The 144,179-nt window shown below is 32.9% G+C and overlaps 1 protein-coding gene across 3 annotated transcripts; it reads left to right on the top strand.

Moving 5' to 3' along the window:
* Positions 1-90,529: 90,529 nt before the first annotated feature.
* On the top strand, positions 90,530-140,064 carry LOC133188379 (ecdysone receptor-like). 3 transcript variants are annotated; one of them, XM_061323768.1, is made up of 7 exons: positions 90,530-90,713; positions 103,657-103,914; positions 113,556-113,696; positions 121,306-121,628; positions 129,894-130,046; positions 134,957-135,182; positions 138,617-140,064. In XM_061323768.1, exons 1-7 carry the CDS (start codon positions 90,605-90,607, stop codon positions 138,862-138,864), a joined length of 1,458 nt encoding a protein of 485 aa, XP_061179752.1. In that variant the 5' UTR covers positions 90,530-90,604; the 3' UTR covers positions 138,865-140,064. The 3 variants fall into 3 exon arrangements, with proteins under 3 accessions (XP_061179752.1, XP_061179754.1, XP_061179753.1); XM_061323770.1 differs by lacking the exon at positions 90,530-90,713 and adding an exon at positions 95,768-95,882; XM_061323769.1 differs by lacking the exon at positions 90,530-90,713 and adding an exon at positions 96,335-96,451.
* The last annotated feature ends 4,115 nt before the right edge of the window (positions 140,065-144,179 follow it).

Raw genomic sequence — 144,179 nt, 5'->3', positions numbered from 1 at the left:
TGAAAGAATTGCTGTGCTTTAATTTTTTTTTTCAAAATAGACCCATTTTACTATTGATGATTACATAAAAAAATACCCCCCTCCCCTTCAATTTCCCCCTCATTTGTCTTCTATGATGTGATAGAACTTAAACTTTTCATTATTTTCATATAGATTATATATATTTCTTTAAATTAGAACAAAACAGATGGTCTTTTTGCATTTTTAATGGACAAAATATCAAAAATATGTACATTTTCATGTAATTATTGGATTCTACTAAGCACCTGAAATTTACTCACAAATGCCAAGTAAGGACAGGATGATCACTTTAAATATTCAGGGGAATCAAATGATGTATTTGATCATTCAGATATGTTGAAATTGAATGAAATATACTCAGAAAAAGGACAGTCAGGAAAATCAGATTTCCACAGTATATTTTTAATAGAATCAGGTAATGGTTGGAGGGGTAGGGTAGATAACTGCAATTTCCAGGACACTTCTTCTTGAACCTTTGATGCAAGAGGGGTTTTTGTATATTACAATAAATATCCTGAAAAATAGATTAGGTTTTCTTTTTGCAAACAAGCTGTAGATGTATAAATTCAAGCAATTAAGAGGTAAAATGGGATTTCTCACAGTGCCTGGGAAGGACAAGCAACAGGTGGGGCCAATGGCCCCACTGTTCATAAAATGATGGGGCCATTTTGAAATTTAAGGGGCCGAGGGGAAATATATTGGGGCCATTCAAAAATAAATCATAGTATAATGCTATAGGATAATGCATATATCTCTGACAACAAAATTTAGGAAAATTAAAAAGAAAAATGCGATAGGAGTTGACAAGTCATATGACATTGACTAGTACAACTGATTTTTCCGTTTCTAAGAACTTCAGTCAATCGTCATCTAGATTCTAACAAACTAGTATTTAGAAAAATTATATTTAAACCAAAAGCACAATTTTTTAACGATGCCGATTTAGAGATCACGGGACAGGCTAAAATAAGTGGACCTCGTTGAAAAGGTTTTACATTGTAAGGTATATAAATTTTCCATGTGCATGACTTTAGTAAAGCTGTGGTCAACCATCGAAAACGACTTGACACTTACGAATCGAACAACATGAAAAAAAAAAAAACTGTTTCTTTGCCAGTGGATGTCAATAAGCCGAATGATGGTTCCGATTTTATTATATAATACATCACAGATTCCATCTAACTTCGATGAAGAATACAGATAGCGCGGACTGCGATGAACTTGCAAAGTAATAAAACATGCATACCCGCATTTTGCGGGGCGCGCCGCATGGCGCTGCGCACCATTATTTCATTGCACCATTTTTCGACAGTATGCGCATATGGCGCATGGCGCGGCCCCTTCCCAGGCCCTGTTCTCAAAACATCAAAAATAGGAGAGTATGTGTTACATGTGAGTATATTTCATCAAGGCATGCAATTCTTATTGAGTTTTTTTATATGTAGCTGCATTTGAAATTGATCAAAGTTACCATTAAACGCTGTTTTGATAAGAAATAGTTTCTTCTGGATTGTAGGAGTTGGTCATTTTTGAAGTAACACAAAGAATATGGGGTTAAGGTGGTTGACCGACAATTGGTGGGGTCACTTATTTGCCTCTAACTTTTTTATTTTTCATTGAAATAAGACATAATTAGTATATTTTTACTCAGAATTGATTGCACTTTCTAAATATGGAAAGTTATTTTAATTGAAAAGCAAACTTTGAAAGTTAAAGGTGGCAGGGGATAGTTTCGTACTAAAGACCCGGTCAAATTTCTTAAAAAATTGAGATATCCCGGCTGTTTGATGTGATATTTTATGTAGAAAAATGATTAGAATAATTATGGGACACATTTGCAGTGTAGCAGAGTGCTTGCTGAAAAAAATGATGTGCAACATGTAGGTGTCACTATGACGCCTATCATATACAGAGTTGTAAATGCGAAACTAAGACACGTGGTCAGTTGCAGAGGAAATTCAGCTGAAAAGCAGTAGGCCTTAGAAGAAGGTGTGTATCTCAGAGAGAAGGTGAATGACCCCATATCAATTGGTGAATTTTTATTAGGGCTTGCATTGATTTACAGACTACTGGGTGTTTTATCCTGCTCGCTCGGGCCTGGGGGTGGGTTGTATGGGTGTGAATGAGGCCCAAATCTTGGAAAAACAAGCCAAAATTTGGGGAGTCCCCAGGTGCATTTTTGGTACATGTGCACTCTAATACGCAGATTACATGTAATTTGTTGACATAATTTGTGAGCCATGGGCATATGAAGTGTAATTTAATTAGCCCCTGGAAAACTGTCCCCATGTACATGTTTTTATGGATCGCATGTATATGTGTACCCCCTCGGCACATGTTTGGCATTAAAAAAAACTATCCCCTGCTACCTTCAAGAAAACACCAATTTTCAGAAATATGTAATTTAGTCTAATTCTTCTCTAAATAAGTTTATTGATGTATGCCATTTTCAAAACTCACCATATTTCTTTCATTTGACTCTTATTCATTTAGGTAGAGAGACCTAAACACAAGGGGGGTAAACCTTTTCCAGTACACATTTTCAAAGAGTTTAAAGCACCAGCATAACAAATCTTAACAGAGTAAGGCAATTTTTTTCTGAGAAAAATTTATTTGCTTGAAAATAATAGTTTGGGCACTGTCACATATATTTTATCAAATTTTGATGCAATTACTTAGTATTAATTAAAATTAAAGGGGCTTAATTATTGCGATATCACTGAAATTACATAAATTTACTCTTTTTTACATGTGTTTCACTAAATATCATTATTTAGAAAAAAGAATGAGTCAGTATGCAAAAATATCAGTTCACAGAACCACATTTATTGAAAGAATTGCTGTGCTTTAATTTTTTTTTCAAAATAGACCCATTTTACTATTGATGATTACATAAAAAAATACCCCCCTCCCCTTCAATTTCCCCCTCATTTGTCTTCTATGATGTGATAGAACTTAAACTTTTCATTATTTTCATATAGATTATATATATTTCTTTAAATTAGAATAAAACAGATGGTCTTTTTGCATTTTTAATGGACAAAATATCAAAAATATGTACATTTTCATGTAATTATTGGATTCTACTAAGCACCTGAAATTTACTCACAAATGCCAAGTAAGGACAGGATGATCACTTTAAATATTCAGGGGAATCAAATGATGTATTTGATCATTCAGATATGTTGAAATTGAATGAAATATACTCAGAAAAAGGACAGTCAGGAAAATCAGATTTCCACAGTATATTTTTAATAGAATCAGGTAATGGTTGGAGGGGTAGGGTAGATAACTGCAATTTCCAGGACACTTCTTCTTGAACCTTTGATGCAAGAGGGGTTTTTGTATATTACAATAAATATCCTGAAAAATAGATTAGGTTTTCTTTTTGCAAACAAGCTGTAGATGTATAAATTCAAGCAATTAAGAGGTAAAATGGGATTTCTCACAGTGCCTGGGAAGGACAAGCAACAGGTGGGGCCAATGGCCCCACTGTTCATAAAATGATGGGGCCATTTTGAAATTTAAGGGGCCGAGGGGAAATATATTGGGGCCATTCAAAAATAAATCATAGTATAATGCTATAGGATAATGCATATATCTCTGACAACAAAATTTAGGAAAATTAAAAAGAAAAATGCGATAGGAGTTGACAAGTCATATGACATTGACTAGTACAACTGATTTTTCCGTTTCTAAGAACTTCAGTCAATCGTCATCTAGATTCTAACAAACTAGTATTTAGAAAAATTATATTTAAACCAAAAGCACAATTTTTTAACGATGCCGATTTAGAGATCACGGGACAGGCTAAAATAAGTGGACTTCGTTGAAAAGGTTTTACATTGTAAGGTATATAAATTTTCCATGTGCATGACTTTAGTAAAGCTGTGGTCAACCATCGAAAACGACTTGACACTTACGAATCGAACAACATGAAAAAAAAAAACTGTTTCTTTGCCAGTGGATGTCAATAAGCCGAATGATGGTTCCGATTTTATTATATAATACATCACAGATTCCATCTAACTTCGATGAAGAATACAGATAGCGCGGACTGCGATGAACTTGCAAAGTAATAAAACATGCATACCCGCATTTTGCGGGGCGCGCCGCATGGCGCTGCGCACCATTATTTCATTGCACCATTTTTCGACAGTATGCGCATATGGCGCATGGCGCGGCCCCTTCCCAGGCCCTGTTCTCAAAACATCAAAAATAGGAGAGTATGTGTTACATGTGAGTATATTTCATCAAGGCATGCAATTCTTATTGAGTTTTTTTATATGTAGCTGCATTTGAAATTGATCAAAGTTACCATTAAACGCTGTTTTGATAAGAAATAGTTTCTTCTGGATTGTAGGAGTTGGTCATTTTTGAAGTAACACAAAGAATATGGGGTTAAGGTGGTTGACCGACAATTGGTGGGGTCACTTATTTGCCTCTAACTTTTTTATTTTTCATTGAAATAAGACATATTTAGTATATTTTTACTCAGAATTGATTGCACTTTCTAAATATGGAAAGTTATTTTAATTGAAAAGCAAACTTTGAAAGTTAAAGGTGGCAGGGGATAGTTTCGTACTAAAGACCCGGTCAAATTTCTTAAAAAATTGAGATATCCCGGCTGTTTGATGTGATATTTTATGTAGAAAAATGATTAGAATAATTATGGGACACATTTGCAGTGTAGCAGAGTGCTTGCTGAAAAAAATGATGTGCAACATGTAGGAGTCACTATGACGCCTATCATATACAGAGTTGTAAATGCGAAACTAAGACACGTGGTCAGTTGCAGAGGAAATTCAGCTGAAAAGCAGTAGGCCTTAGAAGAAGGTGTGTATCTCAGAGGGAAGGTGAATGACCCCATATCAATTGGTGAATTTTTATTAGGGCTTGCATTGATTTACAGACTACTGGGTGTTTTATCCTGCTCGCTCGGGCCTGGGGGTGGGTTGTATGGGTGTGAATGAGGCCCAAATCTTGGAAAAACAAGCCAAAATTTGGGGAGTCCCCAGGTGCATTTTTGGTACATGTGCACTCTAATACGCAGATTACATGTAATTTGTTGACATAATTTGTGAGCCATGGGCATATGAAGTGTAATTTAATTAGCCCCTGGAAAACTGTCCCCATGTACATGTTTTTATGGATCGCATGTATATGTGTACCCCCTCGGCACATGTTTGGCATTAAAAAAAACTATCCCCTGCTACCTTCAAGAAAACACCAATTTTCAGAAATATGTAATTTAGTCTAATTCTTCTCTAAATAAGTTTATTGATGTATGCCATTTTCAAAACTCACCATATTTCTTTCATTTGACTCTTATTCATTTAGGTAGAGAGACCTAAACACAAGGGGGGTAAACCTTTTCCAGTACACATTTTCAAAGAGTTTAAAGCACCAGCATAACAAATCTTAACAGAGTAAGGCAATTTTTTTCTGAGAAAAATTTATTTGCTTGAAAATAATAGTTTGGGCACTGTCACATATATTTTATCAAATTTTGATGCAATTACTTAGTATTAATTAAAATTAAAGGGGCTTAATTATTGCGATATCACTGAAATTACATAAATTTACTCTTTTTTACATGTGTTTCACTAAATATCATTATTTAGAAAAAAGAATGAGTCAGTATGCAAAAATATCAGTTCACAGAACCACATTTATTGAAAGAATTGCTGTGCTTTAATTTTTTTTTTCAAAATAGACCCATTTTACTATTGATGATTACATAAAAAAATACCCCCCTCCCCTTCAATTTCCCCCTCATTTGTCTTCTATGATGTGATAGAACTTAAACTTTTCATTATTTTCATATAGATTATATATATTTCTTTAAATTAGAACAAAACAGATGGTCTTTTTGCATTTTTAATGGACAAAATATCAAAAATATGTACATTTTCATGTAATTATTGGATTCTACTAAGCACCTGAAATTTACTCACAAATGCCAAGTAAGGACAGGATGATCACTTTAAATATTCAGGGGAATCAAATGATGTATTTGATCATTCAGATATGTTGAAATTGAATGAAATATACTCAGAAAAAGGACAGTCAGGAAAATCAGATTTCCACAGTATATTTTTAATAGAATCAGGTAATGGTTGGAGGGGTAGGGTAGATAACTGCAATTTCCAGGACACTTCTTCTTGAACCTTTGATGCAAGAGGGGTTTTTGTATATTACAATAAATATCCTGAAAAATAGATTAGGTTTTCTTTTTGCAAACAAGCTGTAGATGTATAAATTCAAGCAATTAAGAGGTAAAATGGGATTTCTCACAGTGCCTGGGAAGGACAAGCAACAGGTGGGGCCAATGGCCCCACTGTTCATAAAATGATGGGGCCATTTTGAAATTTAAGGGGCCGAGGGGAAATATATTGGGGCCATTCAAAAATAAATCATAGTATAATGCTATAGGATAATGCATATATCTCTGACAACAAAATTTAGGAAAATTAAAAAGAAAAATGCGATAGGAGTTGACAAGTCATATGACATTGACTAGTACAACTGATTTTTCCGTTTCTAAGAACTTCAGTCAATCGTCATCTAGATTCTAACAAACTAGTATTTAGAAAAATTATATTTAAACCAAAAGCACAATTTTTTAACGATGCCGATTTAGAGATCACGGGACAGGCTAAAATAAGTGGACCTCGTTGAAAAGGTTTTACATTGTAAGGTATATAAATTTTCCATGTGCATGACTTTAGTAAAGCTGTGGTCAACCATCGAAAACGACTTGACACTTACGAATCGAACAACATGAAAAAAAAAAACTGTTTCTTTGCCAGTGGATGTCAATAAGCCGAATGATGGTTCCGATTTTATTATATAATACATCACAGATTCCATCTAACTTCGATGAAGAATACAGATAGCGCGGACTGCGATGAACTTGCAAAGTAATAAAACATGCATACCCGCATTTTGCGGGGCGCGCCGCATGGCGCTGCGCACCATTATTTCATTGCACCATTTTTCGACAGTATGCGCATATGGCGCATGGCGCGGCCCCTTCCCAGGCCCTGTTCTCAAAACATCAAAAATAGGAGAGTATGTGTTACATGTGAGTATATTTCATCAAGGCATGCAATTCTTATTGAGTTTTTTTATATGTAGCTGCATTTGAAATTGATCAAAGTTACCATTAAACGCTGTTTTGATAAGAAATAGTTTCTTCTGGATTGTAGGAGTTGGTCATTTTTGAAGTAACACAAAGAATATGGGGTTAAGGTGGTTGACCGACAATTGGTGGGGTCACTTATTTGCCTCTAACTTTTTTATTTTTCATTGAAATAAGACATATTTAGTATATTTTTACTCAGAATTGATTGCACTTTCTAAATATGGAAAGTTATTTTAATTGAAAAGCAAACTTTGAAAGTTAAAGGTGGCAGGGGATAGTTTCGTACTAAAGACCCGGTCAAATTTCTTAAAAAATTGAGATATCCCGGCTGTTTGATGTGATATTTTATGTAGAAAAATGATTAGAATAATTATGGGACACATTTGCAGTGTAGCAGAGTGCTTGCTGAAAAAAATGATGTGCAACATGTAGGAGTCACTATGACGCCTATCATATACAGAGTTGTAAATGCGAAACTAAGACACGTGGTCAGTTGCAGAGGAAATTCAGCTGAAAAGCAGTAGGCCTTAGAAGAAGGTGTGTATCTCAGAGGGAAGGTGAATGACCCCATATCAATTGGTGAATTTTTATTAGGGCTTGCATTGATTTACAGACTACTGGGTGTTTTATCCTGCTCGCTCGGGCCTGGGGGTGGGTTGTATGGGTGTGAATGAGGCCCAAATCTTGGAAAAACAAGCCAAAATTTGGGGAGTCCCCAGGTGCATTTTTGGTACATGTGCACTCTAATACGCAGATTACATGTAATTTGTTGACATAATTTGTGAGCCATGGGCATATGAAGTGTAATTTAATTAGCCCCTGGAAAACTGTCCCCATGTACATGTTTTTATGGATCGCATGTATATGTGTACCCCCTCGGCACATGTTTGGCATTAAAAAAAACTATCCCCTGCTACCTTCAAGAAAACACCAATTTTCAGAAATATGTAATTTAGTCTAATTCTTCTCTAAATAAGTTTATTGATGTATGCCATTTTCAAAACTCACCATATTTCTTTCATTTGACTCTTATTCATTTAGGTAGAGAGACCTAAACACAAGGGGGGTAAACCTTTTCCAGTACACATTTTCAAAGAGTTTAAAGCACCAGCATAACAAATCTTAACAGAGTAAGGCAATTTTTTTCTGAGAAAAATTTATTTGCTTGAAAATAATAGTTTGGGCACTGTCACATATATTTTATCAAATTTTGATGCAATTACTTAGTATTAATTAAAATTAAAGGGGCTTAATTATTGCGATATCACTGAAATTACATAAATTTACTCTTTTTTACATGTGTTTCACTAAATATCATTATTTAGAAAAAAGAATGAGTCAGTATGCAAAAATATCAGTTCACAGAACCACATTTATTGAAAGAATTGCTGTGCTTTAATTTTTTTTTCAAAATAGACCCATTTTACTATTGATGATTACATAAAAAAATACCCCCCTCCCCTTCAATTTCCCCCTCATTTGTCTTCTATGATGTGATAGAACTTAAACTTTTCATTATTTTCATATAGATTATATATATTTCTTTAAATTAGAACAAAACAGATGGTCTTTTTGCATTTTTAATGGACAAAATATCAAAAATATGTACATTTTCATGTAATTATTGGATTCTACTAAGCACCTGAAATTTACTCACAAATGCCAAGTAAGGACAGGATGATCACTTTAAATATTCAGGGGAATCAAATGATGTATTTGATCATTCAGATATGTTGAAATTGAATGAAATATACTCAGAAAAAGGACAGTCAGGAAAATCAGATTTCCACAGTATATTTTTAATAGAATCAGGTAATGGTTGGAGGGGTAGGGTAGATAACTGCAATTTCCAGGACACTTCTTCTTGAACCTTTGATGCAAGAGGGGTTTTTGTATATTACAATAAATATCCTGAAAAATAGATTAGGTTTTCTTTTTGCAAACAAGCTGTAGATGTATAAATTCAAGCAATTAAGAGGTAAAATGGGATTTCTCACAGTGCCTGGGAAGGACAAGCAACAGGTGGGGCCAATGGCCCCACTGTTCATAAAATGATGGGGCCATTTTGAAATTTAAGGGGCCGAGGGGAAATATATTGGGGCCATTCAAAAATAAATCATAGTATAATGCTATAGGATAATGCATATATCTCTGACAACAAAATTTAGGAAAATTAAAAAGAAAAATGCGATAGGAGTTGACAAGTCATATGACATTGACTAGTACAACTGATTTTTCCGTTTCTAAGAACTTCAGTCAATCGTCATCTAGATTCTAACAAACTAGTATTTAGAAAAATTATATTTAAACCAAAAGCACAATTTTTTAACGATGCCGATTTAGAGATCACGGGACAGGCTAAAATAAGTGGACCTCGTTGAAAAGGTTTTACATTGTAAGGTATATAAATTTTCCATGTGCATGACTTTAGTAAAGCTGTGGTCAACCATCGAAAACGACTTGACACTTACGAATCGAACAACATGAAAAAAAAAAACTGTTTCTTTGCCAGTGGATGTCAATAAGCCGAATGATGGTTCCGATTTTATTATATAATACATCACAGATTCCATCTAACTTCGATGAAGAATACAGATAGCGCGGACTGCGATGAACTTGCAAAGTAATAAAACATGCATACCCGCATTTTGCGGGGCGCGCCGCATGGCGCTGCGCACCATTATTTCATTGCACCATTTTTCGACAGTATGCGCATATGGCGCATGGCGCGGCCCCTTCCCAGGCCCTGTTCTCAAAACATCAAAAATAGGAGAGTATGTGTTACATGTGAGTATATTTCATCAAGGCATGCAATTCTTATTGAGTTTTTTTATATGTAGCTGCATTTGAAATTGATCAAAGTTACCATTAAACGCTGTTTTGATAAGAAATAGTTTCTTCTGGATTGTAGGAGTTGGTCATTTTTGAAGTAACACAAAGAATATGGGGTTAAGGTGGTTGACCGACAATTGGTGGGGTCACTTATTTGCCTCTAACTTTTTTATTTTTCATTGAAATAAGACATAATTAGTATATTTTTACTCAGAATTGATTGCACTTTCTAAATATGGAAAGTTATTTTAATTGAAAAGCAAACTTTGAAAGTTAAAGGTGGCAGGGGATAGTTTCGTACTAAAGACCCGGTCAAATTTCTTAAAAAATTGAGATATCCCGGCTGTTTGATGTGATATTTTATGTAGAAAAATGATTAGAATAATTATGGGACACATTTGCAGTGTAGCAGAGTGCTTGCTGAAAAAAATGATGTGCAACATGTAGGAGTCACTATGACGCCTATCATATACAGAGTTGTAAATGCGAAACTAAGACACGTGGTCAGTTGCAGAGGAAATTCAGCTGAAAAGCAGTAGGCCTTAGAAGAAGGTGTGTATCTTAGAGGGAAGGTGAATGACCCCATATCAATTGGTGAATTTTTATTAGGGCTTGCATTGATTTACAGACTACTGGGTGTTTTATCCTGCTCGCTCGGGCCTGGGGGTGGGTTGTATGGGTGTGAATGAGGCCCAAATCTTGGAAAAACAAGCCAAAATTTGGGGAGTCCCCAGGTGCATTTTTGGTACATGTGCCCACTCTAATACGCAGATTACATGTAATTTGTTGACATAATTTGTGAGCCATGGGCATATGAAGTGTAATTTAATTAGCCCCTGGAAAACTGTCCCCATGTACATGTTTTTATGGATCGCATGTATATGTGTACCCCCTCGGCACATGTTTGGCATTAAAAAAAACTATCCCCTGCTACCTTCAAGAAAACACCAATTTTCAGAAATATGTAATTTAGTCTAATTCTTCTCTAAATAAGTTTATTGATGTATGCCATTTTCAAAACTCACCATATTTCTTTCATTTGACTCTTATTCATTTAGGTAGAGAGACCTAAACACAAGGGGGGTAAACCTTTTCCAGTACACATTTTCAAAGAGTTTAAAGCACCAGCATAACAAATCTTAACAGAGTAAGGCAATTTTTTTCTGAGAAAAATTTATTTGCTTGAAAATAATAGTTTGGGCACTGTCACATATATTTTATCAAATTTTGATGCAATTACTTAGTATTAATTAAAATTAAAGGGGCTTAATTATTGCGATATCACTGAAATTACATAAATTTACTCTTTTTTACATGTGTTTCACTAAATATCATTATTTAGAAAAAAGAATGAGTCAGTATGCAAAAATATCAGTTCACAGAACCACATTTATTGAAAGAATTGCTGTGCTTTAATTTTTTTTTCAAAATAGACCCATTTTACTATTGATGATTACATAAAAAAATACCCCCCTCCCCTTCAATTTCCCCCTCATTTGTCTTCTATGATGTGATAGAACTTAAACTTTTCATTATTTTCATATAGATTATATATATTTCTTTAAATTAGAACAAAACAGATGGTCTTTTTGCATTTTTAATGGACAAAATATCAAAAATATGTACATTTTCATGTAATTATTGGATTCTACTAAGCACCTGAAATTTACTCACAAATGCCAAGTAAGGACAGGATGATCACTTTAAATATTCAGGGGAATCAAATGATGTATTTGATCATTCAGATATGTTGAAATTGAATGAAATATACTCAGAAAAAGGACAGTCAGGAAAATCAGATTTCCACAGTATATTTTTAATAGAATCAGGTAATGGTTGGAGGGGTAGGGTAGATAACTGCAATTTCCAGGACACTTCTTCTTGAACCTTTGATGCAAGAGGGGTTTTTGTATATTACAATAAATATCCTGAAAAATAGATTAGGTTTTCTTTTTGCAAACAAGCTGTAGATGTATAAATTCAAGCAATTAAGAGGTAAAATGGGATTTCTCACAGTGCCTGGGAAGGACAAGCAACAGGTGGGGCCAATGGCCCCACTGTTCATAAAATGATGGGGCCATTTTGAAATTTAAGGGGCCGAGGGGAAATATATTGGGGCCATTCAAAAATAAATCATAGTATAATGCTATAGGATAATGCATATATCTCTGACAACAAAATTTAGGAAAATTAAAAAGAAAAATGCGATAGGAGTTGACAAGTCATATGACATTGACTAGTACAACTGATTTTTCCGTTTCTAAGAACTTCAGTCAATCGTCATCTAGATTCTAACAAACTAGTATTTAGAAAAATTATATTTAAACCAAAAGCACAATTTTTTAACGATGCCGATTTAGAGATCACGGGACAGGCTAAAATAAGTGGACCTCGTTGAAAAGGTTTTACATTGTAAGGTATATAAATTTTCCATGTGCATGACTTTAGTAAAGCTGTGGTCAACCATCGAAAACGACTTGACACTTACGAATCGAACAACATGAAAAAAAAAAACTGTTTCTTTGCCAGTGGATGTCAATAAGCCGAATGATGGTTCCGATTTTATTATATAATACATCACAGATTCCATCTAACTTCGATGAAGAATACAGATAGCGCGGACTGCGATGAACTTGCAAAGTAATAAAACATGCATACCCGCATTTTGCGGGGCGCGCCGCATGGCGCTGCGCACCATTATTTCATTGCACCATTTTTCGACAGTATGCGCATATGGCGCATGGCGCGGCCCCTTCCCAGGCCCTGTTCTCAAAACATCAAAAATAGGAGAGTATGTGTTACATGTGAGTATATTTCATCAAGGCATGCAATTCTTATTGAGTTTTTTTATATGTAGCTGCATTTGAAATTGATCAAAGTTACCATTAAACGCTGTTTTGATAAGAAATAGTTTCTTCTGGATTGTAGGAGTTGGTCATTTTTGAAGTAACACAAAGAATATGGGGTTAAGGTGGTTGACCGACAATTGGTGGGGTCACTTATTTGCCTCTAACTTTTTTATTTTTCATTGAAATAAGACATAATTAGTATATTTTTACTCAGAATTGATTGCACTTTCTAAATATGGAAAGTTATTTTAATTGAAAAGCAAACTTTGAAAGTTAAAGGTGGCAGGGGATAGTTTCGTACTAAAGACCCGGTCAAATTTCTTAAAAAATTGAGATATCCCGGCTGTTTGATGTGATATTTTATGTAGAAAAATGATTAGAATAATTATGGGACACATTTGCAGTGTAGCAGAGTGCTTGCTGAAAAAAATGATGTGCAACATGTAGGAGTCACTATGACGCCTATCATATACAGAGTTGTAAATGCGAAACTAAGACACGTGGTCAGTTGCAGAGGAAATTCAGCTGAAAAGCAGTAGGCCTTAGAAGAAGGTGTGTATCTCAGAGGGAAGGTGAATGACCCCATATCAATTGGTGAATTTTTATTAGGGCTTGCATTGATTTACAGACTACTGGGTGTTTTATCCTGCTCGCTCGGGCCTGGGGGTGGGTTGTATGGGTGTGAATGAGGCCCAAATCTTGGAAAAACAAGCCAAAATTTGGGGAGTCCCCAGGTGCATTTTTGGTACATGTGCACTCTAATACGCAGATTACATGTAATTTGTTGACATAATTTGTGAGCCATGGGCATATGAAGTGTAATTTAATTAGCCCCTGGAAAACTGTCCCCATGTACATGTTTTTATGGATCGCATGTATATGTGTACCCCCTCGGCACATGTTTGGCATTAAAAAAAACTATCCCCTGCTACCTTCAAGAAAACACCAATTTTCAGAAATATGTAATTTAGTCTAATTCTTCTCTAAATAAGTTTATTGATGTATGCCATTTTCAAAACTCACCATATTTCTTTCATTTGACTCTTATTCATTTAGGTAGAGAGACCTAAACACAAGGGGGGTAAACCTTTTCCAGTACACATTTTCAAAGAGTTTAAAGCACCAGCATAACAAATCTTAACAGAGTAAGGCAATTTTTTTCTGAGAAAAATTTATTTGCTTGAAAATAATAGTTTGGGCACTGTCACATATATTTTATCAAATTTTGATGCAATTACTTAGTATTAATTAAAATTAAAGGGGCTTAATTATTGCGATATCACTGAAATTACATAAATTTACTCTTTTTTACATGTGTTTCACTAAATATCATTATTTAGAAAAAAGAATGAGTCAGTATGCAAAAATATCAGTTCACAGAACCACATTTATTGAAAGAATTGCTGTGCTTTAATTTTTTTTTCAAAATAGACCCATTTTACTATTGATGATTACATAAAAAAATACCCCCCTCCCCTTCAATTTCCCCCTCATTTGTCTTCTATGATGTGATAGAACTTAAACTTTTCATTATTTTCATATAGATTATATATATTTCTTTAAATTAGAACAAAACAGATGGTCTTTTTGCATTTTTAATGGACAAAATATCAAAAATATGTACATTTTCATGTAATTATTGGATTCTACTAAGCACCTGAAATTTACTCACAAATGCCAAGTAAGGACAGGATGATCACTTTAAATATTCAGGGGAATCAAATGATGTATTTGATCATTCAGATATGTTGAAATTGAATGAAATATACTCAGAAAAAGGACAGTCAGGAAAATCAGATTTCCACAGTATATTTTTAATAGAATCAGGTAATGGTTGGAGGGGTAGGGTAGATAACTGCAATTTCCAGGACACTTCTTCTTGAACCTTTGATGCAAGAGGGGTTTTTGTATATTACAATAAATATCCTGAAAAATAGATTAGGTTTTCTTTTTGCAAACAAGCTGTAGATGTATAAATTCAAGCAATTAAGAGGTAAAATGGGATTTCTCACAGTGCCTGGGAAGGACAAGCAACAGGTGGGGCCAATGGCCCCACTGTTCATAAAATGATGGGGCCATTTTGAAATTTAAGGGGCCGAGGGGAAATATATTGGGGCCATTCAAAAATAAATCATAGTATAATGCTATAGGATAATGCATATATCTCTGACAACAAAATTTAGGAAAATTAAAAAGAAAAATGCGATAGGAGTTGACAAGTCATATGACATTGACTAGTACAACTGATTTTTCCGTTTCTAAGAACTTCAGTCAATCGTCATCTAGATTCTAACAAACTAGTATTTAGAAAAATTATATTTAAACCAAAAGCACAATTTTTTAACGATGCCGATTTAGAGATCACGGGACAGGCTAAAATAAGTGGACCTCGTTGAAAAGGTTTTACATTGTAAGGTATATAAATTTTCCATGTGCATGACTTTAGTAAAGCTGTGGTCAACCATCGAAAACGACTTGACACTTACGAATCGAACAACATGAAAAAAAAAAACTGTTTCTTTGCCAGTGGATGTCAATAAGCCGAATGATGGTTCCGATTTTATTATATAATACATCACAGATTCCATCTAACTTCGATGAAGAATACAGATAGCGCGGACTGCGATGAACTTGCAAAGTAATAAAACATGCATACCCGCATTTTGCGGGGCGCGCCGCATGGCGCTGCGCACCATTATTTCATTGCACCATTTTTCGACAGTATGCGCATATGGCCCATGGCGCGGCCCCTTCCCAGGCCCTGTTCTCAAAACATCAAAAATAGGAGAGTATGTGTTACATGTGAGTATATTTCATCAAGGCATGCAATTCTTATTGAGTTTTTTTATATGTAGCTGCATTTGAAATTGATCAAAGTTACCATTAAACGCTGTTTTGATAAGAAATAGTTTCTTCTGGATTGTAGGAGTTGGTCATTTTTGAAGTAACACAAAGAATATGGGGTTAAGGTGGTTGACCGACAATTGGTGGGGTCACTTATTTGCCTCTAACTTTTTTATTTTTCATTGAAATAAGACATATTTAGTATATTTTTACTCAGAATTGATTGCACTTTCTAAATATGGAAAGTTATTTTAATTGAAAAGCAAACTTTGAAAGTTAAAGGTGGCAGGGGATAGTTTCGTACTAAAGACCCGGTCAAATTTCTTAAAAAATTGAGATATCCCGGCTGTTTGATGTGATATTTTATGTAGAAAAATGATTAGAATAATTATGGGACACATTTGCAGTGTAGCAGAGTGCTTGCTGAAAAAAATGATGTGCAACATGTAGGAGTCACTATGACGCCTATCATATACAGAGTTGTAAATGCGAAACTAAGACACGTGGTCAGTTGCAGAGGAAATTCAGCTGAAAAGCAGTAGGCCTTAGAAGAAGGTGTGTATCTCAGAGGGAAGGTGAATGACCCCATATCAATTGGTGAATTTTTATTAGGGCTTGCATTGATTTACAGACTACTGGGTGTTTTATCCTGCTCGCTCGGGCCTGGGGGTGGGTTGTATGGGTGTGAATGAGGCCCAAATCTTGGAAAAACAAGCCAAAATTTGGGGAGTCCCCAGGTGCATTTTTGGTACATGTGCACTCTAATACGCAGATTACATGTAATTTGTTGACATAATTTGTGAGCCATGGGCATATGAAGTGTAATTTAATTAGCCCCTGGAAAACTGTCCCCATGTACATGTTTTTATGGATCGCATGTATATGTGTACCCCCTCGGCACATGTTTGGCATTAAAAAAAACTATCCCCTGCTACCTTCAAGAAAACACCAATTTTCAGAAATATGTAATTTAGTCTAATTCTTCTCTAAATAAGTTTATTGATGTATGCCATTTTCAAAACTCACCATATTTCTTTCATTTGACTCTTATTCATTTAGGTAGAGAGACCTAAACACAAGGGGGGTAAACCTTTTCCAGTACACATTTTCAAAGAGTTTAAAGCACCAGCATAACAAATCTTAACAGAGTAAGGCAATTTTTTTCTGAGAAAAATTTATTTGCTTGAAAATAATAGTTTGGGCACTGTCACATATATTTTATCAAATTTTGATGCAATTACTTAGTATTAATTAAAATTAAAGGGGCTTAATTATTGCGATATCACTGAAATTACATAAATTTACTCTTTTTTACATGTGTTTCACTAAATATCATTATTTAGAAAAAAGAATGAGTCAGTATGCAAAAATATCAGTTCACAGAACCACATTTATTGAAAGAATTGCTGTGCTTTAATTTTTTTTTCAAAATAGACCCATTTTACTATTGATGCCATCATTACATAAAAAAATACCCCCCTCCCCTTCAATTTCCCCCTCATTTGTCTTCTATGATGTGATAGAACTTAAACTTTTCATTATTTTCATATAGATTATATATATTTCTTTAAATTAGAACAAAACAGATGGTCTTTTTGCATTTTTAATGGACAAAATATCAAAAATATGTACATTTTCATGTAATTATTGGATTCTACTAAGCACCTGAAATTTACTCACAAATGCCAAGTAAGGACAGGATGATCACTTTAAATATTCAGGGGAATCAAATGATGTATTTGATCATTCAGATATGTTGAAATTGAATGAAATATACTCAGAAAAAGGACAGTCAGGAAAATCAGATTTCCACAGTATATTTTTAATAGAATCAGGTAATGGTTGGAGGGGTAGGGTAGATAACTGCAATTTCCAGGACACTTCTTCTTGAACCTTTGATGCAAGAGGGGTTTTTGTATATTACAATAAATATCCTGAAAAATAGATTAGGTTTTCTTTTTGCAAACAAGCTGTAGATGTATAAATTCAAGCAATTAAGAGGTAAAATGGGATTTCTCACAGTGCCTGGGAAGGACAAGCAACAGGTGGGGCCAATGGCCCCACTGTTCATAAAATGATGGGGCCATTTTGAAATTTAAGGGGCCGAGGGGAAATATATTGGGGCCATTCAAAAATAAATCATAGTATAATGCTATAGGATAATGCATATATCTCTGACAACAAAATTTAGGAAAATTAAAAAGAAAAATGCGATAGGAGTTGACAAGTCATATGACATTGACTAGTACAACTGATTTTTCCGTTTCTAAGAACTTCAGTCAATCGTCATCTAGATTCTAACAAACTAGTATTTAGAAAAATTATATTTAAACCAAAAGCACAATTTTTTAACGATGCCGATTTAGAGATCACGGGACAGGCTAAAATAAGTGGACCTCGTTGAAAAGGTTTTACATTGTAAGGTATATAAATTTTCCATGTGCATGACTTTAGTAAAGCTGTGGTCAACCATCGAAAACGACTTGACACTTACGAATCGAACAACATGAAAAAAAAAAACTGTTTCTTTGCCAGTGGATGTCAATAAGCCGAATGATGGTTCCGATTTTATTATATAATACATCACAGATTCCATCTAACTTCGATGAAGAATACAGATAGCGCGGACTGCGATGAACTTGCAAAGTAATAAAACATGCATACCCGCATTTTGCGGGGCGCGCCGCATGGCGCTGCGCATCATTATTTCATTGCACCATTTTTCGACAGTATGCGCATATGGCCCATGGCGCGGCCCCTTCCCAGGCCCTGTTCTCAAAACATCAAAAATAGGAGAGTATGTGTTACATGTGAGTATATTTCATCAAGGCATGCAATTCTTATTGAGTTTTTTTATATGTAGCTGCATTTGAAATTGATCAAAGTTACCATTAAACGCTGTTTTGATAAGAAATAGTTTCTTCTGGATTGTAGGAGTTGGTCATTTTTGAAGTAACACAAAGAATATGGGGTTAAGGTGGTTGACCGACAATTGGTGGGGTCACTTATTTGCCTCTAACTTTTTTATTTTTCATTGAAATAAGACATATTTAGTATATTTTTACTCAGAATTGATTGCACTTTCTAAATATGGAAAGTTATTTTAATTGAAAAGCAAACTTTGAAAGTTAAAGGTGGCAGGGGATAGTTTCGTACTAAAGACCCGGTCAAATTTCTTAAAAAATTGAGATATCCCGGCTGTTTGATGTGATATTTTATGTAGAAAAATGATAAGAATAATTATGGGACACATTTGCAGTGTAGCAGAGTGCTTGCTGAAAAAAATGATGTGCAACATGTAGGAGTCACTATGACGCCTATCATATACAGAGTTGTAAATGCGAAACTAAGACACGTGGTCAGTTGCAGAGGAAATTCAGCTGAAAAGCAGTAGGCCTTAGAAGAAGGTGTGTATCTCAGAGGGAAGGTGAATGACCCCATATCAATTGGTGAATTTTTATTAGGGCTTGCATTGATTTACAGACTACTGGGTGTTTTATCCTGCTCGCTCGGGCCTGGGGGTGGGTTGTATGGGTGTGAATGAGGCCCAAATCTTGGAAAAACAAGCCAAAATTTGGGGAGTCCCCAGGTGCATTTTTGGTACATGTGCACTCTAATACGCAGATTACATGTAATTTGTTGACATAATTTGTGAGCCATGGGCATATGAAGTGTAATTTAATTAGCCCCTGGAAAACTGTCCCCATGTACATGTTTTTATGGATCGCATGTATATGTGTACCCCCTCGGCACATGTTTGGCATTAAAAAAAACTATGGTGGCAGAGGATAGTTTCGGAATAAGTACCGGTCAAAAATTAGAAAAAATAGAGGAAGCTAAGGTTTGAATGTATATTATAGGTAATTTTATTGCTAGAATATTTTATGTGTGCATTTGGAGGGAATTGGTGGCCTTGTATATTTTATTGATATATGACACTTTAGTGTCACTACTACTGTTTATGGGATATGGACTAGAAATACGAAACTAAGATCAAAAATCACTCTTCCGGTATTTCACCAGAAAAGCAGGGTGGGTTCATAGGATGAATTGTAGCTTGAAAACGAGGTGGTTGAGCCATTATCTCTTGCTGTTCAATGGTATGTACAAGTGTTGGTCTGCAATTTGTGTGGTAGCTTAGGGCATTAGCACGGGCCTGGAAGCAGTTGCGGATCTGGCGATATAGTGAAAATAGGCTTAATTTACATTTTGAGATTTTGAGATTATCCCTGTGCCATCTTTAGGGCTCATTGTGTAAGTTGTACATGTTTTATTCCTAAAAGCTTCAAATTCCTCAAGGGACTAGACAATATTATTATTACATGTAGAGAGAATTTAAAATTTTCCAATGCACATTTTAAAAGCAGCTCAATATTAAGGAAACCTTCAGTCAAACGTTTTGATTGCCAAAAAAACTATCCTCTGCCACCTTCAAGAATACATCAATTTTTAGAAATATGAATTTTAATCTGATTTTTCTATAAATAGGTTTATTGGAGTATGTCAATTTAAAAAATCACTGTGTTTCTTCCATTTAAAATCTGTACAATTGGGTATATTCACTAAAATGCAAGGGGGATTACTCTTTTCCAGCATTCATTTTCAAAGACTTTGAACCATCAGCATAATAAATCATAAAAGATTCAGGCATTTCTTTGCAGAGAATGAATTATTTGTTTGAATTTGATACTTTGGGTATTGTCGCATAATTATAATCAACTTTTGCTTTAATTAATTAATTCTAATGAAAATTAAAGTGTATGAATTAGTGCGATATCATTGAAATTACATAAATTTGTTAGTTTTTCAACTCAGTTTACTAAATGGAATTATTTTGAAAATAAAAATCTGTCAGTATACTTAAATGTCACTACACCTAGCCATATGTAGTACAAAAAACCTTTATGCTTTATTTTTCCAAATTAGTCCCATTCTATAATTGATGTTTACATGAAAAATGACCCCCCCCCCCCCTTCAATATCTTTATTTATCTATATCTAAATGTGACAGAATCTGAATTTTTCAATGGTTTCCTATAGAATGTATTTTTTTCTTTGAATAAGAATAAAACAAAGAGTGTAATATTGCATATTTAATGAATTTATATCAATATGATGTACATTTTCATGTAATTGTTGAATTCTGCTAGGCCCATGTAATCTGCCCACAATTGCCCAGGAAGAACAGAATCGTCACTTTTAATATTCATGAGAATTAAATGTATGTATTTGATTACTCAAATTTGTTGAAAGTGAATATTAAACACTTAGAAAGAGTGCAGTTAGGAAAATCAGATTTTTTAAGTGCATTTTCAATATGCTGAAGTAATGGCTGGAGGGGTAGGGTGTATAACTGCCATTTCCAGGACACTTCTTCTTCAGCATGTAATGCAAGAGGGGTTTTTGCATTTCATAATAAATATCCTGAAAGTTGAATGGGGTTTTAACTTTGCAAAGAAGCTATAGATATGTAAAACCAAGGAAAAAGGAGATAAAATGGAATTTCACAGAACATGAAAAAAAGGGGAGTATGTGATACATGTGAGTACATTTCATCAAGATGTGCACTTTTTATTTGACTTTTTGCATATAATTGTATTTGAAATAGATTACAATTACCATTTAACACTTTTTTGATAGTAAATTGATCCTTTTGAATTGAAAGAATTGCTTCTTTTTTGTGTGTAACAAACAATATGGGTTTAAGGTGGTTGACCAATAAATGGTGGGGTTTCTAATTTGGCCCTAACTTTTTTATTTTTCAATGAATCTAGACAAATTTGGTTTATTTTTACTCAGAATTACATGTTCTTTTTGAATTGAGCAAGTTTTGTTACTTGCAAGACAAACTTTGAAAGTTAAAGGTGGCAGAGGATAGTTTCGGATTAAGTACCGGTCAAAAATTAGAAAAAAATAGAGGAACCTAAGGTTTGAATGTATATTATAGGTAATTTTATTGCTAGAATATTTTATATGTGCATTTGGAGGGAATTGGTGGCCTTGTATATTTTATTGATATATGACACTTTAGTGTCACTACTACTGTTTATGGGATATGGACTAGAAATACGAAACTAAGATCAAAAATCACTCTTCCGGTATTTCACCAGAAAAGCAGGGTGGGTTCATAGGATGAATTGTAGCTTGAAAACGAGGTGGTTGAGCCATTATCTCTTGCTGTTCAATGGTATGTACAAGTGTTGGTCTGCAATTTGTGTGGTAGCTTAGGGCATTAGCACGGGCCTGGAAGCAGTTGCGGATCCGGCGATATAGTGAAAATAGGCTTAATTTACATGAAATTTTGAGATTATCCCTGTGCCATCTTTAGGGCTCATTGTGTAAGTTGTACATGTTTTATTCCTAAAAGCTTCAAATTCCTCAAAGGACTAGACAATATTATTATTACATGTAGAGAGAATTTAAAATTTTCCAATGCACATTTTAAAAGCAGCTCAATATTAAGGAAACCTTCAGTCAAACGTTTTGATTGCCAAAAAAACTATCCTCTGCCACCTATCCCCTGCTACCTGAAGTAATACAGACAGTAAGTCGTACCACGGGACAGTCGCACAGATACTACAATACTTTTTTAAAAATTCATAATTATGATTTTCAGCCCTCGGAGCAATATGAATGGCATTCTATGGTCTGTTTAATTTTTTTTGTCACCAATTTTCATCACTAATCGTCGTTGTACATGTCGCCCAACAAATATTGTTGCTTAAAGATTTATTTTGTTTTTTGGTAGTTTTGTGAATGTAATTGGTGTGCTAATCACACTGACGTGTATCGTACGCTATTTCAAACAGCGTGATTGTGACGGTACATTTTGTCGTCCTGTTCATATTGTCGCCGGCGACAATGTGTACCTACTCTTACTGCGCATATTGTCGTCCATCAGAATATGTCGCATGACAATGAACGGCAATGCCCCATTTAAATATAGCCAGAGAAACCAAATACTTCAAAAATGGTCATATACATTTAATTTGATCGCCGAAATATGGCTGAAATATTGCCGACTAGGCGTTAAACAATCATAATCAATCAATCAATCCATTTAAATATGACTAAGCGTTGCTTTGATGTGTTTTTAGAAGATAATTTATGAAGAATTTTCCAAATATTCATATGTAAAACTTTGATCGCCCATTGTGGCCCCACCCTAAGCCCAGTTTGCTTTGAAAAAACTTGAATCTGCGCTACCTGAGGATACTTCCATATAAACATCACTAATCACGGGCCTACTGCTGTTCTCAGTGGTGGATCCAGAAATTTTAGAACAGTGGGGGGGGGGGGTGCGGGCGGTTCAGATTTTTTTTTGACAAGCAAAAAAAATAAAAGTCATTTGTATGTAATGGTGTGTTACTATATGTGTTAATTAAATTATTTAATTATAAAATTTTACCTGTAGACTAAAATGAGAGTATATACAAGTTAAGCAAACTTAATTTACCAAAGCAGATAAAAAAATTTAACAACCCGGAAGGGGGGAGGGGCCGCCGCTGATACATTTTTCTGTTTTTTTTTTTTGTTTTTTTTGAGAAGATTTTTAAAGATTTTCAGTATATATTCATATGTGAAACTTTGATCACCCATTTTGGCGCCACCCTACCCCTGGGGTCATTATTTGAACAAAATTGGGTTTTGTTTGTTTGTTTGTTGTTATAATGTTCTGAGAAAGTTGTCTATTTACTATTTGTTTTCATCTAAAACTCTAAATAATATGCACTTCATCATATATTAAAACATTTTTAATGGATTGTATCCGTAGTACTATGACTTACACTGTAAGAATTGTTAAAACCAACAGTTCTTCTTTATTTATTTACTAGCTAGAAAGAACTATGCATTATTTAACTAGGAAGTAGATGGGTAACATATGACATAAGATATTTTCTACTTGAAAATAGTACTAAAATTTTCTGGCCATTATTAGATTAAAAAATATATTAGATCTTACCGTATGCAGCTGCTGAGGCAAAGAGGAAAATAGTATTCCAAAACAGCATGTCTGGGGTAATCACCGACTAATCTGTAAAACGTTATTGAAATAATGACTTTACTTTAAATTGTCAAAGTGTCTGTTTATTCTATGAACAAGTATATTTCAATCACACCCACACACACACCCACACCCACACAGATTTATATATATATATAATTCAAAAGAAATTAAAAGATGATGTTACACAGTAAAAATAATCATAAAGGGAAAAAATTGCATAGTTTCCAAATTTCATTCATTAGTGTTGAATGAAATTTGGAAACTGCATTTTTCTTCCGATATAATAAGAAACTGGATACTTACCAAATTGTTTAATTGCATATTTCTTTGTATTTCTATGTTATTTAGATATAATCACTCACATAGTCAAATGCAGGGTTAGTCTGAAAGGTTTATTCCCCGAACGTAAACATAACTGCACAAGACATGTAGATTAACAGATAACATGTTTTTTGAATTATTTTTAAACATTACCTTTTTAACCTAACACTTGGCACTTGAAGCCTCACTTATACATAACATTTTAACATTTTAAGCTTTGTTTAATCAATATTAAACAGTTAAACATGAAGAACTTTTTTCACATCACATTTGTAGGCCCATAGAACAAAAAGAGGGACATTCTTCTGAGCATAGACTTTTCCTGTAGTTTTTCCTCTAGATTTGATATGTAAATTTTTATTTAGATGCTGCCCCCCCCCCCCCCTTACTTTCTGCTGCTGTAAGGTCGAGCGCTAGCGAATTCCAGCACTTGAAAAATATCTACAGACAGAGAAAGTCCACCCCTCCCCACACACGAACACACAAAAATAGAATTTTCAAGGTTTTTTTTATTATTTTAATTTTGCTTGTCAGATTTCTTTGGGAGGTTGCACCTTCCCCCACTGTTGCTATCTCTTTGTTTGGGAGCAATATCCATATGGTAGCACAGATTTATTTACACCAAAGTTCAGGCAGTAGTATCGTTTTTGAAAGAGGAGGGGGGGGGGGCAGGAAAAGTTTTGACAACTTACCTTTAAAAATCTTGTGCAAAACCCAATTACATTGGGGCAAGGGGGGTTAAGTTTTAAAAAATGGGTTTTTTTCAAATAATTGTGTCTTACGCTTCTTGATAAATTTTTACCAAAATGAATTACATGTATATTGAGATTTGAGTTTTATCTGCAAACTAACAAAGTTTTTGAAATTATTTATTGTTATGATATATAAAATTAATGCTTTGAAACGGTAATTAAAACTAAATTAAATTAAAAAGTATCTCAAGCAAAATTTATTTAACTCTTATTAAGATATATTGAAAAGAAAAAAGACATATGATCGATAGATTTTTTGTTTTATACAGAACTCTACTTAAATATTTACGTAAATTTTATTTAACCGATCTTTAAGACATCTCTTCTGAAATATGACTTGAGTATGGAAAAATTGATATTAATTTTTTGTGAGTTTTGGGAGCTTTTTTTAGGAGAAAATGAAAATTAAGTTTGTTTTAATTGCAAATAAGATCCTTTAGAGTTTAAAGTTTGCCGTAAATAAATGCACAATATAAACATGATAAATATCTAATAAAACATATCAAGAAAAGTCAGATAAGCTTTTTTTTTTAATTTTTGCTAAAAAAAAAAAAATTATGAAAATAAAACATATTTCTTTTTAGCATTTTTTTTAAACCAATTGATAAAAATCTTCAAGATTTATACATTCCTCTGAAAAAAAAAATCATGTAAAATAATAAATATCTTTTATGAATCTTTCCATGCTGAAACCATGTTTCAGAAGAGATGCCTTAAAGATCAAAAAATTATTGTTGCTGTAGTATTCTTCCTTCAATAGAAATCTGTATAGTTAGTTCATAAATGATGGTAAACTCTACCTGTAACCCTTAGAGGGCCCCTTAATTGAGTGTGATAATTAGATGCTGGTTTAGTCCAGTAGACGTTCGTTTGAAAAACAGATGCTCATGAACAAAATACGGTAACTTTTTGAAGATTTTTCTTATGATTATGTTATTACTAATAATGGTTTGCATAAGACGCGAAACCGTGACCCCCCCCCCCCCCCCAACTTTTTAGTGAATAATGTGCTCCATACAGAAGATATTTTATAAATGTTCACCCAAACAAGAATGTCCATTAATCTTCAGGGGTTGAGGGCGATGCTTGTTATCTCTGAATTATCGACTCTGTGAAACCCCTGACATTTCTCAAAATTGTTAATGTTGTAAAAATATACTTCTGATCTAGCTACAGTCAACAAGATAACATCATTAGTTTGGAATATCATATCGAGATTCTGAACTTAGTGTAATTTAATTGTTCATCTATAAGTTTGATAGATGATTTCCAAGACAAAATCAATTAATAATGTACATAATTTCATCATACCCTGTGGAGCTAAATTTCAAGGAAATTGCATTTTAAGTTGACAATTTTATTTAAGAAATAAACAACGTTATTCGGTGAACATGGGGTAATGAATAGCAACTGGAATTAAATCTATATATGAAATATATTTTAAGATTGATATTTTAAACTTACCTTGTTATCAATCCGACGATGAAAACCTAAATAAAAAAAAATTGTTGGATATATTCTTGCTTTTCTTCTTTACACTTCCACCTCTTCACATTTGACCCTAAATCTCATGTTACAGCGTCTTGGGTCGAGAAGTGTACAACGAATGCATTCTTTTTTTAAGTAGCTGTTCTAAAGTAGTTGACTACTATAATTATGCTTATATATTAAGAAGTAGTTAAGTAAATAATTTCGTAATACGGAAGTGTTTTCATATACATTAATACTATTTGGAGATCTGTAGCTCGCTGGTCTGAAAAAAAAGGATAGACGACCAGAGAGCTACATACATTGTACACTAACATTTCCGGGCGCGTAGCTGCCTATACGAAAATACGCGAGTGCGTACACATCATTCGTAGGAAAAAAAAAAAAAAAGAAAAGGAAAAAAAGAGAGAATTATTCGGAGAAAAAAATCTCAATACCATCAAACAAATATTCGTGTTTCAAACTAGCTGTGTCACACTGTGTCGATTTAAATTTTATATTATCATGACTGTACGATAAAATTTGAAATCTTTTATGAAATAACTGCAAAATCCAAATAAATCAGTCATTATTTTGACATTGTTCTATCATACATTGATATTTTTTTTTTTTTAAAGATCTTTGAAAAATTAAATTTCAGCCACATCGTTCAATGCTATGATCTACTAGTCTGATTTACAATACGATATTTTTTTGTTCATAATTAAAATTTTGTATACGTGTTTTTAAACGTTAAGAAAGCTTATATAATACCAATTAATATATCGGTTAAATTTTTAGCCTCAATTATATGTGCAATAAGTTTCCATGGGATATTAATTTTCGTTAAAACAATAAATATTACTATGTCTTTTATTTCCTAAACAAAAACTAAATGGCATATTTTTTATATTTCAAGAAAATGAATGAAATGTTTGGTAAAACTCCGGAGCTTCAGCAGGCACGTAGTATCAGGGGAGCCTCTCCCCCAACTTATTCCCAAAACCTAACCTTTTACTATTGAAAATGTACACTGAAAGGGTGGACCCCCACTGTTTGTTGTAGAAATCTGGTTTTTGAAAGTTGGACCCCCGCCCCCCCCCCCCCCCCCTAAACAAACACACAAGAAATAGGACTTCGAATTTTGACAATCTTCCTTTTTCGTCCTTGCTTGTCAAAATTTTTAAAGTTGTAATTTTTTCCTGGCTGGCAAAAACTATTTTACGTGCCTGACCAGAGCCCTTAAACACTGGGGGGGGGGGGGGTCAAGACCCCCACCCAACCTCCTGCCGTTCTCTGCGTACATATCATTTCAATTCTGGCTACGCGCCTGATTTCCACCCATTGAAAAGAGTGCATAATTATTGCGCACAAAAGAGTGCGCTGTTTCTCGATTTATTTCCTCATATATTTAAGCTGCCATTCCAAAATATTACTTAAAGTGTGTTCCTGGTATATTCATACTATATATATAAAGACTTGTCTTAAAAAGTTAGGGTTTCCTTATTTAACAAATTATTATATGTCATTGAAACCAGTGCTTGGCATTGTTAAGCAATGTATTCATGATCAAATATTACAAGAACAAAATGCAAGTATTATGAACTCCTCAAAATTATCATTTTATCGAAACTTTCGTTTTAATAATAAACGTTCATATTCTGTTGACAAACTAGAATCACTGCATGGTAGATCATTTTTAGCAAAAATTAGGTTAAGTGCACAAAATTTAGAAATTGAAAAAGGTGGATATACATGTATGTTGAAATTAATAAAAATGGTAGGTTGTATGAAGTATGTCAACACCTTGAAATTGAGGATGAAAAACATTTCAATTTTGCACTTGTGTTTTTTTTTTTTCTCGCTTATCTCCGGGCCTCGAAGCTCCAAAACAAGTTGTGCAACGGAATTTTCTTGGTGGGTATAGACCCCGCCCCCATCCCCGGAAAAAGTTTCTTAATCCGTCCTTGCAATCTTACGAAAGCCTATTAGGATCAATCTATGGAGAAAAACATAAATAAAAGGCGCTTCAATGTCTATGGAAAAGGCGTAATAAAAATCATTTATTGACTGCTTGGTCCCTGAACATTTTGTTGCAGTATGGTTAAACTCTGGCAAATTATTGCATTTAAAAAAGTTTTACCGAAAAGTTAGAAAAAGATCTCCATCGAGTTTAGGCAGTTTAGTTTTGTTCTTTGAGGGTGGGGTGCATGGGGGTTGTTTCTTGTTTGCTTGTCAATTTTTTGGTAGGCTTGTCCCTCCCTCGCTTTCAAAAAACACGGGCCTGTCAAAGACATAACAACGGCTCTTCAAAAGGCATAATAACGCCTTTTTAAAAGGCGTAATAGTTCGCCTTTTGGAAAGGCGTAATAACACCTTTTGAAAAGGCATAATATCGCCTTTTAAGAAAGGCGTAATTTACACAACACCTTTTTGATAATATAACGCTTTAAAATCTTTTTTCTCCATCGATTGATCCTAATAGGATCTCGTACAATCTAATATATATATTCATAAAATAAAATTAAAAAAAATCTGAAGATATGGAGTACATGCGCGACTATCTCCAGTACGACTTATTGACGTCCGACCGCGGTTGATGGGCCTTTTTCCCCCTTAACCTAATCATTGCTAATAAGGGCCAGGCATTGTATCACGGTGAGTTGGCCTGTGGCATGTGGACTAACGGATTTATTGTAATAGTGTTGTGTTTTTAGGCTGTATAATCATATATATATATCATATATATATCATATATATATCCATGATATCATACACGTGGTATTTAAAATACTGGAATACTAAGCAAAAGTTGTGTCCCCTTAAAAGATCTAATGTTTCCTTCTTTATGTTAGGCCTACCTAATATTTGAGCGTACTCCAGTAAGTCTACTGTGTTCAAATTAAAAATTCTTTCTATATATTGGTCATCCTAGATTAAGACTATAAAAATACAGAAACGTTATCATATTATGTACTTTCTAAAGAGTTATATCCCTTTGTCGGCGTGATGCTCATTTTTCTCACTACATGTATTTTTGGTAAATTACCTGTAAATATTTTAAACCCTAAACGTTTTCGGACTATTTTGTATCGTTCCTGTATTGCCTTGATATGAGGCAACACAGACAACATAATGAACATATAAGCTCTTGAGTAGAGAAGAAGTTGACGGACATAAACACCATACAGCTGTAAGCACTTAAGTAGGTGGTAGTGGAATACGTATTACATAAATAAGGAAAGTTGACAATGGGAAAGTTAAAGTCAATCATCTCGTTTGTCATACAATTTTGTTGTTAATTGGCTTTTATCATCTATATAGTCAGGAAAATTAAAACACAGATGAAAAAAAAATTATAAAACGTGTGTTCTCCGTTTATACAGTCAGTATTACTTTTGTGTGGGAGAGAACTCTAAATTGTAAATTCATGATTTCAGTAGAAAATGATCAAGTTAAGGTCCTTGGCACATAGCTGCTAATATGTTTGTTGTGCGTGGTTAACAGACTCTGAGACTTGATTTTACATCTATATATATTCAGGGACCTATATACTATTGAAATCATGTTCTTTTTTTTTTTTACCATTTTCATTAGTTTGTAGACTATGTAATTTAGACGCCTCCACAAACAAAGTTTGCTGGATATGTACAGGTGTATACTGGAATCATCATGTCTGTCTTTAAGTTCTTCAGGCATTTTCTGTCCAGAGATTATCTCTAAAACTATTTCATAATTATTTTCTAACTTTGGACATTTAATATCAGAAAATATACCGTCTGAACCTGTAGATCTATAAACCCTGTATTCTCATAATGAGTTTTTAAAGCAAACTCATTACACCCACAGTTTATTTCATATATCATTACAGCACCATAATGTAGATTTCAAATATCCAAATGACGGTAATGAATACCATTGCAAGTTTTAGTGATTTTTAAATTTTTTTTTCTAATTTTTATTAAGTCAAATGTTTTACTGGGTATTTCATGTTTCTTATTAATAGAATTGCAGAAATTTTAAATTGGTATCAGAGTGAGACGTGTAATAATAATAAAAAAAACATCACTTCATAATATTTAATGTTATTTTTATATTAAAAAAAAATTTCCTCATTAAAAAAAAAATGTGATTTTAGTTTTAAGCTGTGTATGAATAATTTGGAAAATCAGTTATAAGTAGATAGGAAATGTATGTCAATGAATAAATGATGAATGCATGAAGAATGTTTTAATATATGAAATGAAAATTCTAATTTAAAAAAAAGAATTGGTATAAAAAGTCCATTTGCAAGAGTTATCTTTAGTCATTCCCCCAGACTCAAAACTCTAAGGAATTAACTTTTGAATATCTAAAACTCAGAATACAGGTGGTAAAAGTTAAATAATGCGTCAAAATTGTGTGTTTCTTTTAAGATATATCTGTATCATAAACCGAAAGATTTATGAAAATTATGATTATAGTGAAGATATGACATTAAACTGCATAAAACTGCACTGTAAAGCAAGAAGAGACTGCACAATATTAGTGCCGGAAAAACAAAGGTTGCATATATCTAATGTTTTGTTGTTGTTGTGCATGTCAAGGTCACACTACTTTTAGTTATAGCGTAAACTTGTAAACATCATTCAATTGGAGCATGCAAAGGTGAGAAATATGTTCTAATAACTAATAATCTTTTTTGAAGATCGTATCAAATTTCGTGGTCTATGGACATTCATTTTTTGGTACTTGAGACCATGGCAACTTCTTCAATTTTTCTGCGCATGCATACAATAAGAGGAAGAAGTAAAGCAAATTCAATATTTTCATCTTGGGCCATACAAAAATTTTTCTTTTTTCTCCATAAAAGTAGATTTTTTAGGTTCTGAAGCCTGTAATATTTTGAAACCTAATACTTTCAGGAATTGAACAAAATTTGCACGGGTCTTGCAAAAATTCTCTGTTTGTCAATTTTCCCATTTGTGCGTCACAGTGTTGCATTAAATTCAAATATCCTCCATATCTTGATGTTGTCAATGGTAGAGATAGTATTTCACATATGCATTACCTGTGACAAGATGTTTCCAAACATTCTATAATTTTTTCTTCCCTGTGACCTTGACCTTAAAGTTTGACCTAATTTTAAAATAATTTAACATTTGTAATAACTTGAAAATAAATTTGTAATAAAATGAAAAAAAGATAGGATGTTCATATTTTACAAGTGCATTACTAGTGTAAAGAAGTTTCTGAATGTGCTACATGTATGATATTTGACCCTGTCACCTTGACCTTCAAGTCTGACCTAATTTTCAAAAATTTTATCATTGTTGCTAACTTTTGAAGGAGAGAAGAGAGGGTAATCATATTGGATGTGTCGTTACCTGTGACAAGACATTTCCAAATGTACTAGGATTTTTAACCCCATGACCTTGAAGTTTGATGTAATTTTCAAAAAAAATTCACTATTTAGTGATAACTTTTGAGTAGAAGATAGGGCATTTTACATGTGCATTACCTGTTTCGGGACCTTTCTGATTGTACTCTGGTTGTTTACCTCCTGATCTTGACCTTTAAGTTAAATCTGAAGTCTTTTTCAATTTTTTTCTTTTCATAGCCAATATTTTATGAATGAGAGAAGATAGAGCTTTCATATTTTGCATTTACATTACCTATGAAACCTTTAAGAAAGGATTATCATTTTTGACTTCATGACTTTGACGTACAATTTTGAAGATACACAAACAAGACAGCTACAATATGCCATAAAAAGTTGCATCCCAACCACAAAAGCACTGAAAGTGAAGGACCGCATTCTTGAATTTGCTTGTTCCACCATTCTTTTCTCTGTAAGTTTATCTATCCTTTTTCTATCATACTTGTAATAACATCATCTATACTTATTATGCTTTTATCTGCATATAAAGGTAATTGTGCTCACCCAGTAGCTAATCTCTCTGTTCAAAGAAAACAAAAAATGATTCATTGTGAGTTGAATCTTTTGAAATCATCTTACTTTGTTGGTCACCATCGCAGTTGTCATAGTTATTCAAAGGAATTATAATTAATATTTTTTCCATGAAATTTCAAGAACTGAGGTAACCTCAGTTCCCACTATTAAATATGTTGTATTGTTCAATCTGTCATACACATTTTATTCAGAGTGCAATGCATATATGTATACAGTCAAACCTCGTTATCTCAAACTTGATGGGCCCAAGCAAATACTTTGAGATATCCAAGTATTCGAGACATCCAGGGTAAAATACTTAATCACTTCGACATATCCATGGTATTCGAGATATCCGTGTTCGAGATACCAAAGTTCAACTGTACTAGTATATACATGTACCGGGGTATTTACGATTGCTAACGTGTAATTATGTGCCCAATTTTAAATTTTAAATCATATACAGTCAAACCTTGTTATCTTGAACTAGATGGGATCAAAAAGAAACTTTGAGATATCCAAGATTTCAAGATATTGAGGGTAAAATACTTAAAGAATTGGTTGGAACTTCCAATTCATTTCAACATATCCATGGTATTCAATATATCAGTGTTCAAGATACCGAAGTTGACCTGTATCGTAAAATTCAGTTAATGCATATTTCTGCAAATTCACACCTTATATGGAGATTTGTATCTAACCCCCCCCCCCCCCCCCAATAAATAAATAAATAAAAAATTACACATTCTGAATCTTCTTTTTTTATTCATGCAGTGACTGTTTAGCCACCATGCATGCTGTCATACTTGTGCTTCAGTCGAACAGTGTCCAAATTGATGCATGGATTCAGGAGATGATATACTGGTACTTTACTTAGTGACAGGGTGAAAATTCATAGGAGGATACAGCTATGGTAAGTTAGGGCAAGAAGGATTTCTTTATTAAATTTCCAATAGTGAAATATTGTAATTTATTTATATTTCTATTGCTATCTGTTTTCATCCATTGTCGTTCTTTGTCCGTCAGTTGTAAACTTTTAAACATTCTCTGCTTCTTCTCTGGAACCACTGAACCAATTTCAACCAATTTTGTCATTTAGCATCTGTATGCAAAGGGGAATAAAAGTTGTGAAATTTATAGCCCCTCCCCCTTTGGGGCCTGAGGGGTGGGCTAAAACCATCAAAATCAATGCAATTTTTACAAATCTTCTTCTCTCCTGGATGTCAAGCAGTCGTTACTATTGGCATAATTGTAATAAGCATTTAGCCCTCTACCAAGATTGTGAAATTCATGGCCTAAAGGTCAGGGGTTCTAGTGCTAGGATGGGCTCTATAGATCGTAAAGTGAAAGTGCATTAATTCTTTGAAAATCTTCTTCTCTGCTCTTTTGTGTTATGTAAACAAACTAAATATATGGTTATGATGAGCAAGGATATGCCTCTTCCAAATTTGTGAATTTCATGGCCTAATTGGGGGGGGGGGGGGGGGGGTCTAATGATAATGAAGTGTAAATGTGTTACTGCTTTAAGTCTTTGAAAATCTTCTACTAAGTGCATAGTTATGATAAGTGAGGATACTTTTTCCAAATTTTTGGATTTCATTACCCGGGGTCATGGGTTCTGGTGTTAGGATGGGGCTGTGTTGAATCTGTAGTAAAAATGCATTACTTCTAAGAGAATATTCTCTGCTCCTGGACATCCCAAAGGCAAACAGAGTAAAACTTCTAATAAACAAGGATATTTTTACCAGATTTTTGAAATTCTGTACCATTTGGTCAAGTGTTCTGGTGCTGGCCAGGGCTCTATTAATTTGTATTCTACTGAGAGTAGTTATTCCCCTTTGCCATTAACCTTTGATAATTAATCACTGTATTGTAAAAGTTAATAGAATAAGAGAATTATGCAAGATTTTTTATTGTATAATACAAATACTTTCATAGTTTGACTTGTTAATAATAGATAAATGAAAATGACACAAAAATAACTTATCTTATAAAATGTTCTTCAAAGACCAAGAGAGGCCAATGTGAGAGGTTACAGTGTGGGGTTAAAAATAGTACTGAAGTTTTATAATTGTTTTGTTAATAGTGTGCATAGTTTGTTTTATATTTCTATTAATCCTCTAAATTGTTGTATTATACTAGGTGACTGTTAAGGCCTCTTGTTTAAAAAATAGTATTGGGAAAGGTGAGAATTTAAAACGGAGAAGTATGGCACCAGATGGATTCGAACCATGGATCTAAAAAGGAACTTTAGGTTCAAGAGCCTGGGGGTTTAAACTTCTGGGCTATTCTGACTAATATTATCTAATATAAAGTTGTTAAAATATGAATCATGTTGTCAAAAACAGGTTTCCTTATTTTTTGGATTTTTTTGTGACTTTTAACCCTAGGGAAGGGATGCCCCTAAAAAGTATAATTTTAAATTATTGCATAGATCCTATAAAAATATTATAATTTTATTGAGGGGCAGGGCAGCCCTCAAGGACTACTACATGTAGGCCAAAATTCTTCCAAAAATCAGTTTGAATCGATCTTTATGATTTCAAATGATTAGGTTTCTTGATTTGTTACTGGCAAAGAGTTTTCCTGTTAAAAACCCGAAAGAGAGGATAACTCAGGTGAGTTCTTTTGGTTTTAAAATATCTTGCTTGCTGTGAAAGATCCATGGCCTATCTAGTTCATGAGCCTTAATTTGCAGCAAATTTTGCTCAAGTGAGCTTTTCTGATCCAAATTTTTCCATTGCCTTTCTCGTAGTTGTTGTCATAAACATTCCTATTTCACATTTTCATTGCCTTCTCAGGGACCAGTGGACCAATTTCAATTTAACTCTAAGGCACAAAGTATACTTGGGTAAGAGGGATTCAATAAGTTTTTTAGCTCACCTGAGCCAAAGGCTCAAGTGAGCTTTTCTGATCGAAATTTGTTATGATTATGATTTCGTGAAAAAAATTAATGGCATCATTTAAAAATCTTCTTATCAAAAACTGTGCTTGAAAATATGAAACTTATGTGGAATCATTGTGAGGTAGTGTAGAGTCAGATTTGTTCAAATCATGACCCTCGGGGGTAGGGTGGGGCTAAAATGGGCAATCAAAGCCATGATTGGTTATATTTATATGGAATTATCCTCAGGTAGTGTAGATTCAAGTTTGTTTAAATCATGACCCTTGAGGCTAGGGTGGGGCGACAATGGGTGATCAAAGTTTTACATAGGAATACATTGCAGTGATTTTTATGGCCCACTATGAATATGGCTGGGGCATATAGTGTTTGTCATATCCGTCTTCTGTCCTCCCGTCTGTCCTTCCGTCAAACTTTGCGTTTAGCTCTGTTAAAAGCTCAGTTTCAAAGAAACTATCCAAGATATTTTTATCATCTTCATATGTTGATAGATATTGATGAGAGCTATGCAACTGCATCAACATTTTTTGACCTTGACCTTTCATTTGACCTTGACCTCACTTTTCTTAAATTAGTGTTTAGCTCAGTTTTAAAGATACCATTCAAGGAAGTGTAATCAAACTTCATATGTTGATACATACTGATGTAAACTATTCAACTGCATCAACATTTTTTGACCTTGTCCTTTCCTTTGACCTTGACCTCACTTTTCTTAGATTAGTGTTTAGCTCAGTTTTAATGAAATCATTCAAGATTTTTTTTATCAAACTTCATATGCTGATACATACTGATGAGAGTTTTTCAACTGCATCAATATTTTTTGACCTTGACCTTTCATGTGACGTTTTTGAAGTGGGGGAAAGCATTAAATACAAGAAATAATACCCGAAGCGAGCGACAAAAAAGCAGCGGCAGAAATCGAAGGTTTTTACAATGCTTGGATCTGTAGCTCTCTGCTTTGTCTGTCCGAATTTTCTCAAGTAGAGAGCTACAGTTCTGCAGCTAACATGACCCATGTGTTTGTAAATGCACAATCTGCTGTTTCTTACTATTATTAAAGAGTCTGAATGACCGAGAACAATAGCGTTCCATTTTGGATAAGTCATATGTAAAAAAAATGCAATATAACAAAAACAACAACGGTTTTGTTTTGGGAAAAAAGCAACAGAAATTGGGGAAAAATTGGTAATTTTTGAGAGGGGAAAGGGCCGATATTCGGACCTACATGTATATTGGGTGTAGAAAAATCACTGACATTGGAAAAAATCTTTAAAGAACAGCAAAGCCATGATTAGTCATATTTATATGGAAGCATCTTCAGATAGTGTAGATTAAGTTTGTTCATATTATGACCGCGGAGGTAGGGTTGGGCCACAATGGGCGATCTAAGTTTTACATAGGAATACATAGAAAAAAATCTTTAAAATTCTTTCACAAGAACAGCAAAGCCATTATTGGTCATAATAATATAAAAGCATCCTCAGGTAATGTAGATTTGAATTTGTTCAAATCATGACCCCCAGGAGAACAAAGGGGTCATAACAGGGGATCATATTTATACAAAGGAATATAAAGGATATTTCAATTAAAAAATTTTCATCTTAAGAACAGCAAAGCCATTATGTGTCGTATTAATTCAAAAACATCCTTAGGAAGTGAATATTCAAGTTTGTTTAAATCCCCCCCCCCCCCCCCAACAACTTTAAATTTAAACTTTTCAATACTGAATTGATTTCTGCTTTTTCCAGGCCAAATACTCAGGTGAGCAATGTGGCCCCTGGGCCTGTTGTCAAAGAAAAGGCCATAACCATCTTCAAAGGGTGATTATCAAGGAATAAAGCCAAAAATAAGATTTGGTCATTCAAAAAGTCAAAATAAAGAGAAAAAAAATCTCTTAAAACCTGAAGAAGAACTGCAGGGCCAAGGTATTACCTAATGTGAGAGTTATGGCCCATCATGGCCTCTAATCACTTTAAAGTGTACACCATTAATGGCTTTCAGCTTGAACGGCAAACAGTTCAAATTTGATACACTGTTAAATGTATATGTATAGCAGTCTACTAACGTAATTCGATTTCCTTTCCATTTAAATATCTGTATATGAAAATCAGTAGGTGTCCCTTTGTGTCAATGGTCGATATCCATTATGTAATAATGTCCGTTTCGTGAACTCATGCCAGGTGAAATCCTGGTCAACCTGAGGTCACAGACCACTTTTGGCCAGTAGGTCCTTCACATCTACATATATGTATAATTGCCCAGTGGCAATAGTGGAATTATTGCAACAACATGATATAATGTAATGAGTTTTGACCACTAGAAGCAATAATAATGAACGTAATTACCTTGGGACCTTGTACGGGGTTCGTCCAGGCCTGGTATTATTTTTTCTTGAATAGATTGTTGTTCTGGTATTTATATTGAAGTAAGAAAACAATTATGTCCTCTTTTTCTCTGAATTTGACCCCAAGTTAGTTCTACATTAAATCACTGATTTGTCAAAAGTACAAATAATAATATTTGCCTCTATTAGAGACATTCAGTTGGCATGGTTAGCTTGATTTCTTGACAATATATAATGTAATATGAGCATCACTGGACAAATAATACTGTGCCTACCAATGTTAAAGCATTAATCATGTTAATTATGCACCTACTTGATTGCATGGTAGAAAATATTTTGTAAAATAAAGATCATCATTATATGATGTGCTGGGAGGGGAATGGACAATGTAAATATGATCTTAATATTTGGCTGATTTTCTTGACTATCGGCAAATAGATTCGATAAAAAAAACCCATTTGTAATTTAATTCTTGCTGCAACGTACATTACAACCACACCTGTCTAAACAGTTAGTGCTCTTGAGTGATAGAATCTTGTGTCAGTCAATGCTTTCACCATTCTCAGTCCCCTTTGTATTTTTTTTTTTCATCTTTCTGTTATGACTGAGAAGATTATTATATACTCACTTCTTACAAACCAATGGGGTGAAAATGATGTGTTAAATGATACCTTTCCTTTTTTTTGGTAACCAGTTTAAATACTGCTTGAACCAGGAAAAAAAAAGATTCCTGTATGAAAAATTAATAAGAAGACATTACAGAGACCTAAATCGGTCTTGGAAATTGAATATTTCAATTATACTTATTTGCAGTGTGTATACTGATTGGTGATTTTTTTTTTTGGGGGGGGGGGGGGGGGGGGGGCTGGGGTAAGAGGGTTCATGCATTACTGCACTAAAGTCTACCTTTCCTTTATGTTAAGGACATTAGGTCAATCATGCCCTGTTCACACCAATGCGCATTAATTATTTAGAAGATCTACATTTGCCATAATATGGTGTCTGTTCACATTTTTAGCTCACCTGAGCTGAAAGCTCAAGCTTTTCTGATCACATTTTGTCTGTAGTCCATCTGTCTGTCTGGCTGTCTGTCTGTAAACTTTTCACATTTTCGACTTCTTCTCCAGAACCACTGGGCCTATTTCAACTAAACTTGCCACAAAGCATCCTTGGGTTAAGGGGATTCAAGTTTTTTCAAATGAAGGGCCACACCCTCTTTCAAGGGGAGATAATAAAGAATTAGTGAAAAATTAATAGCATCTTTTAAAAATCTTCTTCTCTAGAATCACAGGGCCAGGAAAGATGAAACTCATGTGGAAGCATCCTCAGGTAGTGTAGATTCAAATTTGTTCAAATCATGACCCCCAGGGGTAGGGCAGGGCCACAATGGAGGATCAAAGTTTTACATAAAAACATATAGGAAAAACCTTTAAATATCTTCTCCTCAAGAACAGCAAAGCAATGATGAGTCATATTTATATGGAAGCATCCTCAGGTAGTGTAGATTCAAGTTTGTTCAAATCATGACCCCTGAGGGTAGGGCGGGTCCACAATGGAGGATCAAAGTTTTACATAGAAATATAAAGGAAAAACATTTAAAAATCCTCTTCTCAAGAACAGCAAAGCCATGATGAGTCATATTTATATGGAAGCATCCTCAGTTAGTGTAGATTCAAGTTTGTTAAAATCATGACCCCTGGGGGTAGGGCTGGGCCACAATGGAGATCAAAGTTTTACATAGAAATATATAGGAAAAATCTTTAAAAATCTTCTTCTCAAGAACAGCAAAGCCCTGATGGATCATATATATATGGAAGCATTCTCAGGTAGTGTAGATTGAAGTAAATTCAAATCATGACCCCCAGGGGTAGGGTGGGGCCACAGTGGAGGATCAAAGTCTTAAATAGAAAAATATAGGAAAATAGGAAAATATCTTTTTCTGAAGAACTGCAAAACCATGATTAGTCAATTTTGATATTGATGCATCCTCAAATAGTGTAGATTCAAGTTTGTTAAAATAATGACCCCCAGGGATAGGATGGGGCCACAATGGGGGATCGAAAATTTTACATATTAGGAACATATATATAGGAAAATATCTTCTTCTCAAGAACTGAAAATCATGTTTAGTCATTTTGATATGGAAGCATCCTCAGTTAGTGTAAATTCAAATTTGTTCAAATGATGACCCCCCATGGGGTAGGGTGGGGCCCAATGGGGGATCAAAAGTTTTACATAAGAACATATAGAAGAAATATTTCTTCTCAAGAACAGAAAAGCTATATTTCATCATATTGATAAATTGGAAGCATCATCAGGTAGTGTAGATTCAAATTTGTTCAAATGGAACATGATGACCCCTTGGATAGGGAGGAGCCACAGTGGGGATCAAATTTTTACAAAGGAATATATGGGAATTTTTTTTTTAAAATCTTCTGAAGTACAACAAAGCCATTTGTTATATTGACATGGAAGCATCATCAGGTAGTTTAAAATTCAAGCCCCCCCCCCAGTATTCTTTTCAATACTGAACTGATTTGTGCTTTTACCTAGCCTGTGTGCTCAGGGGAGCGATGTGGCCCATGCATGGGCCTCTTGTTAGTGATCATGATAAACTTAATTTTCCCTTGTTTTTTACTCAAAAATAGCATAAGTACTGATGTATGACCACTGACATGTGGCAGGTGGCTTAATTTTGCCATTACGTGCATCAAAATTTAATTTGAATTAGCTTAAGGACATACGCAATGTAGTTTGAACTTTGTCTTTTTTCCCTGGAGTTGAAGAGTTCCAATACTTAAAGTAACTGTGTGCTACATTTTTATGTCTATACAGGGTATATATGCTGTTGTACACTTCTTCTAAAACAAGTTTGGGTGAACAAAACATCTAGTCAAGAATATATGTTTAGTAAAGTTTTTGTATTTATCTTTGGATTATACAAGAATTTTTATTAATTGACATCTTTTCAAAACCCCTGGTAATGCATGCTGATTTTTTGTCTACGAACATCGGATGGCACTTAATCTTGAAAAATAATCAGTAGGTAAGGTACTTTGTGTATGTACTTAATTGGCTTAGAATTCACTTGGAGTCAATGCGAAGCATAATTTGATTAAACTAATTTGCATCAAAGATCTCTGTGTGAATGCACCTGTACAAAATGTTCCACCCGGAATATAGGAGGAATAGAGGCATACATGTATTTTGAGAAGGATTCCGGGAGTCAGTTTGTCTCACTACATATATGGTGTTTTGGAGGTTCTGGGTGTAAACCAAGAGGAAACCAAGCGGAATTGAGCAGGAATTTGAGGCGAAAAATGTAAATGAGTTACGCCTGGAAATATAAATGATGCCTGGAAAAAAAATTATACCTGGAAACTAAAATGACGCCTGAAGCAGAATTACGCCTGGATAGTCCTTATTATTATATAATACTACATGTATGTGACCTAAAAACCTATATAGCCAAGAAAAGCAAAATTATGATTTACAATGTTAAAGTTGAAAATTTAATTAGCCCTTTGAACTGTTAGAAAACATAATGACAAGTATTAACATCTAAAATAGTATAAAAATATATTATATGAAAACTGTTTTATTTCTTTGCATAAGGGACACTGAGACATCATCATGGAGTGTAAAATAATGTCTATAAGAATTTGATAAAATTTTTAAAATTCTTTTATCACTCCAGGCATGACAATGAATCAAACAAATTACTTAACATCAGTTCATTTACTCAGTACTTTACAGTTTGAGTGCCTCTATGTCATCTCAGAATGTGTTCATGGAAACTTGAATAGTCTAAAGAGTCTGTCAATATCAATCACTGTACATTCAAACATACCTAAATAGGTACCAGATATTAATTATCACACCTACCAGCAGATACTGTGTCAACAGAACAAGTGTGAAAAAGCCTTAACATTGATATATCTGTATTTCCTATTTCACTCACACAAAACTCCCTCCTTCCTGATGAAATTCAAACTTAACCTCCTATCTGAAATGACTCTAATAATTGATAATTAAATTGACCAGAGGCTTTAGTACTCCTCCTGAAAGTTCCAGGCGTAATTTTTGTTTCAATTTTCCTGCTATTTTACGCCAGGGAAAATTTGAACTTGCAAAATGACGCCCAGAAAGTAGAAATGATGCCTTGGAAGACACCTCTTCTACTCAGGCGTAACTTTTCAAAAGTCCGTCTCCGTCTCAAGTACGCCTGGAATTAGCCAATTCTTGCTATATTCCACCCATATTCCAGACGGAATCTGCCTTTAAATTTCATACAGGCAGTTCAAATTTAATTCACAGTAACTTGTGTTCATTTTGAATTTATAAACTCTCCGTGTGAATAGAGCATAAGACTACATGTAGCTAGCTCTATTAGGTAAAACTTAAAAAAGTTGTCTTTCTGGGTCTGCTTCTGAACTGAACATTTACTCTAGGATGTGGTTTTTCTCTGGGTTCACTTGGTGTCACTAATGGTGTCACCCCTAGCAGACCTGAACCCAGAGTGGATACAGGGGACTGGTTAAGTTTGGTCTGCTTTCTGTTTAAGGCTGTGTCTGATTGGTACATGTACTCTGTGTGTCTCTAAATGCAAAACCTTTGTAAGTTTCAAATTGACACTTGAAAATAGACCTTAATTTATGGAATCTCATTACTCATCTTGAAAATACAGGTAATATGAAGCAGCATCCAGAATTTAAGTGGCAGTATTCATCCCAAGATGCAACACCTCTGTAAAACTAACAAGGAAGGACTTCTTTAAATAAGTCCTTGAAATGAATCTGTTCCAAGTCAACATCCATCTGAATGATCACAATCCCAGCATTCAAAATGTGAGGGAAGTATATATGCATCCCAAGATGCAACAGGTATGTATGAACTAAGTTTAAAAAATGACCTTTTTTTATTGCAAGAATTAGACATAAATAGAAGGTTATATTTTCAACCATTTTTAGATCATTTCATCATTCATAATCAGTCATTTAGTGTCTTTTTGTGGTTTCTGTCCAATGTGGTGAACACACTGTAAAAAGCTTGTATATTTGTTAGTAAGAGTTGTCCCTCATGCTGAGATTTCATGACCTTGGGAACGTGTATAGAAAATGTATAAACTTGTAACAACTCGTATTAATATTGTGAATCATTAATGTATATTTTTCTTAACTTTATTTCAAATACTTCTGGAACCAAGACGTTTGAGGTCAAATTTGATGCAATCCATGTTGAATTTTAAAGTCCACTGTACGCACCTCAAAAATACATTAATTTGGTAACATCTCTGAAAAGACAGGATGGATAGATATTAATTATCATTCTGAAAACATCATTTAAGAGAAGGAAATGTAGGCTTTTTACCAGCTTAAGATGAGAAAGATTATTTAAAGACTTTTTTCTAGAAAACTTGATCCTTTAAAATGAATATAAATCGATCAATATGAAAAAAAATAATCATTATATATTCCATTGACCTACTTTTAGAAATTAATGTATAAAATTAATAACATACATAATTTTTTGAAAACTGAAAATCCAAATAATTATCATAATACATAATTTGTAGTTTTGTGTGAGATGTGTAAGATTTCCAAAAAATGTAAATATACTGCTCAATTTAATTTACTACTTGTAGAACTTTGACCCACTTTGACCGACAATTACTTCTAACAAACAGGTAGAGCTGAAAGTAAAACAGAAATAAGAATTGAGCATTTAATTTGTTATCTTCATGTCTGTATAAGCTAGCGTAAGCTCCAGTGGTTCCCAGGTAGTCACTAGTGAAAAAAAAAAACTCGTCCAGTTAACCTCGCGGTTCAGTGTAGGTATGCAGCACAGGGTCAACCAGCGGTCATTGGCAGCATGTTAATGCAGAGTATTGATCCCAGAGACCTGCCGCAGGTATAAAAACTCGTCAAGGTATATCGCAGGCTCCAAAAGTTCATCATGTGCTATTTTAATATGATTAAAGCATTAGGTGCAAGATCTGTGAACAGCCAGTGTGTAAATATAAGCAGACTTTTTTGTGTTGTGTGACAAAAAGTGATGGAAAGAGGAAAATTTGTTTATTAAAATGTCAAATATAAAAACTGAAGTAAACATTTGGAAGTTTTTCTGAAATCAGAAAGAGAGAAAAAAAAATGCAAATAAAGCCATGATAGAATTTTTAATCAATTCTCATGAAAATATAAGGTTTATCCTTTTCTTTTAATAAAAATGATTATATAATGAAAATGTTTCTAATTAAACAAAAAAAAAAAAGGAAAAATATATAAACAGTAATTAGTTGTTTCAAAATTAAATAAGGATAGATGATTTTCATTTGTCTGTAATTTTAAGATATAATTATATGAGTTTGAAGCACTGGGTAATGAAATAAGGCTTTGAACTTAGGAAGAATTCAGACACTTTTTTGTTTTAATATTTTCTAGCTAGGAGTAAATGCTTGGTTGCATGTATATAATTTCAAATGCATTGAAAAACATTTAATGGACAAAGCCTATTATACATGTTCATTGCCAAATAACTGGGAACATCTCATAGATGATGATTTCCCTTACAAATTAATGTATAAATGTGAAATTACATTTTGAATTATAATCATGCAAAACTACACACACATGCATTTACCGGTACAAGCAAAACGAGCGTGAATTTCCTTAATGTGTGGTATATGTTTCGTACAACATGAATAAGATACAATTGTAATGGAATTGATAAATTAATTTGACTGTACAGTAATATTATTTCATAGAGCTCTGCAGCACTTCAGATCATCTGTGGATCATTTTGATGGATGTTCAAGGTCAAGAACATTAAGAAAAGTGGTCAGTTGGAATGGAGATACATGCAGGTGCTCTGTGTTTATTGCCTACTAGAATGCAAAGGTACCATATTTTTTACAGTTAATGAATATGATCAAATACAATATACAGTTGAACCTCAGTATCTCGAACATGGGTATCTCCAATAACATAGATATGTCAAAGTGATATTTAAGTCCCAACTACTTATTCTTTAAGTATTTTACCCTGGATATCTAGAATCCTTGGATATCTCGGAAGTTTTTTCTTGACTCCATCCAGTTAGAGATGGCAAGGTTTGACTGTATATAATTAATTAAACAACTCATTTAATTATGTGCATAGAGTTTTTAAGTGCTTCAAATTTTTCTGCTAAATTTGTATTTGATGATTCAGTGACCAAAAATATAACCTCTCCCTTTGAAATGCTTCTATTTTAAGTTGTATTTTATTAGAATCTTGTAATGCTTAAATACTGAAGAGTTTACTTCTTAAGGTTTAAGTAGTTCAGTGAAATTGCTTGTTTCATGTTCAGGGGTAACGAACCAGCATAAATAATTAAACATTATTTAATAATCTAATTAAGAACAATATAAATATATGTTACTGATAACTAAAAGCAAAAAAGGAAAAAAAAAGAGAAAGATTACATATTTTTTCAATACAAAAATTGAAATTCATTAGCTCTGTGCAATTGTTGTTCAAGAGAGTAAATTTAATCATAAAGACTTAAATATTAACCCTCCATTTGTTATTAGGCCTCTTGAGGAATTTATACCCCTTTTGAGGGCCTCATAATCCTCAGAGGCCAGTAAAACCTTCACCTGAGTTGAACCCAGGTTGCCCTGCATGTTGGCTATTTTGACAGTCTGCTGCCTACATGTGCTCCTGTCTGACTACTGGAGGTATACACTTGCTTCTGTGTAACAAACTGCTGAGAGGCAGAGGCTGAACAATTTAACTTCCTCTAAAAGTCTTTAGCGATGTATGAACATTATGTCAGGGCAGCCCATTATACGCTGCTGTTTTATAAAAAAAAATATCACTTATGTATGTCAGTTTTTTGTAATCACTTAGTTTTTTTTGTGCAAAAAACAAAAACAAAAAATAAATATTAAAGAAATAAATTAAACCAAAACAAACAAACAAATAAAAAAAGTAACAAAAACAGCATGCACGCACACACTTATAAAACACACAAAAGCAAAACAAATTAAAAAAAACCTTTTTGATTTAGTTTAAATAAGCCAAGCTTTGTTCTTTGTTTAATTATTGTATAGAGTTTAAGAAAACATGTCTGCATTTAAATGTCAATCATTATTCTTTTTACAGCCTTCTGTTTTTCTTGATTGTAATATTTTTCTAAGGTAACACTTTAAATATATGTACACCTATACAGTGCCCATTTATAGATAGAATTTAAGATGTCCATGCCTGCCCATTTCTTGACTGACATTGATTTAATATATATACATTAACAAAATGCTGTTAGATTAGAATCTACCTCTTATTTTACAATACAAGATGTACAGGAAGATGAAATTTATACTTAATGTTCAGTACCCCACCATAAATAAACATTGAAGGGTGATGGTCAGGGAGAATTTTCTAATGGGCTAATGTATCCAGGTGCCACAACACAAATCTATAAATTTGAAGCTGTCAAAACAAACCTATCTGAAAGGTTGTTTTGAGAATTCCTCTGCCGTATTTTGATAGTAATTTGGTGTTTAGGGGAGGATGATGGATGAAGTTATAGCTAAGTTACTTCATTAAGAAATTGGCTGGTTCTGGTTCAGTGGTTTCATATTAATTATGAATGGTACTGTCGTCAGAAGAAAAGACAGCTAATTTAAAAAAAAAAAAAAAATTTAGTGGGATGAGTTTTAAAGGTAATGAAATTTGTAACACATCAGAGCATGGATTCTTGACTGTTACAAATATTGTTTTTTATGAGGTCAATATGATGATAAATTGAGCTACCCAAGGGGGGGGGGGGGGGGGGGGGGATATTTACCGAGCCTATAACCAACATAGACGAAAAAAAAATTCCCATGTAATATGAATATTGTCACTAGCTTTTTTGTATTAAAGTAATATGCAATTTTAATTATATAAAAAAAGATGATTTTCTGAGGAGGCTGCTCAGTTCAGATGTACATATAGTTTCTATGTAATATGGTGATTGAACTGTTAGCACTCTATGTTAAAACAAGTGGGCAGTTGCTGGCCTTGATTTTATATTGAACTGCAAATGTGGATCATTTTTTTAGATGGATATTTTTGTAGTTTCTGTCTATCATCCAACTTTTTTGTTTGGGGTTTGTAATGAAAATATGGAAAAGAGAATGATCAGTATAATTTTGTAATATCATTTAATTATGATATTCCTGTTCAAATGAAAAGAAAAGAAAAAAAAAACATTCAAAGTATTCTAATTTAGCTTCTTGCATTTATTATAATTACTGGTGTTTAAATACAGGTTTGACAATATATTGTTGAGGGAATTCATTTATTATAGCTTTAAGAGTAATTTTTTTCCAGTAATTTTGTAGTACATCCTGACCTTAAAATAGCCTATTAAGTATTTAAAGAGAAGAGAAAAATATCTCTCACCTAGGAATTAAAAGGAGAATGATCTCAAGGATTTAAGTATGAAAACAGTCAATGGTTAGGAGCTTGATCTTTAGTAGTGGCATGGGGCAGATGAAATTCAAACCAAATGCTCTCATACAAAGATAAAGACTACTCTTTTGAGGTTAATAACTGATTTAACTTATTCAACTGAAATACAACTAAAATTACTCTAAATTATAATAGTTAATTAACATGTAGGGGTAATTATATTTTAGTACATTTCATACTACTTCTTCACTGCTGATTATTCAAGTAGGTGCATATATACTTTATGAAAGCATATGGACACTTTGTTAAGGGTTGGGGGCTGATGCATATAGGGACATATCTTTAAAAAAATCTCCTTCAGAATCTCCAGAACAACAAGGCTACATTAGTCACATTGATATTTAGAATCAACATGGTGTGTGGATTCAAGTTTTGTTAAGCCATGGCCCTTCAAGACAAGGATGGGACCATAGCATGGGGTCAGAATTTTTCATGGGAATGTAAAGGAATTGAACCATTGTGACTCAGATGAGCATTGTGGCCCTTGAGCCTCTTGTTCAAATTTATCTTCGGTGTATCAGCAGTGGAATTGTCACATGGACTCTACATGTTAAATTTAGGTATTTCCTTGCGTAGTTTGATTCACCTGGTTCAAGGAGACATAGGAATATATTAATAGCTACCATAAACAGACGATATCATAGTATGGTCGGAGGTGAACCAGAGGTGACATTACCTAATAACTGTATTATCAAGCTTTGATGTTTTGACTTATGCTCGCAAATGTTATCCATCATTTTGTGACTTTGTGTATTTCCCACAACTTGAACACCATCAATTATTTAACTATCGAAGGCTTGTGTAGTATTACCTGACAAGAGATTATACTCAAAACCAGCTTTTAAAAAGTTCATTTGAAGAGTATTTGTGATAAGTGTTAGAATGCCAGAGTTTGTCTATGTTCCATATTAATTTAACGTACATGTAGTAATGTAAAAAATTAATTTTTTTTAGTTTAATGAGATAAGAGGTAGCATGATACAGTGTATTTTTTATGCCCAGAGATCAGAGGTAAGTTGGGGTGGGTTAATTGGGTTGGGGTATGACCTACTTTATGCAAAACTATAATCTTGGCTATATTTTTTGAATGGTTGGCACTTTCGCTATTTCACCTGTGTATTCCATGTGACAAAAGCTTTCTTTGGGTATCAACATTTTTGAACTCTTGATCTTGACCTTGGAGTTTGACCTACATTAGAAAAACTTTAACCTTGCCCTTGAGCTGCCATGTAGGGGCAACAGTGTTTACAAACAGATCTTGTTTGCTGGGAGTTATGCCCCGGCCTTGTTGACTTCGAAGTTTGACCAAAATATTAAACATACTACTGAAACAGTTTGTCAGGAAACTTCTCTAAACTGGGGAACAGAATTTCTTAAAACTTTGTAATTGATAAGGACATACTGTGTAGATTTGTATATTGGTGAGAAATTCTGAATCATTTTTTTCTTGGAATTATACCCCCTTTTGAACTTAGAAGTTTGGTCAAAATGAAATTTATTACTTCCTTAAATCACTTAACAGTGTTTCATGAAACTTTGTAGTTAATAAGGACATACAGTATTACAGTAGTAGATGTGCATGTTTGCAGGAAATTCTGATTCAGTTTTATTTTTAGCTCACCTGAGCTAAAAGCTCAAGTGAGCTTTTCTGATCACCCTTTGTCCGTCGTCCATCCGTCTGTAAACTTTTCACATTTTCAACTTCTTCTCAAGAACCACTGGGCCAATTTTAACCAAACTTGGCACAAAGTATCTTTGGGTAAAGGGGAGTTTAAATTATTAAAATAAAGGGCCAAGTCCCCTTACAAGGGGAGATAATCAAGAAAAGACAAAAATAGGGTGGGGTCAATAAAAAATCTTCTTCTCAAGAACCACTGGGCCAGAAAAGCTGAAACTTACATGTATGTGGAAGCATCCTGGGGTAGTGTAGATTCTAAATTGTTCAAATCAGGACCCCCAGGGGTAGGGTGGGGCCGCAATAGGGAATCCAAGTTTTACATTGAAATATATAGGAAAAATCTTTAAAAAATCTTCTTCTCGAGAACCACTAGACCAAGAAAGCTGAGACTTATGTGGAAGCATCCTGGAGTAGTGTAGATTCCAAATTGTTCAAATCATGACCCCCAGGGGTAGGGTGAGGCCACAATAGGTATTACAAGCGAGGAAATCTGGTAAAGAACAGTGTGGCCAAAGTTTCTCAGGTGAGCGATGTGGCCCATGGGCCTCTTGTTCTGGGAGTAATGATCAAAACTAAATACATGTACAACTGAAATAGTTTGTCAGCCCAATACCTCCGAAACTGTTCAGTAGATCTAGAATCTTGAAAAGATATCAAATGATGAAAATCCTTTTGTTTTTCAGTAAAAATTATGCAAAAATTACCAAATATATAAATTTAGCTGGAATGTCACAGCATCATAAGAGTTGAAAACTTACTGGAACTCTTCAGTTACAGAAAATAAAATAAAGTTCAAAACTACATTGCGTATAACCTTGGTATGGCATTGCCATTCTCATTATGTGTAGCATTGTCAAGCAAGATGGGAACATGGGGTATGTGACCTTGCTCACCCTTTATTTCATTTTTAATTAAATATTTCTTTTGATATCATAAACAAAGCACCGTTGTTGCAAGTCATGAAAAATGGTGAAGTTGTGTATGCAGTACATTCCATTTTCATTGATGACTAAGATTGCAGACCTGGATTAATCACTGATAAGAGCGCCCAGAGATTTGATCACAGGACTAATGCAGGATAAATTAAGATTTCTGGACTGTTTAAGATGCAAAATTTCATAATTTTGTGAGAGTTAGGCTCAAATGCCATGCTCTATAGTAAGAGAATACTAAAAGTCAACTTCAAGAAAAAAAAAAAGTCAACCAATTTTTTTTTTTCTACTGTAAAGCAAAATCCAAATTACTCATTGATGATGTGTGATTGTTCAACAATTTGTAGATAATTTGCATTTTAAAAATTAGTTCTATTGTGACTTTTTAAAATACAAAACTTAAGTAAATCTGCATGAGATATTTTAAATTTTATAATTGGAGATGACCTTGGCCTTGACTTTTGACCTTGACCATAGAAAATACATTTAAAGATTTAAAAAAAAAACCATATGTCTGGTATTTTCTAATATCATTCTTGGTAAATCTGGATGAATTTATTATTGAGTGCTACCAATCTTGCAAGATCAAGTTTTATGGTACCAGATGTTTATAGCACCATAATCGGCTGTAGAGCCACAATGCATTAAAGAAAATCTGATCAAACTATGATGAACTTTTCAGAGACACAAGTCAAACCGTCTCTGTATGATGGATTCCTAGATTGGTGGTATCAAAATACATGTAGACTCATCTGAATGCTGACACCCCCCCCCCCCCTTTTTAAAAAGGAGATAATGCACGGCTCAAAGGCAACTTACTTTGGAATTAATAAACAAAAACTTAATTACATCTAAGAATACATAGTCACCATTAACATACTTTTTTAAGTATCTTGTTTTATACCAATTGTTAATAAGCCCATTGTATTTATGCTAGTTTAACTATGGATCATATTTATTCACCTGATCAATACAGAGGACTCACAATGAGTATGCCTGGTCAACAGGGAATGCTTACTCCACCTAGGCACCTGATCACACTGGTGTTTCAAGGGTTCATTTTTTCCCCCTATTCACAATTTTTATTGTTTAAAAATTTATCTTCAACTTTCAAATTTAATTCTATTTTCTGAATATGAATGATGCATGTAATATTTTTTTTCCTTCACATATTGATCTAAATATAAATTTCCTTTTTTTTCTCCATTTGAAAAAAATTAAAAATCATGAAAAAAAAAAAAATTAACTCAGTAACACAGCTGGTTTTAAGGCTGAATGCAATATAAGAAATTTAAAAAATAATCACAGTGTTGAAAAATTAATGACACTAATGCTGTCTGATGTTTGCTAATAGATTAGTTTTGTCCATATATAGTTTCAGTGTAGTATAATTGTGCTAAGACTGTGAAGAAAAGTGACAAAAATGGAACAAGCCAATCAATAATAAAAAGTGGGCCAGAAGGATTCTAGTTTTTTATAACAAATTAAGAGTCATAGTAAGCTGGGGTGATGTATTGGTTTGACCCAGGTCTTTTATTTCAGTGTGACCTTGGCTTGACCTGGCAGTGACCTCGCTATGACCTGATGATACCCATTTCAGCAGCAGACTTGATCTTCAGAGTCTGAGGAAAAAGTGCATGTCCTCTGGCCAGCCTGTGATATTGATCTTGGAGCTGGTTATGCTTCCTTCGGTCAGATGGTCATTCAGCTTGAAATGTTCGTGAATAGGGACAATTTACAATAGCGGGTAAATAGGTAAGTGTATAGTGGCCATTCTCGACCGGTGACTCAGAAAAACAAGGGTCATCTTGGTACAGAGGTGGTTATAAAGATCATCATAAATTTTATTCACTGACAAGAAACAATGGAATATTTTGCTTTAGCAAAACTGGATATGATGATAATTTTTTTTTCAAATTGATAATTTCCACATGGAAAACTAGTAATGTTGATTGTTTACAGATGATCATATTGAGACTAATTTATTTTTATCCAATATGCAAAAGTATATAAGCAGGGAAGTTACTTTTGTGGGGGTTGTCATAAGTTTTGCCATAATTTGTGAGTTTGTGTGATTTTTACATGAATGCAGATTTCAGCTGGTATTTTCATTCAGAATTGGTTGCTATGGACCTGGTGTCATTTTTCCTTTCCATTAAGGTCTCGTGAGACAAAAATACTAGAAATATATCTCGGCCTGGAATTGCGCAGTATCCCTTGGACCCTATTATTTAGTATTTTTCATTCTTGCACAAATAATTTGAAAGATAATGAAATAAAAACTTTAAAATTTATATATCCACAAATTATTCAGAATGTTCTAATTAATTTTTAAAGTTTCCTTTATTAATACAGTAACAAAGGAGAAGTTTGAAAAGACAACAGGGCCACCTATGGTCAACCATTTGGCCAACTTTTGATAATTGTATGCTTGAATTGTCTACTTTACTTTTGTTAATCATCATATTGTATTTAAACTTCACAAATCTCTTGCACATACATGATATATTACAAAATTAAAATGAATTCAACTTAAGATCAAAATATAAGACCCAGATATATAACGGATTAATTCTATTAAGAATAATGCCAGGTCTAGCTAGCACATATTTTAGCAGTGATGGAGTTGTGAATCTCTGCTTTTTCTCTGGTTCTAGGTGTACTAATTTTAATTTCATAGATTATAAGCTGTTACTTGAAATTAATTTACCTGGTATTCTCTCCAACTTTGTGTAAAATTTTAATCCGAGTGGACAGTAAGGACCAACACATTATTTTACGCCTGCCCAGTACTTATATCTCGAAAGGGCTCTGAGACGCCAAATCACTGAGGAACAGTAATTTGCAAATGGACGTTGATCAAGAGATTTTTACATGGATATCAGCACCATAAAAATAAAAGCAAGTAATTTTATTTTGCCAGTGCTGCTTCTCGTGAAATTACGTGATTATTAATTGTTTGCATATATTTAGGAATCTACTCTATTTGCTGCTACTCTCTTTACCAAATTTAAGCCATTTCTAAAGAAGTTGAATGTCAGTGTGAAATAAGGGATGAAATACCAAATTGGTGCTTGCAGCCATACAATCCTCAATGTCACTGACAGTTACAGACTCAGGTTTTTTTTTAGTGAATTTAGTGATTCAGAAAGTGCATAGATTAAAAGGACACATTAAAAGACAGTAAATTATAGATTTGTATTTTTGCCCTTTGCAAAATGCTTGATGAATTTCTGTTTGGTGATTGGGTACATTTCAGTACATGATCAGAAAAGACTTAAGTTAACAGATATGTGACCTCTTTTCAATACCCTTAACCCCCCCCCCCCCCCTTCTTCATGCACCAAAATTTTCATTTTTTTAATTACATGTGTATAGGTATTTAAATATATTTTATACATATATACATTCAGGATTTTTATTCAATATTTGCTTCTGATCTAAGTATTTAAATATCTTTCTAAAAAGGCAAATATGATAAATCCTGGATTTTTTCTTTGAAAAAAGGTCATTGTAAAATCACATATTTCATATTTCATGGGGTCCAATTTCCATGGTTTGAGGAAAAAACTATGGACTCCTTTGTGGATGAAGAATTTTTGAGTAGTTATGTATGTGACATTTTGAATTTCATGGGGGACATGAATTCATGGGTCTCTTCATACCTAGAAAAACACCAAAAATTAAACCCCCACGAAATTCGAGATTTCACAGTACATGTATTTCCATGATGTCTAATTAATCTTAGCACCCAGTGATTGAAATGATGAAGATTGATTATTTTTATTGACTGTGAAAACATCCGTAACAAGAGGCAGTAAATGATAACATTGCTGTTTCTAAGTGCCAGTCCAGTCAGTGATTGATCACTATATATAATTGCTATGACTAGTATAGTGAATTAGTTTTTGACATTTCCTTGTGTGCTAACTAGTCTATGATTTTTGTTCAATACAGTTGAACTTCAGTATCTTGAACAGTGATACATGTATCTTGACTACTATAAGGATATATTGCTGTGGGTTTGAATTATGTTTGAACCACTTTTTATTTATGTAACCTCTAAGTCACAAACCCTTTGATATACTGAAGCTTTTTTTCTGGGCCCTTATCAAATTTGAGATTATCCTTTTCAATCTTTTAAATAGGTTTGACTGTATTTTGAATTTAAATTTTTATTTAAAATGGCAGAAGAAAAATAGTCAATTACTTCAAAAAAGATGTACAAAGGAAATTTATTTAAATATCAAGAAATATTAAACTAAGGTCTCAGATGATTAAAGTAATATTATGAAGTATTTTGGGAATATGACTAATTAGGCTTTAATAAAACTCAAAATATTTACTCATCATTTATATATATTAATACATTGAATAAGATTTTGAGGTAGTCAAAGCCTATATATGTGGGATGATTTTTGCTGTGTCTAGGTCATTTGGATTCCTTAGATATCATGCTTATATCACCATTGGGCAGCCTGGCTTGTTAACCTGGGTTTCCTTTGTAAGATCCAAATGGCTCACATAATTTCTTTCATGAAAAAATGCACTCTGTATCCTATATATTGTAATCAACTAAACTTTCTGGAGTTTGAAGTCATAGAGCAGGATACCGATTAATTGACTGATTATTGCCACTGTCAACATATGTGTGTGACTAGTCAGTGGGATGCTTACTCCTCTATGGCATATGATCCCAGCTCTGATGTTTTTTAGAGGTCCATGATTGCTCTGCTCCAATGTGTGTTGTTTTGAGCTCAATTAGTGTTTGTTACCTTCATATTTCATAGATGATAGATCATCATTAAAAAAATCCCATATCGGTATGTTGAATAGTGTAAAGTCTATATTAAGTGGAATTTTTTATCATGGTGCAGACTTACCTGGTTTTAAAAATTGGTAAATAATTTTGGAGAAAAGTAATCTTTGTGATTTGACAATATCTTGTATGATTATTGATGGCTCTTCTTCATTGTAGTGCTGAATGAATTCTTAGCAATATGCAATTTTAGCGATCTCGTGACCCTCGTTAATAATGCCAAAATTGAATCTTGCTAAAAATAAAATTTTGCTTATATACAGTATTACAATACCAGCAGATGGAATGTCTGCACATAAAGTCACTCACCATTGCTTGAACTTTTGCTTATAGATTGAGACAATTGGGGATTTATTGTCCGATATTGGGAGGACTCGTGTTGTCCAATTTTGATGTATATTTTATCCCATTAGTCCACATATTCTGACTATTATTCTGTTATTATGTTAAAATTGTTATTTGAAAAATAATGGTTGAAAAAATGGTGTAAAGCACCACATTCAATTACATTTTAAGTGTGGAATAAAAGACTTTTCCTAACAAATACTAAAGGTTATGAATTGAAAGGAATTGAGTGTAATGAATATTTGTCATCCTTAAATTCATCATATTCACATGGTAAATATTTTAAGGAGACATTTGAAAAGATACACTGCTGTTACATTGAATAATGAAATAGATCCGGCTGTTAGTGGAATTAAAGCTTAAGGACTGTAGCCAAAAGCAAACAGGATTAGCGGGCACAAACAACCTCAAATGTTATTCTGTAGTAATTGTATGAAGCAGCAGCTATTGACCACTTGTTGTTTTGTGACAAATAATGAAGGGATTAGAAAAGGGACCAATCCAAGACAGAGGTTGTCAACCTTTAATGTTGGGATATTTCTTCGATAGGTGTTGTTAATTGAGTTCCAGTTTTATAATATACAAACATCACAAAGAAATGCGTCATATGTAATGTGTAGTGGAAGTGACAGGTCATTGCCTCCACCTAGTGCGGAGATTTTTTTTCTTTCAGTAGATTTGAACAGCTGCCCACGGATTTGCTCAGTGGGATGACGCTGAAGTTTAATGTCCATTGAATTCTGACGTCCAACTTACTCCGTGTTCACACTTGGTGTACTGACTATCATTTGTGGTTGTGTTAAAACACCATTCTTTAAGCTATAGTCTCAAAGTGATTTGGTCATGGTCATTTGACCAATCTCTCTGTGGTGGTGTCTAATCATTTTTATTAGGAAATTAAAACAGCCAATATTATTATATCTAAGAATTTCAATACTTTTTTTTCTCAAATGGAATTTGGATGCTACTAGGGGCATATAGAAAGTTTGGTGAATTGTTTGATAAACATGCTAAAATGTTATCCAATTAACTGAAGTAAATCTTTTTTGATATTATTTGAAAGTCATGGAAATTACAGTGCTTATATTATGATGTCGCTAAGTATGTTTTGTGATTTAATAATTCCTGATACATATAAATTTAAGCAAGCATGAAACATGATTCATAAAGGAATCCATTCAAATTTGATACAATATAAATCTCCTTAAGAATCATGTATATTATCCATCTGTTGTAAAATTATAAAAATCTAAATGATAGAAAGACAAGCTGAAATAGGGGAAAAAATTGACCACTGAGAAACTTCAAACAATTCCATATTTCTGCTCCTCTTATTATGGATATAATCAACATACAGAGTTGCCAACCCTTATGATTTTAGCGCAAGGCTTATGGATGGAGCATCTTAAATACACCTTATGAATTCTCTGACTACTTATTCAGTTTTTCTCAGTCAAATTTTAAAATTTATATATGGAATGTTCACAGCAGACTACATTCAGTTTTTAATATTATTATGTAATAAAAATGTCGTGGTCCGTAGAGAACTTGCTTGTAATATGTCATTGTCTGTTGTTTGCAAGCTTGCAATCAAATAAAGCAAAGAAAATAGAAAAATATATTCACAGTAAATCACCAGGGTCCTAAGAGGCTGCTGAATGCCCCCTTATGATTTTTTAGCTCTTCTGAGCCAGAGCCAGAGGCTCAAATAGCTAATGCTATAGCTATTAGTGTGGAGTGTGTAAACTTTTTGGAATATGGGCCATATCTGAAGAGCCTTATGGTCAATTTTTACCAAATTTGTCACATCATTGGCCCAAGGGCTTTCATTTATACTTGTACTAAAAATAGAGATTACATTGACACTTAAACAAGGAGAGATAATTAGGGAAATTAAAACAAAAGAAGTGGTTGCTAGGAAATCTTCTTCTCAAGAACTACTGGGCAGATTATCACCAAACTTATGCATAAGGATGAGGATGGTTTCAAGGTCATGTCAAAGTTGACCTAAAGTTATTTTGTTAAAACTTTGATATTTTGCCCAGAATAAGGACTAAGAGATCATTGAATCTTGCCAGTTGATGCATCTTGGGAACTTATGTCCCAATGACTCAAAAGTAGGTCATGGTGACCTACTTTTTGAATTTAACAGGAATTCATTTTCAATCTGGTTTTCATGTGCAGATGTAGGGGGGGGGAGGGTCGGGGGGTCTGGAACCCCCCCCCCCCCCCCCCCGGAATTTGCAGAGTTATTAAAAGTATATACTGAAGCAAATAAAAAAATGACTTTGGACCCCCCCTAGAAAACCTGGACCCCACCATCACCACCATAGAATAGGTGTTTTTCATGTTTAGGAAAGGGATTTTACGTGTTTTTTTTTTGTTTTTTTTTTGCTTGTCAAGAAATTTTCTGGGTTTAATATGTTTGGGAAGGGAATTTAATGTTTATTTTTGCTTGTCGAGAAATTTTTGGGTGGGATCCGCGCCTGGTTTTGATGCATATCTTGGACACTTTGATGACTATGATCATCAAAACAGTTTATGCATCATGGGGCCTTGAAGTTTGTTAACTAAAAAATACTGTAAAATCACTTATTTTCATAGGGTCAAATTTTTGTGGTTTCAGGAAAAATTACTTGTCGAGGGGATTTGATTTCGTGGTTAAAGAGAAGTATTATAATTAAAAGCAGTTTGCATTTTCACATTTTATATATTTTTTATTTAATATGAATTCTTGGGTATCCTCATTCCACAAAAACATTGAAAATTAAACCCCCCGTGAAAATTTTTGATTTCACAGTAGTTCATCGTGCCGAATGTTTTGTTATTAAAATACATTAACACTTTGACATTTTTGAGTTCATATACATCATCAAAACATCCAGGATGGAAATCAATTAGCTATTAAAATCTTCATTTGACATTTAAAGTGTCGACTTCATGCAGTTACCATTAATTTTTTTTGTTATTATCTGCACTCTCATTAGTAAAGCAAGAAAATAAGTATCGTTATATAAGCATGTTGTGCTCAAGAAAATGTGACAAAGAAGACACGTTTTCTAAAGATAATATAGCAGCATCTTCAAGAGGGAATTGTTTAAAGATTTAACAGAGATGTGAAAGCTAGAGACACACAGATCGGACAGAAATGGAATTGTCTGTGACTGTGCTAACTCTCCCTGCAGTTTTAGGCTAATTTCAATAAAACTTGAAATTTAAGTGCTCTATTCGACTATATAAAGATACATAATTCTACATTAAGATACTGTAGACTAATTTTTCCTTGGAAAATTTGTGACCGCGTACATAGAATAAGTTGATTTTAAAATCTTGCATTTTTTGACTAAGTGAGGCTTGATTGTAATATGGAATCTACGTCCTAACTTTAAGCCTGATCAATCCAGTTACTTCTGATTGGCTTTTACGGTGCAAGTTTTGAAAGGATGTCAAATTTACACTGTATTAGAGGTGTGTTATAGACACCTTAATTCCAAGGTGATCAGAAAGAAAAGTGAGAGTGGGTGAATAATTAGTAACATTAGTTTTGTTAATGATTTGGGGTGTTTGATAAACTGGAAATCAAAAACTATATTGAAATGAAATTATAAATGAAAGTTGAAGTAAATTATTATCAAATTATTTTTATTTTTAAGTAGGAAATATTCAGACTCGATATTTGTCAAAAAAAAAAAGACAGCTAGTAACTCATATTCAGTAAATGAGGAAGTCTGTGATTTGATTCGAACTTTTGATTAGATAACAGAGTTGTAAGAAGAACTGAGCCTGAAAATGTACGACCATTAAGTCATCAATATTGATGTCTTCGTAACAAGTTTCCATCTTACACCAGAAACAATCTGCACATTAACTGCTGTTCAGAGAGCAATCAGTGAACTGTTAGCTGTAAAATATCACCAATTTTGGTAAACGGCAGTGTTTGGTTGCGATATGGCAACACGAGATAACAAGAAGCTTTATCACCTTTGAGGAGTTGGTGGAATTTTTAAAAGTTTAAGAATTCCAGAACATTGTCACTTTAAGTGTTTCAAATCCTTTTGAACATGTGTTAAACAATTAAAAAATAAAATCTAAGATGGGTAAAAAATTTTGATGAATTAAGGCAAAAGGAGGGGCTTTGGAATTGGTAAAGACCAGAAGCATGTACTGTATGTGCATGTTCTTAAAAAAGTGGGCTTCATATTTTAGCGGCTTTGGCTGCAGACAACAATGCACTAATTCATGAATACCGCTAAGAAATCATTTATAAATACAATATACAACATGGACATGTAATTCATGATTTCGCCAACAACTCCATACCCAGTGATTGTGCTAAATTTTGAATACGCCAATTTATGTATACGTACAGTATGTTTTTATTACTTTGTTCTCTTTTGAACAATTCAGATAAAGCTTATTATATTTAATTCCTTCTTCATGATCATTAACAATATAATGATAAATTGTGTGTATACTGTTAAACAGAAAGGTGCTTCTATTGACTTAAATGCTTAAAGAAAAAAGAAAAAATTCTTGGAATTTTATGACCATTGGTCATTCAATAACTATGCATTATTTATTTGTTATCATAAAACAGAAAGATGGCCTTGTAATCTGTGACAGCTAGACTAGTATATATATTGGATATATACACACTCACAAATAAACATGTGGGTGTTGTACGTTGTATCAAGAGTTAAATGACCGGTAGTGATGAGACTAAAGTCTGATAGTAAGGATTGTACCATAGATCTCATGTATATATATATAATCAACAAGTTTGTATTGATTGAATTAAACATAAGGTTGTTAAAATGAGACAACCACAGCATACTGTAATGAAGGGATACCCAAAGGAATATATATATATATATATATATATATATATATATATATATATATATATATATATATATATATATATATATATGACAAATTATATTATATGGAATGATATGGCTGAAATATTGCCGACTTGGCATTGAACAATATCAATCAATCAATCAGTCATATATTATGGAATGATTAAGATATAAGGAACCATGTAATTTTTTTTTTTTATCAGAATATTATAACTGTAGTTGTATTTTTTTAAATACTAAACTGAGTAATGTTATTATCATTTAAAGAAAGAAAAAACTTGCAGCTATTAATGGTTAATTTTTTTCTCAGAAATTCTTTCTGAATTTTGAATAAAAAAGTGAAGAATCTATTTATAATTATTCATAATACAAAGTAAGAAAAATAAGAAATAAAAGCTGTTAATGTAATTTCTGTTAGACTCTTTGGACTGGTTATGAAAAGATTGGATGTTTTATATATATATATATATATATATATATATATATATATATATATATATATATATATATATATGCCCACATGCCCAAACATCACAGAATTACAAAGCAATCAACAATTCAAATATGTTATTATTATCTTCCCAGTATACAAGACATTTGCATAGCAATGATAGTAGCCATTAAATCTATAAAAGTCTATGTAAACAAAATTCAGTGGTCACTCGACAGTATAGAAACCTGATTATTGACCGTTTCATGCCCAGACAACTTGGGTCGCTAAATTTACATACGTATACACTGTACATGGCCAGTTGTCTTAGCCGCTATATGACCCCACGATGGTCGACCTTTGAAAATTGACCTGAGATTACCCCCTTGTTAAATGGAAATCGACCCAGTAGCCTACTATAGAGCTTTTTCAGGGATGGGATTTTTTTTTTTAAATCCACCTATAGTTTAAAGTTTAGGTTCCTAGTTCTTTGACTCATAGGAATGAAGTTTTATTTTAATCAAGAAAAAATTTATAAATGAAAAAGGATTAGATATCAAAAGTCACTTTTGAAAGGAGCCATTCAAAGTTAGGATAATTTCTTGGAAGTTAAGGTGTTGTGTGAATGCGAGGTAAGTTCATTTAATTAGATTTAAATAGATTATGTAATGCATTATAAAGTTATAAAGGTTAAAAAAAAATAAAAGTTTTATATATATATATATATATATATTCATTTGATTTATTTACTGCATGGTTATAGAAAAATTTGGAGGGAAGATTACATTGAAATCTACATAAATGCAACAGAAAACTTAGTTCCGTGAAGTTACATGTACAAATGTTTCCTGTTTAATATTTGTTACTAAAGTGCAATCTCCTTTTATCTTTGTGATAATGCAATGTAGATTAACTAAAATGAGCCTAATATGAAAAAAAAAAAACAAAACAAAACAAAACATTAGAACAATTAAATTTTACTGTGCTGTTAAATCTTGAAATTGTTAAAAAATAATAAAAACAAATTAAAGCAAAACTCAAAAACAAATTGTGCTTTGTGTTTTATAAATATTTCATTCTTCAGTTTTACTAGGAAGTTTCCTTCCATGCTCCATGTCTATATTATAATAGTTACTCTTTGTATTTTGACAATGGAATGAAATATTTCATTAACTAAAGGACTTAATTTGCGGAAAAAAAAATCGGTGGCAGTTTTGCTGGACTTCTCCTGCACGTTAAGCTTTACCTTGTTAAACCTGGAATCCAGTGTTCTGATTGGTCAATCATGCGCTACCGGCTATTGCATATTAAAACGTGCAATGCTCAGAAGGTATTCACCTCTGCTCTTGGTCATTTTCTGTTTATAGCCCGCAACAAGTGGATTTTAATACACCTAGAGGTCATTATACAGTGAGAGAAAAAAAAATTATTGAATTTGAGAATTTATGACGATTGAGTTACTGAGGATATATTTAATTTCAAATTACTCTGATCAACAGGAAAACGCTAAGGTAAAATATATAAATATGTGTGTGTGTGTGTGTGTGTGTGTGTGTGTGTGTGCTTATTTGTTCTTTGATAATATTTCTATTGATGGATTTCCCATCATGGTGTGAATTAATTGGTGATGCAGAGGAGAGTTGAATCACTCAAAGTTCATTCATTTTTGTATCTTAAAATTGGTTACGTAAAAAGTGTGATGGGAGTTAATACTATTTAGAAGGATTTAGATTGCAGACTATTTAGAAGGATTAAGATTGCAGAGAATTTTTAGACTGGTTTAAAATTCACTTTTAAAAATGTTGGAATTCATTTTACATCATGTTTTTTTTTCTTTAGAGGGGGGGGATTGTCTTTACAGAGTCAGAATCAGATGATGTAAATTAAAGATAAATCTAATAGACCCCTTTCATTAATTTATTTGATATCTCGGCCTGAAACCTTTAGATTATTTGTTCCTTTTGTTAGAAAATATTTCCTTTAATAGCTCTTCAGATGCTGCGGAGAAGACTATAAAGATCTGTATTGATTCAATCATAAAAAAAACTTCATTTAGCTCAAGACAATTAAATTAACACATCTTTAAGAGAACTGGATATGAGATATCTGTACTTAAATTGTTGTCACTGATGTTTTTTTTTTTTTTTTGTTTTTTGTTTTTTTTTTTTTTGTTTTTTAACAAGATTATCTTTAGTTAGCTCAGTCTTTTAAATTTTCTTTAAAAATAATTAAATGTTCTAGTTATTTATTCTCTTTAAATGAAATCATATGTGTTATAAAATTCATGTATCATTTTTAAAACTTTTAATTACCACCAGTAACAGTAATAAAATTAGATTTGTTGATTATTTGCAAAAATGAAAGTGTCATTTGATTATAAGTACAGATGTACTTGTGTAAGAATTTAATAATTAAATTGTTGTGTAAATAAATTCATATTATGAATTTAAACATAAGGAAGCTGATGAAGTTTTTGCAAATTAAAATTATTTTTTCTATAAAATCGCTGGATAAATTTATTGAAAAACAACAAACCATACATGCAGGTGCTTACAATATAAATATCTTACATGTGTTAATTAAAATCTTGTTTAAAGTGTCTTCATATATGTATATACATAATTGCCTGTAAGAGAATCAAATTGATTTTAATTGTCAGTATGAAGGAAATGCATGCAATAAAATGCATTTTAAGAAAAATAGTCTCATAAATTGCATCTCTTTGTGGTTTCTAGGTGATATTGCATGCAGTCAAAATATTGACAAATATTTTGAATTGTCTCAGTTAGTGAGCTGGAAAGGTTTTGTAACAGATTATGAAAATCTGAGTCAAAAATGATAATTCCTGACCACTTAGAAACAGTTTGTGGCAGCTATACTGTGGTGAGAGGTTTGTGCATTTAAGTGACAAACTCTCAAATACAGACTACCAGCATGTGTTGTTGCCAGTTTTCAGTCAGAAGTCATTTTATAATATATCTCACCGGTCAGTCACCCCCAACTGCAGTCTGCCTACATGTTTACCTGTGCCAAGGTGAAAGTGGTCATTTTCTATAACCTGGCTATATTTAATTGGTGAGGAGTGGATCAAAGTAATATCTCACAGTTACTGCATGATGCCAATTTATTGCTGCTTGTGTAATATTGCTTAAAAGTAAGCAGTCATTGTTTTGCTTAAAAAGTTAAATTTGATCATAATTAAGTTGCATGGAAGTAAGTCTAGAGTTGAGATTATTTTAAAAAACCCAAATGATATCCTATAATAAGCATTTCAGAATTATAGGGGTGTAATGATACAGCTAATTAAAAGTGTATTGTGATATATCATGATACACTGGGGCTCTATCATGATAGCATCACGATAATTAACCCCTCATAATTTAACCCTATCAGTATGTATTATATATATATTTTTTTTCTTTGAACTCAGACTCACTTGGAAATACATGTTAATCAATGGAGGTTAATTGACATGCAGTGAAGAACGGAAAATCACCTTTCATTAACTAAAACTTTATTTACACATAACTATACATGAGTCATTATGCTCACAAAAATTTAAGAGATTTAAGTTTGTTTATACCCTCTATCAAGGGGAGATAATTAAGAATTCCTGAAAATTTTGTGGCATATCTTTTAAAAATCTTCTTCTCAAGAACCACTGGGCTAGAGAAGATGAAACTTATGTGACCACTTTGTTACATACTGTAAAAAAGTTTGAACAGCAAAACCATGATTGGTAATATTAATATGGATATGGAGTGTGGATTGAACTTTGTTCAAATCATGACCTCAGGGGGTAGGGTGGGGCCATAATATGGGATCAAAGTTTTACATAACAATATGTGGGAAAAAGAATCTGCTGATGAAGAACAGAAGGACCATACTAACTCAGGTGAGGATTGTGGCCCACAGGCCTCTTGTTTATTTATGTATTAAAAACCAGAATTCATGAAAATTTTGTCTTCCTTCAAAATACCACAAACTCATCTCTTGAAGATATTAATTCAGAATTCGCTGAAACATCTACTGAATCAATTTTTTAAAGAAATAAATTACCATTAATAGGTATACAGACCAAATTAAGTTATAAATATATTCACTTAATGAGACTGAATTCACATTTATTCTTCTGGTTAACCAGGAAAAGCCAGTAAATATTTTCAAAGGTTACAAAAAATGTATTAGAATTATACATATAAGCCAGGAAATGTGATATATATATATATATACATATATATATATATATATATATATATATATATATATATATATATATATATATATATATATATATATATATATATTATATATATATATAATGATGACATATTATATATATATATATAATATATATTTATATAAATGCAACATTTAATTATAAAGTAAATCAAAGCGTAGGATTTAAGTTGTAGGTAATTTTTCTTGATTATATAAAATTCAGCTCATCTGGTCAAAAACATATTATAAATGTGTTTGTCATAGATCAAGTACAAATTTGTCAGATCAAAGGTCATGCAAATATATATTTATCAATGTGTTTCCCTGCTGTTTGCATGTTAATGTTTGACTGATCAATGATCTACAATGTCTGTAAGGGTTAAAATCACTTTCTTTCATTTTACTGATGATGCTTTTTTTTTTTTCATTTTTCTGACATTTTCCAAGCTCCTCCAATTCCATATGCTACATTTTATCTCTGTGTTCATTATAATGAACTTTATATAATTATACTGAAACATTCATAGACTGGTTGAGTTTTAAAATTTGTTCAAGGAGAAAAATTAATTCAGTGTCATATTTCTTGAGGTCAAGATATATTTTTATAATAAGCCTTAATTTTCCCTAGATATTAAAAAAAGAATCAGTGTAATATATAATGATACTTTTCGCATCCAGATCCTTTTTGGTCATTTTCAACCCAACATGCCACAGGGAATTTTTGTGTGTATATACAGTTAAACTTCGGTATCTTGAACACGGATATCTTGAATACCATGGATATGTCGAAGTGATTGGGAAGTCCTAACCATGTATTTCTTAACTATTTTACCTTCGATATCTTGAATCCTTGGATATTTTAAAGTTTTTTTCTCGGTCCCATCGAGTTTGAGATAACGAGGTTTGACTGTATTCCATTAAAAATATAATCAAATGTCAAGTACTATGAGGAAATGATAAAATTTACATGTAAGTTTCCTCACAAGCTGCAGATATAAATGTTCAAACCATTAATGAATGGAGCTCATGGATCATATACCCTTTCAATTAATGTCAAATAGCAAAATGAGAAAATATTGATGACTTTTTATATGCTTTAAATGATGTAAATGAAAGACAAGTTGATATTAGGCTAATTAAATACTCTATTCATATCTTTTTCAAGTATGTCTAAAAAATTTCGGATACCTGATTTAAATTAAAAAAAAAAAATTAAATTAAAAAAAAAAAAAAAAAAAAAAACACCAGCAAATTCAATTTGTTTATCACTGTAGGAATTTTTAAATTTACACTTTTTTTTGGTTGTGAAAAAAAAAAAGAGAGAGTCAAATTTCAATTAGGACTTGGCCTTTTTACCAGACCCACATGCAATGGATATTAAGCCCTGAACATAAAAAGAGAATAAATTTATATGGCTTTTTTGCTAATCTAATTTCTAAATGTTTTAAAAAGTTTCAGTAATCTATATTTGAAGACTACAGAAGAACTCGTCATTTATCTTTCCTCTAGAATAAAATCAGTCTATCAATTTCAGCCTTAAACTTGGACACAGTATTTTTGGATAAAGGGAATTCAAATGGATTGCCAATGCCCTGTTCCAATGGAAGCTAATCTGAAAATTAGGAATTCATTTAAATATATTTTCTCAAAGAACCACCTGGCAAGAGAAGACACCACTGGAGAAATTAAAATTTCCCTATTGATATGTAAAACTGTTCATTAAAATCATTGTCTCCATGTACAAGGAAGTCAACAGATCAGTGAAGTGTTCAAAGTTTGTTTTGAACATATTTTATTGACAATCAAAAGGATCAAAGTTTAATGTTTTCTTTTAGAGCTGCAATTCCACAGTTTGTCAGGTCAATATGAGAGTATCCCAATTTGTCATGAGAGTTTCATTCAAATTATAGCAATGATGGAGCTAGTTGTTGGCTTGGACCGAGAAAAAAACTTCCAAGAATCCGAGGATTCGAGATATCCGGGGTAAAATACTTAAAGAATAAAGGGTTAGGACTTCAAACTCACTTCGACATATCCATGGTATTCGAGACATCCATGTTCGAGATACCGAAGTTCAACCATATGTGTTATATTTAGTGGAGAGGAGGGGTCAAGTTTTACAGAAGAATTCACCTTAAAAAATTTTCATTTCTTTTTGTTTCTCTTAAAAGCAACATAGCAACATGTATGTGAAGTGTAAATTTATTCATGGTGACATTCAATTCATGGCCGATGAGAGAAGTATAGGTTTGGGTCAGAATTTTGGGCTATATAATTTAAAAGTTTTTGAGAGGAAATTATGATTTGCAAGAAAAATCTCTACGGCTGTAAGTAGACGATTTTTTTTTATTAAAGTATTCCATTGTAGTGTTGACTGAAATGTATTCAGTAAAAATTTTATATTAAAAAAAAAATAATTTGTCAGAAAAATATGTATTTCAAGTGACACTTGTGGAATACAAGCTTTATTTTTTTCAAAGCATCCCAGATGCAGTCTTGTACATGGTATGAAAAGTTCACCAAAGGCCATATATATATGTATATATGTACATGCATGTGTAAGAAGTGCAGTCATTTTCATGTGAAATCAATATATGTTATAAACCATTAAGTATAAAAGCAATAATAAATGAAATAGTAATAAAAGGTAAATCAAATAAATACCATTTATTTTTTAAGATGATCGAGGCTGATTGATGTTTATTAAATTATCTGTCAATCTGTCCATCATTAATGTTTAAATTTTACTTTTCAAGCTTTTCTTCAGAACCTTTGGTCAGATTTCAAGCAAATCTGCCATTTAACAGAATCAGAATATAAAATTGTCAGTAAGGAAAAGATAATTATTAAAGAATTGTTAATAATATGGACTGCATCTACTTCATGTGAGATATTAAATAAAAATAAATATAAATTATTACACTGTATATATCTACAGAAGCCCAGTTAGGACCTATCAAAAAATATTTTTGAATTCGATATAACGAATTGTCAAATTTGTTATAACGAATTGTCAAATTCAATATAACAATTTCTTTGCATTCGTTATAATGAATTTAATCTGTTATAACAAATTTGTTGAATTCATTATAACGAAGTCAAAAATTTGTTATTACAAATTAAATTCGTTTAAACAAATTCTAAAATTTGTTATAACAAATTCAATTTGTTTAAACAAATTCTTATATTTATTATAACGAATTCAATTCCCTATATCAGACACTTTTCATTCTTATTCTATGAAGAATTTAAAAATTAAAGAAATATTACTTCTCAAAAGATTGCTATAATATTGTTATATGGATACAACGGAATTATATATGGATGTAATGAAAAAAATTTACAAGTCCCCAGGAATTTGCCATAACTGGGTTTTACTGTAAACCAGTATTTCCTTTTGCCCCCTCATAGTATATGTGTGTGTTCTCTTGTACTAGCTGGTATAATGAGCTGAAATTTGTATAAATCATGACCAACTGTTATATAGCCCCAGTATGTTACCTAATTGATGAGGGTGATATAGATAATTAATGTGATAGACTTAGGAATATGATAGATTTACAGTCATATATATATATATACAATCTGAAATTAATTGAAAATTAATATGTAGTAGAATCAATATAGTTAAGTTATTAAAGATAAAGGTTTGCCTCTTTTCTATGCTACAAAAAAGAACCCTTGACTGCATGGAAAGGGGTTTGCAGGGTTGGTGGGAAAAGTCCAGAAATTTATCTATAAATATGCTTAAATCAATTTCTTTGCACAGAATAAATTATTTTGAATTCATCTCAAATGTACAAAATTAATCATTACTAATTGAAATGATTAATTCCCTTCATTTGAGATGAATTCCCAAATAATTATATGATTTTGTTTCTGTGAGATATGAATTCCCTGATTTTAATAGACTGTTTCAAGATACTGTGGTACTTCTATTTTGCAGGGCAAAATGAAACATTTTGGTGAAATATGACATAAAAGCAATTGTTTAATATAATTATCTGTCATCAGAAACTTTGCCAAACATTATTAGTTTGCCCTGCAAAAGAGTACTACAAAAGTTAATCGTGAATTTAAGGATATCTGATCCTCAGCTAGGAACGACAACTCTAAAATCTAATATTAATTTAAAAAGTCTCAAAATGAAGCTTGAATTCTTGCAACAATTTTCATTTTATGAGCCACAGTGTGGTTCAAAGTTCTTTGAAGTCTTAGAAATGATATTGTAAAAAGTTGATATTTGTACCCTGGCACAAAAGTACAAAAATAAATTCATTTTAGAGAAATCGAATTTCCTTTAATCTAGCATTATAGATATTAATGCTTATTAGCATTATATGGAGTTAGAGTGATCTACCATGTCTTGCAATGATAGCACAAGCTTTTTACGTCATGTAGAATACAACAATACGTTCTATTTCCACTATGGAAGTTATACTTCTTAATGCGCTCTTTTGTGAAAAAGTCGGAAAATGTACAAATCTCGCAGGATTTCTGGGACAAATTAATGTAACATAAACATGTAAACAATATGTTGAATGTCGATGAACAATTCCTAAGAAAATGCAAATGAAATATTTTATTGTTGTGGACTTTATATACATCAAGAGTAGGAATGACAACAATATCAATTTATATCTATTGTTGATCGTATGTTTCTATTTATCGTATGGTTCATCTAAATACAATACACATGCCTCGGAAATGTTGTATTTTTTATTAATGGATGATACATGTAAATACATATACGGTTCTCGCTCTCTTGCATATGTCATTTAGTTCTTCTATTCTTTAATTGGAATGACAAATACATTTAACATTTAAAATTGGATTGAGATTGGCATGTTTTGTATTATCCGCAACACCATGCTGTCCCAGTCAGACGACCAAATGCGCCTCTAATTTTGAAGAGTTCACTTTTAGTCTAATGGAAATAGAATGTATTGAAGTAAATAGAAGAACTAAAATACTGTTTAAGTGCAAAATATGCAATTTTCTCCAAATGCCTGGATACCTATAGTTTTGAATCTAAAAACATACTTCTTGATCAATTTTGAAAATCCATAGCTGGTGCTTTTATTCGTATTTACTGAAAATACATTTGAGATTTGATAATTTTTCCCTGTATAATATGATTAGCTTTACTGATTAACTTTGAAGATATACCATGGATAAATACATGTTACTCTGTGAAATCTAAGACATTTTTGTGAGCATTTTCTATTACTGAAAAGCTAATTTTCAGAACTGAGGATCAGACTACCTTAAGGGCTAATTCTGTTCAGTGTGGATGAATTCTCAAATACTGACCCTTAATGTTCCATAGAATCACAATTGCTGCTTAATCAGCAGTAGAAAATTATGTGGCTTTCAAAGAATGCCACTACTGTAGATCACCAAATATTTGCGACACCTTATTTTAGCGACATGGGTATTTTGCATTTATAAGCTAGACAAAAATTTCCATGAATTCTGATTAGTGTCCTATATATTCTTAACTAACAAAAATGTAAGAAGGAAATTTTCCTGAGAAGACAGTCACACGTAATTACACTGATATAAAGTTCTCTCGAATTAAAAGTGATTTTCAGTATATGCCTTTTGTGTACATTAAGGGTGCTGAGACAAATTTTGTCAGAAATTTGTGACTGCAGACATATTGTTAATTAATACCACACAAGAAAAGAACTTCTACAGTTACTGTTAGTTAATTCTGTATGTAGTCAAAATGAATTTCTGTGCACTCAAGTAAGTGTTTGAAGGAGAGTAACAGAAGTGAAATACTGTAAATCACTTTTTTTTATTTATGAGAACTTTATTTTCGTTTAATTATGTGAGACTGTCTGCCCACAAAAATTCCATTCTCACATTTACTTTTATTATTGAGATTATAAGTACTACAACAACGAGAATTTTTGAAAATTTTGTTCTCAATCACTTATAAATACCTAATTATGACTTAATTTGCATGAAAAAAAAGGTGTTGAGAAAATTTTATGGCTGATGTACATAACAATAATTTGAAAAATGTAAAACAACAACTAAGAAAATGATAAAAGATTTTCTTCAAGGTCATTTCCATTAATCTTGTGTCTGACATGCAGGTTTTAGTCTGACGGGGTACCTGACTGCATTCCTCTTTCTATTTTATATATAACTTAAAAAATTATAGCTGCAGAGATAAAACATGTGAATCAATTCAATTTATCCAGCAGAATTAAGAGATATTACATTCATTTGAGATTTCCTTTTTCTATTTTCTCCTCAACTAAATCAACCCAGTCTTTTGGGGGGAAAAAAAAAAAAAATGAAAGAAATGTTAACTCCACATCAGATTCACTCTGTTATTAAGACATATGTGGAAGAAAACATGTAAATTTATTCAGCAGTGAGGGTTAATTGTCATCTTCACCCAGTTCCTGAGAGGTGAAAAACACCATTTAGTCAGCACCTTGTGCGAATTAACTTGTGAAGGCCCCCTCTTCTATATGACCTTGAGAATAGCAGTCTGACATAAAATTAAAAGCCCATTCACAGAAACAAGCTCATAAACAATACATCTTATCGTATTTTTTTTTTCAAGGATAAGGAATCCACTGAAATGGAACCACATACAACTGTAATTAGTGAACCATAACTTACAATTAAAATACTAATGGAAAAATCTTGTAGAAGTGATGAAGTAGAAAATACTGATAAGAGTTGACAATCCATTCACATCACAATTTTTCCAAGTGTCCATAATTTGTATCAGTGACATGCTATGTTGATTCTTCAAAGAAACATTTATTTCTAACATGCATAAGTTACATAATTAGGATCGATGTACAGGTTGTGCATTGTTTTCATCTCCAAACTGATAATTCATTGATTTCATACTGTATATGGTCAGACATAGTTAAGTAAGCCGGCTTCATATTTTAGCGACTTTTGCTAACAATGTGCTAATTCATGAATACCATTAACATGATTAATAAATCATAAATGAATATGACTGCATGCATGGCATGGACATCTGTAGCGCTATAATTCATGGTTATGTCAACCACTCGATTGATACCAAGTCATTGTGTTAATTTAAGTTTTGAATATCAGTTAACTGATGTATACATACAGTACATATAAGTCTTTCTGTTTCATAATAAACTTTTATAAGAATATTGTGAACTTGTGTATTGGATTATTTGGTCATTTTGCAATTTAATGCTAAAATTTTGGAATTTTGAAGTTTCAACAATTTGAATGATTTGCTGCATGTGAATTCATTAATCTTTCAGTTTCAGATATACATCTGTATATATTAAATGTCTCTCTAAGATGATTAATTTTTTTTCTAAACATGCAGTTAAAAGCTTCAAGGAAACTGACAATAAGTACATTTGCTCTTGAATTTGAACTTGGATAGCTTCAGGATGTTTGCCAATATAAGTCTGTTTATTTCTTTCCATGTTGGTGGTAACTGAGGGGAAAACAAACTGTGCGCATGGTATGTCTTGTCTGGTCATTCAGAGGTCAACATCCTACCGATATACACATGACTATTTATAGGTACAGGCGATTTAAAATGCAGAAATATACTGACTCACTCAGCTGATCTTTTGATTGACAGTCTTGTTTTTGTTTGTGTGGATTGACATAAGGAGGAGTTTTTCTTTTTTTATTAATTTTTTTTGGTATGCTTTATGATTTTTGTCTGTCACAGTGATATTAGTGATTTTTTTTTGTTTTTGGGAAGTTTATTTTTTTTGGCTTAAAGTGAAATTGTGTTCCTTATTTTGGATTAGAAGTATTTCGTGGGATGATCATTAGTTAATTAAAATGGGGATAAACATCCTCATTATATCAGGTAATTTTTCTTTTACTTTGAAATTCTTTTTTTTTTTTCTTGCTTTTAATTTCTGAAAAAAAATAAATTAATGCATGTATATATGTGATAATTAATTTTAGTAAAAAATTATGATATATATTATAGAATTTAAACATGATGTGAATTTTCATTTTTTTCCCCCTCTTTATACATATAGAAGGGATGCAAACCTTGGAATTGAGAATTTGGCAGTGTTGTGCATGATGCAAGATCTTGTTTGAAATTCTTTTATAAAGAATGGGAGCATTACAAGGCATGGACAATCCAGGCTCTGAGACCAAATATTTCTCAATTTTAAAAGATCAATATAATACATGGAAAAGTTTAATTTTTAAAAATTGTGCTGTCAGTAATGTCAACTTTAACACATCTAATTCATTTATTTTATTGAATAATTAATATTTGTTTTTAAAGCTGACTTAGTGGAAAAAGGTACATCTCTCAGAGTCATAATTCAAAATGATTTTTGAATATGAATGGGTCAACTCTCTATTCTATATAGTTACATAAATGTTTTAAATAATCATGATGATGGGAAAATGAATGTAAAATCTATTGTTTGTTTAAAAAAATGGAGTCTGAACCCATTTTCTATATGAAAATTGAAAATTCTGGAAAAAATTATATGCTTCAACAATTCTGAAAAAATTATATGCTTTTTAACAAACACTGACACATGCACTCAAAATAAAAGAAGACTATACTTTATATAGTGTGATGCACTACACAATATCACTAGCTTTGGAGTACCTGAGATTGAATCATGCATGAGACTATTTTATTTTCTTTTTATATGTCTTAAAAACATAACTGACAAATAAAGTATGTATCAATAAATAATTCAATGAAATAAGGGAATCAAATTGTTTAAAAGATGATACTGATAACACAATTTTTGAAAAATATGAATTTTCTATTTCACTTTTAGAAATAAGAAATTATAAATCTTGTCTTAGAGCGGGGGATTAACTTTGGGTTGCCTTGAAAGCCTCCATTCTTTCCAAAAAATTAAAATGTATGATTAATGAACAAATTGATTGTGAAAATAGATACTGCAATTTGCTATTTTTCACATACTCTTGTTTTGAACATTTTTTTCAGTGTTTATAATCTTATGATTTTAATCTTGTAACATTTAACGGAGAAGGGACATAACAATTTCAGATGTGCAAATTAAGGTATCCGATCCATAAAAGGACCTAATTTTCTTACCTTAAATATCCATCCTGTATTTAAATACTGGGAAATTAATTCAAAGCATTTTAGAGTAGAAAAGGATTTACTAGGAGAAATTTTCAAAAATATAATTACCTAAGCAGTAATTAATTAATGAAGAATGCATTGAGGTCTATGGGGACAAGCAAATTTTTGAAAATAAAAACTTAAATACATGTTCTAAGAATATAAAAAAAATGCTGTGGTGGAAAGATGTATTTAATTATTAGAAATAGAAAAACGATTGAAAACTAATTTTTTACCAAATAGATTTTTTTAGAATTGATTTTTATTGATTAAAAGCAAAGGGGGATAACTCTTCAAGGACAGGACAAGGTAAAGAAATAGGACACATTCGGCTCTTACATATTGATACTAAAATATGAAGATTATGTCTATGTATACTGAGTATTCAGCCACATGTAACTGTTATGCATTCAGATTCATTGAATCTAGAGGCTATTATGGGTTGGATACCTTAATTATAACAAAAATTAAGCAAAGCATTATCTGCAACTTCAATTTTTTTTTTTTTTTTTTTTTTGGTTAAATACAAGAAAAATATATCTATTTCTTTAATGAGAATTTTATTGAAACATTCTGATCTTTAATATCTAGCAAAGGTTTAATGAAAATAATGTCTTGATTACTGTAGATACTTTTCTCCGTGTGGGATCCGTAATTGAATCATCTTTTTTTTCCATATTAAAGTTTGCTTATTACGTATGAAATGCTATATGCATGTACACAATTATTGGTTAGTCAACAAATGGTTCTTTTTTGTTTAGTCTCTGCAGACCTCCTTTGACTTATGAATGTACGTCATCATTATCTGCAAAAGTCCTAGGATAATTTGTTCTGATTGACACTTTTTTTTGGACTGATACACTAGCTTTCCCCCTAAATTATGAAAGCTAGTGTATCAGTAAAAGATAAAGTGACAATGGGCAAATTATCCTTGGACTTTTGCAGATATAAATAAATGATGTAAATTCATTAGTCAAAGGAGGTCAGAGACTATAAGAGGAAGCATTTAATTCTTCTTTGTCCAGGCCAACAAATTATCATATACCTCTCACTAAGGGTGAAATAACCCTTGTTACAGATAATTATTCAGTTTATAATGTGTGAATTTTTATTAATTCTCTTTGGGTGGTTGCAGTTTTCAAGGTTTAATTCATAATCATATTTATATAAAATATACCTAAAGCTGAAAGTAATTGGTTCATACAGTGGCTGCAACGTTATTGTTGACAACTTACACGAACGATCACGTTACACGAACGATTCCGCACGATTAACGCACGATAAAATCTGTTACACGAACGATCCTTCACGCACACGATTCTACACATTACACGATCTTACACGATTGCTAACGCAGACGCACGATTCTTCACGTAAAATAGTTCAAATTCTTTAAGAATTGATATTTTCAAAACGAAATAAGGCTTAATCTTATTTTAGATTTCAAATAATTATTGATATTATTTCATCGAGTTTGAAAAATGAAAAAAAAAATAGAAATGGATATTTCTGGAACTAAATACATGTAAGGCTTATTAATTATTTTAGATTACAAATAATTATTTACATTTTTCTCCGACTTAAGAAAACTGATTTTTTTGTTCTATCAGAAGATGTACACGTAGGTGGACCGTGACTTTTGATTGAATTGGATTTCATAATATGCAGAAAGGGAAAAGTTTTAAAAAAAAATGGCATGAAAATGAATTAAATGTTTTCAGTTGTGAATCTCTAAAATCAACATTTATTTTACAAATCATTTATTTGCAGAAATTATAAAAAAAAAAAAAAAAAAAGTAATTAAAAGTAAGCTCCAGAGATAAACACTGATAAACGAACACAGACAATCATGTCGTGTACATGTACATTCGGTGACTAAATATTTATGTAAGCATTGAGAATTGTTTATTTATTTATTTGTAAAAATATCTATCTTTGATCTATTGATTTAAAAAAAATATCTTGACCATCATAAGCAGTAAACATAATTAACATCAGAGAAAAAAATTCTTAAACATCTAAGTACGGTTAATAACAAAAAAATCACGCTATTTGACGAGAACATAATATTGTACGACTTACTATATTGCTTATTTCCAAGCGATAATTAGTTCGTTCTGCTTTCAATTATGTAAATCGCGCTTCATTTATTTTATTTGGATTGAAAAAAAAAACAGAGAAGCGAAATGCTTGTATAACAAATAACATTCCGATAAAAACTTACAAAACGAAATTTACACATTTCTTAACGCACGATCACGCACGATTAAAACCGCAAACGATTGAGCCTGATACACGCACGATCTCTCACGTTACACGAACGATCATGCACGTTACACGAACGATTCTACACGATTGGTTTGTCAACAATAACGTTGCAGCCACTGTATGTAGACTTGATGGTATAAGTTTTGGTTAATGGAAGCTGAAGTATAAAGTATGGTTCATGTGTAGACTTAGTGATATAAGTTTTGGTTTATGGAAGCTTAATTAATATAATTATATAGATTTGATGGTATAAGTTTTGGTTAATGGAATCTTAAAGTATGGTTCATATATAGACTTGGTGGTTTTGGTTAATGGAAGCTAAATAAAGTAATTGGTTCATATATAGACTTGGTGGGATAAGTTTTGGCTAATGGAAGCTTAAAGTATGGTTCATATTTAGACTTATTGGTATAAGTTTTGGTTAATTGAAGCTTGAAGTATGGTTCATATATAGACTAAGTGGTATAAGTTTTGGTTAATGGAAGCTAAATTATGTATGCCCGGCCCAATCATATGTGGACTTGGTGGTATAAGTTTTGGTTTATGGAAGTCTTCTCTGATCTTTTATGACATTTGAATCAATTAAGCTCAAAATTCAATGCCAAGACATTTATAAACTGCACTGCAAAGTTTTTGGAAAAAAAAATTGAAGACATTCTCTTTCAAGAAAAAAAAAGTGTAGCCCGACAGGATATGCTACTGAAGATATTGTTAGGTCTGAGTGACTGTGTGTTTTGTGTATCAATTAATACTTAATTAATATATCTACTATTTAGCCAGCCTTTCCATGCATTGTTGATAGCATATTATTTGGAAGTTATATCATGCTTAAATAGGTGTTCAAGTTGTGTTGTTAGGCCAGATTAAAAAAAAATACATGTATGTGTGTTTCCGATAATCATGATGCCAAAACAATTTGGGGTAGGTACACTGTAGGTAAAGGCAGTAACTTTTTTTTAGCTCACCTGAGCCGAAGGCTCAAGTGAGCTTTTCTGATCAAAATTTGTCCGTTGTCTGTCGTCGGCGTCTGCTATGCTTGAAAATATTAAACTTATAAGGAAGCATATCCTCAGGTAGTGTAGATTCAAGGTTTGTTCAAATCATGACCCCCGGGGATAGGGTGGGGCCACTGAATGGGAATCAAAGTTTTACATAGAAATATATAGGAAAAATCTGTAAAAATCTTTCTCAAGAACAGGAAAGCCATGATTGGTCATATTTATATGGAAGCATCCTCAGTAGTGTAGATTCAAGTTTGTTCAAATCATGACCCCCAGGGGTAGGGTGTGCCCACAATGGGTGATCAAAATTTAACATAGGAATATATAGGAAAAATCTTTAAAAATCTTCTTCTCAAGAACAGCAAAGCCATGATTGGTCATATTTATATCAATTATATGGAAGCATCCTCAGGTAGTGTAGATTCAACTTTGTAAAAATCTTTAAAAATCTTCTCAAGAACAGCAAAGTCATGATTGGTTATTAAATGGAAGCATCCTCAGGTAGTGTAGATTCAAATTTGTTCAATTCATGACGCCTCAGGAGAAAGAGGGGCCATAACAGGGTATCATAGTTATACAAAGGATATATCAATAAAAATTTTCTCCCCCCCCCCCCCCAATTCAATTCAAAATCTGGATTTGGAATAAAAAGTAGTAGGGTAGGATTTAAAGTTTAGGGTCAGTCAGGTTACTGGAAACACACTTGGTTTTTTTTTTTAGCCTTATTAATAAACAGCCTGAAACTGTTGACTAGAAGATTTCTAAATAAATGATATTGTAAAGGTGGGTCAATATGAAATTTCTTTAAAATTCATTGAAAAATACAAATAATTTAAAAGGAAATTGATTTGTAGACAAATCATCCATATATACTCTAGGCTCAGTAGAGGGCATTATACTTAAAAAGAAAACTGCTCCAAAAAATTTAATCTTGGATGCTGATATTAATACTACACTTAATTACGCTGTGGGTTTATATTTACATTATCTCCCCCAATTTTGTTGTTTTGACCAAGAGATATATATTTGTGCACTTCACATGTCAAAATACTGTGCACATCTTCAATATTTGTAAATTTGACCTGCAAAATGAAAAAGTTACTATCTTAAAAACTTTATGAGTTATCCAGACAAATGATGTACCCCTTTTGGCAGCTGCCCACCTGATATCTAAATTTGATCTTTTATCAACAATTATTTAATAATCAAATTTAGAATAAATAAAATCTGTAAGCACTTGTGTTTTATGTAAATGGTAATATTAGATCTTCGTTTCCTGCATTACATAAAGTTCTGGGGCCAGTTTTACAAAAGAACTTACAACTTAGACCAAAGCTTGAGAAGATTGTAATTAATATTTTGCAAAATTAATGATTCTGTTTAAAATTGCTAGCATAAAAATATCTTTCTACATTCCTTTTAAAAAAATTAAACCATTTTAAAACAAAGTTTGAAGCAGAATTAAATTTTGGTCTTCGTCATAAGATGAAATATGAAGATGTATAAACGAACAGTATTCAATCCTGAAAGTCCAATGAAACGATACAAATTTGGAGCAGAACAAACATGGACCTCAAAATTTAGAGGTGGGATCAGGTGCCATGGAGGATTGAGCATCCCCTTCCGAACTGGTCACGCCCGCTGTGTGCTCCTTGTCATGATCGGGGGAAAAACAGAAAAAGATCTTTTGTAAACTGTATAATTTCCTCCTCCAGAAAAAAAATATGGTAACCAATTTTTCCTAGGACCCGCTTATAAGTCTGACACAGAGATTTTTTCCAAAATTCAACACCTCAAAAATCTGACTTATTATAGGCAAATGTATATATCATAATAATTGAAAGTTATTCCCAGGTTTAGCTATAAAGCCCTACATTGACCATGCAAACTTGCATGGGCATTGCATTTAGGGATGCACACTATCAGACTTGATCTGACCTACATTTTATGGATGAGTGACCAAGTTAAAGTGTTTAGAGCAGTGAGGTCCATTCCAATTTACTAAAAGTAAAAGTGTACTTATACTGAGTACATTGATTGATTGTATATTGTTTTACGTCCCATTCGAGAATTTTTCACTCATAGAGAGACGTCACCATATACTGGTGAAGGGCTTCAAATTTTGACCTTTACTCGGCACTCAGGGCCATTGAGCAGTGGGGGATCTTTATCGTGCCAACGCCTGCTGTGACACGGGGCCTCGGTTTTTAAGGTCTCATCCGAAGGACCCGCAACTTTCACTTCAAAGTGCCGAGTGCATGGCGAAGGAACAGTTGCTACCTATTTTTTATCGACTTAGGTCTGTCGCGGCCGAGATTCGAACTCACGACCTTCCGATCACGGAGCGAGCGCTCTACCGACTGAGCTTCCGTGAACGGTCTATACTGAGTACATCATTTGTCTATAGATACATCATTTGTCTATAGATAACTCCTCCTGCAGTTTTCAAGATCAGAAGTTGTTTTGTTTTGTTTTTTTGTTTTTATTTGCAGGTCAATTGTTCATATATCAGATATATCGGATGGTACTTGGTGTTTAATTTTTTCATCATTTTTGGGGATAAATACTAGTTGTTGAACTTAGTCATTTTAATGCAATATATGTTCATCATCACCCTTGTGTTGACTGCCATTGAAAGCTTTTTTGATATTTCAGTTCATTTATTACACAAACACCAATCAGTTGTACTTGAGGCACAGTATATAAATATGAAGGATAGTAATTCTTGAAGAGCTCAGATGTTTGGTATGAATTAAGTACAGTTGAACTTCTGTATCTTGAACACTGATGTCTTGAATACCATGGATATGTTGAAGTGATTTGGAAGTCCCAACTTCTTATTCTTTAAGTATTTTACTCTGGATATCTCGAACCTTTGGATATCTCAAAGTTTTTAGCTCACCTGAGCCGAAGGCTCAAGTGAGCTTTTCTGATCACATTTTGTCCGTCGTCCGTCTGTCTGTCTGTCTGTCCGTCTGTCTGTCTGTCTGTCCGTCCGTCTGTAAAATTTTCACATTTTCGACTTCTTCTCCAGAACCACTGGGCCAATTTCAACCAAACTTGCCACAAAGCATCCTTTAGTAAAGGGGATTCAAGTTTGTTCAAATGAAGGGCCACACCCTCTTTCAAGGGGAGATAATTAAGAATTAGTGAAAATTTGGTGGTATCTTTTAAAAATCTTCTTCTCAAGAACCACTGGGCTGTAAAAGTTGAAACTTATGTGAGACCTTCATTACATAGTGTAGATTCAAGTTTGTTCAAATCATGACCCCGGGGAGTAGGGTGGGGCCACAATGGGGGATCAAAGTTTTACATAGGAATATATAGGAATAAATCTTTATAAATCTTCTCCTCAAGAACAACTAAGCCACAATTAGTCATATTGATACTGAATCATCCTCAGGTAGTGAAGATTCAAGTTTGTTCAAATCATGACCCCCGGGGATAGGGTGGGGCCACAATGGGGGATCAAAGTTTTACATAGGAATATATAGGAATAAATCTTTAAAAATCTTCTCCTCAAGAACAACTAAGCCACGATTAGTCATATTGATACTGAATCATCCTCAGGTAGTGTAGATTCAAGTTTGTTCAAATCATGACCCCCGGGGGTAGGATTGGGCCACAATGGGGGATCAAAGTTTTACATAGGAATATATAGGAATAAATCTTTAAAAATCTTCTCCTCAAGAACAACAAAGCCACAATTAGTCATATTGTTATGGAAGCATTCTCAGGTAGTGTAGATTCAAGTTTGTTCAAATAATGACCCCCGGGGGTAGGGTGGGGCCACAATGGGCGATCAAAGTTTTACATAGAAATGTGAAGGAAAAATCTTGAAATTGTTTCTCTCAAAAACAACAAAGCCACAATTAGTCATATTAATATGGAATCATCTCAGGTAATGTAGGGTGGGGCCACAATGGGGGATCAAAATTTTACATAGGAATATATAGAAAAAATTCTTTAAAAATCTTCTTCTCAAGAACAACAAAGCCACAGTTAGTCATATTGATATGGAATCATCCTCAGGTAGTGTAGATTAAAGTTTGTACAAATCATGACCCCAGGGGTAGGGTGGGGCCACAATGGGGGATCAAAGTTTTACATAGAAATATATAGAAAAAAATCTTGAAAAATCTTCTTCTCAAGAACAACAAAGTCACAATTAGTCATATTGATGTGGATTCATCCTCAGGTAGTGCAGATTCAAGGTGGTATCAAATCATGACCCTTTGGGGTAGGGTGGGGCCACAATGGGCGATCAAAGTTTTACATAGGAATATTCAGAAAAAAAACTTGAAATATCTTCCTTCTCAAGAACAGCAAAGCCTTGTTAAGTCATATTGATATGGAAGCATTCTCAGATAGTGTAGATTTAACTTTGTTCGAATCATGACCCCCAGGGTTAGGGTGGGGCCACAATGGGGGGTCAAAGTTTTACATAGGAATATATAGGAAAAAACTTTAAAAATCTTCTTCTCAAGAACAGCAAAGTCATGTTTTGTCATATTGATATGGAAGCATCCTCAGGTAGTGTAGATTCAAGTTTGTTTAAATGGGGGGGGGGGGGGGGTAGTAGGGGGGGTCCACAATGGGGGATCAAATTTTTAACAGGGGAATATATAGGGAAAAAAATCTTTAAAAATCTTCTGCTCAAGAACAGCAAAGCCATTTGTTATATTGATAAGGAAGCATCGTCAAGTAGTTCAAAATCCAAGCCCACCCCCCACCCCCCCACCCCACCCCCTTTTAAACTTTTCAATACTGAAGTATTTGTGCTTTTTCCTAGCCAATGTGCTCAGGTGAGCGATGTGGCCCATGGGCCTCTTGTTTCTTGATCCCATAGTAATGGAGATAATGGGGATGGACTCTAAGAACCACGCAAGCCTACATTTTGCACTCATTTAATTTAATTAATATATATGGCAGTTTGGCCATTAAAACTTGATTGAATGCAAAGAAGAGTTCATTATTCATTGACTGATAATTTTAAAACCAGTGTCAAAGATGTGATTGCTCTTATTTACAACTCTATTCAAAAGGGGGGTTGAAAATTTTATCCATTGAAATCAGGCTTTAAAAGTTGCATGGAAATTGATAAATGGCCCTAAAAACTTTCCATATGTTTTAACTTATGTAAAATTCAAGATAGGAGATTGATAAAAGACTTTATTTTATTTGTAATTTCTATATTTTTCTATAAACGTATGATCCCCCCCCCCCTCGTGAAACAACGTAAGTACTGTAAGTCCACAGTACTTAATAGCCCATTTGTTACATGTAAATCATTTGTTGACAATCATAAAATAGAACCCAAATGTATTGTGAACAAAAGTAATCTGGAAAAAATAAATATTTTCATTATAATATTAATTAAAACTTGCAGCTTCGAGTAGGAAGTGTGAATTGACTTCACAGTAAGTGGTATATATTGTTTTGATGAAGATTACACAAATTATGAAATCAATTTCAAGAGCATTAAACTGTGAAGAATATTTTAATATATAATTATGTAGTTATCATTTGCAATTTACAATATTTCTAAATATATTACCTGTGTAATGTTTGGGCAATTTTTTCAGTGGTGGATGTTAAGAGAAAGAGCTATTCATTCTTTACTGAATAATAAGTTTTCAGCTCACCTGAAACAAATGCTCAAGTGAGCTTGTGTGATGCATAAGCCTTAAAACAAATGTCTAACTGAACTAAAATATTTGTCATCTGTAAACTTTTTACATTTTGACTAAAATCTTCTCCAGATGGATCAATAAACTGACAAAGTTTGATGATTTTACACTTCTTATTAATTGAAATATTTAGACATTGCCTTAAAACTCCGAAGGTAGGTCACTGTGACCTACTTTTTGGTTGACACACTATGAGGACCCAAAATGATAACATTTGATAATACTTTTTAGTAGAGAAACTTTGAGGACACAAGATGCATCAACTAACAAAGGTTGATGATTCTAAGCCATGCAGTTCAAAATATCTGATAATATTTTGACTTTCAATAATTTTGTCAAATATCATTCTACATATTTCATTTATACATCATTTTAAACTGCTATACCTATCATTTGAAAGAATTATTATCGTTTGAAATGGTATCAGATATTTTGGATCACCCTGTACCTGAAATATTTAAATATAACCATAAAATAGTCACTGTGACCTACTTTTAAACTTATACGTTGATGATGCAACAGCTGACAGGATTTGATGACCCTTAGCTTTACAGTGTCCAAAATATGCCCTTAAAACAATTTGAAAATGAATACCTGTAAAATTAAAAAAAGTGGGACACTGTAACACATTTCAAGGCCCCAAGATGCATCAATTAACTTTCAATGTTTGATGATTGTAGACCACTCAGTATCCAAAAGCATATATCCTTAGATATTTTGAAAATGATTGGCCATAAAATTCTGAAAGTAGGTCAGGGTGGACTACTTTTTTGTTGACGTACTTCAAAGCCCCATGATGCATAAACTGACAAGTTTTAATGAAAATAGGCTTCAAAGTGTTCAAGATATGCATTAAAATCAAATTGATAATGAAAACCTGCAAAATTAAAAAAATAGCTTAACATGGCCTACTTTTGAATTGATCATCAACATGACATGAGGTCCTATTAGATGCATCAACTGACAATATTTGATGATCCTAGTCTTTATAGTGAACAAATTATCAAATGGCCTATGGCCTTTGCCCGAGGGTGATGCCTTGAACAATTTTTAATCTACAACATATCATCATCTTTATGCATATGTTTGATGAGCCCTGTGGTTCTTGAGCAGATTTTTTAGCATCACCACTTCTGTTTTATTTTCCAAATTACCTCCCTTTGTTAAAGGGTTACATTCCTCTTTTTAGTATAAATGAGAGTCCTTGGGCTAAGGACATTCTGTGAAAAATTTGACGAAATTGGCTAATAGGGGTTCTTGAGATACTGATAATATTCCAAAAAGTTGATGCATACCGCAAAAATGGCCATAGCATTTGCTCTCTGTGTTTTGGCTCACAGAGGAGATAAAAATAAACCTTAATAAGTGTATAATACCTGATAAAACTGCTGGTATCTAAAATTTTCCTTAAAAAAAAATAAAAGATTGGAATATATTCCAAATGAATATAAAAACTTTTACCTTTTAAGAAACTTAAATCTTCTTCAACAAAGTATACATTCTTACCAAGTTTGGTTGAAATTGCCCAGTGGTTCTGGTAAGTGACTTATAAGTGATTTTTTTCTTTTACTTATAAGTTGTTTATTTTGGACGTATACTTCACTGATACATTTAACTTATAAGTGACTGATGAAATGACTCAATAGGAATTTATATGCAAATGATGTACTTGACCTTTAAGTTACTTATAAGACAAGTATTAGCCACTTTTGCTTTATGCAATTATAGTCACTTGTAAGTGACTTATAAGTCAAGTATTAGCCCTTCATACTTTATCAAGTATGAGTCATTTATAAGTCACTTATAAGTGAAGTAAGCACTGACTTTAAGATCTTGATTTAGAACAGAACTTCTGATTATGCAGGGGTTGCATGATGATCAAAGTTTTTTTTGTTTTTGTTTTTTTTTTTTACATATACATATGTATCTGCACTTTAAAATAATAAAGTTAAATTTTTATGGAAAAAATCCTCTCATGTGACCTTGAGGCTTCTAAAAATTTATGAAATCTGAAAGGAACTGAGTCAATTGATTCGATCAATATTTCAGACAAGGGCAGTTGAAATAAAAGATGATGTAAACAGGCCCTACTTGTTGTACCTAATGAGAAGGCATCCTCAAAATAAATTTGAAATCTCCAACAACATCCTTTCAAAGACATTAAGGTGGTATGAGAAACCAACATATATATTTATTTACATATTTATTTACCCAAATTAGAAGGATTTGAAATACATGTACCCCCACCTCTCAGTATGTTAAATTGTAATTTTAATAATTTTTTCAATTATTTTAATAAGAAATAAAAAAGGATTTTTTCTTAAATAAATCTTTTTTCAAAAGCTTAATATTATAGGCAGGAGTTTACTAATATATTATAAAGTCTATATAAAAACAAAAATGACATGAAATTTGTCTTAGTATTTTTTTAATTTTCAACAAAAGATAAGCGTCAAAACTGGGAAAACTTTATTTCTTGAAAACAGACGGATAACATTTTATAAAAGTCTACAGTTAGAATGTATCTTACTATGTTAGCAAAGTGAAAGAAACAAATTGAAAAAAATATATATAAATGGAAAATATAAAATGCATTTAAATTTTTTTTAATTAAAAGATCCGAGCGGAAGAGTTATCCTTCTTTATTTTCCAAGAGTTGAAAAAACCTGAGTGCTATTTCAAAAATGATGAGCATTTTTGCCCAAACATAAAAAAATCGCACTTTGTTGCAGTGGTAGTTTTCAACTAGTTGTACTGTTTTGAAAACAATGCATGGACAATCGCTTTCCAGGACGTGTCTTGTTCAGAGCAATTGCATTCACCTAAAAGTTTTGGGAATATATACAACAGCTAGCTGATTTGTGACCAAACAGTTACTTCTTGAACTAAATAACAAAGAAGACCAGCTCTGGTTAACGTGAAATTGATTGGTCATAATTCAGCACCATGTGAAGTAATCGCACTTATCCATGCCTCACCGCACACAAGGTGCTGTACAGTTACTCAAACAATTGAAATACAGCTTTTGCTTAAAAGTACGTGTTCAAATGCAGCAATGTTTAAACTATCTTTTACAGGGGTTTGCTTTTTAAATGTATGTAGTACAATTATAAGTAAATTTATATACTTGCAATTTTTTTTTGTCTATATTTACTTAAAATGCCGACTTGGGAGAACTTGCATTGAAATAGCTTCAGATATCGAGTATTCTTTTAAACAGTGTATCTACAAATAATAAGCACTCATGCAAATCAAAACAACACTTCAGACGGAAATATGTCATAACGTGGAGGTATCCTATACTACCTTAACTTTAATTAGATTCAATTCTTGTTGTTTATCTCTGCAGAGACAGTTTCTGATTGGTTAGCTTTGAATACCCATAATGCAACTCAAGAGAAGTTTTATATAAAAATTCTAAGTCCACACTTATTCTGGTTAATACCATACTGATCATTACTTTTAAGTGAAGTATAAATGAAATATTAACTGATACAATGGCTATATTTAATCTTCACTTATAAGTGAAGTATTAACGAAATCTGTTCCTCACTTGTACTTACTTTGACTTATAGAACACTTATAAGTAAGTTTCAAAACTTATAGGTGACATAAGTTGCTGTTGGTTTTTTTTTTAAGGGAAGATAGTCCAAAGTTCAGCTGTACTTTTATAAGTTTCCTGTGCCACATGCATACAAATTAAACACTTGTGTGCATTGAATAAACAAAGGATATTGTCAAAAGAAAAGTTAAAAACACAGTTTTGGATGTCCTATATTATAAAAATTTTATTATTTTAGCAATCATAATTATTTAAGAACATTTTGGGCTGTTTTGTGTCCAATAGTTTATGTATATGCTGAATAATACATGATTTAAACTAATACTCATCACTTTCGCAAGACTCAAATACTCTTAATTCATGATTGAACTAATCAGTGGATTGATTGATTGATTGTTTGTTGATTTACGTCCCATTCGAGAATTTTTCACCCATAGAGAGATGTCACCATATACCGGTGAAAGGCTTCAAATTTTGACTTTTTCTCGGCACTCAGGGCTATATTGAGCAGTGAGTGATCTTTATCGTGCCATGACACAGGGCCTCGGTTTTTAAGGTCTCATCCAAATGACCCGCAACTTTCACTTCAAAGTGCTGAGTGCATGGCAAAGTAACAGTTGCTACCCTTTTTTATCGAGTTAGGTCAGTCACAGCCATGATGGGAACATATGACCTGCCGATCATGGAGCGAGCGCTCTACCGACTGAGCTACCATGAATGGTACTAGTCAGTTGAAGAGGATATTAATTGCTTTGAAATTTTTATTTTCAGCACTTTAAAACTTTTATGTCACATCTAATTCTAAAAAAAATTTTTTTTTAAATCAATGTTAGTGAATATGGTACTTGAAAGGCATACAGCTTAGAAATGTACTGTACATTGGGGATATTGGAAATCTTAACATGCTTGCACAATTTTTTTCTTTTATTGCTGCAAAATTTAAAATGCTTGTTTTTGAACATTGGTGCATTTAAATTTTATGGATTTTCAAAACATTTTGAAATAAGCAGCACTTCAAAATTACATATAATATATGGTATTTCACTGAGGTTAATGTCTCAGCAATGATTTTTGCTGTGAATGAAAATTGAAATTTGTTTAGAAAATCTTCAATGATTATATGATTATATTTTTCATTCAGAGATATTCAAACGTTTATGAAATCAATAAAGAACTGTCTTTCATTAGCGCACAAGTGAGCTTTTCTGATCAAAATTTGTCATTGTTGTCGTCGTTGTCTTAAACTTTTTGCAAATTCATGTTCTCCTCCCGAACCACTGGGCCAATTTCAACCAAACTTGGCACAGAGTATCCTTGGGTAAAGGGAATTCAAGTTTGTTCAGATAAAGAACTACATGCACCCTTTTCCAAAGGAAGATAATAAAAAAAAAATGGTGAAAATTGGGTGGAGTCATTTAAAAAAACATCTTTTCAAGAACTACTTGGCCATAAAAGATGGAACTTATATGAAGGCTTCCTGACATAGTGTATATTCAGATTTTTCAAATCATAACCCCTGAGGATTGGGTGGGGCAACTTTGGGCAAAAAAGTTTTACATGGATATAATATAGGAAATATCTTTAAAAAATCTTCTCAAGAACAGCAAAGCCATGATCAGTTATATTTATAAGGAAACATCGTCAAGGAGTGTAGATTCAAGTTTGTTCAAGTCATGACTTCCAGGAAGGGGCTGCAATTGGCAATCAAAGTTTTACATAGGAATATATAGGTAGATTAGAATCTGCTGATGCAGATCAAGAAAGACCATAGCTGTTCAGGTGAGCATTGTGGCCCATGGACCTCTTGTTTTTGAAAAGTCATGAGGGAGTAGAGTTTGCTTTTAAACTCACATTTCATTGATCCCTGCCAATTAACCCTAGAATCTTACACAACCAGATTTTTATAGATATATTATGTATGAATTGGCAGACACATGTATTGGCTGACACTTCTGAAGTTGTCAATCAGGGCATAGACCGATAGTGCATTGATATTTACATGTACTGTTGTAGTAATTTTATCATTATCTCTATTCACACTTTTCTTCTATGCAACGTGATTCATTCACTGAATTGGGGTATATAAATGTTTAAACATGGTACTCAAAGAATATCTTCAGGAAGCAATAAGGGGTGACAGTTACAAATTTGATCACTTAACCTGCTGGTTGTTGCCAAAATAGAGATTACAATAACATAATAGGTGAGAATATTGTTGAGAAATTTCAGGAAAATCATGAGAGATTTTTATCCTGTGAATTTGTATGTTTCGTTTAGAGATGTTAATTATTAATATGAATTAATATATGAAATGTTCTACTAGTTGTGCAATTCCTGAAGATGTGTGAGCTGGGCATAAAAAAAAAGATTCACTGAAAACCAACTTCATTACTTCTTGCAAGAAGTATTTGCAAATTTTGCAACTTTCTTGGGGAAATATTTCTTAACACAAATCTTTGATTAGATTGTGCATAGATGTAGATTTTTTCCTTCTGTCATCAAAATATGTAATCCACGATGGATTTCAAACTGACAAATCAAGAATTAAAATTGTCCCAAATAATTCTGTAAATCACTTTATTCACAAAAACTTAATTTCTGCATCATTATGTGAGATTATCTGCTCACAAAATTTCATTTTTGTGTTTATTTATATTCAGCAAGATAACCTACCACAATTCTAAATTACTATATTGTGGGCACAAATTAGGGGTTGCGAAAATTAAGTGTCTTGCAGTAGTTGGTTTACAGTATATACATATTGGTATTAGGAAAACTCATTTTAAAGTGCAAACATGGATATATAGTTAATTTATGGATATAATGATTGAAGTTTTTGCAACCCATGTCGAAATTCTTAACAATTCCTAGTAAAATTCTATGGATATAAAAACTAACTCAGATAGAAGGAATTTATAGTTATGGCTAACTGATTTTCGGGGTTGTGTCCCCTAGCTAAGAAGTTAAAAATAATGAAATTTACATCTTTATTTGATAACGAATTTTCAAAGATCTCAAGTTTAAAATATTGGACTGGCATTAATTTTGTAAGTATATATTTGTATTTGAAACTCAATTCATACAAAACTTTTGTACCCAAAGATAAATTTTGTATTTTCCTGAATATACATTTGATAGCTATACTATTAACATTATTAAGGAAAAAAATCTATATTCCAAATTTGCTTTGTGTACTTTAATGAATTCTTTATTCAGATATATAAGGAAATGTGGATAAAGTGAAGTATTTTAATTCTCAGGTCCCGAGAACTTTGCTATATAACCAGGTTTTACTGTTTCAAGGTCGCACTTAACATATATTACTCCCAGGTCTTATTCAGGGAAACATTTGAAAAATCTGTTATAATAAACATTCTGTTACAAAGAACTTCAATACTGACCCTACAATTGTCAAAAATCTTGAGTAAGCTGAAGTTCACTGTTGTTTTCATCATCAATTAAGTATATGGTGTATTACATATATAGTAAATTGATCGTAATTAAGAGCCAGACAGTGTTGAATTGACAGGAACTGATCCCCAGAACAAAGGAGGTGTGAAGTGTCTGGTTTGATCTAATACCTGTCAACGAGACGTAATCAGGCTTTTCAGATCAAGTTATTGTTATAATGATACATTTATTATATACCCCTTTGTAATTAGCTAAATTTTTAATTAAAGCACTTTTTGATACACAGAAAAAATTCTGTGGACAACCCTTTGAAGCTTGATCATCAGTTTCAGAGAGGGGTCGAACGTGATATGGATTTATAGTCAAAATTACAGTCTACTGATCTGGAAAATCGGATCACATTGTCACTTCATTGAAATCAACAGAAAAATTGAGTTGTACATATATAGTGTTAGGTACATGTATATATACAGTTTGTTGAATTGATAATATGTTATAAAACATTTCAGATGTCTCAATTCTATATACCAACTTTTTTTTTTTGACAACTTTTTTTTACAATTTGTCAGCTTGAAATCTATCTAGGATGACTAATTTTGTGAACAAAAAATATATTTTACACGCAAATGCGTAACGAAATCTATCTAGGATGACTAATTTTGTGAACAAAAAATATATTTTACACGCAAATGCGTAACGAAAAAAGTAGTTAGGGGTGAGATATATTCCTGAGCAAAACAAGGTTACAAAAGTCACAGATATTTCTAGCTGCAGAATAACAGTTGGTTTACCGTGTTTTATTTCCATGACATATCTGTGATCTCATGCAATGCATATTTATACGTGAAATATATGAATTTTTCTGGTTAATTTTTTGAAGTGTAAAGTGGCTCATATATTGCGCTAGGGCAGAAAAAAATTCCATTAGGCCTATACTAATCATAACTATGCAGTAGCCTGTTTACAAAATAATTTGTGATTATAAGACCAGAATACAATTTCTCTTAGGGGCATTTGAAAGCAAAATTAATCTTTTTTTTCAAAGAAATTTGAAAAATATTTTTTATTGTGTTTACATGTATGTGACCCAATTTGATTTAGCAGAATACTTAATTTTTGAAAGATTTTACTATCAACTAATGGTTTTGGTCTTAGTTGTAAGTTCTTTTGTAAAATGGGGCCCAGGAGTAAAATCTGTTGTTTCTTGTCTTCAAGACAAACGTGTACTCAACATTAAATCAATTTATCTTTTTTTTTTTTAGATTTCTTATGACATCATTTGAGAAGGAAAAGAGCGAAAGGCATTTGACCTTGACCCACCCTTTCTTGTGTCAAGGATAATGAAGCGGAGATCCTTATGTCTGCAATCGTGGCGTACCAACATCCTGTTCACCCCTATAACATGCATGGGCAGTATCCAGATCTATTTATAGATCCGGCCCGATACTCGCCCATCATGGGGAAGAGTAAGTAATTTGTTATGATGACAAGAAAAAATTTGAAAAAACCTGCAAAACAAGTCATTTTAGACTTGAAAAAAAATATTTTGCTTTAATTGTGATCCCTTTGAAGCTTATGTAATTCAAACTTTAAGTTGAATGCTTCTACAGTCAGTCAGCTATTATAATTCAGTGTATTTGATATATTTTGGATTTCATAGAACTACACAGTACTGTAGAAGTTCAGCAAAGAAAGTTATTCTATGATGTATACTGTAGATTCCTTATTTTTCGCAAGTAGTTATTATCGTGAAATGGCTGTTGAGTGTCAAATCACGAGAACAATAATTCATGAGTAGACGGTTAATCAAGAGATTTTACATTGATTTCAGTACCATAAAAATAAAAGGGAATAATTTTATTTCGTGAGCGGTGCTTCTCGCTAAATTACGCGATAATTAATTCCTCGCCTGTATTTAGGAATCTACAGTATTAGCCCAGAAAACACAGTATGTAATATTGTTGTCCTGACTATATATTGTTTTGAATGTCAAAAGTTGTAGAACTACTAGTTCATCCTGTTCATGCAATATATGTTAGTTTAAAATTCAGAAAGAAAAAATAATAGTTGTATTCTTTACAGATTGCTATATACATGACTCTAAGATTTGTCTGTATATATTGATGAAGACAAAGTTTATTTATACATTGTATACCAGTCAATAGGACTTGCAGCATCTGCAAGCTTTGGCCAAGGGAATTGAAACTTATATTAAAAAACTGTATTATTTAATGTAATTAGGATTTTGTTAAAATGGCAAAAATAAGTTTTCACTTTTTCAAAATATATAGGGACAGAAGACTTAAGGCAAACTTTAAAGATAGTCATGCTTGTTTTTAAAACAAGGTGATCTTCAGAAAGAAATTTAGAAAAGAAAAAAAAAATCATGAATGCCATTAACTTTGGAAAAAAAATGCAAAGAGGGATAACTCTTGTTAGTAAAATCGATTTTATCAAATTATATAAATAATAGGAGAAAGAATGCACCTATGTTTTAAGAGAAAATGCTGATAAAGGGAGCCATATCAAATTAGTGAAAAATAAATTTTTTTATGATAACAATGAAATATACTGAACGTTGTATGTAAAAATAACAAATATATCATAAATTGATCATTCTAAAATTTACTAATTGTTCCCTCTGCAAACTACTTGATTGAATATCCTTTAGAAATATTTTTCCTTGAATAAAAACGGTATATTTTGGGGAAATTTTATTTTATTTTATGTTTATATATATGGAACGTTTTATTATCTGATAAATTGTATCGTGTGAAGTATTGCCCAAGAAAGTAACACAAACTTTTTAATATAATCTATATAAATTGTATCACTTAAGATATTCCAAAAAAAATAATTCAAACTTTTTTAATATCTAGACAAATTGTATTACATAAGGTATTACCCATGAAAATAATTCCTATGCAGTGAAACATATAGGTTTACATTGAAATTGATTGATTAGCAGGAAAGCTAATAAAACATCAAAAGTATTCCAAAATGATTTAGACAGAAAAATTAATCTCATTTTCACCACCTAAGAATCGAGTTGCAGCATGTGTTGAAAAAGATTATATTTCATTCAGTAGACCAAATCAATTAAAGTGGGATAAATCCCTCAGATTAAACAAGAGAGGAACAATACAATAAGCCTAAAAATAAAAATCCACCTTCCAAAAAAAAAAAAAAAATTGTAATAATAAGGCCATCTTTAAAAAATTGTTTGTTTGCCCTGACTGATTGGCTATAAATGGCCTGACTCAAAACTTTTTTAAACTTCTGTGAAACAATAATTTTTTATTTTATATTCCTGAATTTTCTCCTCCAAGCAATACATGTATGTTAAGTTGAAATTATCTAGAAAAAAAATTTTCCCACCTAACTACCAACCCAATTTTTTTACCCCGAGTCAGGAGAAGGCAAATAAACATTATTTTGAAGATGGCCTAATAATAATGAATAAAGAAAAAAAAATCTATTACTATGTGGTTACTAAAAAAAATGACCATTAAAGTTGTTTTCTTTTGAAAGTTATAATGGCAAAAAATATGCAGATTTATTTTTTGAAATTAATCCAAGGAAAAGGTTGTAGAGAAATATTCCAGGAATTCATTGAACACTGGGGAATCCTGCTGCACTTTAAAAAGTAAAGGGAGCTAGATCTTTATTATATAATAACAACTATCTTATTCTGTAAGCTGCTAGGCAAATGTCTGACACTTAATTACTGTAAAATGGTAACAGAAAAAAATACTTGTATAAATCGTATTCTGTCATGGAGAAAAGGAGAACAGATATTTCCTAAATTAATTTGTGGTAGATTAGTTACCTTACTCATGCTATGAAGTCTTCTTTAAAAAAATTTTGTTTTAAGAAACCATTTCTGAAAAAAGGAAATATATAGGCCATGGTATTGTGCATAATGTAAATTTCGCTGAAGGATTTACTTTTATGAGCACAAAATAATGACCATGCATGTACCAGAACTTTCCTTAACGATTGTGTTATTTTAAAAATGCTAAATCTCTGGGCTACTCAGACAAGTAATTAAGGATTTGTAACATTATTCAAGCACATATTCAAGGAACTAATTATTATAACATATATATTGGATACTTCTATGACTGATGAGCAGTATAAGTATGCAAATCAGTAGCAGAAACTGTATTATCATGTACAATACTGGCATCATAATAAGATATGCTAGCTGAAATATTATACTTTAATTCATGTAAAGTAGCTGAATTTGATTAGTCAAGAAACATATATTTGTTAAAAAACACTTTTAAACTACCCTCTGAATGATGCATGCCCTGCAGTGCTATATTTCAAAAGACAACATTATTTGATGATGGGTGATACGTGTATATTCCAAAATATAATGACTGCAAGGAATCTATTCCTGCACACTTCACCTTTATTTGTATTTTTAAAAAAATTCAGTATAATATAATAAATGCTGCTTGTTACAGTTGAGTTGAGTAACATTGAAAATTTTCATCCTAAGAAAACCATTGCATTGTCAACCTCGACTTTACCTTGGCTTACAATGGTATTCTTCGACCAGGGGTAAAAATTTTCATTATAATAACTTTAAAAATTAGTTCCTTTATAAATCTACTATAAAAATTAAGTCTAGCATTTCTAATGTTTTACTAAGCAGTCATAAAAAAAATTTGATGTTTGACGGCAGAGTGAGGTATATTGGACCTGTCGATGAGATATTGGACTCAGCGTACGTCACACTGTGGGTGGGATCAGCTAAATCTTAATTACTTGCATTTGTTCATATGGAAGCCAGCACAAGAATGCATGTTTAACAACAAAAAATAAATATATTAAATAAAAGGTATAACAAATTAAACATTAATTGACTGTGTTCTTGGGCAAAATGCGTTTTGTCAACCCCTCGAGCCAAATTGTTTACCTTTAATTGGCCTAATGGGCTCAGGCAAACAGTTTGGTTCTTGTTTCCGACAAAATGCATATGTTGCCCTTGAACCAAGTCAATAAATATATATCGTTATACCTTTAAAAATTTGTTCCTATATAAATCAATGCTGAAAAAAGTCTAACATTCCCAATGTTTTACTGAGCGGGCATAAAAAAAATCAATGTTTGACCGCGGAGTGAGATATTGGACCTGTAGATGAGATGTGGGACTGCTTACGTCACATATTAGGCGGGGTCAGCTAAATCTCATTTGCATGTTTTGATTTTCGACATACATGTATGTCAAAACATAATAGTGAGAGCAGCGAGTGGCACGAAGCGTCGCTCGCAATGCGAGCTCTAAGGACAATGCCTGGGCGAAGAGAAAATTTGGACTTACGCATTGATCCAAACAAATTTTTTTCCCCAGTAACTTCTGGACCCACAATGCATCGCTTGTTTAAGCTATGTTCTCACAAGAATAACGACAAAAGTTTAACAAAAAATAAAAAAAACTCGCATTGATTTAATGGATATATTGCAGATAAATAGTAAATAAAATGTTCTTCATTAAAGTCAGCAATGTTTAGGCTAAGGTTTCAGGTAATGCAACTTAAATACGACGTCATGTGACGTCAGAGTCTAATGAGGATTGAACCCGATCTAAATTAAATCTGAATAAGTATCTGTGCTCAGTGTGTTCTATTGCCCGAGGCCAACAGTTTGGTTCTTGGGTCCAACAAAATGCATGTTGCCCTCGAACCCATTTAAAATATAATTGCATATGTTGCTAATTTCTTCAAACAGTATCTTAATTATAGATTCATGGATCATTCTTCTTGCCTATATTAGGTTTATGCTGTGTTATTGCATTTTCATATGAAAAATTAGAAAGAAGTTTGCACTAAAATCAAATGGGATTGTCAAGTTCAGTAATTATATATACAGACATTAACATTGGAAAATCAATAAACTATCAAAAAACCCATTGAACAAATGACTAAAGATTCAAACATTGAAGATTGCAAGTTATCTGAAAGACTTTTGATTAAATATTCTATTTTTTGTTTTAATTCAGGTCCCTGTAATATAGGTTACTAGAGTTATATACACCCTTTAGAACCTTGCCAGGGCCTTATAAGCATCCTTATTTTTTTTCTCCCATGGGGAGCCCCTTGCTTCCTTCTGAGATTTATTTTTATCTGCTGTTGACCTGGCCTTCACACTGTAGAAGCGGGCCACATAAAGTGCAATGTGTTAAACATGCAGATCTGTACAATACAGGGACATATTTTAACTCGAGCGGTCACCTCTGTGTGTTCGGTCAGTGAGTGAACCAGGAATTGATCAATCTTCTTCAGGGCTTTAAACCAGTGTAATATGAATTTATATGTGATGTTGCAGTCTTCTGGCTAATTTAGCAAATCTTTGGACTTTTTTCTTGTGCTGTATCAGTTGAAGAGTGCGAATTTTGTCCAGTGGTCAGTTGTTAATCTCAGATCAGTATATGAAAGGAAGATTTGTGACTGGGAAGAGAAATTTAGGTCAGACATTGTTTATGTTTTTCCTGTAAGGGAAACCCTAACAGCCTTTTAATTTAGATTACAATAACATATTTTTAATAACATGTGAGAGTCATTCAGGTGTATAATGGTGCTGGGATTTTCACCTTGAAGATAAATGCAGGAAAATAGCAAGTGCTGGTGTTTTTTTTTTCCATCCAACATGGAAAATTTTCATTTTTAACAGCATGCACACCTCTCTCACTTGAATGATTTCAGGGGTCCCCAAGATGAAATGACAAACAGTGGCAGTCTAGCCTATGTTGTTTATTCTCAATAGATGGATTATCTGATTGATTCCATGAAGTTCACTCTTCAGTGGTGTGACTTACTGCAGGTTTAGCATTTGGAGCTGAAATCTTTATTGATTTGAATTTATTATCAACTGCAGTGTTAAAAAGACCTTTATACATACACCTGTTCTTTAAAAAAAGGTAGAGGATATATACCAGTGGTAATTGGTAATTACCTTTTTAGTCAATGTGGATATTAGTGTCATGTCAAGATGGAATCTTTACCAATTCATTTCTATAAAGATCTTGGGGCCACCTTTTCGGAGATGACTGTCACATGTGTGAGAATATATCTGTATCGGTCCGAAGAGTTTCTATAGCAGAATCATAATGATCGGACAGAATTTTCTCTGCTAAAGGATATGGTATGGTTCAATGCTGAAACTGACTTAGAACTGGAGAAAAATTCCACGAAAGGTAACAACGCTGTGTGTAAAGACTTCTGAGCACTACTAGCTAATATTTGACATTTGTATCCCATTTGATACATATACATGATATATGGAAATTTCCTCAATATATTGTTTTTCAATAGGAAACTTCAATACAGTGCAAGAAATTAGCAATACAATAATTTAGGGTTTTCCAAAAGAATTGAAATAGAAGGGGACTTTTTAAAAGTAAATGCATGTCTTGGGTTCCAGCCCTATAGTGGGGATTGATGGGGCAATGTCAGAATAACCTGGACATTATGTCATTTATAGGCAGGGAAATTCCCTGGTCCCCTGGTGGCTTATGGACATCCCTGATTCAATATCCATTTGCAGGTTTTTTGTTCTTTTTAAAATGGCAGCTGTTGACTCCATAAATCATTAAGATCATTTTACATTTCTAAAATTATATTTTGAGATCTGCACAAAAATTGGAAAGAAATTAAATTGGGGGGGGGGGGGGGGGGGGGGGTACAAGATTATTAAGATTGTGTAAACATGTAGTTATAGTTTATTTTTTTGAATTTATTTTCAAAGTTATGTTCAAGTGTTTTTCAAGTCTTGTAAGACCCCTATTTGTCCAATGCTTATATCCTTCACAGATTCTAATTACAAGGAGTTAATTAAGCTGCTTATTTAGAGGTAGGAATACTTTATTAGGTCTGCAATGTAATGATCAGTGATATACACACAAGCATAATTAAAATAATGAAAATGCTAGATTTCAACTGTTTGTTAGTTTCATTCAAACAGATTGTCGATCTGGCTAGGGTTCTCATCTTCATTTTGGCTCAAAGTAGCTCAATCATAAATATTAAACTTTTTAACTCACCTGCATGAGCTTAAAACTCATTGGCATTGAAGTGAGCTTTTCTTGATCACCTGTTGTCCAGCATCCATTGGTCTGTCTAGCTGTCTGTCTGCCACTCTGTCCTTGAACTTTTCACATCTTTGACTTCATAAGTACCATTGGGCCAGTTGTAACCAAAGTTGGCACAAAGAATTCTTGGCTAAAGGGGATTTTGAATTATTCAAATAAACTGTTAACCTGCTTCCAAGGGGTGATAATCAGGAAAAGGCAAAAGTAGGATGGGGTCATTAAAAATTCTTTTTCTCAAGAAACACTGGGCCAGAAAAGGTGAAACTAATTAAAAGTGGAAGCTTTCTCAGGACATAGAGGAAGTGTAGATTCTAATGTGTTCAAATCATGACCCTGCAGGAGGGAAGATGGAGACACACTAGGGGATGAAAATTTTGCATTGAAATATATAAGAAAAAAATCTTTAAATATCTTCTCACAAACTAATTTACCAGAATTAATTAAAAGACAAAATTTTATATGAAGGCTTGACCTGAAGTAGTGTGGATTCTAAAACTGTTCAACTCATTGGCCCCTGGGGATAGAATATATCCACAAAGGGGGGACAAAATTTTGCATGCATGGAACTCATGTATAAGATTTTTTGTTTCAAATCTAAAGAAACTATTAAATAAAACCATTAATTTGCAAACACTCCAATGTGTGAATTAAAACTTTTATGGACCCAGGGCTAAAATCAGGATCAAATTTATTAACAATATACATGTATACATGCAGGAAAAGAATTTTCTTCTCAATAACTGCATCCACTGTGTGGATTCTGAGACCCCTTTGAGTTACATGTATACATATGGAGGGGCCATAATATGGGTTCACAATTTTGCAAGGGAAAAATCTTTTAAGAAACTGAAGAACAGCAGGGTAATTAAAGTAACTCCGAAGAGCATTGTGGCCCATAGGCCTCCTGTTGATTATTTACGATTGCAAATCTTAGAAGAAATTTCTCAATCTTAAACTTAAGAAGAAAAATCTCCTTATATATTATGCCAGGTTTGAAGTTTGAACAAGTGTTGAAAAAAGCACTGAAGCAAATATTTAAGATACCATGTATTAAACTGGTTCATGAAGTGCATGTCATAGTCCCAAAAATAGATTACAATTATTTTAATTAAATTCAATTCTTAACGTTTTGTGCTGTGAGTTTATAACAAACAAAGTTTTCAAACCTGTTTTCCACTAGCTGTTGAATTAAATACAGCAGCTATAATCATAATATTTTTTTTATAATATAATGTTAAGTATATTAATAGGTACAGTGTAATTTTTAGCTCACCTGAGCCAAAGGCTCAAGTGAGCTTTTCTTATCAAAATTTGTCCGTTGTCCGTCGTCATTGTTGTCGTTGTTGTTGTAAACTTTTCACATTTTCATCTTCTTCTCAAGAACCACTGGGCCAAATTTAACCAAACTTGCCACAAAGCATCCTTGGGTAAAGGGGATTCAAGTTTGTTCAAATGAAGGGCCAAGCCCTCTTTCAAGGGGAGATAATTAGGAATTAGTGAAAAAATAATGGCATCATTTAAAAATCTTTTTCTCAAGAACCACTGGGCCAGGAAAGATGAAACTTATGTGGAAGCATCCTCAGGTAGTGTAGATTCAAGTTTGTTCAAATCATGACCCCCGGGGGTAGGGTGGGGGCACAATGGGGGATCCAAGTTTTACATAGAAATATATAGGAAAATATCTTTAAAAATCTTCTTCTTAAGAACAGCAAAGCCATGATTGGTCATATTTTTATGGAAGCATCCTCTGGTAGTGTAGATTCAAGTTTGTTCAAATCATGACCCCCGGGGGTAGGGTGGGGCAACAATGGGGGATCCAAGTTTTACATAGAAATATATAGGAAAATATCTCTAAAAATCTTCTTCTTAAAAACAGTAAAGCCATGATTGGTCATATTTATATGGAAGCATCCTCAGGTAGTGTACCTAGATTCAAATTTGTTCAAATAATAACCCCCGGGGGTAGGGTGGGGCCACAATTGGGGATCAAAGTTTTACATAGAAATATATAGGAAAATATCGTTAAAAATCTTCTTCTTAAGAACAGCAAAGCCATGATTGGTCATATTTATATGGAAGCATCCTCAGATAGTGAAGATTCAAGTTTGTTCAAATCATTACCCCGGGGATAGGTTGGGGCAACAATGGGTGATCAAAGTTTACAGAGGAATATATAGGAAAAAGTCTTTTTCTCAAGAACAGAAAAGCCATGATTAGTCAAATTGATATGGAGGCATCTTTGGGTAGTGTAGAATTTGTTCAAATGAGGGCCCCCGGGGGTAGGGTGGGGCCACAATGGGGGATCAAATTTTTACAAATGAATATATGGTAAAAAAATCTGCTGCTCAAGAATAACAAAGCCATTTGTTATATTGATATGAAAGCATCGTCAGGTAGTTTAAAATTCAACACCCCCCTCCTTGTAAACTTTTCAATACTGTACTGATTTTTGCTTTTTTTCCTAGCCAATGTGCTCAGGTGAGCGATGTGGCCCATGGGCCTCTTGTTATTGCTTGTACATGCTGTAAGTTATTTGTTGTTTGAAAAGAATAAATTTATTTGTGTCTGTGAATTAATTTAATGATTATAATTAAAACATTGAAAGGTATGTAAGACAAAACAAATTTGTTAGTCTGTGGTTGGGAATAAAATAAAGCATGGAGGGTCATGATGTAGTTTTACCTGTTCCATTATCTAGTTTTACCTGTCAGGAGTCCTTCCCATTTATATCAAAATATATATTAAATTTCATGACTAAATTTTCCTGCCGTGCAGCTATTGAGAAAATGTAATATGTAGCTTAATTAGTTAATTTAGATCTATGCTCCTAGCTGTGTGTAAAAGTAATTTTGACATGTACCTGCAAATTTGAAATTAATATATGCTGTGTTAAGTGTATCATAAGAAAAGGTTCAAAATGTTCATTTTGAAAAAAAAAAATGCTTTGATGAGGCTTGTTTCCTAATTAAGGGAAAATTTAAGGATTATGGAATAGAAGAATATACATGTAAATATGCTTAAAAGAAAAGTTATAGATTGATCGAGACATTATGGAAGAACATCATTGTTGAACTTTGAGTATCCTTATAGAATGTCGATGTAATTAGGGATAATTATTAATGAAGATTTATTTTTGTATTGATTGATTGTTTCTTAAATATGACTGTCACGGTGCCACCGACATCGTCTTATCACTCTGGGAGTGGAGAAATCAGCAGGATAAGGTGGTGTGTGTTTTTTTAATCTTCATTGATTATATATTTATTCAATAATGAGATTTACATTATGCAAGTCCTTGGAATTTCATTATCATATCCTGTGTGATTGATGTAATATCATGCAGACAAAAAATTTGGAAATTAATGTCAAAAATGACAATTTTTTTTGGACTTAATAGTTCAACTTTGGGCACTGATATGGGTAATTGAGTCTTTCAAGGAGTGATCATGTTGATTAGTCTTTTTTTTTTGTTTTCTTTCAATTTTACACATCTGATTCTTTTGTTAATTCCTTAAAGCATTTGAAAAATGTGAAAATGTTTATGAGATTTCTAAAAGAGCACTTGGTAGTTACAGATGTGTTAATTAGATCATCCAAGAGAGAGAGAGCTTGAGTCAGAAAGAGCCTGCAAGGGCCCAATAATTTCAGGAATGATTTTCACACAAATTTTAAAAGTTATGTTATATGATTGAATATAGTCATATTAATTGAATGGGATAAAAATCTTTCAAATTCTGTGAAAATTGACCGAAATTTACTAGATCAAGTAATTCAACTGTATTTGACTGATCAGACATGACGTACTACAATGCATAATGATTTTTTAAGTGCTGTACATTCTTCTGATTTAATAAGCTAGCATTAAAAAAAAAAACCCGATTTGGACTACAATAAAATACAAAAAATAGCTTGGTAATATATATATAAACATTTGATATTCATATAACATGTTTATTATCATCTAGTAAATAAGCAGCTTTGAGAGTGCTCCTTTGAGTAAAAAATTATATATATAACAGAATTGGCATCAACATTCTAAGAGTGTTGGAAGCGCATGTGTGCACTTAGCAGTTTTGTAGTTCATGGCATGCTGTTCATGAGGCTTGATAGATTTGTAAGTGTGATTAGGTTGTGTGCAGTAACCCTTTAGATCCCTCTTACAGAGAAAGAAGTGCATTTATGTCAATATTACTGATTATGTAAACTGTGATCACATTCACTAGTGGTTTAATGTTTGTAATAAAGAGACATGCAAATCATTATAGTCTGTGGTTGCATGATTAACAGGAAGAGAAATAAACAGTTTACCTATAAGAATTTAATCCAAGCAAATCAATTAATGGGACATGTGCATCAAAAGGTATGGAAATTTATTTTTATGTGGTTTTCTGAAGTATTGATGCAGCAGCTTTTTGAATGTCAATGGATTCTGAAGTTTTTATAGTGGCACGTTCATATCTGCAATAAACATGATTAAAAAAAAATTATAATTATGTGATGAATCCCGCTGCTGAAGCATTAGTAATGATCAATTTATAGTATTTTTAAAATTAGTAGAAGCTTCTTAATCTAGCAATTGCATGCATGACCATACAACTGCGTTATATTTATTCTGGTTTAAACTCGGAAATCAAATGCTTCTTATAAAAGGTTACTGTTAACACATTCCTTCTGGGCTAACATATGGAAATTGCTTAGAAATCTTGATTGACAATTTATGCAATCACATTCCCGGAACTTTCTGATTCCTGTCTTCCAGATCAATAAATGTTGAAACTGGGTTTCTTCACAAATTTTCAAATGATGAATAGGAATGGTTTTTAATTATTATTTGTTAAAGTGTGAATGTATAATTAGAAGTGCCAATATTAATTGTGTTGATTATTAAAAATTATGAACTATAGATATTATTGATTTGGCAATGATCTCAAAGGGCCCCATGCACTTTTAGTAAAGGACACTAACTAAGATGAAAGTGACTTCAGGACAGATGTATAGTTTGACCTTGACCTTTGACTTACACCTAACCTTTACTATAGATACTCTTTGATTAGGTATGAGTCAGATAGGGCCAATTAAGGGGAGTGGAAATATGCACAAGACAAGGATTTTAAACAGATCAAGATCTGCTAAAACCTTGACCTCTGACCAAGAAACTTATTTTAAGGTCATACTGCACACCCTTTACCAAAGGGCACTCATTATAATGATTGAAGTGAGCTAAATTGCTCCAGCTATATAGAGAAAGCATGCTACAGACAAATGTTTTACAGAGAAATTTTTTTAACCATGATCTTTGATCTGGAAAAGTGGTTCAAAGTCACTTTACAACCTTTAAAATACCAGTGGGTACTGTATCATCTGTGTATGGGTGAAGTATCAACTAGATATATATACATGCAGGGTTAGAAACTCCCTAAAATTACAACTCGCAAATAATTGCGAGTACCAACAAAGTTAACTTTACAATTTTATTTTTCATATAAAGTTAAATTTATACAAATTAAATACATGTACTTTAAGGAAAAAGTAACTACTGTACAATACACAAAATACAACTACAGTGTGACTTTTGTGTGCCAGTGCACATGCAATGTTAACTTTGACTATTCAAATTCAGCTAACAAGTAAAAAAGAACTTCATAGGTGACAGTAGCTGAAAATCATTGCCCAAGTGTTATATTACATACTATACAGAGTGGATGTTTAATTTGCAAATGTCCAATTTTTTTTGGAATGTTGAATTTTGTCAAAATTGAAAAAAAAATAGAGTTGCAAAATGTAATTAATATACTAGGCCTATATTGATCATGTTGATGGTATTCCAAGTTTGAATGGAATCATAAACATTACAACCTAGAAATTACAATCATACAATGAACCTTAAGAATCAATTAATAAATCACAAAATTTTTAGCTACATAAATTACCCTTTACAAACACAGTAGGTCAAATTTGAGATGAACTTCGGTATCTGGAACATGGAAATCTTGAATACCGTGGATATGTCGAAGTGATTTGGAAGTCCCAACCACTTATACTTTTAGTATTTAACCCTCGATATCTCAAACATTCAAATATCTCAAAGTTTTCTCTCAGTCCCATTGAGTTCGAGGTAACAAGTTTGACTGGATTTTCTACCCTTTGTGTAATAATGATTGGTTTGTTTTAATTGGATACGTATCCAACATATACATGATATATGTAACACAGAGATTGTTTAACCACAAATTTCAATTACTAACCCACAGTTTTATATTTGATGTTTATATTTCAATACATCTTTTAAATATTGCTATAAATTATTACAGTACTCCATGAAGAACCACATCCAGACCCACAAACCTCCTTAGACAACATGGTCCTCAGCCCCACAGGACCATTTATTCCTGGGGAGGGGGACTACCAGTATGGACAGTCTGACCGTATGGTCACCAGCACCATCAACGACAAAAAGAAGAAAGGGGCTGGCGTTCCTGGCAAGAGCATCGAGGAGGAATTATGTCGGATTTGTGGGGACCGGGCTTCAGGCTACCATTACAATGCCCTCAGTTGTGAGGGATGTAAAGGTATTATTAGACCTCATTATAATAATTGTATAGAAAGTGTCATTTGATTGGTCTAAACAGTCATGTGACAGAGCAATTAGAACATATATATTTCTTCAGTGGAATAGATATTGTATTCTATCCCTTCTAAAGCATATCCTTTATGTCTCTCATTTCCTGTTAGAGTTATTGTTCTTGTCTGAGAATATCTAGCAGATATTCTTAGAGAATGTCATTTTGTATGCCACTAGTAGGTTTGATTCAGTATAATGAACAATTTATTGCATGATATCGAATGTTTCGGAGATGTGAAGATTTATTCACCCAAGAAAAATTATATTTTTTCATAGGATATTTTTCTTCGGTGAATAAATTTTCTTATAAATATCTCTCACTATCATGCAATAGATGTGTATTGTACAATAAAAGAGTCTGTACACTTTGTAATATGCCAGTGAATACCAGTGTCAATGAACCTTGTTAGTACCGGTACATTCACTTTTTAGCTCATCTGAGCGGAAAGCTCAAGTGAGCTTTTCTGATCACCCATTGTCCGTCGTCCGTCCGTCTGTCCGTCCGTCTGTCCGTCCGTCTGTAAACTTTTCACATTTTCATCTTCTTCTCAAGAACCACTGGACCAATTTTAACCAAACTTGGTACAAAGTATCCTTGGGTGAAGGGGAGTGTAAATTGTTAAAATAAAGGGCCAAGTCCCCTTACAAGGGGAGATAATCAAGAAAAGACAAAAATAGGGTGGGATCATTAAAAAATCTTCTTCTCAAGAACCACTGGGCCAGAAATACTGAAACTTATATGGAAGCATCCTGGGGTAGTGTAGATTCTAAATTGTTAAAATCAAGACCCCCGGGGGTAGGGCGGGGCCACAATAGGGAATCCAAGTTTTACATTGAAATACATAAGAAAAATCTTTAAAAATCTTCTTCTCAAGAACCACTGGGCCAGAAACACTGAAACTTATATGAAAGCATCCTTGGGTAGTGTAGATTCTAAATTGTTCAAATCATGACCCCCGGGGGTAGGGCGGGGCCACAATAGGGAATCCAAGTTTTACATTGAAATACATAAGAAAAATCTTTAAAAATCTTCTTCTCAAGAACCACAAGGCCAGAAAAGCTGAAACTTATATGGAAGCATCCTGGGGTAGTGTAGATTCTAAATTCTTCAAATCATGACCCCCGGGGGTAGGGCAGGGCCACAATAGGGAATCCAAGTTTTACATTGAAATATATAGGAAAAATCTTTAAAAATCTTCTTCTCAAGAACCACTGGGCCAGAAACACTAAAACTTATATAAAGCATCCTGGGGTAGTGTAGAATCTAAATTGTTCAAATCATGATCCCCGGGGGTAGGGCGGGGCCACAATAGGGAATCCAAGTTTTACATTGAAATATATAGGAAAAATCTTTACAAATCTTCTTCTCAAGAACCACTGGGCCAGAAATACTGAAACTTATATGGAAGCATCCTGGGATAGTGTAGATTCTAAATTGTTCAAATCATGACCCCTGGGGGTAGGGCGGGGCCACAATAGGGAATCCAAGTTTTACATTGAAATATATAGGAAAAATCTTAAAAAATCTTCTTCTCAAGAACCACTGGGCCAGAAAAACTGAAACTTATATGGAAGCATCCTGGGGTAGTGTACAGTGCTGCTATCCCACAAGTTGACATGGGATGGGTTTGGATAGGATTCAGGATTGAGGATTCACGATAGAAACATATAGTAGTTAATCCAATCCAATCCTATCCTATCCTATCCTGTATCCTACAGCCAATCAGATTCGAGTAAAGGTTGATTCATATTTCAGAATTAATTACAAAAACAGAATATGTTTTAAAACGTTTACAAAAGAAATATTTATAAAATTACGATAGAAAATAAACATATTTTGTTTATTTTAACACAAATTAATAATTAACTTCGAGTGACATTGCGTACGATTTAACCGTGACCGATTACCGGAAGAATCTTCACATGTAAACAACGAAGAGTTCGGACATCAAGAGATCTTATTTTCTTCAGCATGTAAAGCCATGTTTGGATGATTAAGCCAATTCCTACTTTTTTTAAAGTTCAATAACATGTAACTGTGTTAAATGTGCTCTGTTTGTCTGGATAATTCTACACAAACCGCCAACGGCGGACTTGAACAGATCGATATCGAAGTTGTTTGGTGCAAGAACATGTAAGTATACTACACACTGTACATGTGTGCATGTTTATACATTTCCCCCTTTTAACAATGTTATAATGACTTGAGCTATCAAAATTTTATTCTGTTATAACATAGACGAAAATCGGGTGTGGAAAAATAGGTAGTGTAGGAAGGGGAGAGGGTTAAAAATTTACAAATTCTCTGTCATGATTCAATGTGTCCTAAAACAATAAGATGTATTATGCCTTTTTCAGTTTGTTATTACTATATTATTTCCCAACTGTGGTTTAAAAAAATGTTTTTTTTTATTTGAGTGCAATTATAATAAAATAAAGACAGAATCATATCTTATGCTACTGTTTAAATTGTATCATAAGCCAACTCAGCACTTACATGTACATTGTATGTATGACCTATTCTGGGTTATGAATTATATTAATCATTCATTATTCTTCATTGCAGATAATGATACTTGGTTTTTCCTGCCCTCATCAAAATATTTTGTGAGGAAAAAAGGATTTTACATTTGAAAAGTAGGTATGATTATTAACATGTGTTTATGCATGGGTATCAGTATAATACATACATATCATTATCAGAGTTGAGATGAAGTTTCTGTGTAGATTCTCTGAATAAGTGATTTTTCTTCTTTAAAAAAAAAAGAGTAAAACTGAAAACAGTTTGTTATTGTTCTGGTCATCTGACATGGTCATCATCATATGTATTTTCATAATTTTTTCTTATTCAAATTTTAAGCAAAGAAGAAAACAAACAAAAAAACATAAATAGATTAATACTAGCATTAGAATTCAAAATAGAGAAAAAAAAAACAAACAAACAAATGTACTTATACTAGTTAACAAGTTGATGAGATGAAATGAATTACAATTTACAAGTAAATTATGATTGTTTAATTAAGATATGACTATGAAGTTGCAGTATAAGATTTGAGTTTGCTTGATTTCTTTAAATTCTTTACTCTGGGAGAGAAAAAAGGTAAAATTCAGCCAGTCGTACATGAAATGAGAAAGATAATCACAATAAAATACAGTTTTAATGTATAATGTATATGACAAAAATGCACATGCATATATTGTTATAATCATGATAATAATTGGGTTTTTTTAGGACGATCCTGCATATTTGCTGCTGTACATATTGCAGTTCATCTCATCTGCTGCTGGAATAAATATGAAAGATGTTCAAACCACTAAACAAGAGCCCCCTAGAGTCTGAAATCATGATGATTTTATTAAGGAGATCAGTGTGTGAAGTATTTGTTTTCTGTGCATTGTTGACAATTTTGAAACTGTTCGGTTACTTATGAATAGCTCTTTGACACAAACTTTGACATTTGAAATTCAATTTGAGCGACGGACAAGGAGGCGAAATCATATATATGCATGTAAAACATCATACAATTGGAAAAAGACATTGATAAACTTAAATTTAAACAGATTTCATGTACATGTATCTGTGAGCTTGGAATTGAAATACATGTATACTTCTGATGAATTTGTCTCATAATGGAACATTCAATTGTTATACATTGTAGATAAAAAAATAAAATTGTAGATGAGATTTATATATATTTAACACTGAAGAGGCAATTATCCTGAATAAATATTGTCAACTTGGTCAAGCATTTTTGTTCCTCATTTAGACCCAGAATAACATTCAAGATCAAATGTCAAGGTCAAAAACAAAATTTACTTAAATATGGCTTATAAATACTGAAACTACTGTGAATTCATATACATGTTTTACAAGAAAGAATTCGAAGGAATATGTGTGTGTTCACTGCAATAATTATTGCTGTCAATCTATCTATGAAGATTTATGAAAATGTTTTCTGTTAAACATAAATAAAATTCTCACTCATAAAAATATGGTTATTGAAATACATTTGCATGACACTGAACTGACCATAAACTAAAAACAAAGTGAAGTAAAATAAGAAAATTTAACATTTTGAATATCTTGATTTTTATTTAGCAAACATGATAAAGTTTTTGCATATTTGTAAAATATTCAAATTCAAACAATGATGAACTGAACATCTCAAACAAGAATAACTTTAAACAATGAATATAAAACAAATTTTAATCATACATTTAAATAATTTTTACATGTTTAATGAATAAAAGTCAAGATATTCTAAATGTCTGTTCTCGGTTTATGGTCTTGTCATACATGTATCTTCTTTCTGGATCTACATGAGTATGAAGGTATAGACATTAATAGTCTAATTCTCATAATTAAAGAGCTTAAATTTTGTTGTTTAGTCTACTTATTAATAATCATAACATTAGAAAAGTATCTGAAGTCTTAGTTGTTGTCCCCCCCCCCCTTTTTCCACGATTTCTTCTCTCTAACTTTAACTCCATTTATTTATCAAAGTGTATAAATTCGAAAAGAAATCGCAAATACCGTGACGTCTCTCGATCATTGTTAGTATGTGAAATTAAATTAAAAAAAAGTCGGATTATAATTTTTTTTCTATAAATTTTTTGAAAGCTTACTTTCTTTACACGTTCGCTAGATCAGTACTTGCCTATGTTTTATTACAGTCCCTTTGTTTACATTTTAACTCGGTACTCGAATATTAATTCGTGCGGGGTGTCGGGAATTAATGGATGTCGATCTCGATTATTTTTTATCATTAAAACATATTAAATAAAATCCATAATTATAACTGATTTTTATATAATGGTCATTTTATTATTTTTTTTTTTCTCGTTTTGTCAAATTAACTCCTAAATATTAAAAAACTGAAAGTAGCAGGATAGGATAGGATAGGATTAGACTGAAATCACAGGATAGGATTGTGGATGCAGGATTCACGATAGGATAGGATAGGATTGTCAACTTATAGGATAGCAGCACTGTAGATTCTAAACTGTTCAAATCATGATCCCCGGGGGTAGGGCAGGGCCACAATAGGGAATCCAAGTTTTACATTGAAATATATAGGAAAAATCTTTACAAATCTTCTTCTCAAGATCCACTGGGCCAGAAACACTGAAACTTATATAAAGCATCCTGGGGTAGTGTAGAATCTAAATTGTTCAAATCATGATCCCCGGGGGTAGGGCGGGGCCACAGTAGGGAATCCAAGTTTTACATTGAAATATATAGGAAAAATCTTTACAAATCTTCTTCTCAAGAACCACTGGGCCAGAAAAACTGAAACTTATATGGAAGCATCCAGGGGTAGTGTAGATTCTAAACTGCTCAAATCATGACCCCCGGGGGTAGGGCAGGGCCACAGTAGGGAATCCAAGTTTTACATTGAAATATATAGGAAAAATCTTTACAAATCTTCTTCTCAAGAACCACTGGGCCAGAAAAGCTGAAACTTATATGGAAGCATCCTTGGGTAGTGTAGATTCTAAATTGTACAAATCATGACCCCTGGGGGTAGGGCGGGGCCACAATAGGGAATCCAAGTTTTACATTGAAATATATAGGAAAAATCTTTAAAAAATCTTCTTCTCAAGAACCACTGGGCCAGAAATACTGAAACTTATATGGAAGCATCCTTGGGTAGTGTAGATTCTAAATTGTTCAAATCTTGACCCCGGAAGGTAGGGCGGGACACAATAGGGAATCCAAGTTTTACATTGAAATATATAACTTAAAGAAAAATCTTTAAAAATCTTCTTTTCAAGAACCACTGGACCAATAAAGCTGAGACATATTTGGATGCATCCTGAGGTAGTGTAGATTCTAAATTGTTCAAATTTTGACCCCCGGTGGTAGGGCGGGGCCACAATAGGTATATTATAAAAGGGGGAAATCTGGTAAAGAACAGCATGGCCAAAGTTACTCAGGTGAGCGATGTGGCCCATGGGCCTCTTGTTACATTTTTGAGGTGCATTGCTACTTGTGGTCTACCCTCCATGGATTGCATTTACACTGAATCGAGTTGATTCTGTAAACCAACTATTAAGACTTTATATTTATTAGTGGATTTTTCTTGCATATAAAATAAAGTTAATTTACAGTAACTACCCTAAGGCTTATGCATTAATTCGGAAGCAGTGGCCAGTTAAGCCAACTTATTTATTCAAGCAATCAATATAAATCCTGATTAATACTCAATGTACTAAAAACACATTTCATAAGTTATTTTTTATGGTCATGTTACTTCTTTGCTTTCTCCTTGATGATATGTAGATTACTGCATTAGATTACAGCATAAATATTGACAAAGTGCTGCGAGATTACGTACAGCATAAATTGACCTTGGGTTTGATTTACCACTGCTTTCTGGTGGTTTTATAACTGGTTTTTATAACCGTGCCAGATTAATATCTCAGACAAAAAAAAGTTCAAAATGAGAAAGTCACCAAAAAATGTCAATCAAGCTATCACCAGATTATAGGCATGCAATCTAAAAATGAGATATTGTGCATATAATAGCTTTACACAATCAGGGTTTGACACTAATGGTAGCCTACTAGCCCAGGACAACTGAGAATTGACAGTTTAGGTACTGAAAAAGTTATCAAGCTTGCCCTACAGGGCTTCTGCCACACACACACCGAAAAGAAGCAAAACTTCAATCATGTTAATAAAAGAAATGTTAAATGCAAACTCTTGATTTGGTATTAAGGTTTCAGTACTGTAAGTCAGACTAACCAATTTTTTATGACACTTATTTTTCTTGGTTCAAACTATATGAATTTTACTCTTCATCAGAAATATGTTTGAAACTATGAGGTAAAAACAAAGAAAAGCTGAGGCAATACATTGATGAAGATGATTGAAAAATGTCTTTTTACTTGCATTCGTAAATTGACATTATTATATTGCTCTAAACTATTAAGTCAGAATGTGGGATTTGGCATCATTTTCTAAAATTTCTGGGGGAGGACCCCCATACAGCCCCTCCCCCTAGCAAGTGGAGGAAACCCTGTTATGCAACTTGGCCTGCAAGGGTGTTTGGTTGCTAGACAACAAATTCATGAGTGGGAAATCAAAGACTCTATAGGTAAATGTTAGTGTCTACCCCTGACAAACTTTTTACACATAATGATACTATATAAGCACAATATCTGAATTAATGAAGCCTTAAACAGAAACAAATGTGAATTGTCAGTAATTTAGTATCACCCTAAGATTAATTTAAGAAATAAAGTCCGCGTTATCGTGAATGTTGCAGGATAACCTCCGAGGTCGAGAAATGTTGTCTGAAATATAAAAGCCGAGGCGTTAGCCGAGGCTTTTATATTTCAGACAACATTTCGAGACCGAGGAGGTTATCCTGCATCATTCACGACAACAAGGACTTTATTTCTATTCTACTAACGGCTCTAAAATACAGTTGATCGTTTTCTCTATAGAGAAACGAATTAGGTCACCACGTCGCAATTTCGCTGTTCCATTTAACACCAGAGGGTCAATCGATTGCATAAAATGCAGACGATTTCAGCTTTTGCTGGATTAAAAATATCCTTTAATTATTTATAAATTTGCTTGTAACATAGATTGATTAATTTTTATGAATGAAAAATAACAAAACCAGTTGTCTATTTCATTGATTTGATCAGTAAAATCACGGGAGTGTAAATGTTATGGGGAGGTCCGTAGAACAGCCCCACTTGGCTATAAAAACGGATATTTATCAGCCGTTTCAGGCAATACACACGTTTAGACTGCGGAAGACGACATATCGATGTGGTCTAAATAAGTATTAGATTATACAGTGAAATATTTATTTCAACTGTACAGATTTGACATGTGTTTCTGATCTGATAATTTTTTGATGACGTTCGTGATTTATTGGAGAATAATGTCCGCGGCATTTCTTTGATCTCGGCAATTATCGTAGTAGAATTTAAATTATATCTATATATATAGTTATTGTATATGTTTTATTATGATAATTTATGAACCTGAAATAATTCATCTTTGTCTTTATTATTGGCTTATGTTGCAAGGATCCCGTCCTGAACAAATTCACGGAATAATTTAGTTTGACAAGTGGTTTTAATTTCGTTTCTGGAGACATGTAAAATACATCGCCATTTAGATTGCATAAATCATCAATAGATCAACTTGATCATTTGTAACTGGAATAATTTATCAGAATACCATAAACATGATAAGCGCTGCAAAAATCAATTCATAAAAATATCAAAATAATGCACATTCTTTGATTTACATCAATAATTCATGTGTACCTAAAGAGAAGTTTCATTGATATAATCAGTGAATGTCAAGTTATTAACATTGACTAAATAGGAGAGATGCACAGGTAATGATCGACTTCAAATAGCAGCTTTTCTAATGTTTTCTCAACAGTTTAAGGCAAGTAGGCTTTTGTCTGAAGTAGCTGCAGAACTGTAGCTCTCCGAAAAAAAAAAAAAAATTGACAGACCGGAGAGCTACAGTGCCACCCATAGAAAAAACTGTATATTTATTGTGCACAAAAAAGTGCGCTGTTTCTAGATTTATTTCTCTGTATTTTTAAACTGCAATCTCAAAATATTACTGACCGTGTGTTCTTAACAAATTTTTGCACTATTCCCACATCAAAACATTTCCTATAACCCTTGTTTATAGCCCTCCTGGGCCTGAAATTAAGACCATCCAAACTTTCGCCTGTTTATATTGCCATTTTGGGTGGCTAGACAATTTGGCCAAATGCGCTTCGTAAAGATGTCAACTACAAGAGTAGTTGATAGAGGTCTAAGGAGTTTTTTGAAATCGAGCTTTTGTGCAGTTGAGGTAAGAATTTGGAGAAATAAATCAAGAAATGAGTGCAACTTTCTGTGTGCAATAAATACACAGTTTTTTCTGGGTGGCACTGTAGCTCTTCAGTTTGTCAATTTTTTGTTTTGGAGAACTACAGTTCTGCAGCTATGTCTGAAGCTGCAGATTTTTGACAATGTATGAACATCCCAGTAAATTCATAGGCATTCTTATTGATAGATCTGAACTTTATATCTAGAACATTGATATCACAAATACGTTGGATATGTTGAAGTATGGTGAAAACCCAACCGCTTGTGACCTCAACATCTCGGTTCCTCAAATATCTTAAAATTTTGATTTTTTCTTGGCCCAATAATTTCAAGATAACGAGATTTGACTGTATAATTGGTCTGAATTTCACTACAAAGTGGTCTCGTTACTTGGAACTACTTTTGTCTGGATAAGTCAAGCTCATCATTTAGGCTGGGATTGGATTTTGTGAAAGCTTAATTTTTATGTAAACATGGTAAAGTATCAAACTGTTACCTTTTTCTTGAAAATATATTTTCATGGGAATGTAACGTTTGTAATGCTTGATATTTTGAAATTTAAATTTTAGTTTAATTTTAGGTTATAGATACGTAATTTGGAGTCTATGTTAGATTTTTAAATTAAATTTGCAGGTATTTCAAAAATGATCCATGCATTTTCTTTTATTCATTACAAAATTGTAGATTCTGAAATGTACATGTAGCAGTTAAACAACAATATATATTTTTCAGGATTCTTCCGTCGCAGTATTACAAGAGGTGCTACTTACAATTGTAAATATGGCGGAAATTGTGAAATGGACATGTGGATGCGACGGAAATGTCAGTCTTGTCGCCTCAAAAGATGTCGAGAAGTTGGCATGAAAGAAGAATGTATGTAAATTTTAAAAGTTGAAGGGAAATTTCATTACCGTATAAGGGAAATTTTTGCCTCCATTTTATTTTCGCCCTACACACAAGTGGGCAAATTAAAGAGGGACGAATTCAAAGAAGACAGTATAATTTCTTAAAGAGAATTGTGACTGGGCAAATTTGAAATGAGGCAAAATTTTTGCAAGTATGAAAGGGCGAAAATAACCCTGTATACAGTATGTAGATTTTATTAAACAAGAGCTGGTTAAGTAAATTTTAAGTAAGCAAAGGTCCAGTCTGAACCTGTCTATAAAAGCAAAGAAGATGCTTCTTTAATTCCCATAGTATTGAAAGGTTACGACACAATGGATATAATGTTGTTGTTGACAAATACATGCAGTCAAATACGATGGCCGATAGCGGCCGACAATTTACACTAACGTTATGTGTGTGACATGTACAGCATTTTCACTGAAAACTCACTGACACATTACACCTAAAAGGAAAAGTGTACAAAGTGTACAGTGTCAAACAAATTCCGTGTACACTCTACACCAAAGTTATGTGTGTAAAGTGTCAGAAAAACTTTCAGGGACACTCTACATCTAAAGGTGAATCAAGATTCAAAACGGAACCAGACGTGTTTCTTTGCGTTGCTCCCGCAAGGTGCCTCTTGAAGTTCACATAGATCTGGCCCCAAGACCAATAAACTGCGAATAGATTTAAGTCAAAATTTCAAACCAATATAACTTTTGAAATAATTTTGATATTGAAACCAAATTTTCATCATATATTCCAGTTTAAATGTTATATAAAATTGCAAATTTTTAAGCAACAATATAAAAAAAAATTCAAGATGCTAAAAAATCAAAATTTTGACTTAGGTCTATTCTCATTTTATGGTTTTGGGGCCTGAGGAAATGCTGGCAAATTAAGTTCTTTGGTAAATAATCAGTAAAGAGCAAAATTAGTATTTTATGAAAGGTTTAAAAGGGTCATCAATTAAATTACAGGTACTTAATCAGATCATGATAATAACTATCGAAAATGCTATTTAGGACACAGCTTGGAAAACGGATCAGTCTGCCAGTAGGAGAGGTACATCAGCATTCAAATTTTCCAGTCAAAAAATGGAAAGCGATAATTATCACACAATATAAAACAATTCTTGTTTTCATTTCACATTGTAAATATTACTGCTAAGTAAAAGAAAATGATTCACTATATATATTTTGAAATGTATTATAACCTTTCATCCATATTTACTAGAAACAAGATTTTTCACTTCCAGAACTATATGAACTGTTTGATATCTTCTACTGGACAGACGCATTTATTTAGCCATTTCCTTATAGCGAAAATATAAATAAAAATTACTTCAGGTTTATGTGAACATCAAGAGGCACTTTGAGGGAGCAGCACGATAAAGAAACATTGGATCTGTTTTGAATCTTGATATCACCTTTAGGTGTAGAGTGTACATGAAAGTTTTACTGACATTTTACACATAAAACGTTGGTGTAGAGTGTACATGAAATTTGCTTTGACACTGTACACTTTGTACACTTTTCCTTTTGGGTGTAATGTGTCAGTGAGTTTTCATTGAAAATGCTGTACATGTTACACACATAACGTTAGTGTAAATTGACGGCCGCTATCGGCCATCGTAGTCAAACCTGTCTTCGACGACATGCACTGGGAGACAAATTTTGTGTCAGATTAGAACAGGGTGTCAGATTGTACAGTGTTAAGATCATGGGAAATAGTAAAATTGGACTGAAGATTAAGGATTGAATTCACAGTGATTTAGATTTTTTTAAAACATGGATATAACTAGTGCTTTTGAAAGAAAATAATTACAATGCATAAAGATCTTAGCATATGTCTAGTAAATTTTTGAAAAGTTTGGATCTTTATCAAATGTTAAAAAAATAAACTTGAAACAAATATGAGCTAACAGCTTTGCACTTTAACAAAAGAATGTTCATCTAAATGTTTTACTCCAATATTTTTTTTTACTATATGCATTAAACATCTGCAAGTTATGATTATTCTAAAAGCAGAGAGGCTTAGTTTGCATTGCAAATAAACATCCATAAGTTAATTTGTTAAGGAATTATTCCACAAGTGTTGGTCTGACCAACCTCATTCCTGCTGTTTTGCTAGACATGAATGATGCATTTGAGAATTATGTAACCTGTAATGTTTAACATGATGTTAATAATATGAAGATTAGTTTTATTTTTAATATCCAATGCTTGGGTCTTGTTTGGATGTGAAGCAGTATGTTTCAGTTAATCCTCTTGTTCCTCAGTTTATCATGTTTATAGTACATAGATTAAGTTACTTATATTACAAGAATTGACCAATAAGCCCTGATTTAAATCAACTGTCTGACTCTAAGACTTCAGATACAGTCCCTGAAACGTTCTACTTTCCCACTTGAACGGTGAGCGAACGCTGAACGAACGGTGAACGAACGCTGAACGAACGCAGAGCGAACGGTGAGTGAACGATGTGTGAACGCTGAACGCAACTTGGTGAACGATGTGTGAACGGTGAACGGTGAGCGAACGCAGAACGCGAACGGAGCGCAAACGCGAACGCAAAGTGAACGGTGAACGAACGGTGAACGCAAGATGAACGATATATTCGGAATGCCTCTGATCTTTTCCTTGCATTGAAACTATTTTATTGTATTATAATGTCAGGTGCAAAAAAAAAACAAAACAAAACAAAACAAAACAAAACAAAAAAAAAAAAACAAAAAAAAAAAAACAAAAAAAAACAAAAAAAACAAAAAAAAACAAAAAAACAAAAACAAATAATATATAAGTAAACAAATTAATGAATGAATAAATAAGTCAATAAAATAAATTCTCCAAAATTGTCCTAAGAAAGACGATGCATGCACATTAAGTTTTTAATCACACGATTTTTATCGCATTTAAACATTGCAATTTTTGCCGAACGCTGAAGTATAAAAGATATTGTTTTTAGTTGGAAAATAAAAATGTTTATTCTTATTTGATAACAAATCAGAGAAAACTTATGATATATAGAATGAATAAAAGCGGTTGTAACTTATATTCATATATATATATCTTCGTGTCAAGGCGATTTCGTGTAAAGTAATGAAAAAAAAATTAATTACATTTATACGCTCGTATTTTAGATTTTTAATACAATAATATATTATGTGTCATTTCTATTTTTCAATATGATTTATTGAGCAGACGTCTACATGTATCTCTAGATGGCCGTGATTATTCTCGGACAAGATGATACAAAGATACATATTCATATTATTTGTTATAAATTCAATTTTCAGAACATGATATTTAAGTAATATGGTGTTATAGTTTTTATTAAACAGACAAGAGAGAGAGAGAGAGAGAGAGAGAGAGAGAGAGAGAGAGAGTACTATTCAGTTTTAGCCCCCCCCCCTCCTTTCAGGCTTCACCAAATGTTTGTACCTATATCAAACAAAAACTCTGAATTTTTTTTTCTAAATATATCAGACAGTGAAAGTAACTTTTTTTTTTTATCAACAAATCATATCCATTTGTTTGACAGTCATACTCGTTTTTGTTTTCCTGCTTCAAGTTCACACGAAGTCCACGTGCTTGTCCTGTCAATCAAAATCAATCGACACTGTACAGGTGTGAAAGTTTCGTCACATCGAAGACGAAGTGCGAGTATTTCCAACAAGCTATAACATTTATTTTTATCATTTCTAGATTTGATTCCAATATTTGAATAATAAATTAGTAAAATACATTGGGCATTAACACTTGAATGTGAAACATACTCTCTGCCAATTTCAAATACCACCGACGACACGTGTACATTTTGATCTACTATTATTTTGTGACTTTTTTAGATGCATGTTTGATTTGAGACTGAAATTTTTGTTCTAAAAAAGACCGTACCTTTTTTTTTTTAAATGTTAATTAAAATATTCTGGAAATACGGTACTGACTAAGTCACCGATTTAGGGGGAAAGGGGGGGGGTATTAATCATATCGAATGGCAAACATATAAAGTTACGGTGAAGAAAGATTTTTTTTTCTCTATAACTCTAGACTTTACATATTACAGTAGAGAAATTCTGTAGTGCATTACATTTTAATTAAATATTTCCTTTAACCACACTATCATTTTAATTCGTTCTTAAGATAATAAATTAACAGGATATCCGCAGTACTATGTATAACTCTCAGAACTAGTTCTATTATATTTTCTGTAGTAATTGAAAAAAAAAGCGTAATAGAAATAAATATTTTCGTAATTTTGCTGTGTAATTATTTGACTTGAATAATTATATCTCCATTAACGATTTGTCGTCTTTAACAAAACAACAAAATGTTGCAGTGCTTGAAGTATTTGCACATTGCCATTAGTTAAATTTAACATTTCAACATCGTTCTTCATAGGTACAGAATGTGCTTGTAACAACATTTATTTTCCAGAGTAATTTAATAAATAACCTAACAGCAAAGTTAGAATAATAAAAATATATATCGTAGATATTTTTCCTCATGAAATAATGATTCTTCAAACACGATATGTCAGTTAATAAATTAAAAAAAACCTGTAACTCCCTAACTACAAAAAGATAAGTCCTTTCACTTCGGAGTTCCGAATGACAATGAAAACTGAACGATAGGTGAACGCTGAACGCAAGGTGAACGCAAAGTGAACGGAACGAAGAGCGAACGCTGAACGCTTTGTGAACGGTGAACGCGAGCGCACGGTGAACGGTGAACGCAAAACTGTGAACGGAGAGCGAACGGTGAACGCACGGTGAACGAACGGTGAACGCACGCTGAACGAACGGTGAACGAACGGTGAGCGAACGGAAAAATGGGAAAGTAGAACGTTTCAGGGACTGTAATAAGGTGAAACTGATTTTCGGCCCCCAGAAAAGTTTTACATATAAGCACATGTCTGCTCTACCTTTCAAGGGCTCTTCAATGATTTTTATTTTTTTAACAGAGTCTTAGCTCTCTTTTTCCAATACTTAGAAAACTGACATGCTGTGAATCTCAGATGCAAGATTAAATTTCCCAGCTGTCAGATTTGACACAGCTTGTAGACTGTCTTATAAAAATTAGATATGTGATCTACATATCATGCAGGGTTGGCTTATTCACTAATATCTGCAAGGTAATAGGATTAGTTAGTTACATTTATTTATCATAGCCAAGACAGGGGACAGTTTTTATATGAGAGACTTCTCAATAAGGGAGAGCTGTCAGATTTTACAAGAAAAACATGTTCAGTCCTAGATACTGGACATATCATTTTTGCCTCATTTGGTTTTAGATAAGTCTGCATAGTTATTTAAAAGAGGAAAGGCAACATTTATATTTTTGGTACACATGTAGAATTTTGAGGACAAAATACATGTATACAGTAAAACACAGTTATAACGAACATGCTTATAATGAATTGATGATTATTATAAAGTGATTTTCATTCCCCTTGGCTTTTAAATGTAATGTGAACTTAACGGATATAATGATCGAATTACATTTTTAATGAAGCAAAATTGTCCATCCCTGGCACTTTGTTATAAGCGTGTTTCACTGTACAGTGTTTGTTAAAAATCAGAGATGCTTTCAATCCCATTTAGTGCTTGATTGAAATTGTTTAAATTTCACAAATACAGAAATAAATTTTTATTAAGAAGTTCTTTAAGATATATTTTTTTGAATTTATGTTCCTTTTAGAATATTTTACTCTTATTTGCATGGCACTAAAGGAGGGCATCAAAATTAATAATTTGATAGGGAAAATTTTTTTTTAAAATATTGTTAAAATTGACCACAATTCATTTACTAGGTGAAAAAACTTTATGTAGAATTGCAGAAATTAAGCACTCGATGAACTTTGGACTATAACGGAGTTATTATGAACAGGAAGTATATGAGTTCTTTTTTGCATATATATGTACGGAGCAAGAAATTCATCGTTACCATTTATAAAACACATAATATATATTGATCAAATACCTAAGGCATGAATTACACAGAATGTTCTCTGTTTTGAAATTATTCCACAGATAAACTGTTCTAGAAACACTACAGGGGACAAGCTACTTAATGTACTTGTGTTTTTTTTTAATCTCTGATCAAATGGCATCCTTCAACTGACACAATAAACTAGAAAAAAACGAGGCTCAATTTTTATAGTGATTGCAGTTCACAAATAGAAAAAAAAGTATTGCTGCCTCGATCATTTATATGTTTTACCTTTATTAGATAAGATTATTGTTCAAAAAATTCTGATATTAACTTATTATAGGAATGTAAAACTGTGATAATGCCTTAATTATCATGCTTTTCTAAAAACTTTTATTGTTGCTTTTTTTTTTTATCTAAATTTGAATTTAGATATTGATAAATTTAATTTTTGTTGTACATTTGATGTCTCGTCATCATGGTCATACTGATGCTTTAGTTAATGGCACTAGTAAGGATGTACATTAATCTCTTACGTGTGCTGGAAATTGCCTGTCATAAATCCTTTGCTTAGTCAACTGGGTATCCTTCATCAATATCACTTCCTGTTTTGACACAATCCTTGAAGTTCGCTTCAGGGTGTAAATTTCAGAAAACTTCAAATTGAGAAAGTAATTATATCATAAAATGAATATTTTAATGAGCAAAAACATTAGCTTGAACAAGAAAATATTTTGCTATTTTTAACACCCCCCCCCCCCCTTCTGCCATCCAACCAATCAGTCAAGGTCTTCGTAGACCTGTATAGGCATGGCAGATTATTTGTTGGTGCAAGATTCCTTTGACCGAGCAGAAAAAATTCTTGTCACTTTTACAATAAACAATAAATATGTAATAGGTTTGTCACCTTACATAAATGCATGAAAATCCTGAAATCCTGAGAAGACTTTCATCAGAACATATTAATGTTATCCTTGACAACTTCCAGTAAAAAGTTTGTTAGATATATCTTCAACATATTTGTTACATACATTTTAAAGACATAACAGATTCCAAGTTTTCATATTTTGCATAGAGATCTACAAACCACTCTTTTTGCATGTCACGTACGTTTAAAGGGCTACACGTCATATATTGAATGAGATAAATAGAACATCTATAATTTTGTGATTTTATATATCTGCTTTATCCAACTTGTTGAAATGGTGAATATTAATTTTTGTTTGACAAGCTTCTCAAATATACACCATTTCAACTCACTGGATAAAGCAAGTATAAATCAAATCACACAATATAGGATATATCCTCTATATATTTTGCCCAAGGAAATATGACCCTACATGGACGATGACAATGAATTGGCAAGTACAACTGCACCTTTTTAATCTGGATTTTTGTGCTCCCAAGAATTTAATTTTGCAGATTAAGGAAGCATCCAGATCACATACTTGATATCTATAAATATAAATTGTCCTCCACAAATTTGGCCCTGAAGGTAAAGTGTCCAAATTATTGATGTCTGGATTAACTTAAGTCCACTGTACATTTTCTTCTAGTTTGTTAGATTCTGATGAAAACTTGCTAAGCCAAATAGCTAAAATATAAGTTGGTGAAAAAAGTAGACTAGGTGCTTAATGACTCTATACTTTCATTCTTCTGTGTAGGTCTCCTGTCAGAAGAACAGTGTAAAGCTAGAGACGCAAGAAGGAAAGCCAAACAACGATATACTCAAAATGTTCAGGAAGACAGACCCGAAAAGAAGCCAGCCTTAAACACGGAATGTAATTCAAACTCAGGGGAGGGGTTTGAGAACAAAGCTTCCAGTGCACCGGAGGTTAAGTTCTCTTCCACGCTATCACCTTATGCCATTATAGACACTCGGCCTATTCACTCAGTCTCAGAAGACACACGGAAGCTGATTGAGAAACTGGTCAAACTTCAGGACAAATATGAGTTTCCTGAGGAGTCCAAAGTTGACGATGCTATAGTAAGTGGGCTCTATAGGTTTTTAGGAAAACATAAACCCAAGGCTTTTGATTCTAATGTGTACCAGAAACATAAGTACCAGCAACAAAGTGAAACAGCTTAATATCATCTAAAACTGTTTATAAGTAAATTGGTCTGCATGGACCCAATGGTTGTAGGGTCAGGTCTAGTAAAAAATGTTTGAAGTAGTTCAACTGCTCTATTACTCCAAAAAGTAAATGTTGAACACTATTTTTTTTTTTAATATAATTATGCTTACAGTAAATCTTGGTTATTAAGAACTCTGTTAAAATGAAATCTTGGATACAAGGAATTTTTTTTATGAATTCCCCATTTAACTTTTTACTATATGTTACTCAAAAGGATATAAAGAATCTCAGATGAAATATGGAGATAACGAACAGTATTCAAGCTCAAAGTTCATTAAAACAATACAAATCGGGAGCAGAGCAAACACGGGCCTCCAAAAAACAGAGGTAGGACCAGGTGCCGTGGAGGAGTGAGCATCCCCTGCCGACCGGTCACGCCAGCCGTGTGCTCCTTGTCATGATCGGAAAAATCCCTCGACAGTTCAGTGTATAAATAATGGCCTAACACAACAGATATAAGAAAGTAACACATATATGATGTCCCAGTGATTTCCTTGTAACCATGCAAGTTTTACCATATATTAGAAGGAATTTTAAAGCTTACTTTGCTGTCAAGAGAGTATTTAATTTGTTGCCTATGGGTTTTTTTTGAATTGCAAATTTTTGTTCATTTAATTGGTAAAAGCCTGATTTGTAAGGAGTGATTCTACAAAGATTCGATAAATAATTAACTCTAACAGATATCTAAAAGATAAAAATGCATGCTAGAGTTTACCAAAAACTAAACATAACCATCTACAGTATTAATTTGGAATCTGTAATAACTTTATGTACAATGTAGAAAAATAAATGCTAGGCATGTAAGATCAATTTTGAAAGTATAAAGAAAAAAATTGGCAACTTACCTGAAAAAATGTTGTACCTAGCTAACTAAAAAGAGGAGAATTCTCTAAACTACAAATGTTATTATGGGGGGGGGGGGGATCTATTAACTTGGGGGAAGGGGGGGAGGGAGAGGCAACCGTTTAATGAAATTTTTATACTGCATTAATTGTGTAAATTTGGGTTCGGAAAAAAATGATATGCCTGGATGTTATATTCACCTGGGTGAATGTCAACTGCAAGTGAAACAACTTTCAAGAACTATTTGTGTCTATTTGGAAGTTCACTTTTTTTTAGTCCAGTGTAGCATAAAATAAATCCTTAGGTTCACCTTGAAGATCATGTGCAGGTGAGCTAATGTCTACAATGCTGGGTCTCAGCCAATATGAGAGCTAGGAATTATTCAATCAAATAATAAATGCTATTATCTCTAATGATATACCCCATGTGAATTATGTAGTTTTTTTTTAAGTAATATTAAGCTAAAAATAAATCCAAAATAAGTTTCACACAGAGAGGAAGTATTGACTCACCTAATAGAAAGTTGTTTTATCAGATTCTATAGTTGTGCAAATCAATAGGAAGCTATCTAGCTAAAGACTTGTGACAATCATTCCTTGCTTCGGCACCTGAGACCATTTCTAATGTCGATAGGGATTAGAGGCGAAGGTTGTGAATTTATTAAGGTCTATCAATCAATAAGTTACTGGCTTGTTTGGAAAAGTCGTTGTTTCTGCAGGCAACAGGTTTTGAGTGTGATTGTATATATTTATTTACATCATTTGAATGGATCATTACGTAATTAACTGTACATGCAATGCCTTTGCAAAAAAAAAAAAAAAAGGGAGAAACAGAAAAACAAACAAATGAAAAACAAGATGTGTTTGTAAAACACTTCTGCCCCTGTATGGCAACTTATAGGAAAGGTTAAACTTTCTCAAATGCCAATCAAATATGTTGGTACCCAAAGTAAGGTCTTGTCTTGAGGAATATACCCTGTGAAATATGAAATCCCTAGCAGCAACGATTGAATAGATATGGAAAGGGTTAAAGTTTTTCAAATGTAAGTCTAACATCAAGGTCAAGATCAAATGGTCAAAATTAATGGTGCGCAAGGAAAGGCATTCTCACATGAAATATACATGTGAAATATTAGAGTCGTAGCACCAATCATTCAAAAGTTATGGCCAAGGTTAAAGTTTTCCAAAAGTAGGTCAAACTTCAAGGTCAAAGAGTCAAAGTTGTTGGTATCCAAATGAAGGTCTTGCCACAAGGATTACATATGTGAAGTATGAAAGCCATAGCACAAACCGTTCAAAAGTTATGGCCAAGGTTGAAGTTTTGCAAAAGTAGGTCAAACTCCGAGGTCAAGGTCAAAGAGTCAAAGTTGTTGGTATCCAAAGGAAGGCATTGTCACAAGGATTACACATGTGAAGTATGAAAGCCCTAGCTCCAATTGTTCAAAAGTTATGGCCAAGGTTAAAGTTGGATAAAATTTTACAAAACTGGGTCAAACTCCAAGGTCAAGGTCAAAAGGTCAAATATGATGGTACCCAAAGAAAGGTCTTGTTACAAGGAATACACGTGTGAAATATGAAAGTAATAGCTCCAACCAATCAAAAGCTATGGGCAAGGTTAAAGTTTTTGCGGACAGACAGACAGATGGACGGACAGGGCAAAAACTATAAGCCCCCAAATCTTCGATACGGGGGCATAAAAATTAAACATTTTATTGCATTTCTTGGAGACCTGCAACTAAGAAATTAAAGATGACTGAATGCTTTTAAAACATACATGGGTTGTGTTCACCGTTCAACCAATGGTAAAAATGTTGTCAGTACTGATGGTGCCATTGGTACCATTTTTTGACATTGGTAGTATTGGTTGCCTTGGAACTGTGAACAGATTTTTGTTAGCCATTAATTGGTAGGTATATTGACAATGGTAACCATTGGATACTAATAGTAACCATTGGATACTAATGGTAACCAGTGGATGTCAATGGTTACCAGTGGATGCTAATGGTTACCTGTGAGTTAAGTGACATGACTTCAAATGACTCATGTTCAATTTGCTCAATTACTTGTTATATAAATTTTTTCAAATGTTAGTCCTTAGATATGGCAAGCACCAATGTGTACCGCAAGTTTATCAATTTATTGAAATGACCATCTCTCAGTATTATATAGATGAAATATATTTTACATCTTCCCCCTCCCCTTTCAATGTCAACTGCATTTAAAATGTCCCACTGACATTCGTGTGCACTGTGTTTGACGCCATTTTGAGGGTATCTGCACTAATGAACGAAAGTCTCTCGCTGCCAATGATACCGCAAATGTGGTTGGCCTGCAAAAACGTCTACCAATGGTAACTACCTTTGGTAAACGTTGGCACCATAATGGTACACCAACGGTGATTAAAAATGCCAACAGTAACCATTGGGAGAACTGTGAATGCATCCATGGTCTTTGTTTTGCACTGTAATTTATTTGAAAGAAGGCTTTGTCAAGGGCCCTTGAAAGATTGATGCTTTTTAAGGACCTTCTACACTAAAGCAAAACATTTTTTTGGATATTTGAGAAAATTATATATACTCGCCTATAAGTCGGTCCGCCTATAAGTCGGTTGTATTTTTTTAGGTTATTTTGGAGGGATATGTCATTGACCCGCTTATAAGTCGGTGTAACTTTTGCCAGAATCGCTTGACAATTTCAAAACAATGCTCCGATGTTTTAACCTGTTTTCGATTAATATTTTTAGAAATGAAGCCTACATTTTATTTTTAAATCATTAAGAAAAATACATAATGCACACCTAAGATAGAAATAAAATTATTAAAATATGTAAATACTTGTACTTTATGTATAATCTTAGAAAACATGAATGATATAATATATCCAGACTTTGTTCAACGATAAGCATGGGAAATGTTTATAAAATACTACATTTTGCCGTCCAGAAAAATACTAATCTTTTTATGACTCGCTTATAAGTCGAACAAAGTGTTTTAGACCAAAATTTAACTCCCAAAAATCCGACTTATAGGCGAGTATATGCGGTACTTGTGTAAATTTATGCAACTGTATTCTTATTATTAGCATTAAAATCACACTGAAATCCTCATTAAAAATTAAATAAATTGTAAAAGTAAATTTTAGTCATAAGTTCTTTTGTAAAATGTGGCCCAAGCATTTTTCCCAAGGAAAAATGTCCATAGACAAGAAAGAGCATGTATAGATGAACAAAAATCACTCATCTGCCAATTGTTAAGTGGGGAGAATACAAGCAAAGGAAGTGTTCAGTCAATTTTATAATCGTGGTCTGAGAAAAAATGCTAAGAATGCTTGGATTGATTACAAATTGAGTAATACACTATAGATTTTAATTTATTTGATATTAGTTCCAAGAGCAGATTACTCTACTGCATAAAAATACCACAAAATCAGAACCCTTTAGGTGCAGTGTGGAGAACATTCTCAAGGTTTTGTGAAGGGCAAATTTTCTTAGGCCCTTTGATCTGTTAGGAGACCACAACTTAGATATTTGTCGCAACTAATTAAGTACATTCGTGATCAGAAATATTTTTTTTATTGGTTTAAATTAAGGCTTGCAATCACAATTATTAAAGATCTTTGATCCAATTTCCATTTTTTGTAATACGTATGATTTAATTCTAATTGTAAGGCACTGTTTGATTGGATAAAAAATTTACTTTATATTGTATGAAACTGTGTTCCCTACGTCACAATAACGTGCATCAACATGATCAAAAACGTATCAATCTGCCTGACATTACATTTAAATTATGTACAATTTGAAGTCATTTATTAGGGCAATCATCTTATTTTCTTCCACTAAATGAATGAAAAATTAAATGATAAGGAATGAAATGAATAGCTAACCAATTTATACAGTTTAAGCTGGTCTTTGCCTAGAGTGGTCTTTTCTTAGCACAGTGTTATAGGCTGTACATGACATCATAGTTGAGTGGTTGAGATGTCATAGCTTAGCAATTGTGAGGTTGAAAACATTGTGATATGGATATTAGCAATATTTACTGTTTTAGTCTCTATCAAGATGGTTTAGTTACTATATCTTATGACAGGCCAAAAATCATTTTTACTTACTTTGATGTCCTTTCACACTGTGACAGAATATCATTTTGGTGTCCTTTCACACTGAAAGAATATCACTTTTACTGGTATTCAATAAATAAATCACAGTATTTCACTATTGAAAATGTAATAAATGCATATATATCCTGTTATTCAGACTTGCTAGCTTTCAATGTTCTAAGGTGTGAGGTAATGTAATTAAGTTTAGGTTCATTAGGATGCTGTCTAATTAAGTTAAGCTTCAATGTGTGGTTCATCAGGATGCTTGAAAATTTAAAGTTGGTAAATATATAAAGCAACATATAAATGCAGTGATTCTTATTTTCACTACCATCATTAATTTATGTAATAATATATTTCTTGTCACGAAAAGTTTTGCCTTCACATTTAGTAATTCTAGACAGGTATTTATGATCTAACATATGTCAAAGGTGTGCAAAGTAATTAAGGTCAGTAAAACTGGGTCACCAATCAGGTTAGTGTCTTGAATGAAATTGAAATGGAACAAAAAAAAATGTTAACCAGTCAGGGGTGAGACTGAAATCCGTCATTTTTGAAAAATGATGGATAAGCGTCATATTTACTAAGTACGTATTTTCGTCATTTTTGTCAATATGACTTACTATCGTCATATTTTCTTTTTCAACTTAATTCTTCTATCCTGGTTACATGAAAGCGAAATTTGAATTCACCGCTGAAAGAAGAGTGTTTACGCAAGTTTCATTTCATCCGGGTCACTAATTACTGCCGACCACATGCGTTAGAACATCAACATGGAAGGTGAAAGTTATTATTTAGCGGTAAAATGTCGAATTTTGGTAGAACTAATTCGCCATTTTTACATGGCTTTTAGCCCTATAAAAACATATAGTACACCGTCTGGAAGAATATGTACTTGTAGAGAAAAGTCTCGACAAAAAGTTAAAGCCATAAAAAAGTAGTGCGCCCCGTAAAACAAGCGAGATATTTCAGTGCGCCCAGACCCTCCATTTTGAAAAAAGACGGAATATCGTCATTTTCGTCTTCTTTCCTATTTAATGCAAATAAATTGACAAATAACTCTTCCACTCTTATTTTTGCTTGGGAAATTTATACTGTCAACATAACCAGTATTGTAGTCAACTGTATTAGAGAAATGAAGTTCGTTTACGATGTTTTTTGTCCTTTTTTCGGTTGGTGGATCTAACATTTTTCAAAGAGAGGTAACTCGGTATTCTAGAAACACTCTAAATTTTTATGACTGTTTTTCGTCATTTTCTTAAAAATGACGAGCTTAAGTCATAATAAAAATTTTATTTTATGGCTTAAAATCGTCATTTTAAAAATGACGGATTTCAGTCTCACCCCTTACTGTTAACAGAAATATTTATTTCACTGAAATGTCAACTGTCTTTATTATGTAATAGTGCATGTTTTTTAAGGGAAAAAAGTTTTGCTTCAGGCAAAATTTAATGGTATAATGCATGAATGTACGCACTATAATGGAGTAAGCATATATACAAGGCAAAAGCTAAAACCTTTTTTAATGTTAGAAAAAATGAAAAAGGGGAAGGGGGGGGGCTGTGGGCTGCATTTTGATGGACAACATAGATGTAAAAAAAACAAACAAGAGGGGAACCAGTTTAGAACTGCGTTAGCTTCCTTGATTTCTCTGTTACTGGGCGTGAAAGAAGTAGTGAAATCCAAACTTATTTTACTGGCTAATCCCTTCTCAGTTCAACAATGCTCAATATTAGGTCTGTAGATGTTGCTGATCCAGTAGCGAATTACTGTGATATTAATTTTTTTGGAGAATTCTTATTACATTGGAACAGCAACATCTCTAGTTTGCAGAGCTGTCAAAAAATTTGAGATATCCAAGTGTTTGAGATTTCATAGCTTAACTTCACTTGAAATATGGTTACGTAGGTTGCATTGCACTCGGACATATCCTTTGTGAAGGCTGTGCTCTACAAGTGCCTTCTTCTTAAAACATAGAAACTTTTCTGAGTGCAAGATAAGTTTTCTTAAAATATGTCTTTTACACATCTCTTTCATCCTAGTGTCCTTGTCTTTACTAAAAGCCAGGCCCTTTTTGGATTAAAAAGTTGCTATCCCAGTGACATCTGATATATGATCCATCAATGTTCTAGATATCAAAGTTTCACCAAAATGTATTTTACAAGATTAGCATTATAAAACTGACCTTCTGCTGGGCGTCCTTAAGTGCTACAGAAAGGATCTCCAAGTTGTGAAGAATATCATATGGCATTAGTGCAAAAATGACAAGGAAATAGGTAGACTAATCAGTATTATGTTGTCTCACATTTCATTGAAAAAGGAAAGAGAGGTCTCTATCATCAGGTGTTTGCTAAATTCATTTCCAACCCCTATTACCATGATAAAGATTTAAGATTTATCTAGTGAAAATTTACACCCATCATACCAAGCATCTCATGTTTTTTTTTTTTTTTTTTATTTATTACATCACCAATCCAAGTTTTAATGCACATGTACGTATGTATGTATAAATGTAAAGTCTATCAATAATGATTAAACCGGGGGGGGGGGGGGGGGGGGAATTTTAGCTTATTGACTTATTCTGTGTTACATCTATCATAGTGTAATTGCAGATTCTTTTTTTTCCTTTAACTTGATTATCATATAGATATTTTAGAATGGCAAATCTCTTGTAGAGAGCAAGGGAATGGAGGATTTCTTGGGAGAGAGAGGAGTGGGGACAACCATATCCTAAATTTAATGACTACAATAATTATTACCAGGAATGATGTGTTATAACTTTGTAGGAATCCCTGATGATATAATAGCCATTATTTAATGTAAAATTAGTGGATTAAACTTTACATTTATAATATTATTAATATCAAAACTGTTTCATTATTCATCAACTATAATACAACATCCACTGAGGATATCATACAGGGATATAGCAGTGTCCTCCAAAATTGTGTCCTTTAATGATTAAAAGAATATAAATATATCAATAATGGACACAGTCCATTTTGTAATAAAATGTGAAAGGGGGAACTAGTTTTAAATGACAATTTCCATACAGAAGACGATTCTGGAAAAAGACCCCCATCCCAACCCCACACCTGCATGAGTATTACACTGCACTTGACTGAATGGGGTATTCGTACTTTTGTAAGATTGAGTAAATTGTTTGGTTTATTGCAGGATATTGACCCCAACAAAGAAGAGTCAGGAGAGCATGTATTGATGAGTCTGTCTAAAATGACTGTCCTAATCACACACCTTATTGTGGAGTTTGCCAAAAGCCTGCCAGGTTTCTCCAAACTCAGCAAAGAGGACCAAATTATTTTGCTCAAGGTAAGAGTGTGGAAACTCTTAACAAAGAGAGCAAGTCATCTTGCTCAAAGGAAGAATGAGATTTCAGTTACAGAGGAGCAAGAAATAAGTACCAGTACATAGCATGGTGTGCCTTGTGCAGTGAATTTATTCATAAAATTACATGTATGAGACTCTTGAGAAAAGGAATCAAATTATTTTAGTGTAGGCCATCTTTAAAAAATTGTTTACCCTCTCGTAGCTAACTGGTAAGTTTGAATTACTAACTATAAAGTTATTTGGAAGTTAGTTGGAATTATAAAAGTGGTCAGAATCAAAACTTTTGAAACCTCTTGGATTGAAACATTTTTAGCTCACCTGAGCCGAAGGCTCAAGTGAGCTTTTCTGATCACATTTTGCCTGTAGTCCGTCTGTCCGTCTGTAAACTTTTCACATTTTCGACTTCTTCTCAAGAACCACTGGGCCAATTTCAACCAAACTTGCCACAAAGTATCCTTAGGTAAAGGGGATTCAAATTTGTTCAAATGAAGGGCCACACCTTCTTCCAAGGGGAGATAATTAAGAATTCGTGAAAAATTAATGGCATCATTAAAAAATCTTCTTCTCAAGAACCACTGTGCTTGAAAACATGAAACTTATGTGGAAGCATCCTCAGGTAGTGTAGATTCAAGTTTGTTCAAATCATGACCCCCGGGGGTAGGGTGGGGCCGCAATGGGCGATCAAAGTTTTACATAGGAAATATACAGGAAAAATCTTTAAAAATCTTCTTCTCAAGAACAGCAAAACCATAATTGGTCATATTTATATGGTAGCATCCTCAGATAGTGTAGATTCAAGTTTGTTCAACTCATGACCCCCGGGGGTCGGGTGGGGCCACAATGGGCGATCAAAGTTTTATATAGGAATATATAGGAAAAATCTTCAAAAATCTTCTTCTCAAGAACAGCAAAGCCATGATTGGTCATATTTACTTGGAAGCATCCTCAGGTAGTGTAGATTCAAGTTTGTTCAAATCAAGACCCCCGGGGGTAGGGTGGGGCCACAATGGGCGATCAAAGTTTTACATAGGAATATATAGGAAAAATCTTCAAAAATCTTCTTCTCAAGAACAGCAAAGCCATAATTGGTCATATTTACTTGGAAGCATCCTCAGGTAGTGTAGATTCAAGTTTGTTCAACTCATGACCCCCGGGGGTCGGGTGGGGCCACAATGGGCGATCAAAGTTTTGCATAGGAATATATAGGAAAAATCTTTAAAAATCTTCTTCTCAAGAACAACAAAGCCATCATTGGTCATATTTATATGGTAGCATCCTCAGGTAGTGTAGATTCAAGTTTGTTCAACTCATGACCCCCGGGGGTCGGGTGGGGCCACAATGGGCGATCAAAGTTTTACATAGGAACACATAGTAAAAATCTTCTTCTCAAGAACAGCAAAGCCATGATTGGTCATATTTATATGGTAGCATCCTCAGGTAGTGTAGATTCAAGTTTGTTCAACTCATGACACCCAGAGGTCGGGTGGGACCACAATGGGCGATCAAAGTTTTACGTAGGAATATATAGGAAAAATCTTCAAAAATCTTCTTCTCAAGAACAGCAAAGCCATGATTGGTCATATTTACATGGAAATATCCTCAGATAGTGTACTTCAAATTTATTCAACTCATGACCCCCGGGGGTCGGGTGGGGCCACAATGGGCGATCAAAGTTTTACATAGGAACACATAGTAAAAATCTTCTTCTCAAGAACAGCAAAGCCATGATTGGACATATTTATATGGTAGCATCCTCAGATAGTGTACATTCAAATTTGTTCAAATCATGACCCCCGGGGGTCAGGTCGGGCCACAATGGGTGATCAAAGTTTTATATGGGAACACATAGTAAAAATTCTAAAAAAAAAAAAAAAACAATTTGTTAAGAATAGCAAAGCCATGATTGGTCATATTTATATGGTAGCATCCTCAGGTAGTGTACATACAAATTTGTTCGAATCATGACCCCCGGGGGTTGGGTGGGGCCACAATGGGCAATCAAAGTTTTACATTGGAACACATAGTAAAAATCTTTAAAAAAAACTATTTGTTAAGAATAGCAAAGCCATGATTGGTCATATTTATATGGAAGCATTCTTAGATAGTGTACATTCAAGTTTGTTCAAACATGACCCCTGGGGGTCGGATGGGGCCACAATGGGTGATCAAAGTTTTACATAGGAATACATAGGTTAAATCTTTAAAAATCTTCTACTCAAGAACAGCAAAGCCATGATTGGTCATATTTAAATGGAAGCATCCTCGGATAATGTAGATTCAAATTTGTTCAATTCATGACACCCCCCCCCCCCCCAACCACTTTTATATTTAAACTTTTCAACCTTTCAAGATTGAAGTGATTTCTGCTTTTTCCTAGTCATAGTGCTCAGGTGAGCGATGTGGCCCCTGGGCCTCTTGTTTTTATTCCATTGAAGTTTCCTCATCCTGTCAACAAATACTTTTGAATTAATTTTAATACTACCTTCAATTTCATTAAATTTTGAAAATTAAGCATTCATTTAATGATGAAAATTTCCCCCTACTTATTTATGCCCAATTAATTTATCATGAATTAGGTGTGCTGGCAATCAAACATTCTTAGCTAACCTGAGCTAAAGTTCAATGAGCTTTTCTGATATCAAAGGTTGTCTGGTGTCCTTCTGTTAAGTGTTGACTGAAACTTTTCACATTTTTAGCTCACCTCAACGAAGTTGGGGGAGCTTATGTAATACCCTCAGCATCGACGTCGGTGTCGGCGTCCCAGGTTAAGGTTTTTGGAGCAGTTTTCTTTTCAAGTACTTCTATGGCCTATATTAGTCAGAGATGCATGGAGGATGCTTCTAGTGTGTTTTATTGTACCAGTCAAGGTTTCAGATGCTGCAATTTCAGCTAAAGAATGACCAGGTTAATGTTTTTGGAGCAGGTTAAAGTTTTTGGAGCAGGTTAAAGTTTTTTGGAGCAGGTCTCATTTCCAAGTAACTATAAGCCCTATATTAACCAAACTTGCATGGATGATACATCTAAGGATGCACACTACTGGACTTGCTTCGGATGCTGGATCTGACCTACATTTTCCGGATGAGTGACTAGGTTAAAGTTTTTGGAGTAGATCTCATTTCCAAGTAACTATAAACCCTATATTAACTAAACTTGCATGGATGATACATCTAAGGATGCGCACTACTGGACTTGCTTCGGATGCTGGATCTGACCTATATTTTCCGTATGAGTGACCATGTTAAGGTTTTTGGAGCAGATCTCATTTCCAAGTAACTATAAGCCCTATATTGACCAAACTTGCATGGATGATACATCTAAGGATGCACACTACTGGACTTGCTTCGGATGCTGAATCTGACCTATATTTTCCGTATGAGTGACCATGTTAAGGTTTTTGGAGCAGATCTCATTTCCCAAGTATCTTTAAACCCTATATTGACCAAACTTGCATGGATGATACATCTAAGGATGTACACTACTGGACTTGCTTCGGATGCTGGATCTGACCTATATTTTCTGGATGACCAGGTTAATGGTTTTGGAGCAGATCTCATTTCCAAGTAACTATAAGCCCTATATTGACTAAACTTGCATGGATGATACATCTAAGGATGCACACTTCTGGACTTGCTTCGGATGCTGGATTTGACTTTTATTTTCCGAATAGTGACCAGGTTAAAGTTTTTGGAGCAGATGTCATTTCCAAGTAACTATAAACCCTATATTTACCAAACTTGCATGGATGATACATCTAAGGATTCACACTACTGGACTTGCTTCGGGTGCTGGATCTGACCTACATTTTCTGGATGAGTAACCAGGTTAAAGTTTTTGGAGCAGATCTCATTTCCAAGTAACTATAAGGCCTATCTGAACCAAACTTGCATGGATGATGCATCAAGGGACGAACAATCTCAAAACTTGCTTTGGATGCTGGATTTGACTTGCATTTTCTGGATGAGTGACTAGTTTTAAGTTTTCAATAAGTCTATTCCCAAGTAACTGCAAGCCCTATCAGACCAAAATTGCATAAATGTTGCATCTAGCGATGCACACTCCTAAATTATTAGTTTAGTGTGGGACTTTGCCTTACTTAAAGACAACATTCGTTGAGGTGAGCTCTGTAATCTCTGATTACCTATGTTTGACTTCTTTTCAGAAGCACCAGGCCAATATCGACCAAATTTGCCACAAAGCATCTTTGGATAAAGGATATTTAAGTTAGTTCAAATGAAGGGTTATGCCCTCTTTAGGGGAAATAATTAAAAATTAGTGAAAAATTAATGGCATCTTTTAAAAATTTTCTTCTCAAGAACCACTGAGTCAGAAAAGATGAAACTCATTTAAAAGCTTCAATTTTTTTTAAACCAAGAACCCTGGGGTTAGGGCGGGGCAACAATAGAAGATTAAAGTTTTACATAGGAATATATAAGGAAAAAATCTTTAAAAATCATCTTCTTAAGAACAAAGCTATGATAAGTCATATTAATATGGAGGCATCATCAGGTAGTGTAGATTCAAGCTTGTTCAAATTCAGCAGTAGAAGATTAATTTTTTTACGTATGAATATATAGAAGAAAATTTGTAAAATTCTTTTTAAGGCATGATTTATCATCTGAATATGGAATCATCCTCATTTAGTGTAGGTTCAAGTTTGTTCTAATCACGACCCCCTCCCCCTGCCCCTCACTGGGCTGTGATGGGGGACCATTCATATAATTTAACTTTTCAATACTGAACTGATTTCTGTTTTTCTCTACCAAGAGTGCTCAGTTGAGTGATATGGCCCTTGGGCCTCTTGCTTTTAAACATGTCCTTGTTTCAACAATGTGTATTTTCTCTTTTGGATGTACAGCATGACCAGTGTGAAAAATTGTTACATTTTTCTGTAGGCTGCCTCTAGTGAAGTAATGGCTTTAAGAGCCAGTCGAATGTATGACCCTGCATCAAGGTCCATTGTGCTGGCTAATGGCATTCCACTGACAATTTCCAACATGGAAGCTACTGGTCAGCCCAGGGAGTACACGGAGCTTGTGTTCAAACTGTGTCATGACATGGCTGAGCTCAATTCTGATAACGCTGAGTATGCCCTCTTTACGGCCGTTAGTATATTTTCAGGTGAGAGGGACTTAACTGTAAAATCATATATTTTCATGGGGTCCAGTTTTCATGGTTTTAGGGAAAAATATTGGTTCAAGGAACTTGATTTCATGGTTGAAGAAGTGCTGCATTGTTATATGATCAAAAACAGTTGAACTTCGGTATCTGGAACAAAGATATTTCAAATACCATGGGTATGTCGAAGTCATTTTGAAGTCCCATCTCCTTATTCCTTAAGTATTTTACCCTGGATATCTCGAATCCTTGAATCCCTGAAGTATTGAAGTATTTTCTCGATCCCTTTGAGTTCGAGGTAACGAGGATTGACTGTATATTTTGTGGAGGACATGAATTTGAAGGGTCTTTTCACACCACAAAAAACAACAACAACAAATCAGAGTATTATCAAAAATTAAAGCACAGCGATAACTACAGTTGAACATTTATGTCTTGAATATGGTAGGACTGTTAAGTGAAAAATTGAGATAACAAAGAGTTTGAGATATATCAAAGCTGAGATTTTTTTATCCAGTGATAAGACAAACCACTCAGTGTGGCATATCCTAGGTATTCAAAATAAAAGCTCCAGGGCCATAAAACCTTACAGTACCGACCAGACACAACCTAACAGAAAGCGAACCCAAAGCGCACCCCGGGTTCGCTGCCTGGGTTTGCTTGGGGTTCGCTTGGGGTTCACTATAGCGGACCCCGAGCGAACCCGGAGCGCACCCCGAGCGAACCCGCAGCGGACCCAGAGCGAACGCCGAAAGCGAACCCCAAATTCAGTAGCGAACCCAGCAAGCGAACGCGCGTTCGGTGTTGCGTAACTGATCTGTCAATCAGGATTAGCGATAAGACGTGTTAACCAATCAGCGCGTCGACCGATCAGCATGCCAGTTTGTCATTCGATGTAAATAAAACATTCTACAAGCAAAGCGTGTTTATGTACAGTGTGAAATTATTATTTACACTATTAAAAAAATATTTATATTTATAAATTAATATCTAGGTAGCATGTTATATTTACACATTTATTTTCTTTATTTTTTATTTTTAAAATCCATTTATTTATATTGCGTAAATTTATCAGACAAGTTCTTTAATGTATAAAAGAAAATAATGGTTATCACAATTGTTACTAAAACAAAAAAGAAAAAAAGTATTTTGACAAATTATAACATTTCATTATCTCAAGATACTGCACAAGAGTATGTATATGTACGTGCTTTCATTCAATTATTTTATTTTTATAATTCTAATTTACATTTTTGTTTAAATCCAGAGCAACATCAAAATTATTAATCTTCTTAATTGAAAAAAAAGTAAAAAAAAATAAATAAATAAATGAAAAATAAATAAATAAATAAAGAACAGCATAAATGTACATGTACAGTATGTCCAATCGTAAACTACTATTGTATTATTTTGATTTACAAAAAAATAATGTAAAGCTTGATTTACCTTGGTTTTTTTTTTTTTTTTTTTTTTTTTTTTTTAATTATTATTAGCTGAAATAAAAAGAAAGAAAAAAAAAAAACAATGCGCGATTCACATGTACATTATTGAACGAACTAATTATCGGTAGTAAATAAGCAATATAATAAGTCGTACAGTATTGTATTCTTATAAATAGCGTAACTTTAAATGATAAAGCGTATTTAAGATGTTTAACGATTTTTTTTCTCTGATGATGGGTCCCGTTAACTGCTTATTGTGGTCATGATATTTTTATACCAATACATCAGAAATGTACATTTTTACAAAAAAATTATTAATTCCCAATACTTACATAAATAATTAGTCGACAAATGTACACGACATGATTGTCGGGGTTACTTTTTATCCCTGATACTTATTATTATTTTGATTTCTGCAGATGAATGAATTTAAAAAAAAAAATGCTGATTTTTGAATTCATAAATGGAAAGATGAATATAAGTATTCATTCCATATTTAGGCCACTTTTAAAAATTTTTTACCCCCATACTGCATATTATAAAATCCAATAGAATCAAAACTCACAGTCAACCTATATCATATGATAGAACATGCTGCATTCGATCATAAATTACATTTTTACGTATCAAAAAGATAAAAAAAAAAATTCTAAGTCGGAGAATTACATTAATAATTATTAATTTTGTAATCTAAAATACCTATTAAATCTTATTTACATGTAGTTTCAAAAATATTTTTTTTTCTATAATTTTTTTTTCAGTTATCCAAAGTCGATTAATTGCAGCAGTAAATATTTTTAATCTAAAATATCTATTAATAAGTTTTTTTTTTTTTTTTTTTTTTTTTAAATATCCACTCCTTAATATTTTTAACTATTTTGTGTAGAACGTGATCGGTCGTGTATGTTGTCAACAATAACATTGCAGCCACTGCACATGCACTTGTATCGATCGGCACAAAAACAGCAATGATCGATTTCACTGCTGTATTTGGAATAAACAAGGGGCGGAGCTTACTGGCGGCAAGATTAAAGCGGGGTCCGCTTCGCGCATGAGTGCGTAAAGCGAACCCAGAAAGCGAATGCCGGGTTCGCTCTAGCGGACCCAGAGCTGACCCCGAGCGAACGCAGAGCGAACCCAAAGCGAACTCAGAGCGCACCCAAAATTTCTGAAAGCGGACCCCGAGCGAACCTAGAAAGCGAACCCGGGGTCCGCTTTGGGTTCGCTCTGGTGTTAGGTTGTGTCTGGTCGGTACTGTATATAAACTCACTTTTGATCTCAGTTTCACTTTTCTACTATATTTTTCCACAAGAGCCTGATCTTGTGTGTTAACCAAATTCAAATTATTTATAGTATTTGAACAATCTGACAGTGCAACTCGGTCCATCTAGGGCTTGAAATTCACTTTCTCGGAAGATAAAAGCATCGAACTTTGTAAAAGTACAAGTTGTTGATTATTCGCAATGTTTTAGAAGTTGGGTCCAAAATAATGCTGAATAGTTGATATATTACATGTACATATTTTTAAAGTAACATACAAACAAAGCCCCCTCACCCTTTGATATATCAACAGTTTCATTATATCAACAGTTTCATGAGAAGGTATAAAGCTATGAATTGATCGTTAAAGATGTTGCTAGTTGTGAACATGGTGAAGGAACATCAGTAATCAATGATCTTCGGATTTCACTTACACATGTAGATAAACATGTACATGTGAATAAGAGTGCAGTATTTTGAAAAACGAGTTAATTATTATCTTAAATGTAGATTATTAGATAGCTTCTAGTTTTCTGTGGCCTTTTTCTGCATTACATACATTTCAGACTTTAGACCTGCATAGGTAATAAGACTTATTTCAAGGATTGAGTATTGTCCATCCAAATTCAATGACATCTTCTAAAAACAAATTGAATATATTCTAAGCTAAAATATGTAATTTATAGTTGCTAAATTTTTTTTAAAAGTTTTAACTTGTGAATTTTCCTGTTACAGCTGACAGGGCTGGATTAACGAACCGTGACCTGGTAGAGCAGATTCAGAAGGTGTACGTTGATGCTCTGGATGAGTACGAGAGCAAAAAGCGGGTCAAAGGTGGATGTGCTCTGGCGAAATACTTGCTACGCCTCATCGATCTGCGAAATATTAGTGCAGAACACTCCAGAATGCTGACTATTCTGCCCATAGATGAAACGGCCATGCCTTCTGTTGTCAAAGACATTTATATGCAGAATGATAAATGAAGGCAAAAAATTATTCTTAAAAAAATTATGAAGTGGTTAATGTGTCATTGGTAAAAATACCAGGGTGCTTGAATGGAGAGGGGGGATGTGCTGAAGCAAGGAAAAGTCAAACGGCAAATTTGGTGCAGAACTTGTGAGAGAGAATTTGTTATAAATGAATTCTTGGAATGATGAAGAACAATTGCGTATCTTATTTTACACTTGTGTGTGTTTCTTATTATGGTATTAAAACATCTAATGTTGATTCAAGTTATATATATATAAATATTATATCATATGTATATCTGAGTGGGGAAAATGTGTGTATGTAAAATGTATGAGACAAACTTTTCCCTCTCTTAAAAAAAAATTACTGTGTATTGTTTATCTGATTGTGGAAATGGTTAGTTGCTATGGTAACAACCAATGGGAATGATCTAAAGACTCCCATTGAAACTAATCTGCTCAAACGTGTTGTGTTCCTGTTTCTCATGAGCTCTTTGAACTTGTATGTTACCCATGTATTCCATATTTGAGATTGTATAGCGTATTAAAATACTGTATTAGAAATTGGTATAGATTTTCCTTAGCAGATAGTGTTGTAAAATATCATCATTCAGGGAATGTATTCTTGTTATGGGCAAAAGGGCCCTCAGTCTGTTAAATTATTGCAAGCATGTGATCTGGAGAGCATTTTCTTAATTAGGGCCCCGCAAGGATTTGCGGGTGCCCTATAGTAATCACTCTGTCTGTCTGTCCGTCTGTCTGTCTGTCTGTCCGTCTGTCATTCTTTCGTCCACAAATTTTCTGTTTTTTTCTAATAACTTTTTTTAGGGTTGACCAATTAAGTTCAAATTTGGTATGTTGGTTGAATAGGCAGTAAGACATATTTTGATGCTAAGTTTGGTTCTCTATGTCATCCGGTTTGGAGCTGGGGTGGTGGGGTAGATTCCTTAACTTTATATAAGAGTGAATCAGCAAAGAGAGATAACTGCTGAGAATGTTCCTATCGTAAACTATGAAAGGCTGCAATGAGTCTCTTGGGATTAATTAACTTTTCTTTTCAAGAAAATCCAAAGCATTTATCTTTATCTGTCACATTGAGATTAATTAACACCTCTGTCTGCAAATGAAGTTTGTTTTGAAGTTAAGGTCAATTCTGAATGATGTTTACATTCTCTGATATGTGGATTTAAATAATGTTCATACTTTATTTTGGTAAAATACGCAATGAGTTATTTATGATTTTATTGAATTCTTAAAACAAGATATAGGTAAAGATATCTTTTTTATAATTATTTTCTTTTTTTTTCTTTTTTCTGCCTTATGTAAATTCAAGAATACTATTTATTTTAAGAGGTAATCAGATAATAACCTCATTCTATCATTGCTGAAAAAGTTCTTGTTGTAAATTTAGAAGAAAAGGTTGAGAGAGCAGTATAATTAATCCCCTGGGATTAATTATCTTGCTGGTCCCAGAAAAGTTTAGAGGGTTGTGTTTCTGTCACTTTAAGATTAATTAACACCTTTGTCTGCAACAGTTACTGATGTTTGTTTTGAAGTTAAGGTCAAGCCTGGGTGATATTTGCATTCACTGAAGACTGGCATTTTAGAAAAAACATGCTTCATTCTTCTTTAAATATACATTTAATTGAGTTATTATAGATATGATGTTTTTACTACCTTATGAAAATACAAGGATACTATTTACAGGTTGAAGGAATATTTAGCAGTTGCTGTTGCTTATTCTTCTTTATATATTTTTAAATTTTTGTAATCAAGTAAAATTCTCATCCCGTAATCTACACCCTTATATTTCTACCACAGGCACTTGTTTCGGTAATAAATTTTTAACCCATAGTATAGTAATAACACAAGGTATCTAACTCCGAATTACACGGAGTACCCCCCTCCCCCAGAATCGCACTCATTTACACTTTCAGAGGAAATACACTGACGAACTGTTTATACCTATGTTTTCTACGATAATTTATCTACACAACCATATATGGCATGCTTGTCTTTATTTTCTTTAGTCTCCGTAAACAGCGTCAAAACTCTGCTCGCCGTGTGGAAAAGTCGAATTCAACCATGAAATGGTATGTGCTAATCCCGCACAGAGATTTTGATTGGCTAAAAATCTGTTTCTAGAATTACATCGGATAAACATCGTAATGTTTTCAGGGAAAATCAGATGTAAACAAGTTCTATTTACTCATGCAATATTTGAACACTGGAATTGAATTTTTAAACCCACTCATTTTTTAATTTTGTTCTCTGTGCGGGATTAGCACATGCCATTTCATGGTTAAATTCGACTTTTCCATATGGCGAGCAGAGTTTTGACGCTGTTTACGGAGACTAAAGAAAATAAAGACAAGCATGCCATATATGGTTGTGTAGATAAATTATCGTAGAAAACATAGGTATAAACAGTTTGTCAGTGTATTTCCTCTGAAAGTGTAAATGAGTGCGATTCTGGGGGAGGGGGGTACTCCGTGGAATTCGGAGTTAGATACCTTGTGTTATTACTATACTATGGGTTAAAAATTTATTACCGAAACAAGTGCCTGTGATTTCTACCCCTCGGCGGGGCCCTTGCTGACTGGTCAGATTTCTAGTTTTCTCTGCTTATTTTAGGGTTATGAAATTTTAATTATCAAAAAGATTTGGTTAATTTTGATTTGGAGATACTATAAAGATCTTTTAAATCCTGTAAATTGTTCCCTCTGGAAATTCTGATTCAAATTTTGTACTTTAATTGTTTTCATCAGTTTCATATTGCTGTTTAAAATTGAAAAAAGATACTTTTGACTGTATTTGACCAGTCAATTCAGTGAGAGATCTCATTAATGGAATATTTATTTATTGTTTTAAGTACCTGACATTCTAGGCTGTAGTGTTTGTGCCTTCCAGAGCTTCAAGACAAAAAAAAGTACTTTTTTAAAATTTATTTTTCAAAGTCGTCAGTTTGATCCTGTAAAGATTGATTATTCAGCAAGAAGTTTTAACCCTGTATATATACATAGTATGTAATACAGATTACCATATATACTCTACTTTAAGTCCGACTTCTCGGAATTCAAAATTGAATCAAGAGAATATTCTGACCTGCTTTCAGTTTTCTTTCTGGTCATGATATTAGAGTCTAGAAATCAATGTTAAGATTGAAACAGAGTCAAAATTCTGAAGACGTATTGATTTCATTGCAAAATATTATTAGTGGGGGTTTTGCCTAACGGTAACACACACCATAAAACATATGATCTTTCTTACTGTCTTTCTTGAAATACTGTGCTATTAACTAAACAAATTCATTGTTAAAGATGACAGAGGTCACAGTTCCATAACCAGTGAAGATAACTTGATAAAAATGGCTGATGATGATACCCCTGTGATATAGATGGATAAAGAAAGTGATTGCATTTATGGTTTATTAGCTTAATAATTGAGGTAAATGTATTCTAAATGCAATTCAGATCATATGAAAAAAAATATGTTAAAATCAATTTACTTCTATAAAAAAAAATCTCAACACTTGCCAAAGATTGCACTTTTTTTTACATTGGCAAGGGCAAGGAAACCAAAAAATATACAGTTGACTTGCAGTTGAACAATACTTACAGTGGAGTATATATGGTAAGGAGATTAATCTTCCAATCTTTGAATTAAATGAAGCATTATTTTATAGTAGGATACCAATTCAAATTATACCAATTAACATGTAAAACTGAAAATGGTCAAAGAAGGTGGCATGCAAGTACAAGTGGTATTGCCAACATTCTTCTGTAGATTTTAGGAAATGCATACATATATCTGGTGCAGGGCATCCATCATTTTACAGTCAAAACATAATATCTTAAACTCAGTGGAACTTAGAAAAACTTTGAGATAGAGAGGTTAAAATACATAAAGAAAAGGTGGATCCAACTCTTAGGGTGTACAAGACATCAAAGTTTAAGATACCAGGGATCAACTGTATTTGTAAATTTTAGTGGTTTAATGGAAATTTTAAGATTTTTTCAGTTCTCACTGCATGCATTATTTAAATTATTTTCAGACACTGTAAGTTGTTTGTGAAAATATTTTAATTTATAATTAGGCACCTCACTATTTGTTTGTGAGTTTTATCACATTGTTTGATATCATATTAGTAAGCTGTCGATGTGTAGGACTCCCATGAAATGGAATGACTTCTCATGACATTATTGTATCAATGGCATTTTTTTAAAATCTGTTTCATAAATATTAAATGGTTAATATTGCTGTTCAGGTCCTGAGCCAAGATTCAAGATATATAAATTATTTGTATGTTGTGGAAACTGTACATGTTTTTTTTCTTCAAGTGTTCATTTGGTTTGTCCTTCCATTTTGTGATGTGTGACATGTTCACTTAGGTAAAATAATCTTATTTTGATTCTCTTGCATGAATTTTACATACATAATGTCAAATACAAATGAAAGGGCAATTTTTAAAAAAAATTATGGAGGATGGTTGAAATAGAATTCTGGAAACATTGATTATAAACAGTGTAAGAGACCCTCTCTCAGGGACATTGATAGTGTTTTATAGCTTATATATATTATTTATCACACAACCTTCCTCTTTTGCTCAGGAAGAACAACTTGCCACAAAAAACAAGTTTTTCTTTTTTTTTTATATGGATAGTAACAAAAAAATTTAAAATCGATATTCTATTACTTATAAGTAACCAAAGAAAGTAATCTTGTTGAAGAAAATGTATGTTCACATTGTTTATTGTGCTTGACACATTGATTAAGCAACCAAAGGCTATGTTAATGCTATATCCATAGTTGTCCCTCAGTTATGGTAGAATTCATTCCTATGAATTTTCAAATCATGATTTTTAAATTTTTTTAAGAGAGGCCAAAACACATACTCACAACAAAAAATGTTGATAATTGAGCTTTGTTTATTTGGAGAATTGCCTGACCAGTGATGTTTCTCATTATCAGATGAAATCAGTTTAACTTTGATTTGATGGGGTTTATTTTTCCCCTTAGATGTTAAGCTTTTCACAGATATTTTTTCCCAAAAAAAGATGTCAAATTGCCCAACTTCAGAGAGTGATGTTCAGCCCTTGCTCATTTTTTTTTTTAAATTATTTAACCTGGTCTACACTTTGATAAGACTGTTTACATGTATAATAAATTGGTAAATACTTATTAATTTTACTTTTGTATGATATTAAAATAAGCACACAGTGTTTGATATGTTATAAATCACTGTATAGACAATGTTGAGGAAAGGTTCAGTATTTATATGTTTTTTTGTCCATGACATCAAAAAATACATGTCACTAAAGCTGTTAAAC

This window comes from Saccostrea echinata, unplaced genomic scaffold, assembly GCF_033153115.1.
Source record: "Saccostrea echinata isolate AGI-Se365-2 ecotype Australia unplaced genomic scaffold, CSIRO_AGI_Sech_v1 ptg000016l, whole genome shotgun sequence".
Taxonomy (NCBI): domain Eukaryota; kingdom Metazoa; phylum Mollusca; class Bivalvia; order Ostreida; family Ostreidae; genus Saccostrea; species Saccostrea echinata.
The sequence above is the reverse complement of the archived record's forward strand: the minus strand, read 5'-3'. Positions and strand labels throughout refer to the sequence as shown.

Coding starts and splice junctions, on each gene's coding strand:
- LOC133188379 (XM_061323768.1), top strand. CDS start 90,605: ATGTCTGCAATCGTGGCGTACCAACATCCTGTTCACCCCTATAACATG. Junction 103,915..113,555: donor CAGTTGTGAGGGATGTAAAG/GTATTATTAGAC, acceptor TATATTTTTCAG/GATTCTTCCGTCGCAGTATT. Junction 130,047..134,956: donor ACCAAATTATTTTGCTCAAG/GTAAGAGTGTGG, acceptor ATTTTTCTGTAG/GCTGCCTCTAGTGAAGTAAT.